This window comes from Symphodus melops (assembly GCF_947650265.1).
Source record: "Symphodus melops genome assembly, chromosome: 15".
Taxonomy (NCBI): domain Eukaryota; kingdom Metazoa; phylum Chordata; class Actinopteri; order Labriformes; family Labridae; genus Symphodus; species Symphodus melops.
In genome coordinates, this window is record NC_136705.1 from 23,986,212 (window position 1) to 24,126,248 (window position 140,037).

Here is a 140,037-nt window from a genome sequence, read left to right on the forward strand (position 1 = left end):
AGAGCGAGACAGAGAGCGAGAGAGAGAGAGAGAGACAGAGACAGAGAGCGAGAGAGAGAGAGACAAATGACACGGCGGTAATGAGCCTCAGGTCAGATTTGAACCCGCTCTAAAGGACTAAAGCTTTTGCACATGTGACACACACAAACTTACCTTTCGGCTTCCAGCGTCCCATCTCACGTGTTTTTTCATCAACTGATCAATAAACCAATCGATCTCATCTTCGTTTTTCTCAAACCTTCAGGTCAAACCTACAAGAGGAAAAACAGCAGGAGGAAAACTCAGATCCTCAAAGTTTGAACACTCGATGTAGAGATTTAAAGAATAGATCAGACTCACTGTTTTGGTTGTAAATGTAAAATCTGTGTTTGCAAAGAAATGAAGCTGCTTCTTGAAACACGCACAGCGTTTCTCTCTGAAGCTCAGAGAAGAGGTAGATGAATAATAAAAATGATTTTCAAGAACGACAACAAAACACAGCGATCTACCCAAAGTGTTTATCAGCGGGGCGATGCACACGTGAAACTGCAGTCATAAGGTCAAAGACGGACATGATCTCATGCTGCTGTCACTGTTTCACCTGATTCAAGAGAAAAGCAGCCGACTCTGCGTTCTTATCCAACCTAACAGGAGCAAATTTATTGGGGAGATTAGGAGTTTCCCAAAGCCCTGATTTAAGGGGTGCAGCTCCTGTGTCCAGATTAAAACACTGCATGGCTGAACACATTTATGGCCAGTCAGCACTTCCTGATGACATCCTGTGGAACAGAAGACACACTTGAGTGAACCCTTAAAAGGCACACAAGGTTCAAATTACGGCTTAAAAAAAGAAGAAGAAGAAGAAGAAGCGATATCCTTCTGGGGTTGTTGGACACGCAGTGGAGTATGTAACAAAATCAATGCCGACCGAGAGGAGCAGATCCATGAAAATACCTGAGGAAACATCGACTGAGGCTTAAAAAAAGGACACATTCAGGGAGCGGAGAGAGGAAGCAGTGATTCAGAAGTGACGTTAAAGTGTTATAAAATAAAGACGATAAAAACTAATCCCAAAGAATGATGGAGGTTAAGAGGAGAAGTTTGGATCCATGCTGTCGTGACAGGCCGGGGTTGTTTCTCTAATGAGAAGACACAGTGAGGTTACGTCGCATAGCTTGTATTGATTAGGCTTTCTAATCCGGCTAATTGACTTACAAATATCAAGGCAGAATACAGAACAAGGGCGTGCTCGGCGCGGTCATCTCAGCTGCTCGCAGTCTGTCCTTGTCAGTCCCCATCACAGGCTCAAAATGTCCAGGAGCAGCGGACATTAACGTAATCGAAGAAGACGTCAATAAAGAAGTTGAATGTGAATCAGTGAGGAAGGAGCATTACTGAACAGCAGCATGTTCTCTTTGTCATGTTTAAAACGTCCATTCATAGATCCAGCTTCTTGGTTTTTAACACAAAACAGCGTTAAATTGCTGATAAGCAGATCTGTTTCCTTTGATCCTTTTACTAAGAAGTTAAAGCTTTCCCTGCACTGACCTTCGACACATCTTCTGTGTGTTTGTTGTTGTTTTTATAACGTTCAGACTCTCAGGATTGAAACCATGTCAACACACTATGAGTCGGAAAGTCGGACTTCCAAACTCCAAAAACTCGGACCTCATGAGGAGTGACGTGAACGCAGCGACAGACCGAGCGGATCAATCAGTTACGGCTGAGCGGCGACTTGTTAAAGTGACGTCAGATTGGTTTGCTGAGTGAGGTCAGAACCAGGGTTGTCGGACTTGAAATCAGTCTTGGTCTCGAGACCACTTTCTGAAGGCCTCGTCCTCGTCTCGCATTCTGGCTCGGTGTCAGACCGGTCGGACTCGTGATTGTGTGATACATCCAGGTAGTGGAGCGGTGACAGCAGGCCTGCTAACAAGACCTACAGTATAGTGGTAGCTGCATTTTCAGCTTGGACACGATATGTGAACGGTGAAGAGGGCCCACATAGAAAAACCTCGAGTTCTGGTACGGATTAACGAGAGTCACGTTTAACTGTCTAGCTGGCGAGTCGCGCACTTTACCAGTCGATACAGCATGAAGTTCACGTCGTGCATACTCGAGCTTACAAACATCGTCGATACACAGATGTGACGCAACGGTTATATAACAGCGTAGCTTCATTATGGCACGCTTTGAAGTGTGGTTGCTTGGGATGACACAGCCCTGTGTCGATGTGGTCACTTCTGCTTCTTAAAGACCAAGATGGCGACGGCCAAAATGCCCCCCCAAAAAAAGATTCACAAACCGATGTGTGACGTCAAAGTAACTTTGTGCACTTCTGTTCCTTAAATGCTCAGAAACTTCCAGACAAACACCAGACATTAGATTCAGAGAGCGTCAATGATGAGAAATACAAGTTCACTCATCAGTGGAAACTAAGTGAAATACAATATGTTCCCTTTTTCTGTCATTTACATTCTCCTCCCACTAATTTACTCTCAGGGTCACAGGAGGCAGTAGACAATCCCAGCATGCACTGGGTGGAAGTCAGGGGAGTCATTAGAGACTTTCAGACTCGCAGTGTGCGCGCACACACACACACACACACACACACACACACACACACACACACACACACACACACACACACACACTCATGCAAACCTCCCCAGGCAATTAAGAGAGTCCTCTCCTCCTGACTGTGGGAGGAAACCGACACAGCTGAGGCAGAAACTCATCCTGGGTTCAGACATGGCCGAGACGCTGTTTCTATTTTCTTTAAATGTGTTTTTTGTTTGTTTTTTTAAAGGCAGATTGAGTCAGACTTCAGTTCATTTTAATCACAAATATGACACCATACATTATTATACAACAGGATACGAGGAGATTGGATAGGTTAGCATAGGATAGCATCCGTTACGATTGCATATGTTCAGGTACGATACAATAATAACAGACTCCTTGACCTTTGACCCTCTTGCTCAAACATCTGTTGTGCACATCTATGAATATTGATGAAACGAAGGTTGCCTTAGCGATACAAAACCCTCAGCTCTCCACTCATCTGTGACGAGAGACAGAATATTCAAAAGCTCACGTTTGATGTCAACAAACCAGGATTTTTGTCCTTCGTCACTTGTGCACACTCATGAATACGTCTCTACATGCTAAACCATTTTCTTCCAAACCAAACAACAGGGGGAAGTATGTGTGTCAGAGCGCAGCTGTAAACGGTAAATGCACTCTAATAATCGCTCGGCAAGCACTTCGGTGTCCCGTTACAGAAGACACAGAGGGCACGTGGGAGCGACAGAGGAGAGACAATCCTTCAGAGTGCAGCAACAGGAGCTCCCGCCGTGAATAAAGATGAGGAGACAAAGGTGGACACACAGCCACTTACAGTGACAAATGAAAGTACACTGGGAGGGAATGAGGGATTTCCTCTCACCCTGCTGAGTTGTGGCTGCTCCTGATGATTGAAAACACATGTTGGAATCAATCATCTTGGCATCCTCAAAACGCTTCACCCGGGACAAGTTAATGGATAAATGTAACACCATTCCTTCCGCAAGTTCGACGCCCGAGATAACGAATAAAGGAGGATGCACAGTAATGTGGAAAAGAGTGAGCGTGTATTGATCTAGATCTGACTTGACAAGGCCAATTTGCTTGACACAGTCCTGGGAGATTTGAGAGGAGCTCCCGGAGAAGCTTCGCTCGCCAACGGAGGCGTTCGAGGGACTGACTCAACATAGCAACACCTCCGCAGCGGGGTCAAAGGTCACGACAGCTGTGTGTCCACACCGGTTCAAATCAAGAAAAAGAAGGAGAAGGGATTCTGCAGCTCATCATGTACAACTCCGCCAGTCAGAGCGAACAAAGTTTGCTCTTCCTTTTACTGAAAAGGCATTTTTGCGATTCTCTCATTATGACTCAGACTTTCCTTTTTTTAAATAAACTCCTGAAGTAATCTCTTAAAATGAGCGCAGACAAAAGTCCAAGTCAACCTGTGCGTCTCCTCTGTACCACCTCTGAACTTAAATCCTGTTATTTCGGGCTTGTGCTGGTTTCTCTCTCTCTCTCTCTCTCTCTCTGTGTGTGTGTGTGTGTGTGTGTGTGCTTTTTAAAGAAACCCATTTCCACGCTCCTCCAGCTGAGGAGAATTTGCCATCAGGAATCGAATTAGATTTACAGTCCACCAACAATAATCTCCTCTAAACCCCCCTGGGAGGTGGTTTTATTCTCAGGTTGGTATACATTGTTGTTTTCTGTGGGATAACCTGCATTTCATTGTGTTCATGAGATTCTGTGTGCCGGCTGAACGTGCTTCGGCATCGGATCGAGGTGAGCCCTCTGTCAAAAGATGTGATTTTTTCTTGCGAGTGTTCTGTTTTGTGTTTCAAGTGTGAGCGTGTTTTGGTTGAGATAACTTCAGTGAAAGCATCGCCGCAGCCCTGAGGGCAACATCAAAAATAGTTTCATAAACATGACGTCTTCAGATATCCTAATGCTGCAACCTGGGGATGAAAAGCAACGTGCGTCAAAGATGAAAAACATTTTATTCAGGCCAGCCAGGATAAAAGAGGAACACAAACGTTAGTTAGATATTACCCAGGGTCTTCTGTAGGAAACACTCGTACATGCCAGTTCTCCTCATATCACCTGCCGTCTGTGGCCCGTCTCAACCTGTCAGCTTACTTTTCAGTCCTTTATTTTAGTATTTTTTCATCATGTGTTTCATTCATTTCATCTTACCTTTGTCTCTGTCGCTCACATCTTGCATGTTTTCCCACCTTGTGCTCTCACCCTGATCGTGTCCTCCCTCTTGGTCGTGTCGCCTCTTTCCAGCCTTTTTAGCTCGGGTACAATCACTTCTATCTGAAGCAGTTCCACTGCCCGCTTCCATCGGTGCAACACCTGTTCACCTGATAACTGCTCTCATATCTGGCAAACCCAGGGGCGTCCAAAACGGCCTTCAAAGCCCCGCCTACCTTCTCTGGTCCAATCAGATCCAGAGCATTCAGGAGCAGAATCTAAAGTTAGAAGGAGGACATACTGGCTGCTGCATTGTTGTCAGAGAAGCTTCAACACAGCATGTTTCCTTCATGATCACACAGGAAGAGAGCAGCTCTCTGATTGGCTCTCTGATCAAAGAGGAGGAGAGCGTCCCCTGTTCCCCTGTTCCCCCTCTTCCAGAATGACTGTACCTATTAAATGTTGATCAGATGACTTTGAGCGATGTGCTCCTGGTTCTTTTACGGATATTTGTGTTTCTGAACTCTCCGTGTCACTCAGCCACGTTGGCCACTTCGCAGGTTGAACTTTTGTGCGTCCTCTCGCCTCCTTCTGAGAGGATCCTCTTGTAGCTATTTCTCTCACACACTCCTGACAACAGCCCAGTCATCGTCTGTACCGCGGCCAGAGCTCCAGAGATAGCTGCAGCTTTCCAGTATTTTTACACCTTTCAAATCCACTCACCTTTTCAACAGCTCGCTGCTGTCGAGTGGCAGCCGGCGCAGCGGATTCAAAAACTAACATATCATAACTTTTCAACGAGCTCGGCGGCACAAGAAGAAAATCTGTCTGTAAGCGTCTCCTGGGGAATTTCAGCGTATGCATGACTCTTATACTGTCATAGTGTTTTATTATCAAACACCACTTTAATATGTGAGAGGAAGCTTATCTCCTCAAAACACGCCCACGTTAGTAACCACCGTCAGCGGCAGGACGGTGATGCAACACTGCTGACTTTTATGGTTAGTCATGTTTTAATCCAGACCAGGTGAAAACGGAGCCTCGATGAGATTGCACAACCAGAACTTCTCGCCAAGGCCGGTCGTAAATCTTACACCTGGTCAGGAGGAAGTGTAAAGTCTCAATCTAGGCCGTCACTATAGCAACAACATTAAACTGTTTGTGACAGCCCGCCTCATCTTCAGACTTCAGGAGGAGGAGTTGGATGAGAGGTTTTTGATTCTGCAGGAGGGACAGGTTTGTTTATCGCACTACAACGCAGCGCTGTCAGCAACGCTGCAGCTTCTGGCAGCGATGCTACCGTTTCAGGAGACGTGATCGACGTCCACGTGTCCATCACCTGTCAGGACATCCTTGCAACCTCCCGCAGTATGTTCACCTTCCCTCCGAAGTGGAGTTGGCATCACTCAGGCTGAAATGGGCTTCCATACTTTTCCCTTTATGAGTTACACGAGAGGATGCCAAAACCAGCAGCATGAGACGAGTGCAGAGTTTTTCTGCTCAGATTCTCTCTATTCTTTCAAGAACACAGCAAACTGAAGCCAAACTTTAAGGAACAACAACAAAAAAGAAAAAAACAGCAGAAGGAGAAAAAGGAGCGAGGTTCTATTAATTGCTTGAAAAAGGCTGATTGGACAGCTTTACATCCCACGGGCTGCATCCCTGCTCCCTGCAAATCCCCTGAAGCAGCAACTTTCACACTCGAGTAGTTTTAGTAGTAGAGCTATAGGAATAAAAAAAATAAATTCCCTTCACTTCAGTGTATCTTCACTTTATTCGCCATGGAAAGTTCTCAAAAGAAAAGAGTGGATTTATTTACGTCAAAGCAGCGTCATCCACTGATCCACGGAGACGCTGCAGATTCTAGTTCATGTTGTGCGTCACTGGCGTTTTCTTAACCCTGACTCATCAGACCCAGCGAGACTTTGAGCTGCACGGTGAAGGAAGTCTGGCTCTCTCAGCGCTTCATTCATCACGGTGACAGTCGCTTATAGGATGTTTTCTGTCTCTCCTCAGGCACCATCTCTCTCTCTTCACTTTCCCACTATACTCTGCAGAGACGACACAAACATATGCTGCCATTACGTAGGTGCTTATGTGATAGAAAACGTAAAGGGTGCAACTCTCCTCTCGAGACCCAGACGACACTGACAAGGATCAGGAAGCAGCCGAGTTGATAAAAAAAGACGCTAGAAAGGAAAATCAGTCAAATACAAAGTCTGGAGATATTTGATGTGACGTGTTTAAGTAACGGCGTGATCGATAGATGGTACCAGGATTATATAGAGGAAGATAAAGTCAGGTTAATGCATTCATGGGGTCGCTAGGGTTAGGGTTTCACCACCAACTCCTTCATGTTAAATAAAATATAAATGGACCTGAGCTTGTTTACACCACAGGTTCCACTTTCACATTCACTTTACTTTTATGATTCATGGATCCATGGATTCAAAGTGTATTTTTAAAAGATTACATACTTCAGGATCGACTCCAGTACTCTGTGAGACTGGCTGCATGTCATGGTTCTCCATTTAGCGTTTTAGCATCATCTCTTAGCAGGGGGTAACTGACTAGCCTCCCAAAACGCCTTTGAATCTATTTAAAATCTCACAAGATAAGAATCTAGATTTTTACATAAATCAATGTTTTCCCATCTCCGGTCATTCCCCACACTCTCTCTCTAAAAAAACAAAAAAGGAGGAAAAAGCACCCAAAAAATAAACCTATCGATGTCATCACATTCACGTCAAAAAGATAAAAGAGAGGAATTCTTCGCCCTCAGTCCATGGGAGCTTAAACTACCCTGGTCAGATTCCCTTTGAAAGGGGATTTACGCCTCGAGCAGCTTTTTAATGTTTAGTATAAATACAGAGGAAGAGGAAGTAAACACACAGTTTAAATCTCTGTTATACATTCACTGCCTTGGCAACCTAACGGACCATGCAGACACTTCAGGCTCCCTTAATCCCTGCAAAACAATGTGAAACAAATAATGCTTAAACTCTGCTTACAGGCCAAATCAAAGCTGCCAGGATGTGAAAAATCAGTCGGGACTATTTAGTAATTTATTCACTCTCTCTCTGATTTACTGCTATTGTCTTTAATGTGTGTTTTTAATTATATTTTGGCCTTTTTACAAAGTGACTCATAAACGGCGACCGCAGAAGCTCAGTAATCACCAGCTGGATGTTCAGCAGGTGTTGCGAGGCGTTCAGGGACTTACACGGCGTGTCTTGTTGTTGTGGAACAGAGAGTCAGGGAGGGGGGGAACTCCTGTCGTGGTACATTAAAGGGATTTGATAAGGTGTGCTGACTCCTTTAGTGAGCGTCTTAGTCAGCAGGTTTTGGGAGCTCGGTGCGTTGCTTGTTAAAACAAAAAAAAACAGGCTTTAGAAAAATCTTTTATCAGACGTTTGGATTGGTTTACGAGGCGTTGATGGTATGGATCCAGTGATCCACATGAAATGCTTCCTCCACAGTTCTGGGACTGATGACTGATCACATTCATCCTGACATGCTGTAACGACAGAGTTTGAATCCCTACAAACAAGGTGCTCTTCAGATGTAAGTCCTCGTGCCTCTCGACAGTGACTTCAGTAAATAGTACTGGTTACGTAACATATTGTTCTATTAGTAATGAGATTATTTATAAAGATGTAAATTTCCAGGGAAAAGTGCCCACACAAGAAAAAAAAGAGATTCTTCAGATGCAAAATGAATCTGTTGATTACATAATGAAAATAAAATGCTAATTTGTATAGCACCTTCTCAGAGAAGTCACTGAGTGCCTCACAACAGCAGAATAAAAATACACTCTAATAAAACAATGTTACACAGCACAGATCTCTGCTGACTGAGACGATGCATGACATGCAGGAAACATGCTTTGGCCTCGGTGACAGTATGTCCTCCTTCTAACTTTAGATTCTGGTCCTGAATGGTCTGGGTTTGTTTGGACCAGAGAAGGTAGGCGCTGAGACAGCTCTCTGCAGTGTTTTGAATTTTAATATGCAGTTCCCGTTTTAAACGACTCTCGTCAGGCTTCTTGCCATGTCTCTCTCTTTGTCTCCTGGAGAATCATCCGTCGCAGCACAGAGACTGGCTGACGAGCTGAAGGCTGCTGTGTGAGCCTGACGTCCAGCTGTGTGTGTGTGCACTCACTGCCACTGTTCTTTGTAAATGGGATGTAAGCCGTTCTCCCTGTATAAAGTTATTTTAATAAGATTGACTTTTGAAACTATTTTAAAGAGGGAAAGTTATGAATGGATGCTCGCCGTCCTTACACACAACACTCCTGAACTTGTCAGAGTAAGCTGCACGTGTGAATGAAAACAGTTATATTATTCACTCCAACTTCACCTGGATTTTTTTTCTGCCAACTTCACTGTAGATCATTAATTTCCACGTCATCCTATTAACGTCATGTCCAACCTCCGGAGCCCCCCCCCCCCCCCCCCCCCCCCCCCCTTCGGTCCGCCGGCCGCTGTGAGGTGAACGTTTGAACAGGCGAGTCAGGAAGATTTTTAGAGGCAGGCTGTTTGAAATTCTTTTTACACTTTTCAGGAGTGCGTTTATGAAAAAGACTTCTTTAAAATATAACAGTGATGTGATTGCACTTAGCTTCTGGTCATTATACAGCAAAAACCCAGTTTTAAATCTAGATCCAGGAATCTCTAAAAATGTACCTGCTGGAGGATGTCAGGCAACACTCCTGCTCATATGGGATTAAACAATCATTGATTTACCTGGTAGAAAGTACGAAGGGCGACAACTTTAATCCTAAAATCAATTCTAAAATACTCATGAAACCAATAGGGCAGCGATAAAGAAATCTGACTCCCTGCAGGTGACCTAAACTTTCTGTCTTGTGAATTTGTCGAGGAAAAAGGTCACCTAACCTCGAGTATGAGTTGAAGAAAAGTGTACCAATAAAAATGCTTACACAATGAAGTGCAAGTCACAGTCAGCAGAAAGTGTCCACAAAAGTTCAAGCGCATCAGTTGTGCAAAGGACAGAGTGTGTGTGTGTGTGTGTGTGTGTGTGTTTGTTTATTTTGCAGGCAGCCAATAAATCCACAGAGTCCAGAGTCTGCCGTTGTCTTTTTGAATTCACCTCAGTCATAAAAGGTTGTTTTCAGTGAAACGTGAGCGGAGTAACAAACGTCTGAAGAGGATGTGATGATTTCATTCAAGTTCAGAATATGACAGAGGGAACAAAATACTAGGAGAGCCTTTTGTCTGGAGTGTGTGGGCATATAATATAATCTCAGGGATATTGGACTGTGCAAAACGTCCCGTTTGTTTGACTGGAGCTTTTTTTTTTTTTTTTTTTTTACATGACATTTAGGGCAACTCTTCAAGTCCGTCTGCTTTTTATTTTTTTTAAACTAGAGAAGAAGATGCTGTTTGTGGATCTGTCACATATAATGACAATGACTGTATGTGATTTTCTTTCATATGTGAGATTCATACATCACAAAGACGAGCTCTTCAGTAAACTGCATGAAAGGAGCACAACAAAGAGAAGTGTCGATCATAACCGCGCGCTCTGCAGCTCCATTTTTAAAAAGAAACATCTGGAGATGTTCACACAGTGAGGAAGTAAAATATAATAACCCAGTGGTGTCTGGTGCATTCATTGTTCTCCAGGATGTGCTGAACTTCTCACAGATGGACCGAGACAAACCTGTTAGCGTGATGCTAACAGCAACACATACTGCTGCTAGCTGGCTAACAGACTTAGCATCACGATCACTGAGGAAATCTGTGCAGGCCGATGTTTCCTGACACAAACTAAAAAGAGAGCCGACTCGTATTATTCTGTTTTGATGATCCATCTTTAGAAACAGTCAATGCTCTGATCACTTGCTCTGACAGGTTTAGCATATGTTCAGAATCCGTATTTATAGGATTTGTCTGGATCTCAACCTGTAATCCTCCCATAAGATCCGGGATGTAATCGTGCATATATTGTGTGTATCATTGAGGATTACAGATAAATAACGACCTTTTACAGTTGTGCATGATTTAAAGTAATTCAGTGTGATTTTGAGACATCAGCTGGGGATTGTAAGTGATTTATGTAACCCAAACATAAAATGAACTACAGCTTCCTTCAATCATTATCAGTCAGCATGTCTTGTCCTGACACTCATCCAGCAGGAGGCTCACTTTACGAGGCCGCTCATAAAGCCGAAGCAGGCGAGTCAGGAGGTTATCATGGCGATGCAGACACCAGCACACAGACAGATGGAAGCACGCTGAACAAAAGGGACATGTATGTTTGTCGTGGGGCAGAAGGTTGAGGTTACACGTGATCACATTACGGCTTCTCTGTCGCATGGCCCACCTGCAGCCGCTCCGAGGAGGGGGAGGGAATCACACTTACCAGCAGGGCGGCTTTTATCGTCTGTCACAAAGCTACATTTGATCAGCACCGGCATGCTGATGAGAAGACGGACTAGATAACCTCTCCTGCCACGACCTCGAAAGACACATCCTCAGCTTGTGCTTTGGAAGGACCTGCAGCGGTTCTCTTATCTGTGTCTTTATCAAGCCCCTCTCTTTAAGGTTGCACTGACACACAGGGCAGCTCACAGTCAGGACACACTGGAGACATCTGACACTCTTGTGTCTGCTCAGTGTCGGCGACAGATGAGCTTCGATGTATCCGTGGTGAACACCGCCTCGCCGTTTTCTGAAAACATGAAAAGTGTAGGTAATTAGACGTGCAGTCGCTTCAGTGTCGAGGCTAATTGGAACTCACTTGATTTGCTTCATGGAGATAAATGAGAACTTATACCCTGACGCACACACACACACACACACACACACACACACACACACACACACACACACACAAGATCAGCAGTAACTGGTTCAGCAGCTAGCATTAGTGTAAGGAGCCGTGGCCACCTAGTGTTTTTTTTCCGTGCAGAACACGCTGGCTGTGAACTCGGGAGTGTGACAGACTTGCACTTTAATTTTTTATGTTTTATCCAGATGGTTTTCTGTTTGCATCCCCCCATTGTTTTTCCACAAACACTCTCTTGTGTTAATGTTTGGACATGACTGTTGTTGGACATGGTTGTTGTTGTTCAGACCAACAACCATGTCCAATTAAGTGAGCATGAATGCAATTTATTACAGCTTGAGTTTTGCAGTTTTTGCCAACACTGTGTGTGGTCGTGAAATCTCCAGTGTGATCGCTGAGATATGGGAATACATTGACATCCACAGAGGTCCAAAAAGGGCAAGATACAATCTGTCAGATAATTAGGCAGCCTGTGAACAAGCTAACAGTTGCTTTAGTGTGCACTGATCTGCAAAGCAATCAGGTAGCATGAACACAAACAACACTGGAGTGACTTATGAGGATGCCTGAATAGAATAGAATTAATAGTTACACCTCTCCTATTCCTGATGAGTCGAAATGTCTGCTGTGGAGAAAAAGAAGATATCTCACTGACATAGCTCAAGGATCATGTAAATGGGAAAGAGCCACTGTTAATGTTATTAGTTATACCTGTGTGCTTTCTTGGAAAGACGGGTGAACATCTGCTGAGAGAAACAGTCCAACAACGAGCTTGAAGAGGCTGCAAGGCGACTTGTTAACAACGTGTAGCACGTGTTGTGGCGACACGAGTCACAATGTGCAGAGCTACCCAAATAAAGGAGCAATATGTAACTCTGATGTAGAGTTTAAAACGGGTACCGCAGTTCAAATTCAAAACATTGTAGAGAGCCGTTTCCTCCCTGAGTCCATGCTCATGTGGATTGTCATGTGGTCAACACTGAAGCTTCAGTGTTTAGCCAGATTCGCGTCAGTTCTGAAACAATTCAACCTCTCTTCGTTTTTCAAAAGCATCTCCAACATTGATCCTAGTTTGAGCTTATTAGAAACATGCAGAGGCTTTTTTAGGTCGGGTACAATCACTCATCGTATCATATCATAAGTCGGTTAAGAAAGACACAGCTGCATCATTCCTCACTCTTGTCTTCCCCTCTACTAACATATGACACACATTATCCCTGGTGCATGTTTTGCAATGCATGGGTAGCTCCATCTGGTGGCTCTGCCCACCATTAAAGCGAGGCAACATGCAGAACATTCAATGAATGCTAAAACGATATTCATTCAGAGCAAATGCCACCAACTTGATCCCTTTTCAGATGTCGATCAGGGACCTTAAGAATAGATTTGATTTTTTGATTTTTTTTTTTAATGAAGAGTAAAACAGTAATTGTAAACACTGCAACACATTTTCTACTGGGACGATAAAAACTCTTTGAATGAAGAGATTTAAACAACACAAACATCTTCTGCATTTCAGTCAGTGTTCAAAAACTACAAATCGTCTCTCGAGTGCTGCATGACGTGTTAATCCTGATCCACTCCTTAAATAATGCATTTCCAGTTTAATCCGCTATCATGAAAATATTTGCATATCACCATGTCGTGTTGTTCTGGACAGGGAATGAGGCTGTGTCTGTAGCCGTGCGATGCTTCTCCACGTATACAACAGGCTCTCCAAGCTGGCACGGCCTCACTGTGACAGGAGGCTTGGGCACGAAACAACCAGATGATGACACTGTGGGAGATGGGAAAAGGGCAAAAGCTGGTCAGTGCACCAGCTCCTTAATCATCAATCAGTGTCCAAAATAGCTGTTACATCAACCTGAGAGCAGGAATGACACATTTTCAACCTACAAAAATCAAACACAGAGTAGAAAGCCTGTTAATTTCAGGCTGCTCAGGCACAGATTCCTTCATCTCATCAAATACTTTTATGCAAGTTTGTAGCTGGACATTTGGATTGACGCAATTGGCATTTGGTAGTCAGAATCTGATGGGATCAATTCCTACATCGCCTGCTTGATCACAAATAGAGGAATTTGGTGATTGACTGCATCCTAACCGTCCACTTAAAACTGCTTTCAGGAAGTAGTAATGATGAGGGGATGTTAAGATGGGAGCCGATACTGAGAAGGTTATTCAGTTCATCCTTCAGGCTGCAGCACGACGTGTAACAGGGTACTCCCCGTGCTCGTGGAGGAGGAAAGGACGAGTTGTGAGGAGGCGCTGAAGTCAGGGTCGGACTTCATCAATATTTAATCAGTTCGGCCCGTTCTCTCCGGAGGTGCTCCCCGGGTAGATGTGTAAAACTGACACTTTGGGATAATGCATGAGAAACAGTTTCTACCTATGGCCCTAAATGTAAGCACATATCAGCCCTCTGTAGTGTTTTACATCCATCGACTGTTTACCAATATGGACAGGGCATCCCGGTCTCCTTCTGTGGTACAAAACTGAAGCCAAATTTCCTGTGTGACGCCGTTAAATATTGCACTGGTGATGTAATGTGGGGCACAAGAGATGCCATGTAAGTGTGTTTAGCTCACGGTCATCTTATGTCAATTTATGTGCAATATGAAGCTATGAGTTAGCCCGAGTGGGCTAACATTAGCCTGCTAACACAACAATGCAGTCCACAGGTGATTGCAGCTCGACCAAAGGAAAATTTTGTCCGCCGTTTAAACTTGATGGTCGTCAGTTACGGTGCTTTCTAATTCATAACGTGAGTGGACACTAAATATTATCATGGATAAATGTATTCCTCATCAGAATCACAGTATAGCAGTGTCGTCATGGTTACCAGAAGTAAAATATTGGAGTTCTGGTTTAAACTTGCTCAAAAAAAAAAAAAAAAAAAAAAAACAGAGAGAAACCAACAACTCTGGAAATGTGTACATGTCGTTCTACATTATGAAACAACATTGCCCTTCCAAAATGTCACAGCAGAAAAACAGCAGTCAGTCCGTCTCTTTTGACTACATCGTCTCTGCCACGCGCCTTCAGGGCACATATAGGAAAAGCTCCGTAACTCTGCCGTTAACCACCCATCGCTCATATTCAGTGTTCCAGGCACCCATCATACATCAAAAGCCCTGCTGAGTTGTAAACATTATACTGCTAGAATGGTGGAAAAATGCAAATCACATCTTCATTTTAGTCGTCTCTTTAATGGATTTGTTTAGCAAAATGGGCTTTATATTCTCCTTTATCTTAACGGCAGCAAAGTCTGAATCTGGAACGTTTATTTCAGATGTTTGCACATGGCCAAATCCCAACGGCAAAAAAACCCCCACCACATATTGAAACCATGACTCACAGCTCTTCCATCCACTTCTCTGTCTGTTAGGGTTTTCATCATAAGGACATCATGACTCAGATGAAGAGCAGACATAAAGATTTTCTATTTTTACATTGTGCAGAATAAGAGAAGTATTAAAACATCTGAGTGCAGAGATCCTGATCGTCTGATTAAAAATAAGCAAGACCTTGTTTCTGCTGTGGAAATGAATTTTAATGCATTATAGTTGTAAATAGTTGCGCAAAATGAACGTTATAGGTGACATAAAGATGATAAACACAGTGCCTCAGATGACAGGTTGATCATCTTCTTCTCTGCAGGAGATGTCACGACAGATAAATTATGTTCTCTCACACACTACAACAGGATGAGGGTGTTGTGCAACTCCATATATAAAGGACTCGCCAATATTTTTCTGTGAGCTAAAGAATTTACATTTTGTGTATGCAGATACAGTTACAGCACCAGGATGGTCTATGACAGTAAAAGCATCATACTGCGATCAAAAATTTCCACTATTTCTTTAAAAAATTAATTTAAGTGTCATAACCCATCAGACAAAGAAGCTGTGGCAGAAGAGGGCAACTGTTTGTGACTCCACGTGCCCCACATCAGGTTTCCTGTTTTGAGTTTTACTTTAAAGGCGATGCAAAAAAATAACAAGGAATTTAATATTTCTTCAAATTAGAAAATTTGTACCATTCATAAAAAACCTGATAGCACATGTAAATAAAAGTAGTTGTGCTCTGAGTTGGCCCTGAAGCTAAATCATAGTGGTTAAACAGCGCCCTCTACTGTGCAAAAACTGCTGCTTGACAAGACTAGACAAGAGTTATGAACACACACCACAGAACATCTGCACGTGTGTCCCAATTATTTATTTAAAGTTTATTTAATGTGGATATATCAATATATATAAATATTTATTTCTCTACCAAAACTCCACAGTGCATGTATTTATTCCCCCGGGAGGGGGCGCTGTCGCTCATTTATCCGAGAACCGGACTTTGCCCTTTAACTCTGACGTCTCAGTTTTTCCTCCACGTTGGCCGCGCATGCGCAGAGAGTGCGGCCACCTGCTGGGGGAAATCCAACGCGAACGAACAAACAAGGAAGTCCTAAAAGCACCGAGGGATGAATTGAATGTCGGGCTTTAAAAACGAAAACAAAGTACATCTCCACCGTGTGGTAGTCGTCTGCTCGTCGGCTGTTTGCTCGACAACATGTTTAAAAAGCTGAAGCAGAGGATAAACGAGGAGCAGTCCCCGCAGAGGAGTGCGCAGTCACCAAAGCAGGCCCAGGTTAGTTTGTGTGTTGCTGGAAGCTAACTCAGCTAGCCTAGCTTCATCTGTTTACACTGTGGCCAGACTCTGTTTATTCTGCCGGATATTATCAACACATCTGCACAAACGTCCAATTAAGACGACCAGTTTGCCTCTCTCTCTCTCTCTCTCTCTCTCTCTCTCCCTCTCTCTCTCTCTCTCTCTCTCTCTCCCTTCTTTACATTAGCTCAATGCTAACTCAGTTAAGCTGTCATCCACAGCTGCTCCTGTGGTGCGTTCAGGTTCACCTTTAACTGGGAAATGTCGTTGTCCCAGATGGATTAAAAAAAAGAAAAAACCGTAGCCATCTATCCTTGAGATTCCTCGTTGCCAAAACACAAGTTGTGTACTTTAACGTGTTGAGGTGTTCTGGGTGTGTCTGCTGTCTGTTGTTGTGTCAGCTGGTCACATCCTGCCCATGCTGGACGCTCTGCTGTCAACGTGCATGAATAGACAAAGTTCAGGCCAAACTGGTAAAGTGGGTTCAACACAGGAGTTAAAGCAAACACACTTTGCAAACAGTTCTGCAGCTTTTTTATTGAGCTAAATGTCAGCTGACGTCCATCCTGATCAGGTCTGTGTCCTTATCTGTCACTCGTTGTAGTTTTCAGTCTAAAAGCTTTGATTTATTCTGTCCTGATGAAAGTTGAACACATCACATGATTGATTTAAGCTAAGAATATACATGTGCTGTATGCTCAATCTTTTCTTTTTTTGCATTCAGTGTCTCTCAGATATTTTTCTCTTTTCTTCTTCGACTTCATCCTGGATTGTAAAACTTAAAAATCGTGCCTTCAGTTTGTTTGTCTTCCTAATGCAGTACATGCTCGTGTTTACATCTCCATTTAAAAGTGACCGGGGGCTCAAGGGTTAAACTCGACAACCAGAGGTGTACAATGTCCAGATGTTTGGATTCTGATACCAGCAAGGAGAAGTGTTGACAGACATCATCAGATAATGTGTTGTGTAACGACAGAGTTAAATGATGTGTGTCGTATCGTTTTAACGCTGGAGAAGTGAAAGTAATCCGACTGCCTCGTCAGAGAAGAAGAGCTTTGTGATAAGTGATCGGATTGGACAAAACGCTTGAGTTGTTTTCTCGGTCATAAATCGAAGGTTACGCAGTGTGGTCGCCTCACGCCACCTCTGGGAAAAGATGCAGGAACATGCAGGTTGTGAGGCGTCTTAGAGGAGGAGCGAGTACAAGCGATCATTTGAATACATCAAATCAGCCAAATTATGGTGGAGCAGGGATTTACGCATCATTTCCTGTGTAAATAACTTTTAAACAAAAACACGTTTGTATTTGCTTTGACAGCCAGGCGCGGGCGGTGGAGAGCGGCGCGGTAGCCAGACCCCCAGCTCACATCAGGATGGCTCGCCCTTACCCAGCGACCGAGAGGTGAGAATGGTTTCAGCCAGCGACCGACTTCTTTTTAACATCTTTGCTCAAACCGCAGACTGCTGAGATTTCTTGCCCCCCCCCCCCCCCCCCCCCCCACAGCTTCTCTTCTAATTCCCCCCCCACAGTTTTATATCTTATTTAAATCTGCACCTTACTCACACTGCACATCTGTATGTAAACACTTGACGCTGCACTACAACGAGCACAATGCAACGAAATGTCCTTCTTATCTGCAGCGCAGTGTGTGTGTGCGTGCGTGTATGTCTGACTGTGTGTGTGTGTGTGTGTGTGTGTGTGTGTGTGTGTGTGTGTGTGTGTGTGTGTGTCAGTCAGCCCTCACTGAAACACAGTCTAAACTCGCGTCGTTGATGAATGCACAAAGACGAGATAACGGCGGTGTGAAAGGAGCTCGTATTATATTCTTTGCTCTTCTGCTCGTACTCTAAAAGAGATTCTCTCCTCGATGCATCAGGGTGGGTATTCTTTATGGTGATGAGCCGACCGTATTTCACTCTGTGTTTGAATAATTGATGTGTCCTCTCTGTGTTTTTTTTTTTTCTTCCTCCGGTGAGTTGTTGTGATATTCACCCCCTCCCCGTGACGATGTGCGAGGTGACACGAGTCATCTTTGATTTATTAAACCGAGCTGGTGAGGTATCGACAGTAACTGCAGGCCCGATGATGATGATGATGATGATGATGATGATGATGATGATGATGCAACAGACGGTTAATCTGTTTCTGAGCTCAGACATGGATGTTTACTCTGTTTGATCTCTGGACCCCCCCCCCCCCAAAAAAAAATAAATCTGCAGCTTTACTTATTCATGACACGATTTCTACGTTTCCACACTGCAGAGCCCAAACTGGGGTCGAGTTTCTACTCTGTAATCTCCCCTTTTAGGTTTTTAGAAACTTCTTTGCATCACAGCATCTTTTTTTTTTTTCCACCTCACAAATCTCAAACACTTTGACATCCCCGAAAGAGTTCATTCAACTACCAGAGGAGGATTTTGCTCAAATTAAAACGTCATGACTACAAGCGGGGACGTCAAACTGTCATTCATAACATAAATGTTGATTCAGTGTTTCACTCTCCCGTTCTCTTGTTTTTATTCCTCTCCCATGCTCTCTCTCTCTCTCTCTCTCTCTCTCTCTCTCTCTCTCTCTCTCTCTCTCTCTCTCTCTGGACACTCCCTCCGGCGTTGTTTCACTCTCATGGTGTTGTTTTTTTCTCATTGCTCTCTGTGTTCCTCTCCTCCTCCCCTCCCCCAACCCCCACACCTTTCGTCCCGACGCTGCACTGACGGGGGTCAGATGCTGGCCGGGATGATAGCAGAGCCCGCTTTTCTCTCTGAGTATACTATCTTTGCTCTGGACCATTCAAAACGACCCAAAACGGCCCAGGTAGCCAGTGTGGTGAGTTTGTCCTCACTTCCTGTCTGTTCCTTCTCATCTTTCTCCTCGTCCTCCTCCTCCTCCGTTTGCCCCCCCGTTCCTTCCTCCCGTCTCTCTCTTGCGCCTTTGGGGGAACCGGTAGAGGACTGTGGCCCCGAGTAGGGACAGCTTGTTCCCTCGCTCTCTGTCTCCTGTTTCCTTTGGATTTAGCAACAAGAAGGCATCTCATGTCTAGGCTAACCCTGCATCCAGTGGGAGTGGTGGTTTACATTGTGGGATAGAAGCTTGTGTGGTTTATTGCCCTTCCCCTCAGTTGTTGTTCTTTCATAGAATTCAATATCGCCCTGAAGGAATCCTCCGTTGCTTGCTTTGTAGATCCTCAGCACCCTGTTTTGTTGTTTGATGGTTTTTGTCCCCTCTCCCCACACGTCTGTTTATTTGAAGAGCTTATGTTTTTTATTTATTTATTTTTATTTTACAAACTGCAGGAAAGTTTTTTTTTTTTTTTTTTTTTTTCAAGCAGTTTATGTTTGTAACTCTTCCAAGTAAACAAACGAGACCTAAACGCTGAGTCGATGTCCTCATGGAGCTCAAGATCGAGAGAGGGGATGTGTGAAACCTCGAGGACAAAAACATCTCAAGTATTCATCGTCTGAGATGAGAACTGACCTCCAAACATCTCAAATGTTTTCATTGCAATGTCATCCTTCGCTAAGCCCCGCCCACCAAACGACTCACCGGTTTCACTGCAAACTGTCCGTTCAGCTAGCACAGATCATAACCACGGTCAAAGTCTCAGTGAAGTCCCCCATCGGTTTTCTGAAGGCCTGTTTTGTCAGCCCGGAGCAGAACAGCCGGAGTGCCGAAACCAAGGAGTCAATTTACGACAACGCGAGATCATTCGATGATGTACGTTGATATAAAACGCCTCATAAACACACGTACGATCAATGTGCTGAACCTTCAGAACGGAGTGTTTTATTCTGAAAATAAACCAGATGTTTTAGTGTTGTTTTGTCACTTCCTGTCCCGCTCACATCAGACGTGTCTTTATTTAAGACCTTTCATCCTTCACATCTCAGCCTCTGTATCAAATAGAGACATCAAATTAAAAGCAGTTGAACTCGATATTGACATTAGCTTTTGCACTTTAGCTCATTAATGAGCCTTTAAAAAGAAGTCGATCTCTGTTGCCTTGACACTCTCTACATCACCCCTACCTATTAAGATAGCTCCATTTAAACTTCATGAAATATTGAATTAGACTGGAATCAACAGGACAGCCTCAATGAGTCTCTTTGCAGATACTGTCTTTTAAAGAACCACACGCATCATTGTCCTGTTCCATCTACGTCTCACTCATTCTTACCGACACGTCCTCATGAGATTCTGTTTGCTCACCTCATTAAATTCAGTTTGTTGATTTTGTTTGAGGAGGGACAAAACCCGTTTCGCCCGGCGTTGTTTGTGCAGCGCTTTACTCCTTGGATCTCTCCGTCCTCGTTGGTTGCCTGTGTTTGATCGAGGTTATTTAGATTATGAGCAGCAGGATTTTGGATTTCGAGTCACTTTGACTTTGTCGTTCTTATTGCTGTTTGTAGCAGCAGAAAGTTGAATGCACGGATAAGAATCACCCAAACATGTTGAGGGACGGGTACAGTACGTTGCCAACACACTGGGCTTCAGTTTTAAATCTTAATCTGTAAAAAAAAAATCAAATGACGAAAGAAAGAAAATTCAACATCTTTCATTCATTCTTACGTGCCCAAAAAGTAGTTACAACAAATCCGATCATACCGCTTTTAAAAGATGTTTAACTGGTGAATAAATCTCGTAATATCGGTGCATAGATGAGATAATATGAGATGGTATCGTTTTAAAACTCAGGGTACTGAAAAATGTCGAAGTTTTGAGGGTTTCTGCATCCTAAGAAGAGAGAAGATTTCTGTATTCATCCTTTAATCCGGTTCATTTAGATAAAACATGAGAGTAAATCTTTTTAATTCAACTTGGATGGTACAGCTCACAGCAGGAGTGCGATCATTTAGCGCGCCCCTCCTCGCCTCTCCACCCCCCCCTTTTCATAAAAAGCTTTAAGCACCTTTTTATTCCTGTAACATTCCCACCAAAGGAGATCACAGAGGAAGCTCATTTCCGAACGCTTCCACGTGAAACCGCGCTCCAGAGGAAGGAAGGAAGAAAGGAAGGAGCAAGTCGGGAGCTGGACGAGGGAGGAGAACATTTGCTTACTCTGATCCTTCTTCTAACACTAAACCAACTAAGCTGCTCAGTGTGTACTAAAGTCAGTGATGACTCTCATGTGCTCTTGTAATCCAGCTGCACCGCCCGGCACCTTTTAATTCACAAACCGGCTCTCCTGTCTGTTTGTTCTGACCTCATGGCTGTTCTGTAGAGTCTAGTTTGAACCCCTTTTTTTTGTTTGATGTTCCGTAGAGATGCCTTCTGTTTTTGTATTTAACCCCTCTGTTTTTTCCAAGTTGCATGAGGGTACCCATTGCCCCTGCATTGCTCCCCAGCAATACTAATATTGCTCCCTCCAGAGTAATCAGGGAGTGCCACGCTGGGTGTGGATGACTAACTGGTCTGGGCCGAGTTCACAGTCACAGTTTGTCCTCTCTCTCATGATGTCTTTATATCTGCAGAGTGCCTCTAAAGGACCGGCCAGATCTCCCAGAGGAAGCATTAACGGGGACGGAAGTGCTTCTCCTCTCGTACGTTCACCGCCGCCTCTCCTTCCAGCTCGTGTTGCTCGGTCGTTTGTGTGTTTTTAAACGATGATTCTAACGCCATGTTTGATGCTCCTGAGCAGAGAGAGGAGACGCAGTCCTTCGCCCAGAAGCTGCAGCTCAAAGTTCCCTCCATGGAGTCGCTGATTCGTGGCGGTGCCAGCCGAGCGGAAAACCTCTTCCGCTCTCCCTCCAAAGACAACCTGACCCGGAGCTCGTCGCGCGACTCCCTGACACCTTTGGGAGAGAACGACTCCCCGGGCGCGCCCTCTTATGACCCTCCGTCGGACATCGAGAGCGAGGCCGAGGAGCCGCCGCCGGGATCTACGGAGTCGCTCTCCAAAGATCAGCTGCTGCACCGGCTGCTCAGAGTGGAGCGGAGCCTGGGGAAGTACAGAGGGAAGTACTCGGAGGTGAGGAGATTATCCACCTGTGCAGGGTGAGCGCGGACGCGTTTGATTGGTGGCTCGTGGGTCCTTCGACGGCTCAATCAGAAGCTTTGATCTCTATAAGAAAATTAAAAAAAAAGATTTTCTACCTCTCACCTCTTTAAAGAACGATAAAAAGCTTCGACTAAAAGCAGACGATGTAAAGTCAACTTCCTGTCACCGGTCAACCAATCATAATGTGTGAAAGGAGAATTTACTGAATTTGTCAACCCAGTGACCGGCTGAACGCGACTGATGATTTATGTGCTTTTTTTATTTTTATTTTGCTGTTTGATGAAATTGATGCTATTTTTAAAGTTTGCTCCTCTTCGTCTTCGCAGCTTGTCACTGCGTACCGAACCGTTCAGCGAGACAAAGAAAAAACCCAGGTATCTTATTCTGACTGTCACGTTTGACGTGATGATTTTTCTCATCAGATATTTTGAGCGATTTTTATTTTTATTTTTTTTATTTTTGTAAAGAAGAGAGTTTACCCTGAACTGATCAGGCGTTCTCGTCTCCCCTCAGGTCATCCTCAGTCAGAGTCAAGATAAATCTCTCCGCAGGATAGGAGAGCTGCGAGAGGTAGGACCGTGTGTCGTCGATGTCACTCTACGTCAGCGTCCGTCTTCCTCTTTTCCTAACGTGTGAAATCCTCTCTAGGAGCTGCAGATGGACCAGCAGGCCAAGAAACACCTGCAGGAGGAGTTTGATGCTGCCCTGGAGGAAAAAGATCAGATGATCACCGTCCTCCAAACACAGGTCAGTCAGTACTCAGACAGCTGTTTAACATTTGTCTTTTTAAAAGCAGCGTTAACCCATATTTTATCTAATAGTTTGATTTGCACTGGCATGACTAAGAATAAACATGGCTGATTAAGGACGCACTCGTCTTACTCGTCCCGTACAGTCCTTATGCGTGATTGTCCAATCGATGCAATCACAGCAAGATTTATTTATATAAAGAGAAGTGAGAGGCGTGGCTCGACCCCAGCTCACCTAAAAAACGACAAAAGACTCAGAACAGAACAGATTAGCATCAGACGTTTACTTCACTGACTCTCTAACTCACGCTCTTTCAAACAGGTGGCTCTATTGAAGAAAAGAGCGAAGGGGGTCTCTGACGGGGCGGTGCCACCCGAGGGAGATTCAGAAGATTCTTCAGACTCGAGGTCTTCAGTGCAAAGTCCTTCGAAGGAGGGCGAAGCAGATCCTGAAGCCACTGAGGGTAAGATTTGCTTTGGAGAAATTCTACGAAATAAGACTCATGAGCCTTTCTGTGGTACGTTGGTGTCATGTTGTTATTGCACTTTCCTTCTCCGGACAGCAGAGGGCAACAGTGATCCCACCAAGCTCATGGAGGCTCTGCAGAAGAGAGTGAAGCGGCAGGAAAACCTCCTGCAGAAATGCAAAGAAGTGATGCGCACACACAAAGAGCGAAGCGCCCAGCTGGGAACCGAGAACGAGACTCTGCAGGAGCAGCTGCAGGAGAGGCTGCAGGAGCTCGAGAAGATGAAGGTGGCTCAACCTTTTTATTAGACACTGCTGCATGTGTACATGCTGTCATGCAGTTTGGATGATATATGCAGAATCAAAAGATGGTTAAAAGCTATTTCTTATAGACGGATAATCACTGGATATCGTCAGGGTTGCAAACAGTCAAATCAAAGAGTTTGGATTAAACGCAGCTGTTTGTTTGGGCTCGTTAATGTTGTGCTCAAAATATCAGCCACAGTGGTGGTGGTCCACTGACAGTGGGAGTCCATTATCTCTGTGCTCTGCTGTGGTTCTCATAGTCCCAACATCCGGGCTCCAGAACGAGTCCATGTCAGCGTGACATGACCGGACTGTTTTGTATGATCGGCTCGTGCAGCTCGTGCACAGCTGCTGTGAAGGTTTGAACAGTTTGTTCTGAGACATTTCCAGCTTGTTTTTGAAGTGTATGCGGATCGACCTGCTTAAATTCTATGCAATCATTTTTGTGTCTGGTCTGCTCCGTGTTTGGGGTAGAAAGGGAGCTTCCTGTGAAAGCAAAGGTCAACAGGCGCTTTCGCCCCCTTGAGCAGCATGAAGGCATCTCGCGCTCATCCCCGGCCTCAGACAGATATCCCGTAAAACAGACCATCTGTCTCTGATTCCAGACGTACAGCTCTGGGTTTCTCTTTGGAGATTTTGAATTATCTACAGTCTGGATGATATTATTCACTCTTTTTTTGTAAATATGGAGTTAAATCAGAACTTTACTAACTGAGCTTATTTGTTTATTTTGATATCCAGATACTCTTCACTTAAAAACATGCCTCTTCCAACATTTCCTGCTTGTGTCGTCTCTGCTCCGTGCCACTGCTGCAGAACTGGGCTGTAATTTGGGTCGACTTGTTGGTTTAGCTGGGCTTGTATACTCTGTTTGCTTATTTGGTTTGTGGGCGAGGCGTCCTGGGTGGTGCAGAAAACATCCGATGCACTCGAACGCAGACGTGTTTACACCGCACCAATCTGAGCAAAATGTAATGCACTTCTCGTTTCTCTTTGTGTTGATAGGAGCTGCACACGTCGGAGAAGACGAAGCTGATCACTCAGCTGCGCGACGCAAAGAATCTCATCGAGCAGCTGGAGCAGGACAAGGTGAAGTCAAAGCTCCTTCAGATTCAGTTGTTTGAGGAAACGTGACATGTTTTCTTTCTGTACCGCTGAGTTAAGAAGTCTGGAACCTTCCAGCCCCACGTTGAACCCCTTAAACCTTGACCCCGACCCGGCAGGACGGACAGCAGCTCATTAGATCTGTGTGAGGAATGCCAAAAGCACTTCAAGTCAAACACAGTGAAAGACACGAGGCGCGAGTCAGGATGCAACTTTCATATGAACAGTTTTATTTTCATTTCATGGAGACTTGAATCGTCTTTCTCACAGGGGACAAACGGACGTCTAGCAGCCGGGCTCGCAAACACAATAAAAGACAACAAATTACAAGTCAATCAGCACATCGTTGATCACACCCTCCAGAATCAGAGCTCTTCCTTCTCTCACACAGTTCAGGAATCTGATTTCCAGCCTCTTTGTTTTTAACTGATTTCATCCATTTGAAGGGTTTTTACTCGTTTTATGGTGCTTGTAATCTCGACGACATTGGAAATGAAGTAAACGGCAGCGTCCTTATGAGAAGAAATAAATAAGATTAGTCAAGATCGACGACAATCAAAATGTATCTGGCAGAGAAACTTACAACCAGGTGTGTGTGCGTGTGTGTGTGTGTTCTAATTTCAATTATTTCACATCCTCTTAAAATCATCCAGTGAGAGCAGCTGACCTTTCAGGTCTTAAAATAAATAAATGATGGGAGCAGCAAACTTAAAGGCCTTCTCCTCAGTTCTGACTTCTGGAGTCAGTAAAGATCCTGAATCCTGTCCGAGTCCCGGTCTGACTGCTGCAGGTTCAGGAGGTCTGAACGAACAGAGCTCATGTTTGCTGTGCTGCTGTCGTTCAGGGAATGGTCATCGCTGAGACGAAGCGACAGATGCACGAGACGCTGGAAATGAAAGAGGAGGAGGTGGCACAGCTCCGCGCCCGGCTCCAGCAGGCTACCGCTCAGAGGGAGGAGATCCAGGAGCAGAAAGAGAGGGCCGAGAAATCAGGTGAGTGAAATCCACTTCTGTAAGAAGACCAGAACGTTTTGACCTGATGTGTTAATGATTTTTATTTATTTTTTCAATCTGAAGCATTTGAGGAACTTGAGCGGGCGCTGGGTGTAGCTCAGAGGGCGGAGGAGGCCAAGAAACAGCTGCAGGCTCAGCTGGAGGAGCAACTGAGAGAAGTCGAGAGGGCGAGCGAGGAGGAGAGGAAGAGTCTGCAGCAGGAACTGACGCGCGTCAAACAGGAAGTCGTCACCATCATGAAGGTCGGCAGCTGATGTTTTTACTTTACCCTCACTGCACCCACGTAAAGTCATCTTTATTTAACGTCGTGGTGTCGCTGCACATTTATGATTGATATCGTTAATATTATCAGAAATCATCCGAGGAAGCTGTTGCCAATCTGGAAAAGCTGCACAGTGAAGCTTTGGCAGCGAAAGAAGAAGAGACGTGTGCCAGAATCAGCAAAGCCGTGGTACGCACCTCGAGGCTTTCACTCATTGTCAAATCAAATGTATTCATCTGGAATAAATCTTTTAATTTGTGTCTTCAGGAACAGTGCAAGGAGGAGTTTGCACAGTTGGGTCAGGAGCGAGATCAGCAGGCGTCTCTGGCTCTGGAGGATGTGGAGCTGCAGAAAACTGCTCTGAGGGGTGAAGCTGACGGCAGAGTGAAAGACGTGCAGCTGGAGCTGGAAGCTGCAAACACTGTGAGTCAAACTGCTGAGTGAAGAGACCATTCATACGCTTGCACGCCGTCGATGACGAAGCGGGAGGATGCATCGTGTTGATGCATTAGCTGGGGATCGAACCCCCAACCGTCCAGTACAGAGACAACTCCACCAACTGAGCCACAGCTCACCTGGTCAAATTTCCTCCCCTCGATTTGTGATCTTCGTGCTCATAACAAACCAGATCACGTTCACGCATGCAGTTACACGCTGCATTCATATAAAGTCATGAAAGTGTCGGACTTTGTTGCCGTCCACGATTACCGCGTTGACCTTTTCAGGTCGTGTTCTGCCTCCTCAGTCTCTCCGACAAGGACGGACTCCTGCTGTGAGAAAAGTATTTTCAGGAGTGTAAAAACAGCTTTTAAGAGAATTCATGACTCGTACATTTTAAACTCCTGTTTACACATTTGCACTTTTCTTACACGTTGATGATTTGTGCTTTATATGAAAGCAGCTTCTAATTCAGCGTTTTTGACTCTGATGGAATAATCTGACACCTTACGTTTATCTGATTGCAGAGAATAATGGAACTCGAGAGCACGCTGGAGGAGCTCTCCAGTCAGTCCCGTGAACTTCCCAGTCAGCTGGCCGAGCTGAAGGAAAAACACCAAGAGCAAATCTCTGCGTTAGAGCAAAAGCACCAGGAGCAGCTGCAGAAGCACAAGGGCACCCAACATGCTGACCTGGAGGAGAAACACAGAGCTGAGGTGGAGAGCCTCCTGAAAGAGAAGGAACTGACGTTCCAAGCACACGTCCAAGACATGAATCAGAAAACTCTGGAGAAGCTGGAGGCGAAGCAGGCCGAGCTGGACGAGGTCTCCGCTGAACTGTCCGAGGCTCTGAGGAGCAAACGACTCCTCGAGGAGAAACTGGTGGCGGCCGAAGATTCTCACAGCTCAGCTCAGCGGGAACACGAGAAGAGGCTTCAAGATCAGGAGGCAAAGCACAACTTACAGCTCACGAGTATTAAAGAGGAACACGAGCAGTCACTGGGAGGAGTGGAGAAGACTCTGAAGGAGGAACTCAATGCCATGAGGATCGTCGTGAGGGAAAAGCAAAAGGAGAATGAAGATCTGACACTACGAGAGAAAACACTACGAGAGGAATCAAATTCTGCTGTGCAAGAATTAAAAGTCAAAGTCAAGCAATTAGAGGAGCTGCAGCAACATTTGTCACAATCCCAGCTGGATAACGAGAGCTTACAGGACGCTAACTCGCAGTTGAGTAAGATGTCCGAGGAGCTTGATCGATGTCAGAAGAATTTGACAGATTTGGGGCGTCTGTTAGAAGAGGCAAAGAGTGATTGTCAACAAAAGGAGAAGTCGCTTCAAGAACTTGAGCAGCAGCTACAAGAGAGCCGAGATAAGCTGTCAGAGCAGGAGAAGACTTTCACTGCAGACCTGAACGTCAAGCAAGAGGAGCTAACGCGCCTCCACAAACAGCTGCAGGACGAAAAAGCTGCCCACGAGAAGAAGTTGAAAAACAGCGTGGCCGAGATGGAGTCCAAGCTGAAATCACAGGAGACAAAAATGGAGAAGTTCAAGCAGAAGGCCAGAGAAATGCAAGAGAACTTTAAGAAAAAGCTGCAACAGAACGAAGAAAACCTGAAGAAGGAGCTCGCGAAGAAGGACAAAGAGCTTCAGAAGAAAGAGCAACAAGTTCAGGAGAAGCTCGTGGAGATGTCTCAGAGCTCGCAGGGCCTCAGCAGCGCGATGTCGGAGCTGCAGGCCAACCACAAGGAAGAACTGGAGAAGCTTCACGGCGCCCGAAAGCACGAGGTGGATGAGGTGGAGCGTCGCTGGCAGGAGAAGTTGGGACAGCAGGAGGAGGAATTGACGGAGAAGCACTCGCATCTTCTGCAGGATAAAGCTCAAGAGGTGGAGGACGTTTCTCAGCAGCTGAACAGAAGCAAAGAGGAGAACGAGCAGCTGCTGCGTGATATCAGAGTTTTCAAGGAGGACCTGTCGATCCGAGAAACCACGGTGCAGAAGCTGCAGGAAGAGCTCAACGAAGCGGCGGTCAAGCTGGAGAGTTTGTCTCAGGGCGAAGCGATGCTCAAACAGCAGACGGAGTCCGTGGAGAGGAACCTGAACCAGGCTCTGAGCGAGAGGAACTCCCTCCAGGACGAGCTGAACAGGACGGAGGAGGAGAGCAGAGAGAAGGTGAAGACCTTGTCGGAGAAGCTGGAGGAAACGACGAGGCAGCTCGAGGCGGTGCAAGGCTCCAGGTGTAAGGAGAGCGAGGACCTGCAGGTGAAATTCAAAGAAACGGCCGGTCAACTGCAAGCCAAGGAGGCGGAGTTTCAGCAGCAGCTAACCATGATCAGAAAGCAAATGGAGCGTCACTGTCAGGAGGTTCAGTCTCAGGTGGATTTGGGATCAGGTGAACTGTGTCAGCGGGTTGAATGTAGGTTGAACGAGCTGAAAGAGAAACTGATCGGTAATCAGAAGAAGGTAGCTCATCTAAAAAACACTATCCGCATGAAAGCAGATAAAATTTGCACTTTAGAGGAGAATCTCTGCCAGCAGACGGAGCAGAATAAGAATCTATGCATTTCTTTAGAGCAGGCGGCGGCTCAGGTAAACGCTCACGCCGAGCAAATCGAAGCCTTAACACGGGAGAAGGAGATCCTCTCTCAGTCTATCAGTGAGAAAGTGCTGAAGCTCGAGGAGCTGAGTGAAGCAAACAGCGTCATATCCAAAAGTATGAAAACAAACGAGGCCGATGTCAGTCACTTGGAGGGCATCATCGGCGACTTGAAGAATCAGCTGGCAAGTAGCGTAGCCGAGAAGGAGGAAGCCATAAACGAGCTGAACCAGCGGCATCAAGAGGAGCGGCAACAAATGAAGGAGACGGTGGAGCGGCTGGAGCAGGAGAGGAAGTCTGCTTCAGACGAGGCAGACGCTCTCAGGAAGAGCGAAAACGCCGTCGCGTCTCTGCAGATCAGGCTGGACGAGCTGGAGCGAGAAGCCTCGGCGAAAGACGAAGCTCTGCAGAGGCTGAGAGCGAATATCGACAATCAGTCCATCAGCAAGTCTGAGCTGGACCAGGTGCTGAGTGAGAAGGAGCAGAAGGTGAGCGGACTCACCGTGGAGCTGGAGGGGTGCATCGCTCGACTCGGCGAGCTTCAGGAGCAGATAGCCTTAAAGACGAAGGAGTGCGAGCAACTCACCGCCGACCTCGAACGGCAACACAGCATCAGGGAGGAGGAGAGGAGAGAGCTGCTGGAGCAGCTGCAGCACAGTCGGCTGCAGAGCGGCAGCTTGGAGCAGGAGATGGTAGAAAAACTGCGCTCTCTGGAGGAAGACAACCAGAAGTGCGTGCACAAGCTCGACAGTCAGAGGGAGGAATTTGAGAAGATGAAGGACGAGATCACGAAGAGCAAAGAGGAGAGTCTGAAGGAAGCCGAAGAAAGGTTGTCTGCGGAGAGCGCTCGGAAAGTGTCGGAGCTGAAGAAGAAAGCCGAGCAGAAAATCAGTCAGATTAAAAAACAGCTGACGTCGCAGCTGGAGGAAAAAGATCAGTCCATCAAGGCTCTTCAGGTTGTCCTCGAGGAACTCAAGAGCAAGGAGGTTTCAGGGAAAGAAGTCGTCGAGACTTTCGAGGAGAAAACGAAAACATTGGAGGACGCTCTCGTCAAGCTGCGGGAAGAGCAGGACAAGCGGCTCGAGCAGACGCTGAGCGAAGAGCGGCTCGAGAGGGAGAAGTCTTTGGAGGAGCTGAAAAAGGAATACGAGGAGAAGCTGTCGTCCCTTCGGACGGATGCAGCGCAGCAAGGGGAGATGAAAGAAACGCTGCAAAACGTTGAGGCGAAGCTAAAGGACGCCGAGGAGCAGAACGGAAACCTTCTGGCAGAAATAAACCGTCTGAGAGAAGAAATCAGCGAGAAGGACGCCCGCATCGTCGATCAGCATCAGGAAGCCATCAAGCTGGTCCAGAAGTCATCGGACACTGAGGTGATCGTGGAGCACAACAGCGTGCAGCAGACCCGGAGCTCGATGGAAAACCACTCGGTGAGGCAGGAAGTGGACGGAGACGCTCTGGAGACCCTGAAGAACAATCTGAGTCAGGTGAAGAACGAGAAGGATAAAATCCACAAGGACTTCACGCGGCTGCAGAAAGACATGCGAGCTCTGAGGAAGGAGCACGAGCAGGACCTGGAGCACACCAGGAAGGAGCTGCTGGAGGAGAACGACAGGAGGCTGAAGTGAGTAGATGAGGCGACGCTGACGATGCGAACGTGCTTCGTCGGTGTTCGTACTAATTTGACCCTTTTTTACTCGCGTGTCGTTTCAGACTGGAGCTGGAAGACGTGGAAATGAAGCACAACTCTGCTCTCAAGCAGTTAATGAGGGAGTTTAGCACCCAGATGGCCTTGAAGGAGCAGGAGCTGGAAACGGGAGTGAAGGAGGCTGTCGGTGAGTTTTCAACGTGTCGCACAGAAGAATAGAAAAAATACATCACAGAGATAAAACACGAGTCATAGTACTTGGTGCGCAGTAGAATAAATAAATAAAATGGACGTCTTACGAGGTGTCGGCAGCGGAGGAAAAGAGATTAAAAACAGAAAGAGAAGACCTTTCGTAACAGCAAACGCTTGTTCCCGTCTGACCTTCCTTTTGGGATTTTGGCGAGGTCCGGGTGGGCGTGTCAGGCTGCAGTAGCTCACACATTAAACATTCAAATCATCCGTCTTTTGTTGTGGTGAAATCTCATCTCCTGCTCGTGTTTTTAAGCTTCCCAGTAACTGCCTGCAGATAGAAAGTCGACGTCATGTGATGAACCTTCATGTACAACAGTCGGGCGGGATTACTCCATGGAAACATGAGGCATTTTTTAAACACAGTGCTGAAACTAAATGATCATTACATTAGTTTCCTCTGTGGTTAAATCCTGATTCATTACAGATGGGGATGTGTTTTGGGTGGTTTGGAAAACGACTTTGGTTAATTTTGTCCCCCCCCCCTTTTTTTCCTGGACACAGCCAAAGCCCAGAGTGTCGAGGCGGAGCTCCTCAGCATCAACCGTGAAGAAACGAGTCAGCTGAGGAAGCTGGTCACCCAGAAGGAGGACGATCTGCACCGAACAGTTCAGAAATATGAACAGGTTTTACAGGTAACCTCGTGAAGCTTCAACATGCAGTCACTAATCTCAAGATTTAAGGACGGTGAAGCTCGTACACACACCCTGACACGATGGGAGGGATTCGAACCGACACACAGGAAATGACTCCGCCGTTGTTTTGTTTTTCAGAGTCGAGAGGAGGAGATGGGAGGCCGAGTGTGGCAGGTCCAGAAAGAACTGGAGGAGCTGCAGGGAAGGTGCCAGGTCACCTCTGAGGTAGAGACGTCTCTTGAACAGATGCAGAAAGTGCAGCTATTAAAGTCCATTATATTCCAGGCTGGAGCTTGAGATGGGATTTATGTAGTGATTCTAACTACGTCATAAGTCATGTCATGATGCCTGAATGAAATGAGTTGTTTTTGGCTCCCTGTGGAACAGGTCTGATAGAAACATTACGAGTTTTGAATGACAGCCTAATCCAGACGTACTTTTGTGTCTGCACAACGTCTTCAGACGTCTTCATATTTAGAAAGTTCACCTCCAGGTTAGGAGACGGTTTCTGCTTATCTTTTCTCTTCTTCTTGCTTCGTAATTGAAGGATTCCGAGTTGGAGCTCAGGGACAGTTTTTTTTTTTTTTTTTTTTAAATCTCCGATCGCTCTCTCAGCTCTGCTCGTGTGGGCCGCTCTCCAAAGAGCGTCCGATCCTGCGAAGCTCGTTTAGACCGCTCAGGAATGTCGTCCTCGTGAAACGGAGATCGTGAGGCAGCCTCGGGTCTCTGTTCTCAATTATCATCATCACATGAGGGGATTCTACGCCTCGGATTTATTCCTCAGAATCACTCACAGGTCTGGAGAGGGGCCAGAGAGGTCAAAACGTTTCCAGTCAGCCCCCTGCGATGATCCTCCTGTCTTCACACTGCGTCCAGACGCACACACACACTCCGAGAGTCACGCTGCGCTCTCTGCTGCATTCTTCCCCAGTGAGGTCACATCTTTACGGCTGGATCGTATGGGCTTTAGCTCCTTTCCTTTAAAACGGGCCTCAAGAACCATTCTTCATTCAGACAGTAGGTCAGTGCCCCCCCCCCCCCCCCCCCCCCCCCTTCCTCCATGAAGAAGACCGCAGACCAACACTCTGAACAAGTACAAGTCTGTTTGTGCAGACACAACAAACTGTCCTTTAATGTCATCGTGTCATTCAAACACAAAGCAGATGGGATTACAAAGTGTTGTAATTATCCAGAAAAAAAAAAGAAAAGAAAGAAACCGACGGTCTGAGAATCCGATCCTCCGTGCTTCGTCTCCTCTCAAAGAGCTGTGCGTCAAAGCTTTTGAAAAAGATGAGCCCAGAAATTCAGTTCAATCCAAACATGACAGAAGAAAACTGTTTTATTGTTATGTAAAACAAAAAGAAACGAATTCAGGAAGCAGCTTAAGTCTGATCGGAGACAAATGTGCAAACAGGAAGTGACCAGAGGTAGAGCAGTGAGAAGCTTTTATCAGCGTCTAAACCATCCTAGATGTCACCATCATCTTCATCAAAATCATCCTCAAATCTTCATTGTGAATGTCGTCTGTGTTCATAAAGAGCCGGGTCTTTAGCTTTTCCTTAAAGGTGCAAAGGGACAGATCTGAGAGAGTTCGTTTCACCCCTAGGGGGCGACAGATTTATTATTTTAATAAAGACAAACTGAATATATATTCATATATTTCCTGCTGTTGCTCCAGTTTTATAATCCTATCATAACACACATTTCCTTTTTCCTTTTCTTTTGTTTTGGGCCCAGATGACCTCAGAGGAACTTCAGGTACGCCTGCTTTATTCGCCGCTCCTTTAAATTCAGCACGTAACCGTGGCAACGCTTGATAAGCACGCATTGTTTGTGTTCAATCCTTCCACTCATCACTGACGTAAACATTTCCTCCTCCTCCTCCTTTCCCTCAGGCTCAGCTGGCCGAGAAGACGACTCTGCTGAGCGAGGCTCGGCTGAAGGAGCAGAGCTTTGTGGAGAGAGTGAGTGTGTGTGTGCGTGTGTGTGTGTGTATGTGTGTGTGCGTGTGATCTGCTCTGTGCAGGGGACGAGCGAACAGAAAATCCCACGCAGCGTATTCCCAGGATCGTGTGGCCTCCAGCGAGGAGGCAGAGGCTCTCCTGCTGCATGGACTTAATCACACAGCACATCTGTTTACATTTGGTTTAACCCTATAAACAATCACAACAACGCCTCCCGCAGCTCCTCTCACACACATCGTCATTCTCACAAACAACCCTCGAGGAGGACACACAAACGCAACAATTAGCCGAATGTATAGAATTAACCCACGACGGTTAAGTGGCTTTTTTTAATGATTAATCCGTGCATGCTTGTTTGTTTCTCCACGCTAGATTCACTCGCTCGAGGACAAGATTAAATGTTTCCACCGGAGCACTGTTGTAACTCATCTGGGGAGCACTTTCAAAGGTAACGTTGACGCCGTGAATCATTTACTTCTGCTTCTAGAGCCAGTTTCCTTTTTTTGATGAGCACGCCAAAAGATGCCGTACAGAGTGCTTTAACACAGCACGATACCATGGGACGCTTAAAAACCTCATATTGTGTTGACATACAAAGTTTATGGTGAATATCCCGAGAGCCTCAGCGTTCTGACAAAACTACCAGAAATCTGCACGCCCTAAAATCTCTTTATGGATCAGAGATTCAGATCCCGAGTGATGAGGAGTGGGAGTCCTGATGCTCTCAAGGAGGTTCCCCCCCCCCCCTTTTCCTCCGATCCTGGTTTCAGCCTTGATGAGAACTGCAGCTATAATTACGGTTTGTTCAAGGTCAGAGTGAGGCTTGAACGTCAGAACCGCAGTGGTCGTGGTTATGGTGAGCGTCTAGGTGCAGACTTTACCTCAAAGCAGAGCGCTCGTACTAAAAAGAACGTGAACATATACTGTAAGTACTTCACGACCTGACCCCTGGTTTGTATCCCAAGCCCCGATCCTTTAACGTGTGGAGAGCTGTCAGGACCAAACTCGAGGCATGTCTCGTCATAAATCATGGCAAAGACTTCCTCACAAGTATTTCTTTCCCTTCCCACCTTCCAAGAAATTAAGCTTGATTTCCTTTTTAGACATCCACATGTGCTTTGGACTCACCTCTGCAGGTAAAAACAGCAAAGCAACAGGTGTTGCAGCGATGGACGCGGGCAGTGGAACTGCTTCAGATAGAAGTGATTGTACCCGAGCTAAAAAGCCTCTGCATGTTTCTAATAAGCTCCAGCAGCAGAAAGCTGCTCAAACTAGGATCAATGTTGGAGATGAAACATGGAGAGAGGTTAGAACGCAGAAAGCTTTACAGACCCATGCAGAGCTGGCTAAACACTGAAGCTACAGTGTCCACCACATGCAGAGCTGGCTAAACACTGAAGCTACAGTGTCCACCACATGCAGAGCTGGCTAAACACTGAAGCTACAGTGTCCACCACATGCAGAGCTGGCTAAACACTGAAGCTACAGTGTCCACCACATGCAGAGCTGGCTAAACACTGAAGCTACAGTGTGCACCACATGGTGACCTGTGTGAGCGTCCACTCTGCAGAGGAGGCACTTAACATGCTTGAACTGTTTTTGCTTTTTCTTTTTAGTCTGAGCTGCAGGATCCCCTTCAACCAGAGTGTATATGTTAGCTTGAAAGCTACACGATGCTAATTGTTAGCTTATTATTGTCTGTTTGTTCTTAGTCAGCTCAGTCATGACACGTTTTATTCATTGTTTGTCTTTTTCATATCAGCCTCATCAGAGGTCTCCGTGGATCCACTCAGTTATTTTCACATAATGACAAACAGACGGGATTGACCCGGACCCAAAGCATCGTCGTGAATTACGGCCCTGAACCGGTACAGGTCACAGGTTGGGTCTCCTGTGGACCCGTGAAGACCTCTGATCTGGAGATCGGTTTAGTAATGGGGCAGATCCTCTCCTCCCTGCTGGCGTAATAAAGAGAATCTGCTGTCAGAAGGAGGGGGGTCGGGGGGGGTTGAGGAAGCCATGCTCGGATTTAATGACTTTTGCAGATTGTGGTCTTGACGTGTCCCTGCTGCAAATACTTCTCAATCCACTGGTTTAAAATCCACACGTTATTGAGACTTCTTTCCAATCATATTCAGCCTCCTGAAGTCAGCGTGGTCGTGTGTGTGCGTCCAGGTGAGAAGAGGAGGCGGTAGACGTTTAGTTTCTCGTCTGCAGCTTCCTGCCTGGTGGGATTTTAAAGCCCAGCTGGGGCGCCATGGGGTCAGCAGGACAGAGGCTGCAGGATGTATTGATGAACGGTTGTTTTTCCTCTGCAGATCAAAGAGGCGTTTGCACCTCTCTATCGTCCTGTCGACAATCAGATGCTCTCTCTTAGTGTCTCAATGCTTTTTCCAGATAAGCAGGGAGTGAGTGGGTGTTGTTCCGCATTAGAGACCTGCCGGGATATTTCAGTAACAGAAGCAGGGTCAGGGTATTTTGCTGAATATGTGACTTTTAAACATTTGTCCAATGCTCAAAAAAATTATATTTGAAGTATTTTGTGAATATCTTTTGGAAAGGAATGTGTGCAGTCTTACTTTTCTCCTCAGAAAAAAACTAAACTGATGTTTCCTCTCTTCTCAGATCCTGGATTCAGCGAAGCTCTCACTGAAGCCACAGAGATCGAGTACCTGAGGAAGGTGCTGTTTGAGTACATGATGGGACGGGAAACCAAAGTACGTCTTTTTTGTTTTATTTATTATTCCTGTGCTTTTATTGTTTTAGCTCCAACAGTCCAATCATTGTGATCATCAGACATGATTTTCCGTTTCATTATCAAACAAACGGATCGCTGGTCGTGGAAAGTACGGACTTCATTTCCTCTCCTGGCTGTTTTCTTTAAATACTTCAGGATGTGGTCGGCGAGCTGAAGCCGTCCAAACCTCCTCATTTGAATAAATTCAGGAGTCCATCCTGTGATTTTATCAGGTAGCCATGACGACCAGCCGCCACACAAGTCGTGGGATCATTTATTACACCTTGTAAAAGTCATGTTGTGTCCACTTCTCCCCGCTCACATTAACGGTGAAGCTTCTAATTAGCGGTGCTGTTGACATGGTCCTAAAGTCAGCGGGGTTTTCCCAGCAGACCTCCGCGGCGTGCTGGATGTCCCGCAGGCGGCCTGCGAGCACGAACGGCGTGCATGCTGGCCTCGTTTAGTGTGAGCTGAGCGCGCAGGGTTTCCTGCACAGCAGCCCTGGTTCTGATTATCTCCTGTGTTTATGGGGGGACTCGAGCACTCGAGCAGATCGGCCTGGAATTGATTTTTTTTTTGTCGTGTTGGGTTTTAATTGTTGCAGAGTTTCTCAGTAGCTTGGATGGATTATTGTGTCGAAGGCAGGGAAGGACCTGGTTTTATGAGCGTCATATATGAAGCACGCACGGAAACGAATAGTTTGACACGGAGCTGCAAACGAAACGGACAATAAAAAAAAATAAATAGTTTAAGGCGTAAAATCGCGTTTAAAATTCTTTTACAGTCGTTCCTCAGCGACATAAATATTTCCACACTAATCAATCTCTATGATTATCATGTGTTCTTCCTGTTGTGATCTCAGTTTATTTTATTATCTTTATATGGACGGGTTTAACGCTTAGTGTCAGAAATCTGCATCTTAAAAAACTTAAATAAATAAACAAGCTCATGTTTTTCTCTTCGTCTGCAGACGATGGCCAAAGTGATCACCTCCATGCTGAAGTTTCCTCCGGACCAGGCGCAGAAGGTTTTGGAGAAGGAAGACTCGAAAGCATCTGTAAGCGATCGTGTTGACATGTTTGTGACACGTGACTCCCGTCATACGTGTGTGATTCCTGACCTCGCTCTCCTTCCTGTCCGTCCACAGCCGTGGCTCAGTGTCTGAGGGATTCTGCTATTCTGGGATGAAAATCTGCTGCTGCTGCTGCTGCTGAAGGAGAAGACTGCCATGGACTCATTTAGCCCTTCTCTTTGCATTTCTTGTCATTTTATGTGTGTGTGTGTGTGTGTGTGTGAGGGAGTGTGTGAGCACCAATGGGGGCATAAGTCTGGTGTGTGTGTGTGGTGCAGTGCGGTATGTGTGACTTTATCTAAAACGGTATGAGGGACTTAGAGAAAATGCCAGAAACATAAATCTTCCATGAATTGTTTGTTAATTTATAAGTTTTAGATTTGAGTTAAATCCTTTTTTTTTTTTTTTTTTTAATTTTAGTCCTCGCCGTCGTTATCTGATTGGCTTTGTGCAATAAAAAGAGGTCACTGTCACGTGTTGTTGACGCTGACAGGTCAGTTGATTTGTAGGTGTGTGTTGTCGTGCCGTTTGTCTTGAATCACTTCCTGTGTAAAAACTGTAAAACGACCCTTTAACTGTGCGCTCGCACCACGTTCACACGGACACGGGACCTCGTCTGTGTACCACAGCTTTTCTACGCTTTATATTGGTCACATAGAAACACTAAAAAAAAAAAAAACAGAGAAATACACACATTGTAAATTGTATGATGGTGATTAAACTGTAAGGCACTATACTGTATGACTTGCTATACATTTTCAGAATAACAGATTAAATCCTATTTACACAACTCCTTTAGTCGCTCTTTTCTCCTCACTCAAGTTGCAATCAAGACCACCCGAACCGAGACTAGAGGGCTCCGAGACCAAGACCGGGACCATAAATGTCTGCATCTCGTGTGTCACTAACTTAGACCGTATCACCGGGACGAGGTGGCGTGAAATAAACGATCTGTGGTGGTCTTCACTGGTCTTGATTTAAAATCTGCACATCCTCAGACTGAGACCTGAATCCACACCTGGATGGATTTTGAGGACTACAACACTCCTCCTTATCTCTCGCTGTCCTTCCTGTTGGGTCACCGTAGTTTATCTCTCTACCTGCTTTCAGTCGATGACACACAGACGATAATCTTCGATCACGTCCTGTTTGATCGCACCACACGAGACGCATCTGTGTTGTAACGATCCTGTTAGTTTAGGAGCTGATATCTAAGACAGGTCAACTCGAGTCTGACCTCAGGTTCTCTTACTCATCCGGGTCGTGGTGAAGTCTGAGGTGTGGAAGCCTCCTGGAGGAGGCGTGAGACGTCTTCAAGATCTTCAACCGAGTCAGCTTGTCTTTGGATCGAGCTTCTTGGACATGTCAGATATGTTGACGTGTTATGAATATGAAATAATTATTTGTCTTAAAAGTCCCAACAATATTTATAAGTGTCAGATGTTTTCTATCCGACCTGTGACGTCTTTGCTGCATGTCATTCCTCTGATTTCCGACTTTATCCCGTTTCCTGTCTCTAAATAAAGGCACAAAAATTAATCTTTAGAAAAACAATAGGCGTGTATTTTAGTCAGAGTTATATTTGACGATTTCATGTTTGAATTATTCTTCTATTGTCACTTTTTAACATCGGAAAGTAACTGGAAAAAAAAAAAGAAATATCCCATGAAAACAATCTCAGTGGGACATTTTCTACCCACATACTCATTTCAGGGGTAATAACAAATGTTATTCATAATCACTTTTTAAAACAAGCTTACAAAGTGCTGTACACAATCAAAATGAAGTGAATGGAAAAAAGAAGACAAATGTGAAGAAGACTGTGTGTGTGTGTGTGTGTGTGTGTGTGTGTGTGTGTGTGTGTGTGTGTGTGTGTTAGAGACAAAAATAAATCAGACAATTACACTTTTTTGCAGTGTAATGATTTTTTTTTTTTACTCTGAAATTCTTATTTCATCCTGAAGTATCAAACTAACAAAGGAAAATAAACATGTTTCAGTGTAACAGCTGGAATCCTTTTATTCAAAGCTGCTTTGACCCCAGACTGTCACCCCAGCATACCAGTGGAAAAAGACCAAGTGAGATGTGTTAAAGTGTGAAAATGCAGATGTTGGTGTGGTCAGTGTTAGTGGGGAAACGATAGGTGGCAGCACTGAGTCCTCCTCTCTCGGTTTAGGTGAATGGAGCCCCCAAAGCCCACGAGTGTAATGTGATTCTTTGCGCCTCCAAAAACCCACTCTGAGTTTCTCCACGACCGCGTCAAAACGTCACAATGCCAGAAAGGAGAACGCAGCTTCCGGTTTTACCTTTCACGTTACAGCCCTCGCTCGAAGTTCGGACCGTCGAACTGGAATTCTGTTCACCGAGAGTGTTGCTTTTAATTTGAAGGAAACGCCCCCTTTACTGGTCTTGCTCAGACTGCCTCGCGCTCGCTTCACACATCTGACCGCATTTATCTCCAGGACTGAGCTCCCGCGAGCAGCAACTCTCTCACTTTGACACAGAATGGAGAGAAGCTGACGCACCGTTATTTACCGGACCGTTAACTTTCCTCTCCGAGCCTCTCTCCTCATGCCCTCACAACACACACCCAGCGCGACACCAGGACAAAACAAGTGAAGAAGAGTTTTTTTTTTTTTTTTTAAACATTTTGAAGAGCTGATAGTTCCTCCTTACTGTTTTATCTGCTTTTTTTTGGACACTTTTACTGCGTTTTTACGCGCGATGCGCAAAGGCATGGATCATCTCCGGAGACTCAAAATGGGAGTGCAACAAGTTTTTTACATCTTTCTTTCTTTTTCGGTGTCTTCTTCTTACAACATAGATTTAGAACATCCTTTAGTGTTCCGCGGACCTGATTCTAGTTTCTTTGGTTACTCTGTGCTGGAGCATTATCATGACAACACACGCTGGTGAGTCCAACCTTGACATGTTCCTGGAACTGCTTTTTTTTTGTGTAACTGCTGTGTGATGCAATGAGTTTGTTCTTTTGAAATGTCAAAGATACTCCCGCAGGCTGCATCCACAACCATTAAATACGAAGTGAGAGTTTAAGACTTTCCTCATGAAAAGGCATTTCTGTTCCTTCTGCAGCCTTTTCTTCTGGCGATTAGTTTCTCTTAATGCTTTCTGTGAGTCTGTGGGATGATTTGGTGAACCCCCCCCCCCCCCCTCTCTGTGTCCCATCCTTTCCCCCTCTCCTCATGTCGGCAGGGTAATAGTAGGAGCTCCGAGGGCAAACTCGACCTACAGTAGCTCTGTGCACTCTCCCGGAGCTGTGTTCAAGTGTCGAATTCACAGCAACCCAGAGCGCCGCTGCACAGAGATGGACCTGGGAAGAGGTCAGTCAGCACTCACTGCCTGCAGCAGCAACACAAACGCACATAATGACATATACATGAGTGCATCCTCGGGGTAACTCATGCATCCAAACACAGCTTGCACACTTAACAAATAAACAGTCATGTAACCGAAAGGTTCAGTGCACACTCTCATGCACACACTGGGCTTTCCTGCAGCTTTTCCTTGTCCACTTTCTGCATAAACTCCCCCAAGCATCTGTTTTGTTTTATCTGAATAATGCAGCCTTATGCTTCTCTTAACAGTGCCGAGTTGTTCTCTTGGTTCTCAACCTGCTGAAGGGGAACATGTGAAAGAAAAAGAGGGTTCTGTGTGCAGAGGTCCATAAATATTATGATAAATATGAGTTATGCTCTTGCTAATATTTTCCAAGCATGTGAGCCAAAAGGTTGAGCCCCCCCCCAGCTGAACCCCGGCTCTGCTCTCGTGGTCAGGAGAAAGCCGGGGTGCACGCATGGCTTTAATATTAACCCAGCGCTCAGTCAATGTGTCACCAGAAAATCAACATGTATGATCAGAGTGAGCGAGGAGGAGCCGGACCCCGGACACACTCTGACACACACACACTGACACACACACACACACTCACAGCTACATGCCATTGTGCTGAATCAATTGTCTTCAGGGAGAAAGTGGAACATACTCAGAGAGAGAAAAGGTCATTAGTTTAAGATTGTGGCTTTTTACTGCATTGTTCTTTATGTTGAATATTTAAGATCAGCTTTCAGATTAATGACTGTAACACACTTGTGTTAACTATACATCAGCACATCAGTCGGCTGTAGATGGAATTATTTGGATTATATTTTGAACATGAAGAAGAAGATCCGTCCGCACACTTACTCAAAGTCCACAAAAAGTTTCCTATCGATCACAGTCACTACGTCTGGAGCTGAGGTCTTCTGCAGGAGATCCTTCTTCTTCTTCTTCTTCTTCTTCTTCTTCTTCTTCTTCTTCTTCTTCTTCTTCTTCTTCTGTGATAGAATAAAACCGTGTGTTGTTTGAGTAAGTGTGCGGGCATATCTTCCTCCTCACACTGCTGCTGTTGCGCTTCCCTGCACCTTGATGATTGTGTGTTTGACTGCCTCCTTCAGCTGGATTTGCATGTGCACATAAACTTATCAGGTAAACAGTCAGCACACTCGATGTCCTTCCCAGTTTGTATTGTCTGAGTAGAGCAGCAGAGGACGACTTTCTGCACCTTCAACATTTCTTTGATTCAGGGACATTATGAAGCTCTGTATCTGTATCCAGAGCATGTTAATGAACATCAGTGTGAGGACGTTCATAGTCCGCAGGCAGGTGACAATTAGGATACACCACAATGACTCTTATTGGGAGACACCCATCACTGATTCAAAACCATTCTTTACACTGGGATCATTATGAAAGGAAACATCAGGCTTCACATGTCTTCAGTCCAAATGTTCGGACTCGGCAGGTCGCTGCAGAACTTGGCAAAGCGAGCGAGCACTTCTGAGGTTATCGGGTCATCCGTTATTTATGTTCTATGTAGGCTGCGTCTGATCCAATCACACGGCTGACACCCAGAAACACACTTCCAGGTGATTAAACTAACGAGCACGTCAGCCGGACAGTGACACAGAACCTGAACCTGAACCTGAACCAGAACCATGCAGCCCAAATCCTCTTCATTAATTACAATAAAAATCATTTGGAGCAGCGTTTGGTGGGTCCTTAAAAACATTTAGTTTTCTGCAGTATAGAAACATATAAAATGTTCAGAACAACGGTGGACTTGATATTAACCTGAGATTCACTTTGTTGACTCAAGGTTACAGCGTGTTGACAGCAGATCAGAAACAGGAGAGGTGTTGTGAAATACTCCAAATAACCCCAAAACGTTTGAACAACAGTTTGTCTCAACTCTTTAAAACACGACTTTATTCTGCTGCTCGCTCGCAGGCTGATGACTCAACGTCTGCAAACTGCTCTCTTTGTCTCGTAGGAAACCGGCGGAGGGAGTCGTGTGGGAAGACGTGTCAGGGAGACCGGGACGACGAGTGGATGGGGGTCAGCCTGGCCCGCCAGAACAAAGCTGACGGGCAAATCCTGGTGAGTTCAGGGACACGACAGAACTCTGTTTCATGCAAACCACACACACACACACACTCATAAAGGCAGAGCAGAGTGATTGTTGAACATGTCTGACATGAACCACAACAACATCGAGCCAGTCTCAACATCACAAGCTTCGTTGCATGCTTACAGACTTTGAAATGCACAAATACGAGCTGCCCATAGAGAGTGTGTGATGTTCAGTCAGCATGAGCAGCGATGGAGCGATGGAGCGCTTAAACAGATCTGCAGGAGCTGATCTCGCTGCATGCCTTGCACTCATGTGGAGGATCAGTCAGAACCTGCAGCTGAACGTTGAACAGCATTACAGGATTACTGGCTGTGCTTTTGGCAAATTTAGAGTCTTTTTTTTTTTTTATCCAATCAGATTGATTTTGGGCAGTTTTTGCAGCGTCTGAAGAAACTTGAGAGAGTTTGAGATCACAAGCTCACGACCCACTGAAAACAGCTCCGCGACCCGCTTCTGGGTCCCGCCCCACCAGTTGAGAACCCCTGGTTTAAAGATGGAGATTATTCCTCATGGCGCACACACACACACACACACACACACACACACACAGGTAAAGGACACGATAGGCAGACAGGAGAGGAAACGTTCCTCTGAGTCGCCTGAAATGATGATTTTCTTCTTTTCTTCTCCAAGCTGCAGAAACAGCTTAAGTCAGACAGTTTTGGAAGCGGCCTTGTTGTTACGTAACACTGTGAAACATTTACCTCGTGTTTGGAGCTGGACGAGTCAGTGGAACAGGGTTATTTAAGAGCGGATTGTTGTTTATAAAAATCAAGGGAGGGCTTTGGAGGAGTAGACTTACTTGTGGTGCTAATCCCCGAGCGGCTGGGCTCGGTGTTTGCTCGGAGATCAGAGGGCAGCTGGCAGAGTTTGTTTAGGCTGCAGACCCTCCGCGGTGGTCCCTTCCAAGGCTGGCCTTTCATTAAACGTGAAACCCCCCCCCCCCTCTCATGTGCGGTGGGTAATGACTGGAACTCGCCACCTTCAGGTCGGTCTGAAGGCGACTGCTGGACTGTAGCGCTCCTGACAGGTGTGTGCGCGTGCGAATACCTGCTGCTGATTGACCTCAAAAAATCAGAAGAATTCGTCCTCCCACTGACGTCCAAATAACCGCTCGGCCTGATAAAACCTCTGTTCTTTTCAAAGTGTTTGTCTTTGTTCCTTTTTTTTTATACCTAGAGGAATGTACTGGCGTGGATTTCAAACCATCAGCCTTGGCTTGACTCGTCGCTCAGGCACTCACGATGTGAAGACTTCTTGGAGTTGTCAGTTTTGGGGGGATTTGTGCTCAGAGTTTTACATCAACACGCTTGGAGATGAGGCGATTATGATGTGATCTGTGCAGAGCCACGTGTTGCTGAGTCTTTATCTCGTCCGGGTGGACTCACGTTTCTGTGCGGCGGGAGGGAAACGGCTGCCTGGCAGATGTGTACAGTGGTGAGTTCATGTGTGCGCTCAGTGAAGGCCTTGTTTGTGACCAGTGAGCCCTTTAACACCACGGCTGTCTCTGATTGGACAGAACTCTTCAGCTCACAGACTTAAAGAGGGAGAGCTTGTGTCACTGTTGCTACGACTACACACACATTTAAATGTAATTAATCCCTTTTCTTTAGTTTTCTGTTTCCCTTGTTTGTTTAATGTCTCATCTCCAAGTTGAGTCTGTAGTTTTTTCCTGTTTTATTTTGTAGTTCCATCAGAGGAAGTAGGAACTGCTGATCATGTCAGATCATATTCACACTGTGCAGTGTTCTTGACCTTCTGTGTCAGATAAGTCTGTCTCATCTGACATTGAAGAGTTCCCGGCTCATGTGTTCCTGGGTTCTTCTTCGTGGATTTTAAGTTGGACATCGATGGTTGGTTTTCTTCTTCCCCCCGGTGTCTTCGGGGTCAGCAGACCTGAGAGTGAGGGGTGGAGGAGCTCTGCCTGTGAAGGTGCTGATGAGGAGCGGGGGGGGGGGGGGGGGGGGGGGGGGGGGATGTGGTCACGGGATCATTCACTCATTAAAAATCTTTCATAGGAAATAATGTAAAAATGTAAAAAGAGCTTTAACAGCAGCGTGCAGTTAATCAGTGAACACCTCGTGTTGAAGATATGAAAACAACCAGTTCTCTTTATGGTCTCGTTTGCTTCTATATTCATGTCACGCTGTGTGTGTGTGTGTGTGTGTGTGTGTGTGTGTGTGTGAGAGAGAGAGAGAGAGAGAGAGGAGGGAGGGGGTGCAGGGGGGAGTTAAACATTGCAAAGGGAAATGAAGTGTCCCCGGAGCCAGCGTCCCCTCTGGGCACTGAACGGTCACCACATTTACACATTGATGCGGCGTGATCCGTGCACGCTGAAATCCACTCTGCATTCTCCTGTTAGCGGACGGATCTGCGGAATGTTTTATTCCGAATAACACAGAAGCATAATATTGTTTTGAATTACTCGCTGTCAGTTGAAGAAATGTTCTCCGTGTTTCAGCCGCAGCACAATAAAGTGTGTGTGAGTGTGTTCTCTCTCTCTCCTCTGAACTTTTGGCTCCTCCAGCTGTTTGAAGGCGCTGCTTTGAAATTAAAACTTTAAAAACACAAATGTAACTGTGGATGTTATCTCGCTGCGCATTAAGTGCTGCGTGGGAGAGGCAGATGTGGAGACATTCACACCACAGGCTGTTCTATGGTCAGGGTTATGGATGGTTTTAATTCGCCCCCCCCTCTCTCATTGACAGCCGCAGAGACGCGCTGACTCCGGCGCGGCGAGGACGCGTCGCGGTGGAGAAGCGGCCGACTGAAGTCTGAACAGTTTGTGTTTACAGATTAAGTTCGTCTCTCTGAACTTGTTTTCCCTTTCAGGCCTGCGCTCACCGCTGGAAAAACACTTTCTACGAGGCCGAGCACATCCTGCCTCACGGATACTGCTCCATCATCCCGCCCACCCTGCAGGGCCGGACCAAGCCGCTCATCCCGTGTTACGAAGGTACAGAACCGACAACGTGACGCACACGACTTTTTATTATTAACCAAACGTGCACGGTGCTAATAAACTGTCTCAAAGTGGTTCAGTTCAGAAACACTTTTTTTGTTCACGTTTTAAAGGCTGAGTGGATTTTCCCTCCTGTCTCATCTCACTGCAGTTTGTTTTATTACTCATGACAGCTTACCTGTGGTCACGCATCCATCCAACTTCATCTGTGACTGTGAGGGTTTGAACCCTTTGTCATCTTTTCATTGGAGGCCCAGAAACAGACAAACACACAGTGTGATGAGAGGAGAAAAGGAAGTCGACCTTTTATCTCTGTGAAAAGTCAAAACTCTCCTCCTCACTTTTTGGGTCTTGGGTCAGGAACCGCTCCGCCTCTCCGTCAGTGTCCAGAGGATCCTGTTCCTGCTTGAGTACATATGTGTGTGTTGAGTGTTCACACCTAATTTCCTTTGGGTAAAATATAATTAATAAATCAATAAATTCTGGATGCATTTAAACAGGAAGGGAAAAGACTTCTGTTACACAGGCGAAGTGTTTTTAAAGAAAGACCTTCAGAGAGAAGTTCTCTCTTCTCTTTTGGCCATGTGAGGTGTGCATGACAGCGTTAGCATTTAGCTCCAAAAAAACAAAGCTGTGACTATTTGACAGCCTGACAGAGCTGCTGCTGTTCCTGCAGCCTGATTGTGTTTATGTTGCATCATTTCAACCCTCGGCTTTAAAGCCTTTCTTCTCCTCTGCTGAGGATTTGTCTGATCAGTGTGATCGGCACCTTCAGCCCTCACATCTGCTTCTGTTTGGCTCTGAGGAACCAGCAGCAGTGTGATCTCTCTCTCTCCGTCCGTCCAGCACGAGCCGGCCAGGTTGTCGAGCTGAGAGGACGAGCACACTTTGTAAAGGAGGTGGAAAATGTGTTTATGACCGAGGCAGCTTCAGGCAGAAGCAAAACTAAACACAAAGATGCTTTTTATTGCAACCTTTCAAAGCACAGCATTTCAAGTTTACTCTCCTGCAATGAGACGCTGACCAGGAGAGATTTGTTTTGAAGGTCGAGACACGGGATGACGTTTTGTTTTGATTGCGGTTAATCGAATCCATTCACGCTGCAGGTTTGTTTTTCTTTGTGCACATCCTCCACAAGACTAAAAAATCAAATTCCATTTAAAAGAACGAACGTGCTGCGTTACATCTTCATCCGAGTCACGCTCGTGTTTTGATGTGTGAGTCAGAGCTTCTTCTTTTACACCTCCGTTCAGCTCCCAGGTCAGGACTTCACTTCCTTCCGTTTCTCTCGTTGCCAACGGTTTTGGAGAAAGCAGATCCACTTTGCACACACACACACACACACACACACACACACACACACCTCTGTGGCATGGCACCCCCTCTCCTCTCAGTCTGCGTTCTGCCCCCAGACTCCTCGCGGATGGGACCGGGACTTTGACGAGCTCCATGTGGAATGCAGGAAAGCTGCAGTAAATGCTGGCTCAGGCACACAGTGAAATAATTTGTGGTGTGTTTTTTTTTCTCGCAGACTATAAGCAGAAGTACGGGGAAGAGCACGGCTCGTGCCAAGCCGGGATTGCGGGAGTTTTTACGGAGGTCAGTAAACTCGCCTGTTCATCTTCATTATGCATGTAACACTTCCTGTGATTGTGTTTGTTGTCAGGCCTGAGTCGTTTTTCACGACATGCATGAACCTCACAGTGGGAGACATGACCTACGTCGAGGTGAATTCTGCAGACTCACAACATCAACAGAAGAAGAGCGGATCATAGTAGAGGAGAGTAAACAGTTTGATGAAGGCAGCGAGCGCGTGCAGGCAGTCTGAGGTCGTGCACGGATATTGCAGCAGTCGTGTTCAGTTCTCTTGAAAGAGAAAGTGTTTGTCTCTCCAGTGTCGGCACAATTACAGGAGATTTATTGCCGGATTGGAAAGAGGAATGGTTGAGTGACGTCTGGTTACAACCAAAATTACAAACATAAATTCAAATTAAGTGCCGCAGTAATGTTTCTGCATTTTGTGTTGAAACAAACATGAGAAGAAGAAGAAGAAGAAGAAGTCGGAGGTCGTTGAAGTCAACAGATTGAAAAAACTTCCCGGACGATGTCAGACTCTGTGAAGGACGGGAGTTAGGAGAAGTTTCATTTAATGAATGTTTGTTCAACATCCTGAAAAGATGATGCTGACAGGATGGAGACTCTCTAAAGGCGGTCTACCTGTAATCTCTGGTCTCTTCTGGTCCCTGGTTTTGGGGTGGACACATTTATACCTGACTCAATAATCAAATCAAGTCCTCTTGTGCATAGTGGGATTATTGTTATCAGCGTCCTAACTCTCAGGGGTTCTGTAGTTGAGATTGATTAGAGGGAGTTGAGCACCCGGGTCTTGGTGGTTCTGGTGGTGCTCGGAGGATCCCGTATCTCTTCCTTGATGGCAGGAGGGTGAAGAGCTATCATGGCTGATAATCAGGTTTTTGGAAATGTTCAGGAGGTTAAGGGAGCTGGTGGAGTCCTCTGAGTCCAGCTCCTGCAGCAACATGTCCCATGTGTCCTTACTGAATGTGTATGAATGGATCAGTAGCTTCTGATGGTGTGTGAATGTGTCGCTGTGACCTGCAGTTGGACTTGTCACAGGACGAGAGAAGAGCAGGTCCATCTCCCCGTTCATCAGCGATGCAGCTGGTCATGATGCTTTCAATGACGCCTCGGTAGAAAGAGCACATGATGGCCGATACAGACCCGCGTGTCACTAACAACAAAGACGTAAATTAAAGTTGACATGAGTGTTGGATTCGGAGAAGCTGAAACAGAGACGTTATATGTTCAGCTGAAGGGGGGGGGTTTCCTCCTCCCTGAGCTGTTTAAGATGTCCAATGATGTGGAAAATCTCAATCCTACACTCAGACATACATGAGCATTGAGGTATCAAAGCCGCCGGCGCTCCGCTGACTATCTGCTGATAAGTGTTAGCGTATGTTTCCATAGGCTGAGAGAGGAGGAAAAGGCTGCGGCGGCCTCGCTTCACCTCTGCTGCGGTTCCACCAGATAAAGTCTTTAAGCAAATACCAGCTTCCTCTCCTCCTCAGCATAGACGGGCCACTGTGTCTGTGTGAACATGACATCATCCCTGGTGACACAGAACCTTTCTGTATCTCGGAGACGTCTTTTACATTTCCCACACGCAGAAGAAGTTTTGCTTTCTGAACATCAGGAGAGATGTGATTCTCGAGTGTCACGTTACCGTTTGGCTCAGTTAGCGACACAGAACAGTTTACTGTGAGGGACATTAAAGCTGAACATTCAGGGTGAAACTTCGGATGGATTTAGATGGATGGATGTCACATAAATCAAAGATGTTTTATTTGTTTGTTTTTTGTGAAGTTGAAGCGTTGTAAAACATCTGCTGTTTCTGCAAAGACAACATGAGTGAAAAGTTCTGGATGCTTTGGACATTTTGAAGCTGAAGCAGAATTATCGGGATGAGGTGCTCAAGGACACGTCGGGACATGTGGCTGAAGGAGCTGGGAGTCAAACCCTCAACCTTCCGTTTGGGAGACGACAAACTTTACCCACTAAGCCACAGCCGCCAGTTGAGCTTTGCATGATTTCAACGATGTCAATAAAAAGCCCGATTTCATCCTCTGCCTGAAACAGTTAGTTTCAGCTGCCGTCTCTTTAAGGCCGACTCCTCAACGGCCCACTCTCCTCTGATTGGCCAGCTTTCTGCGAGCCTTCCGTGAGCAGGGAGGGGGGGGGGCGGTGGGTTGGGCAGAACGCTGCAGGGCTGCCGTAGGAGGGCTGGGAGAAGAGAGTCTATGTTAGAGGTTTCGTAGAGACTTGAACCATCTTGGTTTCATATCAGGGCGTCATCGCGTGATTCGCAGAACGAGCCGTCTAGCGCCCTCTGCTGACTCATCCTGGGATTACTCCAACACGTTTACATCGTGATCTGAAACTTCCCACACGTTTAGTTTTGAGTTGTGAGATCAGTAATCACATACTGGTGGATTCGTCTCCAATGCTGATTGGACGGGCAGAAACGTTCCCCGGGTGGTGAGAAGTGAGGCCACGTGCATCCTCCCTGAAATGTGTCTGGAGAAGTCCTGTTACGGAGACACCCATGAGTATTGAAATCAATGTGTTTATTTTTACAACCGTAGCTAAGGCGTCTGCCTTCACTGTGAAGCACTGTGGGAAAAACGGCCATCAGAGGTGTGACGTCCCAACATTTCTGTTGATGTCAAAGAAAAAGCCATGTCGTGCTTCAAATATGACTTGACACCAGTGTTCATTAAAGAATGACCTCGATGACCTCACAGCTGGTTGCATCCAAGCCCTCCTGACTGAGGACGTCAGTGTTGATCTGTTAGCGTTCATTTAAAGAATGTGGAGAATTCAAAGACAGGACGTCTGACTGTTAGACCGTATCCTTGTCTGAACCGCCGAGCGTGCGCCTGCTGCTGCCCAGATGTTTGACGCCGCAGCACCGGAGCGGAGGACTGCTGAGTAAGGTCGTCTCCGTGTTGTTCAGTTTGTTTGAGTTCTCAGTGGTGAGTAAACATCCCGTGACACTGACTCCATCAGCCGAGAGAACCAGGAAGTGCTGAGAACTTTGAGTGCATCTTTCCTGCTCTGGTCCCTGCAGCCGCCGTGAGCGACTCACTTTACACACGTCATGTCACTTCAAAGCAGGCGGCGTCGGCTGGCACGCCATCTGGACGTGTGGTTTAGGAGCAGATAGCAGAAACCAGCCTGTGGCTGCTGGTTAACCAAACGCTCACCCGGCACTGTTTTTCTTTTCTGACATTTTCTTCAGCAGCTAATTGCTGCACAGACAGACGTTCAATCAAAGTCATTAAAACCGAGCTGAGTGTTGGAGCCTTTAAATCTTCGCTGGATTGGCACGTACTTAAAGGAGGAGGATTATTTTCTCCTCTTCCCACTTACTCTGCTTTAGAGACATCATGTCTCGTGTTACTCCGGAGATTATTGGTTACAAAAACCTGCAGAAGAGAGGAAACATTTTACCAAGCATGACGCTCCTTTCTGGTGTTTTCATAAGAAACCAGCAGAGTTTCTCCTCTGATTTAAAGTGTGTCCGTTTGACTCTTTTATTGTTGTAAAGACGTGTGTGTGAAATTTTCTCTTTCTGCTGATATTTATTTTGATCTTTTTCAATAAATAATGCTCCATGTCTCAGAGTCGAGAGGTGCAGTTAGAGGGCATGTGGGCAAACCGGCCGCTGTGAGGGGAGAAAAACTGATGAAAAAAACAAAACAGAAAAAGAATAATGAAAAAATCTTAAATATTATTTTCCTTTTTTTAGGGTTTCTTTTGTAAACCTTTTGATTCTGATCTACTATTTAAACACAATAGTTTCTCACTGTAATGAGTTATTGTGTTTTTATTTTCATACAGGCCAAAATACAAAAAGTTCCTGACGGCATCATTTAAAAAAACAAAAACCTGTGGCGATTCTAACACCACAGTTTTGACCCGCAAGAAAAAAGTTTAGACACCAGTGCATGTTGGGTCGTGTAGCGGGACCCCCCCCCCCCCGTCTGGTCTGACAGGGACGGTCTCCTGCTGTGAGCTGCACACATGAAGCGCGGGGTCAGGAGAACATCGGGAGCAGCCGGCCGTGGAGGGATCTGGATATTTTCAGGAGTGCATTTATGTGAAAACAGCTCTAAACTGTTTTCACAGTAATGTTATCCATCCACCATTCAGAACATATCTTCTGTGATCAGCTGTGTGTTTGTGTCCTGTTTGCTTTGGGTCCATGGAGTTGTTATGACATGAGTCCAGTGTTTTTTTTTTTGTTCTCTGTGAAAAAAAGACTAAATGTGCATTCCTGTTTTTTCTCCGTTACGTTCAATCGACCATCACGGACTAAAAGTTTGGGGAATATTAAAAGAAAGTTTTTGTTTTTCAGGAGCTGGTGGTGATGGGGGCGCCGGGGTCGTACTACTGGACCGGGACCATCAAGGTTTACAACCTGACGTCGGACTCCTTCTCCAGCCCGAACAAAGACGACATCGACTCGCACAGATACAGCTACCTGGGTGAGAGCCGCTGTCTTAACGCTCAGCTGCCAGCAGCCAAAGAGCAGTGACTGATCCTCGTCTCTGTCCTCAGGCTACGCCGTGACCGCCGGACACTTCTCCTCTCCCAACGTCATCGACATCGCCGCAGGCGCGCCTCAGCACAGCGGCAGTGGAAAAGTAGGACTCCCGATGGTTTCCTCTCGTTTCCAGCTGATGAGTTGAAGTTTCTTCTTGCTGCAGTGATTCGGTTTTTTTTCTCCTGCGCAGGTTTACATTTTCAAAATCGACGGTGCGTCTTTGGTGAAGAGTTTTCAAGCCTCGGGGAGGATGGTATGTGCCGGGACGCTGGCTTGTATTCTCCAACCTTCTGTTTTTAATCGTTCATGTTTCACTTGGAGGACGCTGTTTCACTGCACTTTTTCGTTATGTTTTAACCCAATCTGCCTCTGGGATCATGTGGTTAATCCTCGTGATGCTTTGCAGACATGCTGCTCTGACTGCATGTAACGTTTACGTCTGCAGTAACCAAAGCCTGGGGGATGGGGGGGGGGGTAAAGGAGGTTTATGGCAGCTTTAAAAGTTGCAGATAATAAAGAGGAAGTGAGAGTGTGCGTCCTGTGTCAATGCAATGAAGTGAAGAAGAAGTGTCTGTGATCTGACCCATTGCTCTGTGGCTCGGCTTGGTTCCAGATGGGCTCTTACTTTGGCTCCTCATTGTGTGCAGTTGATCTGAACCAGGACGGCCTGTCGGACCTGCTGGTGGGGGCTCCCATGCACAGCCAGCTCCGGGACGAGGGCCAGGTGTCTGTGTACCTCAGCAAGGGCAATGTGAGTGTGGGAACGTGAAACCATAACTTACAGATTTATTTTCTGTCCACTATACGTTTCTTTAGCGTTATCGCCGTCCGCTCGCTCTTGTTTGATTTCTTTCCCACCGTGTTTGTTATCATGATCACAGATTAAAACAGCAGAGCATGATGGGAGTGAGAGAGCTTCTGTTTGTCTCTTTTTATATTCATGAGTTATTCCAGGCAGGAAGTTGACTGCGTGTTTGGTGGTTTAATCGTTTGGATAAAAGCCAAAGAATTTTATCTGAGAAAAGAAGCGATCGTTTCTCGGCAGCGGTTTTTCTTTTTGTCTTCTGCCAACTCAGAAAATAAATCTCCTGAATGTTTTTATTTTACTTTCAGGGTGTGATGGAGGAGGCCGGTGTTTTGAGTGGTGACAACGCTTTCAACGCACACTTTGGAGAATGCATCACCGCAATCGGAGACATTGACGACGATGGATATCAAGGTCAGTAAAAAGTTCAACGTTCCCTTTTTAAAGACTTCCTGCTATATTCAAATATTTTACAGGATTTACTCCCATCCTCAAAGCACCAATTGTTTTAGATTTAAATCCTGATTTTCACTAGTGATTCTGAAAGTTTCACTGTTTGTGTAGACAGACACAAGGAGAAGAGGATGTTATTAATAATCTCTTTAGTGATCAGTGTATGCAATCCATGAGAGTCCTTGAATGCACCAAAAAAAATGAGCAGTCTAACCGCTGATCCGTCTCTGCGCAGCCATTCGGACGCTCAGAACTCAGATGGCGGCCATGTTTGCATGTGTCAGTCTTTTCATGACCCTCCAGAGTCTATAATCCAGACAATGGCCGACGCTTGGCTGTGCTATTTATTGCGATTAATGTGACATTGTCCTGCAGTCAAACTATTTCCTGTGTCGTCTGGCGAGTGATGAAGTCGCAGAGTTTGTAAATGTGGTCTGTCGGAGAGGCTCCGTTTTTACAGACGTTACGAAGTGACAAGAGGGGATGTCGAGAAAATATCACCCTCTTCTACATGTGTGTGCACACAGTTATCCTGACACACGCCGAATAATCCAGCCACACACACACACACACACACACACACACACACACACACGTCGGTTTTCCAGGCTCTCATCAGTCTCAAAGTCGAGACTGGAAGCTGCTGCCCGGTTTCATCTCTGTGGGAGAAACGCTTCGAGGCTTTCAGCCTGGCACATGTTTGTGTGTTTGTGTGTGTGTGTGTGTGTGTGTGTGTGAGGAGAAAGATGGCTGCTGGGAAGCATAACTCATCCTGCAACTCGTCGCTCTCTCTGTGTCTGGAGCGCCACACTGACAATCTGTGATTTACAGATTACAGACAAACTGCTCCCATTTAATTTGAGAACTGCTGTAGAAAGTCAGAAAACACACGTCTCGCTCACTTCTGCTTCTTCATCATCGGCTTAATTAATGCAACAAATGAAGCCGTTCTTTGTCCCATGTCTGCTGTGGTATGTGCACCGCTCGACCCGGAGGTGTTTTGGTTTATAAAGAGAAGGTTTATATATGGCCTCGCTGTGGAAAGGGGATAAGGAGACGTTGTTTTCTCTTGCCAGCACTTTATAGTCTTGTTTCCACTCGCTCAGAGGTCGCACAAGTTTTTACGGCCACTAACAACACTTAATTGTCTATTAGGAGTCTTACTGTAACTGCTTGTTTCCCAGGCGCTGGCCAGCTGAGAGTAAACAGAAGGCATTCACAAAAAACAAGCCGTCGTGAATGTTCTTATGTCGTGAACGTCTGCTGCTCGTTTTTCTTTAGATGTCGCAATAGGAGCGCCTAAAGAGGACGACTTCGCAGGAGCTGTTTACATCTACCACGGCGACGAAACGGGAATCATCAACAAGTACTCCATGGTAAGATGTTTATCTCCTCACGTCATGAAACGTTCAAATATGATGTGGTTAGCGAAGTAGGATGATCATCACCCACCTTCCTTCAGATATAATATTTCTCTGTAGCTCCACCGAAGCGGGCTGAGCGTTGATGAGAACCATGTGTTCACCATGCACGCTGAGGTAGCTGAGTAATGTGTGGTAAAGTCGCAGGTGGTGTTGTAGCCTCAGGAACACACAGGAGACGACGACCCACGCGGCTTTAGATGAGGAACCAAGCAGATCTGCGTGGGAACGTTTTTCCACTTTTAAAAAAAACTACCTCCACTCCCGAGGTCGGCGTGCGTGTGGAGCAGTCTTTAAGCTTTTATTTTAAACTTTTTGATTAAATTTGAAGGTGAATACAGGACGGTTGATCAGACGTGTGTGTGTGTGTGGTGATAATGAGCAAGCAGAAAGAATCAGACAAAGGAGAATTAAATGGAACGAAACAAGAGAGAAGTTTACCATGTTTCTTTAAAGAGGACATATCATCCCCCTTCTCTCCACCTTTTCAAACAGCGCCCCCTGTGGTCTAAATAAATCATCTGTGCTTTGGTCCAAATACGACATGAATCAAGCAGCAGAGGAGGTTTGTGAGCCTGTAGAAACCAGCTCCCTCAGAACGCTCCGTTTTGATGTGTGTGTCTCTTTAAATGTAATAAGCCCCGCCCCCTGAGTTCTCCCAGTGTGACATCACTCCTTCACTAGCAAGAATAAAAATGTTTTGCTCCAGGCTGTGGGTGGAGATACCGGAGGAGGGTAAAATACAAGTAGCATCAAGCTAACTCTGCGCAAGAACGCTAGCAAGGAAATATTCAAACAAATCATCGATGAAAAGCTGCAAAATGTGTCTTTGAATTTAAAAAAAAAAACAGGTTTCTTTCTTGTTGGCCCTCACGTGTGTTATTTGGCGGCGGCGGGTGTTATCTGTTACAGAAACTGTCAGGACGCAGCGTTAGCCCTGGCCTGCAGATGTTTGGCCAGTCGATCTCAGGCGATGTGGACATGGACGGCAACGGATACACAGGTAGGTTCAAACCAGAGGAGATGAAAAGTTTAGCTTTCCAAAATCACATCAAGAGAGTTGCACAGAAACATCAAACAGGAAAAGGAAGAGATTGTTAAATATTTAGTTTTGCAGCCTCATGGTTTCTGCAGAGACTCGTGATAGAGGCATCTTGTTTACTGCATTCCTCAGCTGACACTCAGACTCGGCCTGTCAGACAGTTTAAGTCCTCTGTGCATTGTTGTGGATTCGCAGGTGTAAAGAGTGCTTTAAGCAGATACTACCCTGGTGTCATATCGACTCAGTGGTGTGCATGTCTTTGTTGCAGATGTCACCATCGGAGCGTTCATGTCAGACAGTGTTGTGCTGCTGAGGTGAGTCACTGTATCATTTGTGACCCTGCTGTTTCTCTTTGTTTACCTCCTGTCTCGTCTTAATCTCCGGTTTCTCCCGCTCTGTGTTCCCGTGTGTGGGTTGATGTAGGACGCGGCCTGTCATTACGGTGGATGTCTCCATCTTCCTGCCGGTCTCCATCAACATCACTGTGCCGCAGTGCCACGATGGCCAGCACCACCAGAACTGCTTCAATGTCACCGTGTGCATGCGCTTCAGGGGGAAACAGCTGCCCGGACAGATAGGTGAGACAAAGACCCGACTCAGCCACTCAAACAAAAACATCACAATCGGTTAATCTGATTGGTCAGATTTCACTTAAAGGAGACTGAATGTTGAAGACCATTTGTTTTTTATTTAAATCCAAGCACATCACATCTGCTTCAAATTTGCCTCAGCTGCTCCACATCTCTCCTTTGTTTTCTGTGATAATTCATTTTTCAAAATGATTCTGTAAAACATCAACACGTCGGCCGCACTCTGACCTTTCAAACGACGCGTCAATTGGCTAATTGCCACCTTAACTTCCTTTTCCTGTTTCCAGCCTAAAACAGCTAACACAAGTTAGCACGATATTTAACGATGGGTCAGATGAAGGGTGAGACAGGTGGATGTATGCGAAGGTAACGATTATGATGGGAGAGGATGGACTGAGGGAGACTCAGGATGGCGTTTCTGCCCGAGCTGATGGAGGATTGTGCTCCTGATAGAAACATGAACTAACTTTTGAAAGTCACATTGAAGTTCTTTTAACTTGTTATTGGAAGCGCTGAGTTGAAGAGGGAAGTCCTGGCTGTTCCAGTTATGTGCTGTATGTCTTGGCGATCAGCACCCTGGCACAGTGAACTTCTGAAACCAAACTTTTCAGCTGTCATTGTGTGTTTCGAGGAATTCAAAGTCACACTACTTGAACTTTAAATCTTTTAAATTGGGCAAAATGTAAACATGATCCCGCTGAGAAATCTTCCTGCAGGCTCGGAGGCAGTCAGCGCGGTTAGCCTTTGGCCTCGGCGTCGGAGCGTTTGGCCGACCCTGCAGCCTTCGCTGACTGGCTGGAGGGTGCGGTCCTGTTCCAGTGTTTGGGTGTGGTCACTCACAGCCCCCCCTCCAGCCCAACCCCAGGGGAGCAGGAGCCCTGTTGTGACGTAACGAGCGTGTCCTGGCTCTCAGGAATAAAGCCCCTCTGTTTGGCCGTCTGGAGAGCAGCATGGAAAGTGCAGCAGCATGTGTTTAATGAAGCCTCCTCTGGAGTGAGCTCACGGCCTTCCCTCTGTTGGAGCGGAGGAAACAGGGAGGCTTTGGTGCAAGTGGGGTGTGTTCGCCGCCCTTCTCACTGTTTTACCAGTGTGACACCCTCCTGAAGCAATTACTCCAGACTGAGGCTGATTCATTCGGAGGAGGGCGGAGCTTAAAGGGCCAGAAACCCATGTACGCTTTTCCTGGAAGTGTTAGCAATGTTTGACATCACGCTTACGATTCTTCAATTCCAAATAGATTTGAAGGAGCTCTCACTTACGGCCAGGGGTGGAACCAGCAGGAATGTTGTTTTCTTTCACAGAAATACAACCTCTGGACCAGCGGCTGGAAAATTAATTTCCTTTTTCCCCGCTAATCCTCGTCTGCTCACCTGAAGCGGAAAAAAAGAAATCTGCACAGAAAGCTTCTAGGCTGTCAGCCGTCTGTCTCATGGGCACAGCTTGGAAGCAATAACTCAAACGACCTTAAATAAGAACGTTTTATTCTCTAGATTATGAACCCGTGATTAAGTTTATGCTGTATTTATTCTGATGAATAATCTGATGAATAATGGGACTTGGGTTGGGAACTGGAGGGTCTCCTGTTCAGGTCCCGATGCGGACCAAAATATGGAAGTTGTTCTGGTAGGTGGAGAGGTGTCAGACCAGACCGCTTCTTTAGCACTTCCAAGGTGCCCTTGAGCAAGGCACCAGCTCAGGAGGCGCTTCCAGTGGGCGTACCAGCCGCACTCTGACATCCCTCCACTAGTGCATGTGAGTGCGGCCCCCTCGGGGATGAATAAAATATATTATAAAAAAAAAAAAAAAAAAAGGCTGCACCAATCCAACGTTTTGATCCGACACCAAAACAAACACCGATCCCATCTGATAGCGTATGTTACATGTTATATAAATCACCCGTGTTCCTCACGGCGAGGATGAGACTAATCAGTCAGCTTGTCATCGTGAAACATGAAACACCTGCAAACCGATGAAAGTCTGTATCTGACAGCAGGATGGGATCACTGCTGCTGTCTCGGCCTGAAGCCCTGCTCAGCTCAGCTCGGTGTTTTTCGCCTGTGGGTGAATGATTGTGCAAAACGATGATGTTAAATCTTTCATAAACAACACGACACAAAAGGGCTCTTGTTAAGTCGGAGTGCAATCAGATGATTCGACCAGAAAATGTTCCCATCTTCCCTCTGACTCACATTCACTCACCAGAGATAATTCATCTCTCCCCCCATGTTTTGATGGCAATCATCAGAAAACCAAACCCTGCATACTCCACGTGTTTCTCCAGATTATCTTTGCTCTGCTGTCAGTTAGCGTGAAGTCGAACACTGTTTTCCTTTCTTGTCAGATCTGCTGTATAACCTGACAGCTGATGTGGATAAGCGGCAGAAGAGCCAGCCTTCCCGGGTCTACTTCACCCAGAGCGGCTCCCAGATCAGCCAGCTGAGCCAGCAGCTCAGCCTGGAGGTTGACAGGGAGGAGTGCCAGCGCTTCACCGCCTACGTGAAGGTAAGGAGGGGATGATGTGGCGTTAGTGCGTGTGTGTGTGTGTGTGTGTGTGTGTGTGTGTCCTCAGCTGATCTTTCCCATGACCCTGATCTCTCTCTCGCTCTCCTCAGTGTTGACGCTTGATATGGGATATTTGCTCCTGTGGTTTGTTTTTGGTCGGAGCGTCACACTTTGTATGTTGACAGTGTTGATGTTTTCAGTGAGCTGGATTTTTTTGCCGCCCTTTCCACTCCCAAATCTTTCAGCCGAGGGCCCGCTCTGGTTTTATAAATCTTAATGAGCTAGCAAAGTCTTGACCTGCTGCATGCATACTTCCATTAATCAATATTTGACACCAGCTGTTCCTGTCCTGTGAAAGAGAGAGCCCAGCGAGTCGATTAAACTGGATGACGAGTGTCAGCTAAAATGGAATTGAAATAATTTAATTGCACAAAAACGTGTGTAATATTTGGTGATCAAATACATGAAATTGAGCAAATATTGGTTTCTATAACTTCTATTTTTGCTTCGATCTGCTTTCATTTGACTGGTTTTGCAGAAACTTAAATGTTCATGTGTTAAACTGAGGCCTGTCACACATCACATGGGGGGTGTGAAAGCAGTAGCAGCTGTAGCCGAAGGTTCTGGATCAACAAACTCCTGCTGGGAAGCTCCCAGTGTCTTCCTGCTGGCTGAGGTCAAAGGTCACATTCAGGCGTTCGATGGTCTGTGAAACAGCAGAGCACGCAGCTCGAGTGTGCGTCTGCAGAGACGGACAGGAAACAGAGTCTCCTTTGTGGTCACATAGTCCCTCTATTGTGTTCCTCCGCGTGGCCTCGGAGAGGGACCCCGTCCTGAGGGGCCCCGTCCTGAGGGGCCCCGTCCTGAGGGCCCCGTCCGGGTTTCACCTCCTGAAACACAGAGGCCCCCCGCTGTAAATTTCACAGGCATGCTGAAGCTGTGCTCTGCAGGCGCTCTCACAGTGGGAGGCTGCCTCTCCTCTTTCCACCTCTCAGACGATAATGACAGTACATCACAACACACACACACACACACACACACACATCACGGTTATGAGTCTTACGTGTGTTTATTGAGCTCTTCAGTAAGGATCCAAGAATCTAGCAATTAAAGTTTGACTCTCTCTGTCTGAGTTTGTACCCACACATCTTTAACAGGCGATTAGTCGTGTAAATTAGAGTTTCAGCCCAAAGTTAATCCGACATTTCAGCGCTTAAAAAACCAAACATCCTTCCTCAGGTCGCTGGGTGGGCGAGTGAATTATCTCTCAGACTTTTTTAAACGTGTGTGGCAGCTCTCTTGCTGTGAGACGAACACACTTGTACTTAAAGTGTCCCACGTCAGGAGAGACGCCACGTCATGGGGGAGCTGTGTTCTGGCTTGACTGGGGACATTTTGGACGGAGGTCGATGAGGATCTGCGCTCGCAGAGCCCAGAAGCCTCACAGGACGTGAAGGTGTGGCACCTCTCTGTTTACAGGCTGAGTGATCCTCCATGATGTGTGAAAAGTAAAGGGGACAAAGATTATGACCTGACAGGAGTCTTCCTCCTCATGTGCTACTTATCGAACCTCGAGAGAAGAATCACCACGATCACAGACGATCGAGTCGAGTCTGCCTGACCAATCAGATCGCTTATCTCCCTCACGCGTCTGCCCACATGAGCCAGTCCTCCCATTCCCCAGAAGAGGCATGCTAATGGAAACCGGCTGGTTTCTCCACTACACCCCCGAGGGGGTAACGCACCCCCGCCCCTCCCTCGGCTCGGCTCGAACATGCAGTGAAAAACGCCGAGCCTCGCGTCACAGCGGGAGTTTCTGGGCTGCTGTTGTGTCAACTGGAGCTGCACGCTGGCGCTGCTGATGGAAAACCCTCGCGTCAGGGTCGACTGCTCGAGCCGTGTGCTGCTCTGAGCCCCTCTCACGTTCCTAACTCCTCTGACCATTCCTCGACCCCCGTTTGTTGTCATTTTAAATAACAGAAACACTTTGGAAGGGCCTCAGCTTCGCGGCTAAACTTAACAAAGCGTGGTCGCACTTTTATTTGCTCAAGCATGCAACAGGACTCGATAAGGAGTGGAGGAGATCCCGTCGCGTTGAGAAAACAGAACAGAAGCTAATAGCTCAATCTGAAACGCGTAAATTCTCCTGAAATTATGCAAGTTGATCATTTTAAATGTGTTTTCATTGGCTTTGACTTCCAGCATACCAGCCCTCCAGATGGTCTTTGTTTGGTTATTTTTAGCTAAATAAACTCCACGCTGGTCTTTTTTTTTTTCCCCTCCTCAGTTGTACCTCACAGTTCCGAGCAGCGATGACTGATTGATCATTCGGGTCCAGATGACCAGGGGTGCAGTGTGTGTGAGCAGGGAATGAGTCACTGAACAAAAAAAAACAACCAGCAGCTTTCTGCGCTGGATGTGTCGCATTAAGTTACTGTGAATAACGTGCGTGTTTTCTGCTGTGGCTGAGCCGTCACGGCACGGAGAGAAATAGTTGGAGGTTTGAGATCTTATTCACGTTCGACTGGACGCCTTGGCAATCAGACTATCATTATCATGGCATCGAGGACGGAAAATCTCTTACGCAGGGTGAGTGTGGAAAGTTGAAGAGTAGCCAGCGCAGGAAGGCTTGATTAGATTATTTTAAGCTTTACACACTCGAAGAATTCAATCCTGATTTGGCCTCCCAACTCTCGGGAGGCACGGCTGCTGTCAATACGATGACTTTACTGCCCCGATCCTGATCAGGCTGCCTCTGATGGAAACAGCCAATGAGCAGCAAGCAGACCAGGAAGTGTCAGCCACCAGATAACGTGCACACATAGCAGCGTCTTCTCAGCCTGGATTTTATCACAGAAAGCCTTGTTCACAAACGCCTCGAAAAACCAGACGAGGCCGCACAGTCCTGGAGGCGGGACTAAAGTCCAACCTGTGGCTACTTTACCTGCGTGCACGCCATTCATCACTCTCCCCATCGCTCCCATTCCTCCACTCTCCTGTCTCTCCAATAAATCTTAAAACAAACCTCCTGAAACTTTTGAAGCTGAACAAACACTTTTTTTTTTTTCTCTCAGCCCTTATCTTGAGTTTATTTCCTGTCAGAGCCCTTCTGTCTGTTCTGCACGAGGATGGTGAGTTGACTCAGTCACACTTCTACCTTTAGAGCAAGACCGCAAACAAAGCTGAAAACAAAATTGCTGAGCTCTTTGTGCATGCTTTATGTTGAGTGGAGGACCATCAGGTTCCTTCAGATGTAACGTCAACATTACATCGTTACCTTCGTCCTACTCTAAACTTTGAAGCATTAATTATTCATTCTGTGAAGCACTATTTAGACGTCGGCTGGCTCTCACAGCTCACTTAGCCGTGATTTATGCTTGTAAGTATTCAGATGTTCAGCACGTCTTCCCTGATCACATCGTCCGGCGTGTTTACATCTCGGGCCATCTATCCGTCGTCGTGAACATGTTTTTCACTCCGGCGGTCCCCGTCGCGGCAGCCAATCGCAGCGCACGTGCGAGCTCTTGGAATGGTGCCAGGAGGCAGCTCCATTTGTGGTGGTGAGTGGTATTGTGTATCTCCGCGGACTCATCACAGTCTCCGAGGAGGAGCTAAAATAAGCCGTTAAAGCCCGGCCTGTAACAGTTGTCTGTTTAATTTAGCTCGTAAAGTATCCCGCTCACTACCCCCCCCCACCCCCCCTTTCTCTGGCCTATATTCACAGAGTATGCAGCCTGTACTGTATCTCATGCAGCCCTCCTAACATTTGCTGTGCACAAACCAGCTATTTAAAGATCCATCAAACTGTAGTCGGATGGCTGCAGCGTTTATTGGTGCATGTGTGGGATGAACATCTATCTGTCAGAGCTTAATGCACGCAGGCCATCGCCAGTCTGACGTGACCGAATGGAAAAACTGAACACATGTTGCATTTGAGGGATCCGACGCGTGAGATTTTCAGACTGAGCGGAGGAGCTGATGGGGACGCGAGGATCAACGTTTTACCTCCCGTCACTCTGGGCGAAAACATCGATCAGTTCACAACAAGAGAAAGCTTCACGGCTCCGCTTGTAACCGCGGTGCGATGTGGTCATCTCACCAGGTCGCTGATGTTTTCAGCACTCAACCAGCGCCCAGCGATGAGTGAAGAAGCTTTCACGTTGACACCGACCACAAATATCCAGCATATCAACCCTCTATCTTTGAGCTTTTAGTGTCTAACAGTAAATAATGTCTCTTAGAGGACGGGAGCACTCTCCTCCTCTGCGATAAACAACTCGCCTGACAGTCCTCAGCTTTTGTTATTCAGTGAAATACGAAATCTGTTTGACCTCAGTTGCCTCTCCAAAGATAACCTCCGAAAGTACAGCAGCACTGGCGCTGCATTTCAAGGTATTCTCTATGAAGACAAAGACGCCGTCTGGCACGTGGGACCTGGAGCCGGGCCGCTGCCACACTGCCGGCTTTGTTTGCCTCTTTACAGTTCAACAGAAACGTGCAATTCCCCTGACACCGTTCCCCTGGTTTCATTTACCCTGGGCCAAGAGGGCTGATACAATGAAAGTATATAGCAGGAAGTTAATCAACCCCAGCTGGCTTCTATTACAAATGGCAGCCTGTCAAGCTCCTATTTTTAAAGAATTTAAAGGGGAAGAAAGTGAAAATACTCTGTGCACAGTGACAGTAAATCCAGTGGAAAATATCCTATATAACGTCATGTATGTATAAATTCAGATTTAAGTGCGAGCGTTTTCTGCAAGGATTAAGGTTTATAGCATTTACTGGAAGCTAAAGGCGAGCTAGCCGGGCTAATTTTAGCTCAGGGTAATGTTTTGGTCAGGATTTCCCTACATGGTGGTGCCAGACTGAACTTCACACAGTTCTTCTCGGGGCGAGTGCGCAGCCTGCAGACTCTTGTGACGTCACGGTAAGGAGCGTTAATGTGATGTAAGCCGAGTGTTTTTGGCCGCACGCTCATGTGATGCGCTCTGTGCCGTTGCCATGGAGAATCCGTCCCGTCGTTACTCACACTGAGACCAAAGGTTGGGACCGATTTGATGATTTGTTGATTTTGGCCGCAGAGCATGCTGGGTAAAATGTTTCCGCAGTCTTTTGGCCGCTCTGCTGCCACTCGATGCTACCGCAAGGCAACGTAATGGGTGGCCAAGTCTGACCACAATGAAAGAGTCTCTCCTGCCATGTTTCCCACTTCCACTGCAGAGGAAACATGTCTGTGTCTGTGTGTGTGTGTGTGTGTGTGTGTGTGTGTGTGACTGAAAGGCTGTGATCACTTCTTTAAACTTCTGCAAACTGACCCCCAGTGGATTGTTTACACATGATCGCCTTTAAATGGACCCTCGTGAGAACCTTAAATGTTCTTTATGCCTTTAAAGCTCTGACCTCTTTAAATGACTGAAACAAGGTGAAAACACACTGACGCAGGACTGTGGAGTCAGAAATCAGGGAGAGAGAGAGAGAGAGAGAGAGTGAAGAAGGACGAGCAGGAAAGAAGCCAGAGGTCAGATTTGAACCCGGGTCGCGTCCTTCAAGGACGACAGCTTCCTGCACGCTAACAAACCACTCGGCTAACTGACGTTTGTAATCTCGCTGCAGGATCAGTGTTTGCATGTTAGAGGTTGAAAAACAAGTCGCTCTCCATGAGGTGGTCAGATTGAAGCGTGTTGACTCGGAGCTGGCGTGGACCGCTTCCTCGGATCTGAAAATGACGTAAAGATGAACTTTAATACCAACAAATGAGCTGCAGACATCAAAGGGTTAAACAACCCTGCGATGACCCTGTTGTCATTTCCCACCACTTGACCCGTTTGTTAATACGAGCTCGTATATTTCTGATTCAGTCGCGTCAACACCAAACTCTGCTTCCTGTGAGAACAGGAAGTGAAGCCAGAGCATACACAACACTTGTGTTTACGTCCTGCGGCGCCCGTGATCGGCCCTCGTTAGAAAGATCTGACCAACGTGCGAGAGCCGTGCTGCACTTTTACCATCTGAAAAAAAAACCCACAATGGCTCCAACAATAACAGTGAAGCCAAAGTGTCCCAGATTGTGTGCGCTGTGACGACATCAGCAGCAGGAAGCATCTGGAGCGCTCCTCTCTCGCCAGGATGGAACCGGCTCAGACATTTCGAGCTGCATGCATCACCTCTTTTTAAAATGGGTTTGAAAAGCAGCGTGCACGTTCAACTATCACTACAGGGAGCAAAAACCAGCAGCTGACTTCACAACCGTGCTGTAGAAGAAATCTCTTTTTGGAGGCGGATTGTGCTGCTGCAATTAATGACTCGAGAGTTAAGATAACGAGCTTCCTGTTTATGCACAGAGAAGCTTTATCAGGACGTGGAAGGGAGTTCATCTCTCACAGGCAGGAAGTCTTCAGACGCTTGTTGTTCTTTCTAAACAGCAACAACATCAGGAATAGAATTATGATGTTTTACTTTTAAAGGAGTTTGACCCCCAAAAAAATGCAGCAAAATGTCACAGTAAATCAAAATCAAAGCTTTGTGTGAGTCATGTTTGATGGCAAAGTATTTACAAAGATGTGGGAGTGTGACCCTGTGCTGGTCAGCCATGAGCTCCACCCCCTTTTCCCATTCAGGGGTCGCCGGGGGTTCACCTGTCAATCACAGAGCTGACACGTAGAGACGGACAACCAGCCACATATTAACATGATTCACACCTACAGACAGAGTCAGCAGGTAACCAGCATGATGTGTTTGGACTGTGGGAGGAAGCCAGAGAGAAGCCACACATGCACTGAGAGAACAAGCAGACACACAGAGAAGCTGATATCCATCAGTCGTCCTTTGGCCAGATGTTCTTTAGTGTCATCGAGTTAAATATGAGACCATTAACGTCCAGCTGCAGAAAAATGATCATTCTTCTATTTGTGTCTGTTTTTTGTTTCCTTGTTTCCTCTTCTTTTTGATTTCTTCGTCTCCTTCTTCTGCCCTATTATCATTATTATATAAGTCTCCTTCCATTATTGTGTGATCACGCTGCATCAGAGACTTAATGAAGGGTGACTAAAGCCACCTTGTTTCTATTTCATCCTCACTTCTCAAGGCCCCAAATCTGCTTCCTTAAAAGGACCTCTTCTGGATTCTTCTTCTTCTTCTGCAGCCCGTGTGTGTGTGTGTGTGCGTGTGTGTGTGTGTGTGTGTGTGTGTGTGTGTGTGTGTGTGTCCCCGCTGTGACTCCACGCTGAGTCTGTCAGGTTACAGAGGAGATCAGCGATGGGGGTTAAAGGTAGATAGAGACGACGACGATGATGATGATGATGATGATGATGATGGAGGTCCTGCAGGTCGAGAATTTGTGGAATGAAGGGATTTAGCTCAGAATGATTTCCCTTCGGTTCTGCTTCTGTTTCTGCTGCATCTATTTCCAGCCTCGAGGTCGTTCTTCTTGCTAATGCTCTTAAATGATCCGTCGTTATACGACGCTGAAAATAGCCCAACACAAAGGAGGCGTTGAGGCTCCTTCAATGTGGGAGCCGAGTGAGGAGGAGCTGAGGTCGGAGGGAACACATCTGTGTGTTTATGGCTGCCTGGCTTTGTTTCAGACGCTGATATTACACTGATTCAGCTTTCGTTAGCGTTGGCCTTAAATCAAGTTGTTGTTGATGGAATGCAGTAAAAATAACACGCTGATGAATTCGCCGTGTTCGAGCAGTAAACCTGTTCCATGTGCAGATCTCCACCGGGGGAAGAGAGGCACCTTTTCTCTCTCTCTCTCCTCCTTTTTTATAAATCCCAGCTGTGGTTTTTACTGTCCAGGGGTCAAATGTTGAATGCCTTCTTCATGATGCATTCAAGGCCGTAAAAGTTTCCTGTAATTTGTGTTTACGTGAACGCTGTGTTAAAAAAAAAGCCATAAATTGAGCACGCCTGGATCCTGCAGGGAGACGGAGATGTGTATCTGCTGATCTGCGGCGCTGGGACCCGTCTCACCGACGGGACGCAGCGCTGCGGTGTCAGGTTTTAGGATTCGTGTTTGGAGGGTTTTAAAATAGGACAGCGTGTGTGTGTGTGTGTGTGTGTGTGTAGTTGGTTGTGTGTTGGTGATGCGTCCTCGTGTGTGACAGTACACATGGTTCACGTTTCCTGTCAGTTGAAGCGATGGCGCGCCGCTCTTCAGTTTGAGCCAGGAGGAAATATGCGCTCGCTCGCGGGAGACGTTACAAAACACGGCCGACATGTGGAGCAGCACTCGGCCTCTCTGCAGGTTTGGATTCAGGTGATGGATGTCGTTGGGTCAAACATGCAGATATACTCACGGGGCTGCTCAGAAAGGAAGCTTTTTTTTCCCTTTTCTAATCATGACATTGGATCTTTTGAGACGACGAAGCGTGAACAAGCTCGCAGGCGTCGCCTTACATTTGCTTTCTGCATCGTAATGTAACTCTAGAACGACCTCCGTTGGAAACGTCTGGTTTCTTTGTGTTTTAACGCAGACTGTGATTTATCAGCTCGGTGTTTGAATCTGGACCAACATCTAAGAATCACTACAGATCCAGTGTTTTAAAGTGGACATGAGGCGGCCTCACGTGTTGGAGTAAACATGGCTCATGTTGAGCGGGAACAGAAATCAAAGCGGCTCATACTTTGTGTATGACTGCTCGTCTGCTGATTTCACATTACTCAGAAACGTTTGGTTTTGGACCGACTGAAGGTAATGAAAGTCGAGTGGCTTCACGTTGTCTCTCAGAACAAGACTCTCTGACTCATGACATTATGAAAGGCCAGACAGCTTATTCAAAGCTGCTGTAATCTTTTCTTTATTGAAAAATGAATCTGATGGTTCTGAATGTGCAACTCCTCTGGGCTCTGTCACGAGCTCCGTAACGAGGAACATCTCCGTGCGTTAATACGGCCGGCTGCTCGGCGACAAAACAAGGAGAGGAAAAAACACATAAAGATCACTTCTGACCACTCTGCACTCATTGCAAATGGATGACCTCTGACCTCTGACCTTAGAGGAAGAAGGAGCAACATTTCACACATAAAGCAGAAAGTCATGACTGTGTACAACGAGGGAGAAGCTGTGTTTGTGTATGAAGCTGTTTGAGTTTAAAGTCGAGAGAGAAAAGAAGAAGAAGACGCTCGTCGGATGTGTCTGCTTGCATTTTGTAACTCGCTGGATTTGTTCCGTTGGCAGCTTCACGCTTCCTCCTCTCGCTCCGAAGACTCGAGCACATAAAGTGGGACGTCGCTGATTTGCCACATGTGCTATTAAAGTTTGCAGATCCAGGAAGATGTCAATAGAAAAGCCACCATTGTTGGCCATGTGATCGTGTTTAACAGATCCTCAGTTGGACGTCGCTCTTTCCTGCTCGGATTCTTTTTTTTCTTTTTTTTTACATCTGCTCCCCGGTGCTGCTCGGAGCAGCTGCTTTCAGGTTGACCTGCAGTCGGTTTGGCAGAAAGTTGCACACTTTAAACGGCAGACTTTGTCTCACTTCATCACTTTTTTTTTTTTTTTTCCAAGGACAGGCAGAGATGAGCTGCTGAAGTGCGTGTGTGCCATATGCTGCAGACATTACTGTAAATAACTTCAAGTTGTGCCTCAGTATACTCAACCCCGACCTCTGACACGCTGAGTGCATTCATCAACTCACTGAAAAAGCTCTGAACTCGACTCCCTCACGTTCAGCCTGAAGTGGCCTCGACCTGCAAGAAATCCTGCAAACCTCCATTGTCCTTATAAGGAGCTGTGTGTGCAGCATCCACTCAGGAGTTAATAAAGACTTCCCGTGAGCGGGCTGAGGGCTGTACGCTTTGGTAGGGAATGGTTTTGGCTGAGAGACGAGCTCTTGTGTGTTTCAGCCAAGCGTGGGGCGTTTTGAAGATCAGAGCCTTTTGCAGCCTGACGTCATCCAGCCTCCCTGCACCCACCAGAGAAGTGCTGCTGGAGAAGTCTTTCCATCATGTTGATCAGACGAGTGTGTGAGAATCAGAGGCTGCAGCCCGACACAGAAAGAGAGAACAAAAACTTAAACTGGAAGCAGCCGACTGGATGAAATCTGAGTTATTTATTAAAGGAGCAATCGATGAGATATCGACTGAAATAAAGCAAACAGCTAACACATGCAGCAGAGGGAGATATTAGCATGCTAAGGTGGGAAAAACGCTGGGCTGTAGCTAATAAATGGGTCCTGAGTGTGAACATAAACACTGGGGTTGTATCTTGGCAGGGACCTCGCTCCGCAGAGAGGGGTGAAGGTTTGATTCCCAGCTGTTTTCTTTAAAAACAAGCAGAGAGGCAGGCTGTCGTCCATCCTGTGAGCTGACTAAATGAACGAGCGTTCAGGGAGGAAGACTTTGGATCGAGAGCGTCATAAAGATCACCAGCGCTGTAATGTGTCGACTCCAGGTTCCAAATGTAAGGCGGGAAAATGATGGAAAACCCTGACTGTGAATAACCTTCATCTTCTTTAAAGCCAGTAAAGTCCGATATTTAAATCTCGCAGTTTTGAAAATACAAGAGGTAAACACTGCAGGAGTTTTTAAAATCCTTCTTGGGGCCGTTTTATTTCTTTCATGTGAGAGAGAAAGAATTTCCAAAGGCAACCTCTCCTTCCTAAAGTCCACTCCGATTGAAATGACCTTTAAATAGCGCGCACATCTCTAAAAATCCTCGATGTGCTCCGACCCCGGCGACCTCTGTGTTTAAAAGGAGGATTAACACGGATGAAGCCTTTGAGCAGAAAATGAGCCGTCACAAGCTTCGGCTGCATGTGAGGAACAGTTGTTTGGTCTCTCTGCATGTAATGAAAGGGAGCAGGCAGTTAACACCGGGCCGAGCTCAGGAACTCCTCTGTTCCATAAATACAGAAATCAAACCGTGGATCAGGCGGGAGAAGGTGACGGGGGGGCCACGGGTGTGGACCCCGGGTGGGGCAATTGGCTGCACTGATCAAGGGATAATAAAAGCTGCACTGCCTCCGGCACTTGTGTTATAAACGTTCTGTGAGTTTTGGGAGCTCTCCAGTTCATTAGCAGCGGTGCAGTCTTGTGTTTGAAGCAGAAAGTGATCCTCTGTGTGCACAATAATAAACACATGGAAATCCCACAGCAGACGAGTTTAACGGAAATATTAGGCCTGTTTTCTTCTATGTGCATAAAAGCCTCTCTTGAAGCAAGAGGTTGAGGACGTCATTATGTCCCCGAGTCCTCCCGCGGCTCTTGAAAATGTGAGATAAGCGCTGGGACTTTGGGGGGCTGGAGACCCGAGGGATTCCCAGGGGGGTCGGTTCACTCAGAGGCCAGCGGACAAGGATCATTTCAAGCTTTCTACTTTAATGACCGCCGAGGGCCCTGAAAGTAGCACACATTGTGCACCATGGCTGACTGTACCACATTGTGTCATGTTACCTCCCAGCTGAGCCGACAAACTGCTGGAACAACACCGGCTCTGTAAGTGCAACGAGGCGTGAAGAGCAGCCCAGTGATGGATGCGGGGTCGACCTCGTGGGTCCGCCGCTCGGCCTTATTATGGACCAGATACTCCGATTCACTCTGTCACTTTTAATCACAGCTTCACCTCTCAGATGACTGATTGTTTGATTGATAGGGAGGAAATATAGCCAATCAATTCCTCAGATTTCCCGATTGCATCAGAAATGATTGATCCGACTTCCACACATCAAACAAGGTCCGATCACAGATTAAACTGTGAGTCGAGTCGTTGAATGGATGAGTGAGAACTAAACGCCTCGGCTTCGTGTCCCGATAAAGAGTTCAGGGTTTGAAAGACGATGTTTTGGAAACACAATCTTCAGGGTTTGAGGCCCTGCGCGGTCCAGAAAGTCTAAGACTAAGAGCGAGGCAGGATAGTTGTTTTCATTTAAAGATATAAAAGGGGACAAAAAAGTAAAGAAATGTTTCTTGAGCTTTTTACCAAATATATTTTCTACCATATAATCTGATTACACTTTGAGTTTCTCTTCGTTCAAATGTTCAAGATGCTTATTAGCTTAAATGCTAACAACGGTTTAGAGCCTGACAGATAAGTGATAGTTCGGGGCAGAAATCAATTTAACCGATTTATCTGCCGATATCTTTCTTTCTTTTCTATTTTCTTTTAAACATAGCGCCCTCTGGTGGCGAAAGAGACCTGTTGGTGTTATACATGGAGACTCAAAAGAAAAATACTGTTCGACTGTGTGAATAAATCGAGTGATATCAGTGAATTTCTGAGATGAAATTAGCCGATAGTGATCGTCACTGGATAAACTGGTGTGGCAAAGTGTTGAGCTCGGTACAGCTGTAAAAACTCTCTCTCTCTCTCTCTCTCTCTCTCTCTCTCTCTCTCTCTCTCTCTCTCTCTCTAACTCTACACGATGCGGTCGTCTCTTGTGGTTTGGTTCTGCTGGTCGAGCAGATAACAGTTTGGACTCGGGGCGAACAAATGAAACATTAAATTGATTAATGCTTTAATAAGCAGATTAAGATGTCAGATGATGATGTCGTTTCATCTGCAGCTTTTTTTTTATTTTATTTTTTATTTTTTAAGGATTCACCATTCTCTGACAAAACAGTGATTGTGTGCCCTCTCTTTATCAGTGAGCAGCACCGTGTCCAAATGTTTTTTTGTCTGTTCACGTCCTGCGCTCACGCTCGCTGCTTCCTGCTATAACTCTCTCGCTCTCTGTTGACGAGCTGGGTGGGTGATGCCCGCCTGAGGGAAGAGGATGGGCGGGTGGAAAAATCATACGATAACGGACGAAAGAGAGAAAGTGCAAAAGAGACGAGTGACCTCAGGAAAAAGCTTTTGTGTGTACTCAGCAGGTTGGGCTCCAGGTTGGGCGAAGGTACACGTTGAGCTTTTAATAGATCCTTTGCTGTTTCTTTGGCACCAACAGTTATAAAGACCGATTAATCCTCCAGCCGATATTAGCGCTTCGATATCGGCCAATTTTGTCACAGATATTCGCTGATATTACTCGACTTTTTCTCCAATCAAACAACATTTTATTTGAGTTCTGTTGTATTAAACTTAGCCGTTCTCTCTCACCAGCAGAGGGCGCCATGTGGATCACAACGAGCATCATCGCTGTCAGAGCGTCGAGCGATGATGCACGTACATGCTCAGAGTTTGTCTACGTCACGTCTTTTCCACGAGTTTGATTTACTGCATCTGAGGGATCAAAACATTTTTTTATCTATATATCTCGGGAAAGAAAGATATCGGTCGTTATCAGCCTCAAAAATCCAATATCAGTCGGAGCCGAGCTTTGAAACAAAGACTCAGATGCTTCAAACAGCTGAGTGCAGCTCTGAGGAGATGAAACATCAGTATCTGCCTTTCAGCGTCTGATGAAGATTTCCCATTTAGCGCTCAGTTTTCATTGTTTCCAAACTTGATGCCAATTCAAACACTTCTCTTGTGGTCCCAAACGCAGCGATATCCCTCAGAGGCAGAGCCAGAATCAAACGTGTTTAAACTCCATGTGTGTGGTTTATTAGTATTCTTACATCTGTGTTGAAGCCGTCACATCCACACTGAAGATTATCTGCAGAGTAATCACTCTCTGCACCGAGCGCCGATTGGGAAAAGATGTTCAATTAGTGTAATCACCCAGGCAGCTGCAGGATCAGAGTGTGGGGTGGTGGGATGAGTTTGCTGATGTAGCTGTGTCGTTTTGTTTCCCCCCCCCCCTCACAGAAAGACGTTAAGGAGGTGTTCACGCCCATCACGTTCGAGGTGGCGTACGGCCTGGGGAAGCACGTTCTGACGGGGCATCAGGAGCGAGACCTGCCCGCGCTCACGCCGGTGCTGCGATGGAGGAAAGGAAACAAGATCGCAGTGAGGAATGAGGTGAAGACTGATTTTAAAATCCTTTTTAGTGACTGATTTTTATTTATTTTATTTTTTTTAAGAAGAAGAAATTTGCAAGGAAAAAGTTCTCTTAATATTGAACAAATAACGTGTAAAGTTCAGAGTGTTAAATCAAGATTTCCTCAGACCAGTCTCATTTTTTGTTTCAGCACATTTTCTTAAAATCTGACATCTTTCAGCTTGTTTTGAAATCCCTGATATTCTTCCCTCGGACCTCAGAAGGAATTTCAGGAAACGGCTCAAACTGAGGTTCTAACGATTTGGTGTTGGTTACCCGTTTATTATCGTCTGTGTTCGCTTTTCTTGAGTGGAATCCAAAGAAGACGGATTCATTTATTTTCTTTGCGACCACCTCTAACCTGCCCCACATGTGCTCCTCCGCCGTCTGAGCTTCATGGGAAGAAGAAAGAACGTAGGGATTTACGTCTCTCAGCAGCTTCAGCATCCGTTCATCTCCGAGTCATCTTCGAAACACCAAAGCTCTCCGCTCCACTTAAGTTTCCTTTCGGCCTCTGGCTGATCAAAGACGATTTGTCCTTCTGCTTGATCATCTGCTGTCTACAACACAACACTGCCCTCTAGTCTGCGCTCAGAGTCAGTCTGAACATCATGAGCTCATGCTCTCTCCCGTTTCCTCCTCAGACCTGGTTTGAGAAGAACTGCCTGTCGGACGACTGCGCCGCAGACCTGAGGCTTCACGGGAAGCTGCTGCTCTCTGGGTAAACACCTCACACACACACACACACACACACACACACACACACACACACACACACACACACACACACACACTCTCTGGCCTTCTTTCTGCTGCTGAGCGGAGGAAGCCAGCTGACGTCATAGGCCGAGTGGGTGTGGGTGGGGGAACCATGACGCATGCTTGGAGGATATCCATATGTTGTTCCATACTTAGGGAGTTCCCTCTTCTTTTTACGGTGTGTCTTTTTGCTTTCAGGACATTTAGAGAATTCACATGTCAGACCAGAAGAGCAAGTTTTAATCTTTTACATTTATTCTTATCAGGAAGATCCGACTCGACTTTAACGGGCAGGTTTGGAGTTTTTAAAGTGCAAACATCACAGTTTATTTAGACTGTATAAATATGGACGTCACCCAGAGGTTTCTGAAGCCGAACGATGGTGGACGCCATATTAGTAATGCTTTTTAAGGTGCTCCTCCACCTGTCAATCAACTTAGCCACGCCCCTAATCATGCATCATCATGCACATGTATGTATAACTCAGCGCCTTATTTCTATATATTTCAATGAGAGTGTTTTCAGCAGCAGACGGCCGCCTGGAGTAAAAAGCGTATTTCTCCTCGTGCTTGAGTTTTTTAAAAGAAGACGCCGTTGACGTGGCCGACGCTCTTTTCCAAATGTGCGATGCTACGCGTAGTTTTGCCGCCTACAGATCGTATCTTGTTTCTGTATTTCATCTGGTAAAAAAAACAGATCTCAAATAAAAAACACGCAGTAAAAGTAAGAGAGCCGTGTCGGTCATACAGCGGCTGTTGCCATAGAGACAGGACGGGCGTGTCCGTCAGCTGGACACCGGGCCTGAGTGTGTGCTGAGCTCAGATTAGAATTACTCCAGGTTCTGATATTGTAATTTAAAAACTGTAAGAAAAAGCGTTACCATGGAAATGTTATGCACAGACAAAATGATCCCAAGAATCATGTGACAAAAAGTAAAAAAAAAAAAAAATGGCTTCAACAGCCTGCAGAGGTCAAAGCTTTGACCTTGGGAGGCCAGTTTGCCTCTGACCTGGAGAGCTGATTCCAATCTGTGCTCAGCATGCGTAGGAGCACAGATGTGTTTGCAGTTAACCAGCATCAAGCCAAAAGGAGAGTGAAGACCGAGAGCTGATGTTCAAAAACACTTAAAGCCATTTTTTTTCGCTGACCTTTAAGTGGCTTAAGTTTAATTTGCTCCACGACTCGTCCAAACCTGCCGGCGCCCTGATTCAAAAGGAGGACGCCTCTCTTTGAGAAAGTCAAAATAAAACAAACTTGATGTCCTCGATGTGAGTCTAAATATTTATCCCACAGCTGCTATAAGAAATGTATTTAGTCTCTGAAAGGCGTCCTCTCTCTTCTGTTTGCTCAGCCTGCACAGCGGTCACCACTTGGCCCTGGGAGGAGTGAAAAACGTCTCTCTGAATCTGACCATCTCCAACACCGGAGACGACGCCTACGACACCAACATCTACTTCAACTTCTCCAGAGAAGTTTTCTACATCAACTTCTGGCAGCGGGTACGTCGCGTCCTCTCCCTCCTGCAGCGCTGCTGTTTGTCTCTGAAACGTGTTGATGTTGTGACTCAGCGACAGATGGATATCACAGAGGTTGCGTGTTTTGTCGTCCCCCCCCCCCCCCCCCCCCCGCTTTGTGACAGTTTGTTTTAAAAGACTGGAGGAGATTAAATATCAGGAGTGCAGTCTAAACAGTGAACGTGTCGGATCCTTTTTAAAGCCTGCAGCCTGCACAGATGAAGAGCAGGAGCTGTCACACGCCTCTCCACTCCTCCGTGTTGCATGAGATCAAAAACAGATCACACACTTCATATTCCCACATGCTCGACTTAAGTACTGTTCAAATCACGTTATTCACGTCCAAAACGCTCAAGTAGCCCTTCTAATACCCGTCAGGATGGCTGACCTCATCCCACACTGAAGCGTGACGAAATCCTCCGAGTGTCCTCCACGGTCCGTTTACATCTTCTGGTCCCGGCTGCTTTCTATAAATGACACCCAACGATTCCTCGTAAAGAATCTATTTTTTCATGCAGAACAATTCCTGACTAATTTCACTTTTTGCACTCACTGAACCCTGAAAAAATAATTTCCGCATTCCGTCGCTGTTAAAGAAATATCTACCCACAGACGTCCCACATTGAAGCTGAGAGTTTGAGTTTCACCTTCGGTCCACGCTGGATGGATTTCACAGCCTCCACCTCTGCCTCTGCTCGCGTCGCGTCGGGTCGCTGCAAAGAGGCCAGCTGGTCCGCTCACAGCCGAGGCACGCCACGTCAGATACCTGCCCCCCCCCCTCCCGTATCTGACCTCCTCATGTTCATCCTCCACTGGGCTTTGCACCCGTGTGATGGATACCAGCCTCTGCTTAAAGCGCACAACCTGTGTCTTGATTTAAAACCCCCCAACAAAGCATAAATTGAATTTGAACAGAACACATGCTGCAGGCAGATATTAGAAAAACACTGTTTGAGTTTCTGAGATAATCTAATGAAGTCAGCGTGGATCAGGTAACCAGCTGCTGCAGAGCGAAGTCAGGGTGGCCTGCTGCATGAAGAGGGAGCAGGAAGTGAGCAGTATGAGGGGATGAGAGCACGGAACCAATCACTGCAGCGTGCTCACTGCTGGAGGAGTCGGGCGTGATGAAGCGATGAAGGTCCGAGTCCTCGCCGTCGAGGGAACTCGTCCTCCCCTCACGGTGAAGTGCAGGCTGTGCTGTCGGCCTGTTCTTCCTGCAGCACAAAGCTGTGAAGATGATTTAGTCTCAGGAGGATCTTCACTCCTGCAGCAGCAGCTTCTGTGTTTTCTTCTTTTAAACTCTGAAATATGTCAGTTGTTGGTTTTAGGTTGATTTTGTTGAAAGGGAAAACGCTGGTTCACACATGCAGCTGAGAGCAGGAGACCGACACGTGACAACAAACGAGTCCCCTCTGTGTTTGTCTTAATGTCGATGCGAAGTGTGCTTCGACACATTCACGATATAGACCACACGTTAGCTGTTAGCTGTTAGCTGTGGAAACTAAAAAACTGAAAGGGCTTCATGTGTGCTTAAGTGCTACTGAAGTCTGAAGCAATGAGCGCTGTGGTTTAAATCCCAGAAATCAGGAATGCATCTGAAGAATGTGTGAAGTTGTGAAAACCAGTGAAAACACAAATCACTGCACTTCTTGGCTGTGAAGAGCTGAAGGTAGAGGTAAGCGCTCACACCTGAGAGGGCGATGACACCGGCTTGGAAAAGAAGTGAGCGGATTAAAAACAGCCGAGTGGATGAAGACGTGACGAGTCGTGCTCTCAGATGAACGTCGGGAAGCGTCTGCTAAATGAATTCGAGACATGCAGAGAATGCAGAGAATGGGTGTCCTGCGTGTGTTGTCCTCAGCTGTGACGTACGACTCCTGTCGACTCTTCAGCAGCACAAACAATCCTGCAGGTTTTTTGTTTTATGGTTCTGCAGTTTGTGAAACGCCCAGCATGTGTTTGCTCTCCCAAAGAGAAAGTAAGCAGACGTTTGTCCTTCTTCTCTGTTGCCCCATGTGTCCGACCGCTCTGCTCCCTGTCAGCAGCTGAGTGATGTGAGTGATGGGTAAATAGGCCCACTTCCCAAATCGGGGACAGGCCATGTTTGCACAGCAGCTCTGAGGAATACAGGAAATAGAGGAAATTCCATCATTGCCAGTTGTGCTCGGGGTCTCCACCTCCTCTCACAGGGCGAACGCTGGTCTGCATGCGAAGGGCACAGCTGCTTGTTTAAGCAGACTGGATGAAGGTTGAAGGCTCGGCCACACCCTGGACATGATAGCACCTTTAAATATGTCAGCCTTGGCACCTCCTTTTTCTCTCTCTCTTTTGGAAACATGTTGTAAACACAGAGCTGCTGCAGCCTCTGCACGCCGTGCGGTTTGTAAGACTTACATTAAGCCCCCTCCCCTCCTCTCTCTCCCATTCCTTTATCCTGGGAGCATCTCTGCTCTCTTTCATGCTCCCAGCAGAAGAAGCTCAGCCGGCAGCCTCCCAGTGAACTCTCGCTTTAAAGAATTCGTCCTCCTGGCCGGGTCCGGGCCGCAGTGTTTACACAGCGCAGCCGGTGAAGCTCCGTGTTGTTTAGACAAGCTTCCAAACACACATCCTGGAGGCTGTCCAATTACCCGCCCGCTAAGATGTGTGCGAGCCATCAAGGCTTCGTGCATTCTTCTTTTAACCTAATTTACAACTTCAACCTTATCTTTTACACAAAGCTATCTTTATTTTTTTTTCCCATGCTAGCGTATCTGTTTGCAGGTCGGATTGTTCTCGGCTTCCCGTCTTCTGTGTCTTCATCTCGTGTCCCACTCTGTCTCCAGTCTGTCTGTCTTTATCGGCCTCCTCTCACTCTCCGTCTATCTGTCCTTTTTTTGCAGGAAGAGAAGGGCATTTCCTGTGGACTTGTTGATTTGGACTTCCTCAAATGCAGCGTGGGATTTCCCTTCATGAGAGCCCAGACGAAGGTAGCTCAAACCAAGAGACTCATTACCCAACATGCCGTCTGTCTGACGAACACAGAGGGGACAAACGTGCTGCGAGGGCACGAAACAGGCTGAAACACCACTTCTCTTCTGCCTGGTTTTTATTTTTGTTCGTCTTTGACTTTGCATTGCAGACGAGTACTGAGTGATCTGTTTCAACACACTGCAGCATTTACAGTCTAAACTCATCAGCAACGCCTCTGCCTACATTTTATATTTGCAGCACATTTCTGTTATTCAGCATTCGATCTTAAATGTGCATCTTTCTGAATTTGAAGCCCGTGACACCAAATGTAAATCTTTTTGTTAGATCTCGTTGTCGGCATTAAAAATAGAGAAAGCAGGTTGTTAAAGGAACATCACGTTCATGCAAACACAGCAGACTGAAGAAGAAGAAATGAATGCATCATAAACGCCTGAAGAAGTCCTTTGTGGCATGTGGATTCATGGCTGAGGATACGGCCCGTGACCTCTCTCTGTTTCTTTTCTAGTATCACTTCGCTGTGATCTTTGATACCAGTCAGCTCTCCGGGGAAAATGAGACATTGCAGTTCTTGGTTCAAGCTAAAAGGTTCGTATGTCCTCGACGAGGAGCGCTGATTAATCTCTGCATGTGACAAATGTCTGTATTTATTTTTCATTTTGTGGTTTCAGCGCCAACCCCGAGCACAAACTCTCTGACAACAGTTTGGATCTGTCCATCCCGCTGGTCCACGAGACCGACACGACCATCACCGGGTGAGAGCAAAGTTAATATCACACAAACTTCAGGCTTCACACGTTGACTTGAACCAGCTGCCCATCCGTCGGCGGAGGGCGGGAGCAGCTTTCTGTCAACTTGAAAGGCCTTATCGCAGCGCTGCTTCACACAGAGAGACGAGAGGACGAGATGAAAAACAGCCCGAACCCGCCAGAGCTCGGCACATCTGATAACGCTGCTGCTGCCTTACATCTTAGGGAGGCAAAACTGGAGCAGAGGTGGCAGCAGCACGCACATTCTTTACTCGACCAGAAGTTCAGATATTTGTGGGGGAGAAAAGAAGTCAGCGTATTTTCAGGAAATGAAAAAATGAAGGAGTCGCTCTTTGCTGAGATAATTCTGCTGGACCGTGAAGAGTTAATGAAACTTGAACATCTCAGGCGGGAGACGTTTTCCCGTGAAATATAAAATCTAATCTAAGTTTCGGTCAGGAAGTCGCTCTACTGTGTTAATCAGCAGTTTCTCCTTCATCCATGTCTCTTACACGTGTTCCTTCCTCTTTGATCCAAAATGGAGAACACACATCGTCGCAGTTGCAAGATGATAAGTTGAGCCGAACACGTCTGAGAACATTCTCCGTCCTCCCGCTGACATGAACGACCTTTTCCTCCGTGATCAGCGCGTGTGTGTGTGTGTGTGTGTCTCTGCAGCGTGGTCACTCCGAGCTCCTTCGGCTACGGGAACTCCATCGAGGCCTCGCGCTTCGTCCAGCTGGACGAGATGGAGTGCAACTTCCAGCCTCTTAATCTCACCTTTCAGGTACGTCCAGCGCTGAAGAGCTCGACAGTGTGTCACGCATGTTTCTCTGTACGTCGACGTAACGTCTGTCTTCCATCTCACGGCGTGATTTCCTTCCAGGCCATTAACAAGGGGCCCAGCAGGCTGCCTGGCTCCACCGTGGACATCAGGATACCCAACCGTCTGGTTGGCAGCGGAGCCGACATGTTCCACATCATTGAGACACAGGTGGATGCCAACAGCAGTCTGTGCACCTTATTCATCCAGTATTTATGAGTTTATTCACCTGCAGGTTTATTTATGCAGCTGCTCATTTTCTCCTGAGAGGAAACTTTTCTGTACAGCAAAGTCGCCCCCAATACGCTTCTAAGTGATCAGCATCACCAATTTGTTAGAAAATCTCACAGACGCTTTCAGTCCCTCTGAGCCTTTCCTAAATGTGTCAGAAATTAGATTTTCAAATTAAAAGCAGAAGCATGCAAAGACTTGAATTTGAATGATTGTTTAAAGTGAATGTTAAGTCGGGGTCACTCCTGTCGTGGAGCGGACACTCGGCTGACTGTGAGGCACCAAAAAATGAAACTGTTGACGTTGCTACTGAAGCTAGCCAACCGTTTAGTCTCACAACATTTAGCATTTAGATAAAGGAACGTAATACTCCCAGCGGGCCTGGCTGTTTTCTTAACCCTTTCATATAGGTGGATTGTGGGGGAGCTCGGCCTGTTAATTGTATTTTCTGTGAATGGGGCAGACGGGGCGGACCGTATCCCACCCTCCTTGAGCCCATCTGGAATCACTTTCCAGGGGATCAGACAGCTTGCACGAAATGGGAACGGGACACCTGCAGAGCTGGCTACTGCCCGTCCCATCCGCGTCCTGAAACACACATTATAAACGCCGTTACTCTGCGTCTCGCCTGGAGCACTCTGGACAGTTGCACACTTATATTTTATAGCCGGATATTCTTACATTTAAAACAGAGCTCTCTTCGCCCAACGTGACATAAATGTTCCCGACTGTTGCTCCGTATTTTACAGTTTTACTTTTATTGCCAGAATGCCGCCCTGGCGATGGATTTAAGCAGAACATCTATCTTCAACACAGCTTTGGCAGCAGAAATGCAGGACATGAGAAAAGGTGGCTCAGACACGCTGGGAGGTAAACAGAGCAGACACACAATGAGGGAAAAGTCCAGAGCTGCAGGTCGGACCAGGGGAGAGGGGAAAGGGGAAGTGTTCCCCAGGGGGCGGGCAATAAAACAGACACCTTTAAATCACTCCATATGGGAAATCTGCATGGGAGGGGCACCAGCTTTCTGTTTCAGGGAACATCCTGTGAGTCACAACAATAGTGGGAAGGAGCCAGTTCAGCTGCCAGATCCCAGATTTATCTTGTTGAAATACTAGAAAAGAAGCAGAAAGCATTTATAGTGTCTGAAGAGTAAAAAAACAGCAGGTTCCCAAGAAGCTCGAGCTAATCAAGAAACAGCAGCTCTGAGAGCTAATCAGCAGTCAGTGATACAGGAGAAGACGTTCCTTTCTATGCGTTCTTGTTTTCAGTCCGACTGGCAGCTTGAGAGAGAGAATGGAGTCGGCGCTCGGAGCAGGTTGTTAGCTTACAGATGGCGAGCTCTTAAAGTCTCTCGCTGTTGCACTGAACTTGGTCAAACTACATTTTCCTTCCCGACTCCGAAGTCTGGACTTTGAATTCTATCCACTTTGTGTTAAATGCTAAATATTAATGAAGCTTTTTATTTCACGTGTTTGAACAGCTCACTGTCCTTTTGAGACAAAGGACGGTGGGGGTTTCAGGATATAATATGGGCATAGTGAATGTACCTTGATCTATATTGGGTCCCTTATTCTTTATTTCACTCATAGTCAATCTGATAGAATTCAAGAACTATTAAAAGTCTGTTATTTAAAAGTGTAAAGGAGGGGTCGCCGGTGGCGCAGCGGCAGTGCGCGCGATCCCATGTATTGAGGCTCAGTCCTCGCGCGCGGGCGGCCCGGGTTCGCGTCCGGCCTGTGGCCCATCTCCCGCATGTCTCTCCCCACTCTCTCCCCCTTTCCGACTCTATCCACTTTCCTCCCTCTATAATAAAGGCATAAAAACGCCAAAAAAAAATAAATCTTAAAAGTGTAAAGGAAAGTTTAACCTGCAGAGATTTTTGACTCTGGACTCAAACAAAGTTCTGTCATTTATCTGCCCCCCCCCCCCCCCCCCCCAAAAAAAACGTATTTTCAGTGGGTGGAGTTCGTTCTCAACCCTTGTTATGTTTGCACATTCATAATAAAGATATCAATCAACCTGTGCAACTTAAACCTGACAAAGCTGCTGCTCCCATATTTGTACTTTTACGTAACGATGTTGTGCTTGTGACTCCGTGTCTGTCCGTCGGATGTGATTTCATCTCTTTACCTCCGTCCTGTTTTAGGTGGCCGACGGCCGAGGGAACTGCACCCCCCACAGGAACCCGACACCGTGCACCATCCCCCAGGACAGAGAGAGCATCTTCCACTCCATATTCGCCTTCTTCACCAAATCAGGACGGAAAGTCTTGGTAAATATTGGTCCCTGGTGGTCAGAGGTCGCTGACAGTCGCCCCCCTGTGACGGAGCTTGTTTTTCTTGTCCATTTTTTTCAGTCAGTGTAACATCTGTTTATCACACGTCTCTCTCTCTCTCTCACACTTCCCCCCCCCCCCCCCCCCCCCCCCCCCCCCCCCCCCCCCCCCTCATTTCTGTCTTCTCCTTTTTCTTTCAGGATTGTGACCGTCCTGGAAGAGCGTGCATGACGATCTCTTGCAGTCTGGGTCCACAGTTAAAAGAAGAAGCTTTAAGCATCGACATCAAACTTCTGCTCAACACTGAGATTCTTAAAAGGGTAAGAAACAAGTCTGACGTTTGACTGATGAAGCTGCAGGTCACCGTGGTTTATAACGACAGGACTCCTCCGCCTCTCACCACACAGGACAGCTCCTCTGTGATCCAGTTTGTGACGAGGGGCAGCGTGCAAGTGAGCGACCGCGCGGTGGAGGTGCCAGACGGCCTCCCAGACGACCTTTCTGTGAGTACATCAGACGCCGACTCTCTTCAACATCGTGCAAAGATGGAGATTCATCCTCAAAGTTACCACATCGAACATCCCGAAGAGGGCGTGTCCAGCAGCTGTCAGCTGACGACACAGCCGTGAGAATCAGATTAGAAGCAGTGCGTCCCCCTGCTGGTCATTAGTGAGAATGCACGTTTGAAGGCTCTTTCTCAGTTGCCTATTTTCATCTTTAAAGCCACGCTAAGTGTCGTTTGTTGTCGGGCGTTTTTCTGTCTCAGTCTGAGCTCAAGCTTTTCCACATTCTTGTGAAATGTAAAAGTTCAAAGTTTACAGGCCACATTGTGAGAAACTTCAACTTCAACTTCAACTTCAACCACCGTAACTCAAAACTGAACGAGCGGCATCGACACATTTACAGACCTAAATGCACATTTTTAACGACAAAATTCACGCTTTACACTAAACTGCAAAAGTCACTGAGAAATCTGGGAGCTCAACTGAAGCTGCTGTGTCTTGCTCGCAGGCACTGAGGCAGCTGAAGCTTTAGACCAAGTTTAGGGACGGGGTGTTCCTCAAGGACATTTATTAATAAGCTCTTATATTTAATCTTTGGATGCAGCGTGCTGTGGTTAGACTTCTTGAAGTGGCTGATGGGAGTCCGGGGAGCAGCTGGGGGTTGTGGGTAATATACTGTACGTCGGTGGTACTCCTATTGGCCTCATTTCTGGGGTCCTCAGCTGTGCTCAAGGACAGACCCCCTCTCCCCCCCCCCCCCCCCCCCCCGCTCTTCGCTGAGTGATTGAAACGGCCCAGCAGATCAGATGTGATGATTACATGGAGCGCTCGGCGCGCTCGGCACGCTCGGCACGCTCGGCCTGGGATCTCTGAAGTGATTAGTGTGCTGACCGGCCTGCAGCCCCGCTGACCCTGAGCTCCGGGCCGTCTTGGAAAATTCAGCCCTGCCATGAAAACGTCCATACCGTGCGTCTCTGTCAGCACTTAGCGAGGGGCTCATTCCACACATTCTACCCCCCTCCTCGGTTTTAGTAAACACGGTTACCTTTTCCCCCGGGATCCCTGCTGGCTCGACTACACACTGCATTTCATTTGTGCTTCCTGGTTGAATTGCTCGGGGGGCGAGACTAACTCACTTTTTATCCCCTGTGACACGAAGCTATGCCTTTAAGTGCTGCGAGTCGCTCTGAACGCCAAAACGCTCGCTCTGTTTACTCAAACTCCCTGAAGAGGAGGATCTCAGCATCCACAGCTTCTGGATCTGATTCTGACTTTTGTGGCCCAAATATGTAGGACCTGAAAAGTCTGATAAAAAATAAACTACACTACCCACAATCCTAGAGTGTCATGGCAACATCTGATTGGTTTAGTTGGAGCCGGCTGTTCAACACACACTGTAGTAAAGCTAATGCAGAAAGAAGGTGTGTGTGTGTGTAAACTATCCATTTGTTGAGGCTCGTTGGAGTCGCAGTGGATTGTGGGATACGTAGTTCCTTCTCTGCCTCTGCGTTTTTTTCCTCGCAACTTCAAATGTTTGATCCTGACAAGTGAAGGGAGAGCTGGTCGTTTGGTTAAAGTCCTGATAGATATGATCAGGTTTTTAATGTAGAACAGTTGAACTTTCATTGTTCTGTTTTCGTACTTTTCACCTCGATGTGATTTTTCAAACTGCACCAAACCGACCTCAAACTAAGTGACCTCACTCTGTGAGCGTCTGCTCAAAGTATACAGACAATATTTCATCACATAAAGTGGCCGAAATGAAGTCACACATTCCCAGAGTTCACTGATTGCACAAGTTAAAATGGGAAAGTCGGAGAGAGAGCGACGACCAGCAGAGCTTTCATCTTCTCTGTGCACGCCATTCCCTCGGCATGCATGACAACGCTCAGATTCCAGAGCGTGTGTGTGTGTGTGTGTGTGTGTGCATGTGTGTGTGTGTGTGTTTGGGGGGGTGTTAATGTGGGAAACTATTCGACAGAGAGATTAATCTGCACTTGTCCGCTCGCTTTTGTCTCGGTCACAGTTGGCGTCTCGGAGTCGGTGCAGCTCTAAACGTCGAAGCAGTGACGTTCAGAAAGCGTCCCAGCATTGTTTGTGGAAACATATTATCTGACCTTTGGGAGACAGCACATCGTTTGGCTTTGTTTAGCATCATTAGTGAATTTAATAAACCCCAACGACTCCATTGTTTTACACTCAAACCTTAAAGCTGAAACCAAGAGTGTAATTGTTGTTTTTGTTTGTTCATTCTGCAAACAGGCGAGAGCGAAACTCTGCACACTGCCTGAAAGATTTACACTGTGACTGTGTGAAAATATTAAAGCTAACAACGCGTCTCTCATCGTGCCTTCGTCAGGTCTGCTCTCCTCTTGATTAGCGTCATATGTGGGTTTAATGTACAAGACTTTTTGTCACGAGGTCATGTGACAACTACCGTCCTCTCAATACACAAAATACCATCTTACATATTATTTACATCATCAAGTAAAAACAAACAGTTTTAGATTTATCTTATATATACAGGTCAAATATGAGTTATTTTCATTGCATGCATTACAGGAAAGCATTTTAACAGTCACATATTATTGACCTGCTAAAAGTTCAATAATGTGACATTAAAACATGTTGAGTTCACCTGCAGCATCTCAAGTGTCACTTTTCTGTTTTTTTACCGAGACTGGACAAACGTGCTCATGTGGATTTATTTTTTTCACCTCAGTCAAAGAGCTTTAAATTCATAAAACAATCAAAGTGATGTTGTTGGAAATGAGTCTCCAGGGGAGAAAATCAAGTGATGGTGATTTTAAGAAAATCAAAGCATAATACTAATGTTGACTTACTAACATTAAACAGAGCGTTAGCCAGCAGCACACGTGTTCCTCCATGTGTGCGTCATGTTGACAGATGATCCAGCAGGTCAGTGTTCACTCCGGTCATGGGAAACATCCCAAACACGACTTATTTATGGAGGAACAAGGAGATTTTTTTTAAAAGATGCCAAGCCTCCCATGCTGCAGCCGATCACTGAGGGATCCAGCTCGGCCTGGAGGGACTCGGGTCGCTGGTTCAGGTCGCGGTGCGGACCAAAAGTACGGTAGCTGGAGAGGTGCCAGGTCACTTCCCGAGTACGGTCAGTGTGCCCTTGAGCCGCTCTGACACGCTCTGTGACCACGTGACCTTGACGGGTGTCCACTTTCTCTGCAGCTCAGTGTTTGTGGGGATGTTGCCGAACACACGACCGGTTTGCTGAACGAATTCTAATCTGCTTCAACTTTCACTGATTTTTTTTGTCCTTTTTCAGACTTCTTGCAAAACAAGTCTGCGACACGGTCGGCGTGTTTCAGGCAGACTCAAGTCAGATGTGTCCCGCTTGTTCTTCTTGCACTGCATTGCATCAGTATTGAGCAGAACATGACTTAATGATCTCTCATGTGTGTGTGTGTGTGTGTGTGTGTGTGTGTGTGTGTCTGAGCATGACTCACTGACTGACTGAAGTGTTGTTGTGTTTCAGCTGGTGTTCGAGGCGCTTCATAGTCAGGAGCCGAGGGGTTACATCGTCGGCTGGATCATTGCCATCAGTCTGCTGGTGGGAATCCTCATCTTTCTGCTGCTGGCTGTGCTGCTCTGGAAGGTAAACTCACGGACACACTAAACTCAAAAGGCTCGCTTTTTTTAGTCACACCGAACTCCGGTGTGAAAGGTCGACGGCAAAAAACGTTTTCTCCTCACGTGAAGAGCTGATACGAGTGGAAAAGAAAAAGTCCTGAACAAAGAGAAGCCAACAGAGCAACAATCTTCTTTAAAGTTACGGATGAAGTTCCTGAGTTTTATCAGCTTTTTCAAGTTCTTGAGTTTGTTCACGTAAACATCAAACCCTGACATTTAAATCCAGGATCAGAGTCCACAAAAGGCCAAAGCAGAGTGCCTGTTTTCATGACGTTCGGGGTGCAAAGTTGGAGCGTAAAGAAACCAAACATGTAAAGTTCACTTGTTTTATTCTCTGCTGAATTTACTGCATCAAAGTATTTGTACTGTGTCTAATCCTGCAAAGATGACGGGACTGTAGGACAGAAACAGCTGGCGAGGATTTGAAGGGCGGGAGCTCCCCGATGACCATAAAAAAAAAAAAGAAAGAAAGAAAAAAGGAGAAATCACAGGCTGAACAATAATTCTCACAATCATCGCTCACATGAAAGCAGAACCTTAAAGGGAAACCACAATCACGCTCCGTCCCCCCCCCCCCTTTTTTTAATCCCTCATTTTCCGTCGGGAATACCACAACGAAACCAAGGAATGTTAGTCCAGGAATACCTCCCCGCCCCCCACGTCTTCGGACCTTGCCAAAATAAACCCCTCTTACAAGAGCAGCACATGTCCTGTATTGCTCCTTTCAGGAAATGCCTGAGGAGAGCGCCAGGTCTGAATCAATAAACCTTCCATTCAAACTGGAGATGAGTGAATGAAGTCGTAGCGAGAGAGGCATCGTCCCGGCGAGGCGGCTTTGTTTGGATTCACACCGAGCGTCCACATCAAACCGCACAGAGCACACGTTGTATCTAACATATTACCTTCCTGTAGAAACAACGCGCTGCTGCAGGAGAAACGCTGCTGCTGGTTTCCTGCGGTTTGACTTAAATTGTGTGTGTTTAACATTTCCGTCGGCCATTTTTCGATGCATCTGTCATATTCAGGGTTTTTACAGGTGTTATGTATTATTGTAATGATGACGCTGACTGAACAGAGGCTTTACACTCTCTTATGTGGTGCATTCAAGGACACTTCTAAAAGAACAAAAAACGAAAAAGCAAAATTCTGAAAAAGTTGATCGACCGTTTTTTCACCTTAATCTCCTTTTTTCTTTGCTCTTAATGTTCGGAGGTTTTAGATTTTTTATTATTTCTTATTTTAGTGAAAACACAGCCGAGATATTCAGAGTGCAGCAGAATCGATCAGATGAGTTATGGTGATACGATCAATCAATCAATCAGTTTTATTTATAAAGCACTTTTTACACATTCAAATACAGTTTCACACTCGGTTGTTGAACATGCTGCAGACACACACACACACACACACATACACACACACACATCATTTTGCACTCATTACTGTGGAGTCATGCATTGATAGTTTTTGCTGCTTAAATTTTCAGCAAAACAAAACTCATTTTCAATCTGTTTTTGTTTGTGAGAAATGTACAGTGAATATAAACCTGCAGCAGGTGAGCTTAAAATGTCGAGTCTAGCTTTGTCCAACAGTACCTGAAAGCACCTTTAAATATAGCTTAATTTCAGCTGACTAACTGGCTGTGAGCTGCAGCTTCACATTCATTCTGCACATGTGAGAGCGTCTCCACGTTTTTAAATCTGAATCTCTGTATAAAGTGAAGAAGATTTTTTTTGGTCATCTGGAAATATTCCTGCTGATACGATCCATCTGTGAAACGCTGTGAGACAATAAGCCAGCTCTGCTCTACCTGTTAGTCGGATATGAAACACCTCAAATCCGCCCTCAGAGTTATGATATGCTTTATGTAAAAGGTCTGCAGGAATGTTAAAAAAAAGTCAAAACATTTGAGAACCCAAGCTGGTCCCTGCTGGAGTCAGATCCGACCGCAGATCCGTTTAAATAAGCACGTCTTCTTCTGTTCCTCTCCGTCCTCCACAGATGGGATTCTTCCGTCGGCGCTACAGAGAGATCATCGAGGCCGAGAAGAACAGGAAGGACAGCGAGGAAAGCTGGGACTGGATGGAGAAGAACCACTGAGACCTGCACTGTGGGGTCCCAGGAGGAGCCAATGAGATTAGGGATTGGGTCGGGAAGGATCCAATAGCACGTGGTCTCGCAGCCCAGCCGGGCCCTTCAGTCTTCCATATGTGGAAGAGGAGAATTTCCTCCATATTTTTTGGAGACTTGATGTATTTTTTTGTGGGTGGGGGTCCAGGAAACCGGCCTCGGAGGTGACAGAGGACACTCGCTGTGGAATTCAGCTAATCTCAACGGAGGGAACTCCCGGCACAGCAGAGCGGAGCTGTTGATGGAAACCTACATCCGTACGGGGATGTGGGGACGCCATGAATACTGGTGGACAACAAAACCCTCAGGGCTGTGTTACATAGCACATTTATTTTTATACATAAGCCATATTGTGTAAAACTGGGCTTCGAGAAGAGTTGGGGATTTGAAGGCCATTATAAACATGCTGCGTGGACGGTATGTTTTCCTAAAAGCACTGATGTTTGATAAGAATGAATGCCTTGGCTCCATAGCTTTACTCTTAATGCCAAAGATATGTCCTGTATAGTCAAGGATGGAGTCGTTTGTATATTCAGCTCTTCCTGGGAGTGAGAGATTGCATCTTTTCTTTACTGTGTCCGGCTAATGGATAATCTTTAATACACATCTGACTCACAGATAATCAGATGAAACCGTGTCATCTGATCGTGGAGTCGTGCAGAAGTCCAGGTGAATGCTCTAAAGCTGGCCTCATGTGAACCCCCTAACAGTGAGAGGGGCGTGGCCTAATTCCAATATTTTAGACCCAAAAAGTGTGTCCCTGCGATCATTTTACTGCCCTTGATGGAGTCGGAGCCTCCCCGATGTTCAACCGTAAAAAACCCAAAGCAGCCAATCAGAGCAAGCAGACGTAGAAGCGTCACTAATCGTCCTCGCTCGCGCTGGAAAGTTAATAAAGCTGCACAGAATCTGCGTTCTTGGTCAGGATTGCATCCGTACTGTTGTCTGTTTTTTGTTTTCTGACGACCAGCTGACCAGGTCGCGATCTTTAAAATCAAAGTTGTTGTGATCAATGAAAAAGAAAGTCGTAATTTATGCTAATGTTGTCCTCTATGTGACCTTGAAGGGGAGCATGAAAAGAAAAATTAAAAAGATTTTAATTCTTGTTTCGATTTTGCCGACTCCTGAGGACGAAGCCGTGTGCCGTTATGTCTTTGCAGAGTTTATCAAACTCAACGATGAATCTTAGGCAAGAAAAGGTGAAGTGTGTGTCAGCAGGTTTTTACATCTCGTGTGACACCTACCCTCCGGCAGCAGATTGGATCGTGAAATATTACTACATAGAAGTGACCAATCATTTGGCTGACGCTCTCTTTTGCTTTTGTAGGTCATAAAGAGACATCAGCGTTAAATTCAGTCTGTTTCATAACCACGTGAAAACGTCTCCTCGTAGCTTTAATGCCTTTTTTCACCGTCTGCCTTCGACATTTTTAACATTTGCTTGATTTGAATGTGTTTGTGTTTTCCTCTCTGCGTTGCTGCAGTAAAGAAAATGATCTGAGGCTGTTTTTTAAAGAGCTAATGCTCCGACATGCTCCCGACATGTTTCAAACGTCAGATAAAAACATTCGACTGTCCGTGAAATAACGATTCAGTGTCACAATCTGACAGGTCACCTGATCATGATTTACTCAGACCTCCCCTACGTGGCCCATATTCAGTTTGACTGACGTTATTAGGCGTTGGGTTTTTTGGCGTGAAACGTGAAACGCTGTACGTTCCTCTCTCTGCGGCCTGATGAGAGTCGGCGATGGGAGTCCACCTTCAGTTATTTACGGGGGCCCGTGGAATGAGTAATGCCCCTAAAAATAGTGGGGAATGTGCTGCACTCAATCACTACACATAAACCAGCTCTTTGGGGCTCCTGGGAAAAGCTTATTTTAAGTCAACATGGAGGAATGTCAGTGAAAATCTGCCACGATTAAAGTTCACGGCTTCGACTGGGCTTGTTGAAGAATTTTTGCAGAACAGAGACGATTAATTTCCTCTCAAATGTCCAAAGATTTAAAAGTTTTTTTTACACATTTTATCACTTCAATGTAAAAATAAAAAAAAATAAAAAAAGCTCTTTAAGTGAAGTGTGGTGTTAAACAACCCTCGGCTGATAATCACTGCATCAAAACAAAGACGTGACTCCGGAGTCTTTTAATGTTTCCCACTTCCCTTTTACCTTCAGTGCAAAGACACTTTATGGCTCTCTTCGGTTGCTTTGCTCTCTGTCGTGCTCTCGTATGAATCTGTTATACACTTTATTTTAACATTTACTTCCACTGGCATGACGGCATATACTGTACACATTCACGTCTTCCCTCTGCACGAAGCGACACTGCAGAGACATCGACACTTGATCTTTTTTTTGTGGGGCGGGTTAAACGCTAACTGTGATGTTTGTTTGTTAATCACACCGTTCTTTGGGGTTTTTGTTCCGAGTATACTACTGTCACTGAGTATCATTTCCAGTATAGTGTGCTGTATGTGTGATGTTTAAAGTCATGTTGGAGCTGTATATTTATCTGTTGATAAATTCTAGAGTGGATTTCTTCGGCTGTGTCTGCTTTTTTCTGCTCCTGGACTTGATGAAGATCCTGAAGGTGTTTCACCTCTCTTCCTCCGAAACACTTAAACTATCTGGATGGTGGATGGAGCTACAATTAGCATGCTAACAATCAAAGAGTGGCTAGCTGAGTTTTTACCTCCCCCAGTTGTCTGTGGGGTCGTTGGAGTCACATGTTCGAGTTTGCTTCAGTTGTGTCTCAGACCCGCCTCGGTGAGGATGGGGAATTCAAATTTCCTCCCTGGCCAGGATGTGCACTTACTCATCCTCAGAGGAGAGTCCTTCGTCCTAAAGACTCTGACGTGACTCGTCTTTGATCATTTTAATGAAGAAGCCTTTCAGAGGAGAAGAGGTTACGTTAAGCTCTGGATCAGGCTGCACATCTGTTGGTGGTGTGTGGCGCTCCCTGCTGGCTGCTGTGTGAACACAAAAAACATGTTTCGGACTCCAACATGCTCGCCAGATCATCGATTGATTTTTGGCGCCGTTATTATCCAATGAGTATGATTCCATTACAACCCACAGGAACGATGCAAATAGACAAACTTCAAATCAAAGCCCGTCCCAATGTAAGACCCTGTCCCCGTTTACCAGCCTGTTGTTGCTGCACATTTTGACCGATCAGGGATGGATAGATAGATTAAAGATCATAAAGCCCTCTGACTGATGAAGGACGTGGAGGTGAAATAGACTTGTAGCTTAGAGTAGGCCAGTGTTTAAGTCTGCGTAGGGTCAAAGAAGTCCATCCAACACGTTCATACATCAAACAGTAATTTAGACCTCAGAGCTCCACCGTAAGTTACAACTGTTTTCTTTTCTTACACCAGATTCTCTTGGCTTCGTTTAAAGATATTTCTCTGAAAGATTTACGATACTGAGACCGCTTTTCTGTACCCGTTGACTTTAAGGCCACCCCCCCTCTGACTGATGAACTCCAGGGCAGACCTGCCAGTCATAATGAATGATGGCAGAATTAATTAAAGGTTCAGAAACAGTGGCGATTCCAGAGTAGGTTTTTGATAATCCATATGGACCCCACCAACCAGCATTCATCACCATCATGTCTGCTTGTGTCCCGACACTTACACCTCTTCCTCTTTTCCCTGTTTCGTTTTTTCTATCTTCATCGTTTTTCCTGGTTGACCCTCACTGACAAACTTTGGTTTTGACAACAGCGATGCTCAGCAGGCCAATGAGAGTGATTGCTGTCAGATGGGGCCCCCTGAGGGAATTTTTTCCCACTGTCGTTGCAGAATTTGTACATTTTCAGTCACTGCTTTGGTTCAAGATTGTAAGCACTTGTGGGGGCCCCTTCTAGTCTGGGGCCCCAAGCTGTTGCCTGCCTTGCCTGTTGACAAGCAGCGCCTCTGTTCAGATAAAACATTTTATAAAGCTGGCATTGATCCGTGTGTTTGGTCAGGTGACCTCAGTTGCTATGACACACTGAAGTCAAGCACCTGCTCTTGGAGTCCATTAATTATTCATGCACCTCCCTCACCGAGTAAAGCAGGTAGAAACTCCATCACAGCAGAGCTGCTCTGTGTCTCTTGACCAGCGGACTCACTCTGCTCACCATGGCTTCTTCTCTGGATCATGGGCTGATCAGGACTGCAGCAGTCGAGCGGGTCACTGCTCCGATGGCGAGTCATCTTTGCTACCTGGTGCTGCTGTGTGACAGTGCAGAGGACTCTGAACACTTCAGCCAGCTGGAGGGGGCGGCTCAGGCTGTGGCTAAAGCCACGGAGAACATGGCAGCAGTGACCTCCAGGTATGTCCAGGAAAACTCGCAAGAATATGGGGAGACCGGGTTAAAAGTTTAACACATTGAAATCCAGCCAGGACTGATGGAAATGTGTGGACTCCCAAGAAGGACCTCCTAGCTCTATTGATTACTGCATATACATATGTGGGTAGACTCTCACAGCTCTTACATCATATTCATTTATGCATTGTTATGGTCAACGAGGTTCTGTTTTTGCTCAAACTCAGTGAGGCGGCTGTGGTTCAGTTAGTAGGGCTGTTCGCCTCTCCATCGGAAGGTCGGGGGTTTCTATCCCCAGCTCCTGCAGCAACATGTGTCCTTTGGCAAGACACTTCAGAATCAGAATTGTTTTTTTTATTGCCAAGTACATTTACATAAACGAGGAATTTGTGGTGATGTATTGGTGCAAAAGAAAAAACAAAGGCTAAAATAACAAGTACTTAAATAAAATATGAGAAGCAATTACCAATAATAGAATCTAAAAAATGTACAACATAAAGAATAATAAAAAAACATAACCACGAATTGCTCCTGCTGCTTCTTTAGTGACGTATGAACGTGACAACAACAATACTGATGTGTAATGAATAATTACGCTCTGAACTTCCAGACATATAAATGAGACGGAGGACGACGTTCTGCTCACGGAGGCGTCGTCCCTCTTGGAGTCGGTCACCGTCTCCGGACAACACGTGCTCCTTGCAGCCCAGAAACTCAGCATCCAGCCCAGTTTAGCCGAGCACAGAGAGGAGCTCATCGCCGCTACGCAAAACGTCTTCTTGGGAGTTGTCAAGGTAAAATATGGGGGGGGGGGGGGGGTTAAGTTGGCCTTAAACATGGTACTTAAAATATACAGCTCAGATTAAGAGGATGCACTTGTGAAAATAATCACTGATTTAAAGCACTGACAGATCCAAATACATTAATCTCAGACGCATCTGCGCTTTATTATCTCCAAAGCTTTCCTTGATACGACTTAAGGCAGCAAGAGGCCAGAATGATTTACATTTTACATCCAAATAATCTCAGCTAGTTGTAAACACCTGCACCCAGATTTAAGCTACTTTATGAATTTCCTACCTACTTACTCATATCCCGAATTTCCCCATTGGGGATCAATAAAGTTATATTATCTGTTGTGTTAGACTAAAAAGTAACTAAAAAGGAATTAGATCAGCCACAACTTGTAAAATGGAAAAAAGGGCACAAAAGTTGATTTAAAAAAAAAATCATAAATGGTTTTATTGAAAAGCTGAAACATCACGTTTCTAATTCTCATTCAGAAAGAAAACAGAAAGCCACCTGATGGTGTACAAACGGCTGCTAGCTCAGCAGACTCTTATTTTTGTTCATATTTCACATTTACTCAGTCTCAGGGTTCAGTTAAAACTTTCCATTACAAATCAGTTCATTGGTAGAGAACATTAATATGAGCCAAATAAACGGAAAAATATAAGTTCACTTTTATTTTGCTGTGATTGCTTATGAAAATAAATCTTTTTGTGTGAAGACAGGACGCCAGGCTATTTTGCAATCTCATCGTAAATCTTGGACAATGATGGGAAACCGAGCTTTAAGGTCACTGCCCGTTCTGTTTGGGAAACTATTGTTCTCAAAAAATTCTGAAATTGCACAAAACGCCGTGTCATGGATCGATTCCCATGGAGCTAGTGCTGCATTCCCGAGCTCTTCGGGAGGTCCAAGTTTCCGGGTTGGGAAGTCGTTCTTCCAGCCTCAGTGTGTTCGCGTGATGCTACGATGAAGATGTGTGAAAATGTCTCTGTTACAAGTGATATTTGAGAAAAAAAGTTGATAGTGCAATAGTGAATTAATAAAAAGTATGTTGACATCAACAAAACAGATTTTGCCCCCAGGTGTTGACGATACTGACGTCAAGTCAGACACTTGTTCTTTTCTGAGTTTGCGTTGAGCTTACATGAGCAGGTGTTCAAGTGCATTTTACAACTTGGAAACTTGTTTTTCCGATGTGTCTGACATCGCATGAACACACCACAAGTAACAGGTTTCCTGACTCATTGGAAGCTACTTGACTGCACCTGTATTGTTCTCCCTCACCTGATGGCTGATGACGCTCAGCTGGGCTGGGAGGCTGTGTAAGGGGTTGGAGTTGGTTAGGTGTATACAGAGTACAGCAGTGGTTGCCCATAAATGTCAAAAAGCTAAAGAAAAGCTAGTATAATTTATAATGTTTTACATCTCAGTGCAGCAAAGTAGAGCAAGATAGTGAAGCCAGAATTCTGTCATGAAGGAAGAGCTTCAGAGAATATAGCGCCATCAACCGTATGACAAACTAACAATGACAATGCCAACAATTAGCAGCTAAAATGTTTTCCACGTTCTCTTAGTTTCATGTACTATAGTTGCTTATCTTGACTATTTTTGTGAGAAGAAAGTGTAAAAGGATCATAATCTTTGCCCGCCTTTAGCGCTACTAGAATGACAACGCTAACATGAGTATGCTGCAGCTGTGATTCTGGGGTCTGTTTGGGTCCTTGACAGACTTTTTGTCCCCATTTTTATTCCAGGCACACATTCAAGGCCAACTAAAAGAACTCTGCAACCCACTATTGGGACGCAGTGGTCTTAGGAAATCATTCTTTAGGGAGCATGCATGGTTCCACCTCATTTCATGGCTGTATTTGTTCTGTTAAAAGTTCCACAAAAGAGCAAATTGGTGGACTGACCAACCCTACTTTGTTTGCATATTGCTAGCATGCCTATTCTATGAAACAAGTAACCAAATCTGTCTCTCACTCTTAGGTCCTGTTACTGGACGATGATGCTAAAGTAAGGAGAGTTGTTGCTGCTGCTGATGAAGTTCTGGAGTCCCTCTCCCAGCTCGGCTCCTCCTCAGACATCCGGTCTCTGCTGAAGTCTTTTCAGGTGTTCTCTGAGGCTCTGCTTCTCCTCAACAGTCTGACAGTGGAGAGAGCCGATTCGCTACAGGACCCGAGACAAGCCAAACAGCTTTTTGATTCCCTGGAGACCCTGAGGAGATGCCTCTCCATGCTGCACACGGCCATGTGCACAACCATCAAACACCCCACCAGCGAGCAGGCACAGGAAGCAAAGCGGTACATTTTGGACAAGGTGCAGAGCACAGTGAACAACATGATCGTAACCCTGAAAAGTGAATGCCACAGTGGATCACTTGGTCCTTGTGGGTACTACATAGGCAGGAGGAACAGTCTGCTGCAAGTACTGACTGGTTCTTCCATTTCATGCATCCGAGCCAGTGGCTTTGACAGCTTGATGAGAGATCTCGTGTTTCACTGTATGGTTGTTGCAAACTCTTCTCGTTGTGAGTTTCAGCAAAGAGTTGTGAGTAATTGTCGTCACATCTTGCAGTTCTATTCCGACTTACAAAATATTGTCAAGTCCTCGGATGATTCTGAGCAGAGCTTTAAGAAGACTTGCACGCTTTTGGTGCGGCAAATACAAATGCTCGACAAAGCTTTGATGACAACTGTTCCATATCAAGTCTTGGACACGTTTCTCGTTGCGTCGTCCACAGTTGAGGAACTCTTAAAGGTGACGAATGAGATCCTAGTTGCAGAGTCATCGACAAATCTGGATCTGAACTTTTTACAGCCTCTTGTTGAGGATTTCATATCTTCCACGGATAGAATAATCCAGGTGGCAAGTTTTATCTCATCTGTGGCAGACGATGCAAAGAGTTGGGAGAATGTGGAGAACTCGCGAGTTTTCCTTACAAGACTCAGAGCTCGAATTGCGCCTCTATCCCTGGAGCTGGCGGATAATTCAGTGCAGACTGTTCAAAAGCTTCACGAGGCGTGTCAACATTGGGAAGAGGAGACAGGCCAACTTCAGGATGCTCTAAGTGACGTTGTTGATGTGAGGGAGTTCACCAGTGTCGCCATTGATGAGATGGTCAGGGATCGGCATGGATGTGACTCAGCGTATAGAGAGCAGAGCTATGAAATGTTTAACGAACACGCAAGGAATCTCATGTGTCACATAAAGATGGTGATTCAGGCAGTGAGGAGGCACTTGGAGAGGAGCAATGACCCCATCTACAGGAATGGCCTCTTAGTCCTGTTAAAACAGGTTCAGTCGTCTCAAACCAAAGCAGGTGAATCAGTAAGGGACATGCTTGTAGGTTCCAGTCTAAATGTAAAGGTTTATAGCACCTTTTCAGATAATGTGTCCACTACGATTCAGCACTTCAAAGTGCTCAGAAATGGACTGGACGGACAACAACATCCACATCTCCTGAGTCCTCTGAGAGAGGGGGCACGTCAGCCTGAGATCCCACAGTCCTGCTCTCCGCTTACAGTCAGCAACGATTTGAATCTGGTTCACGTGAGAACAGGCACAGGTTCTCCTGTTTTGGAGGTTATGGAGAGGGATTTCCAAGCCGGACACGGGGAAGATCAATCAGATGGGGAAACTGTAGAAGCAGAGCCGCCTCATAAATATGACAGAGATGATTTAAAGATCCCAGCTGTCTCTGCTGAGCGCAGACAGATCCACAAAGCTTATGAATATGACCTTTTGCCTCTCTTGTATGAGGTTGTGACTGTGACTAAAGGGAAAGACGTGACAGCGCTCAACCAGGCCTGCACTGGAGTTCTCGATCTGTCGAACTGCTATGCCCAAGCTGCAAAGGAAGCCTTGGCGGTCGTTGATGCGGTTGATCGTCAGACACTGGAATGTTTTAGAGCTGAGCTGGTGTCACTGACGCCGCTGCTCGTCCAGGCGGCTCAAGAGACGGCGATGAGCTCAGCAATGAGCATGGAGAGCATCTACAAATACAGCATGCAGTTTTCCGACCTCATTAGCAACACCCGAAAGGTTTTACTGCCTGTCACTGGAACCTGGTATCATGCCGTTTTTAATGAGCTGCAGGGAAGTCTGCCAGCGAATGCCCCCACCGCAGCACAGCAGCTGAATGAAGTGGTGGCTTTATGTGCTGACGTGGTCCAGCTCTTGACAGCGTCCGATTTAACATCACAAAGCGATGGTCAAGAAGCAATCAGTGTTTTACACAACAAGCTGAACAAAGTCCAGAACAACACGAGGAACTTGGTCAAGTTTTCCACCTCGATGAAAGCGCAGGTGGATCAATTAGACGGCCTGTGTATCCTCTGGGGCTTGTCCATTCAGATTCTACTTAATTCTCTCGATAACATTCTGGGTACGTCAACCGCGATGAACCACATGAGTCCTCAAAAGCAGCTATCAGTCTTGTCTGAGAACTCACTTCGAATCCAAGAGGCAGCGAGGCTTACTAGCTTGAATTGTAGAAGTGCTTACAAATCCAAACAGTTATCAGGATACCAGGATGAACTAAAAACCCTGACGGAAAACTATCTTAAAGCTTCGGAAGATCTTGACATGCTGCCAAATGTGACGCAACTTGCAACATCAGAGTTCTTACAACGAGATCTTTTGATCAAAATCAGAGTGCTTTCTGTCCATTTGAGCAAAGCCAATAAGGAGTACGACTCTGCGCTTCAGAATATTGCCGGTATTGCGTGTTTTGCTGCTGAGCACTTTAGGGAGAACAACACAGAAGAAGCAGAGCAAAAATTTGAAAACGCAGCCCAAAGTCTTTTTGAAAATGTGAAACTTGCGACTAAAAAAGTCGAAGACTGCCTAAACTACGTACGCGACCCACACGCCCGTTCTAACCTGAGGTCCATCAACGACCACCTCTCCTTCCAGATCTCAGATGTCATCAGCAGAGCGAGACTCATAGTAGAGACTCACTACATATGTGATACACTCAGTCTGGATGTGCAGATACAGTGTTGGTCCGCCAAAGCTCACTACGTGGCAGAGGAGATCAGGAAGCAAGATGGAGTTCACCAAGAGGCAAAGGAGTACATCAAGGCCGGACTACAGGGCAGAACACCTGAGGACATCAAAGATGGCTCGGCTACAACATCATCTAAGGTCAAATTCCCGTCTGACATGGCAATGTGTTACCCCCAGAAAGGAAATATTGAAAGTTCAGATGCTGCAGAACCAAAGACAAACCTCAAAGCTGTGGTCAAACATGCACCCCAAAATTTGGGAAAAGATGTATGTATCTGATGACCTGCAAGAATTTACAGCTCAGCAACCCCTTCAGGACGTCTTAATCATGTCTCCCACTTTTCTCTGCAGGATGGTGCATACAAAGAAGCTTCCTCACTCACATACACCTCCCTTTTTCTGAAGCAAGAAAGTGACTGCTGGGATCCCAAGGACAACCGGATTGTCCAAGTGACCAGGAAGATGGCTGACACGATATGCTACATGACTCAATACCTTAAGAAGAGAGGCCCAATACTGGTAATGACCACCAGAGGGCCCTTTGATGACCAAATCGTTGTCTCACTTGAGGGGTAGCATCCTTCAAAGGACCCAGCCTTCATAAAGGGGACTTAGAAAGTGACAGCCTTTGAAATTTATCTGGGATGTAATCTGTCATTCTCGATACTTGAAGGTACATTTACCCTCAAGTGCTCCCTTTATTTTTCAGAGTAAAGAGGCATTCGTTACTGCGGCCAAAGATGTGATCTCAAACTGCCAATCAGTGACTCAGTTTATCAGCGTTATTGCCAATCACTGCCTGGATCAACAGTGCACCGTTGAACTCTCTGTGATAGTTGAGCAGATTCTCACCATCACCAACCAGCTCAGCATCATCTCCAGGTCAGAGAATTCCAGTCTCAAGTACCACGCTGGTAAACAAGAGATTTGTATATATAAATATATTTCTTTTCCTCAGTGTCAATGCTGTAACACCAGGCTGCAAATCTTCCGATGAGATCCTGGTAAAGAACGCACAAAATCTCCTCCAGACGGTCCTGCGAGGAGTCCACGCTGCAGAGACAGCCTGCATCACAGTACGTCTTACAGTCCTTAGACATTTGGAACAGTTAACGCCGTGTTATCAAACTTACACGTTTGTTTTATTCCAGGGTTTGAAGCAGCCCGAGCCAAACTCAGACGGCGCTGAGGCTACAGCTCTCTGTTTCCAGTGGAGGAGGAAGCTGGAGATCCATCGAGCACTGCAGACGTCCTCAGAGACTGATGATCTGGGTCTGAGGAAGACCTCATCTCACCCTGTAGCACCCAGTCTTGCTCCATCAGTTAGTGTGACGAATAGCCCTTCAAAGTTCAAGAAATAATTTAATCCAACATATTTGTTTTATTCTATTTGATGCAATGAAGATTCAAAGCTTTGAATCTTTTATTTTCAATGACAATACACTCTGACTCATATCACAATACTGGATGATTACCAAAACCATTTTATGACCTCCCCCCGAAACATTTTTACAAATGCAATTTATCAATTTATGAATAAAAATGATTCCCTTTATCGAAAGTATCTGACAGTAAAAATGCAGAAATATCCCTTTTCATTTTCTTTATAAATATAATAGTTTTTAATTTTAAAGGCAAGTGTAGTTATTTAAAACTGAATATTTTATCAGCATATAAAGCAACATTGATTAGCGCTGTTGCTTCTCTTGCAGATATCGAGAAGAAAAGCAAAAGCAGGGCTCGCCATCTGCTGGTTAAAAAGAGGACTGCAATAAATGTTTTTGTTTAATTGATTTAAATTGTGCATATTTTTAAAGCTATTTAATTATATTGTTGGATTACTTCACATTTTTTCTATCGAGGAGGAGATTTGTTCCAAGATTCACACCTGCGGGTAATTTTGAGTCATGCATGCACGGGGAGAACATGCAAATTCCACACACAGAGGCTCCTGTCGGTCCGGGATTCAAACCAGGAACCTCCTCGCCGTGAGGCAACAGCGCTAACCACTGCAGCAGCAAGTAAAAATGTAACGAGTGATTTAGAAACAGATAAACCTTGGGTGTTCGTTTATTTGAGCTATCAATGACAAAATCACTGAAGCATGACGGGCACGTGTGTCGTTAAAATGTAATACAAGTTTTATAACAACGATAATCACGTCACGGACAGGAAAAACAAATCAAACGTTATATATTAAAACACTCTGTACAGGTGATACAAAATATGAATTTACAGTGGGAATTTTCAGAACAATAAAAAAAGTACATACAGATAGTTTAGGAGATAGCTTAGTTTCAGTAACATGACGATAAACTGTCAAATACATCCCGCCTATCGTGACGTTAACCAATTTAATGTATTTACAGTCAAATGCAACAAAATTCAACATTAAAATAAACCTTAGGTCATATATGTGACAGATATATCTGCAATGAAACCAAGAGAAGATTTAATCTTTCTGTAAAGAACACCATTTTTTTTCCTTTGTTTTTATACTGTGCTGGTAAAACCAGTAAAATACATTTTACTCGCAATTTACAAGCGTTGAAGTAGTGACTGTTTTGACACGCATGGCGGTCTCAGATTACAAAAAAAACTGAATTAATGCACTCCATTAGATCGGTTTCACTGGTAGATGAGCGCGCCCCCCCAAAAAAAAAAAAAAAAAAAAAAAAGCCTTCAGCCAGAACGCTATATCCTTAAACATTAAGCCCACTCAAACAGAACCAACACTGTAAACAACACTGTAAACAAACAAAATGGAACATTTGATGTTTCCAAATCAAAAATATCTTCTCAGGTTGAAACCGTTTCTGCAAGCCGTCTTAAATTCAAGAGCTTCTATTCAAGGATCCTGCTAAAGGAAATAGAAAGTGATCACTCGTTTTTTCAGCAGAGATTCTAAAAATACTTCTATCAGAGGTCGACACACTGTTCATGACATAGGCCCCCTCAAAATCCAAAATCTATGATTGGCCATTAGCCAAATCTGAGGCAGGAATTTAGATGAAATCAACTTTTCTGGCTGCTTCTAACGAGCTCATGGGAGTTTCCAAAAAGTGCTTTTCCTTTCGTGATAATGTCGTACAAAACGTTGTTCGTACTTTCAGTTGTAAGTGAAGACTTTGAATTTTGTTTTCCATAAAAATGTCCTTAAAAATCCTCGTGCACATCGTCTAACTTGGTGTAGATTAATTTACCAATAATTAGATTTTCCAAGTTAGACAGCATGCGAGAGGTTGCACACACTTTGAGTATTTTAAATAGTGACTTTGCATATTTTTGGTTTTCAGTTCCTTCAAGAATCAAGCCAATAAGATTTGTATGTTGTAAAATTTGGTTAATTGTAAACACAAATCATTGGACAGGATAGAAATGTTAAACAAAGCTCATGCCACCCCTGCAAAAGTCAGTGGGCCAACCCAGTCAAAAACAAGTCTGGACACGCCCCTGAGTCATTATCACATGTTGAACTAAAGAAACATGAAGAGGGTGACAGTGACCTCAGGAAGCAGAGAAGAAAAACCTGCTGACATGTTTCAGTTTAATTCCATCTGAGCCGATCTGTGAGTAGACCTTTTTCCCCCTCCACCTGTTTGCCTTTTTCTTGGATGTGATAACAAACGTATATTTGGATATGTTGTGAAAAATACTAAAATGTTCTAGAAAACATTTGTTGACCTTCTGTGAAAATTCCCCCTGTCGTAAAAAGTGATCAGAAACATGCAGCTCTAAAAAATAAGTGCCTTTAAATAAATAAGAAAATACAAAAAGATCAAAGTCACTCCTGCTTCGTCGGTTCATTCGCCTCGTCGTCTCTCTTAAAAAAAAAGAAAAGATAAAGAGTGAAAACTAGAGGATAAAATGGATCTACTCCACAGGCCGAGATCAAGAGTTCAGTCAACATAAAGCTGAGTCCTTAGTGAAAACGTTCATTTGTTTCTGATTGTTCAGAACACACAACAAAACACACAATGATAAAAGACCTGAACATACACACCTTCAAAACACGCTAATATGATGTCAATGTTTTACACTCACTTATCATCTCCGCACTAACTGAATGTGTGCTGCACGATATAACAGGATTCTATACAGGAGCTTTTTTTTTTTTCATACAGAAATAAATATGTCATATAAAGATTAAAAGTGTTCACTGGCAGAAAGGGGAGGCAGTGGGGTCAAAGGTCTTGAACACGTCTTTGAGAGTTCGGTCGTCCTCTTCGTCCTCTGGATTGCCTTGTTTGGCTTCCTCCTCCTCTTCCTCCTCCTCCACCTCCTTCTTCTTCCTCTCCTCCGCCGCCTCCTCCACTGCTGCAGAGCCTTGTCCTGCTTGTTTGGCCTGCCTGGGGTCGGTGTACTGGGGTCGGATCAGCCCGGCCAGCGCTTGGACTGGCAGGTTATGAACTGCAGGGGGTTTGACGGGCGAGGCCGGGGCCGGTGTAGGGGAGCTGGAGGGACGAGGCTGATCTGAGGCGGCGGCGGCGGCGTCTGTGCTTTTGGCGTCTTCCAAAGAGTCGCTTCTTTGTATCGGCGAGAGAGACTGTGGCGGGTTCTGGTCTTTCTTTTCTGGAAGTTTCAGAATCCCCTGTTTTTTCGGAGGCTCTGCTTGCTCCTTCTGCTGCTCGCTTTGATTACGAGGATCGTACAGACTGATCCCCCCGAGGATGGTCGTGGGACTCTCCAGCCCGCCACCGGAGGACGCAAGACGAGGGGCGTACGGGGGCAGCTTCTCCGGCTCTTGTTTGGCTCGAGCAGCGTGAGTTGAGGAGCTAGCATTGGCCTTTTGTAGCCTTGGGTCAACAGCTCCTCCTCCTCCCCCTGTGCTAGGCTCTTTCTGACCAAGCAGCTTGGAGTCCAGACTCCCCGTGCGCTTAAGTCTGGGGTCTAAAATCTTCTGCTGACGTGGATCTGCAGGTCTTTCAGTGGGTGATCTGGACTCTAGAGATCCAGAGGATAATCGACTCATACGTTCCTTCAAACGTGCAGCTGCCAGCCTGGGGTCGGTGGGCGGGGGGCTGGAGACTGGAGGATGATCGGGCAGGCTTGTTCGGTTCATCTGAGCGTCTGCGATCAGCGGAGGAAGAGGTAGGTTGATGGAGTGTTCCTGTTTGGGCACCAAGGAGGGGATGAGATCTTCAGGGGCCCATACAACCGCCTGAGCGAAGGCCGGCCGCTGTAAGAGGATGTCCACACGGATGTGGCTGAACTGCTTCAACTGGCACCGAGGGTCCCGCAGCACCACGTTGGGGCCGGCATCAAGAGGGATGAGAACAGCTTTTTCCCTCAGCTCCCGCTCACCCTCCTCATCCTCGTCTCCCGCAGAACGCTTCTTAGGAACCGGCTGACGGTAAGAACTCGGCTCCATCTGTCTCATCTTCCTGGGGTCTCTGGAGAGCCGAGGGTCTGCAGCTCCGTCCGACTCCTTTTTCATTTCTGGGGGGCGCTGTCGTGGGTCTGTCTTCATTCGGGGGTCACTCGGAGGACCCCTCTCCTTCACAGTCCGAGGGTCGCCGAGTGCTGGAGCCAGCGGGGCGGCTTGGGGGGGCTTGGACTGAGACTGGTGCATCTCATTCTGCTTCTTGAGAGATTTAAGGATGGAAGAAACGCAGCTCCCATCTTCATCGTCGCTGGAGTACCAGTTTGTCGTTTCATCTGGAAAGACAGATGACAGTAAACTCGATGCAACCAAAGCAGACACTGACTTCAACCTTGTACTGTCCCGTCGGCTTCAACCAACAGAGTTGAACCGGCCCACTCATCGAACTGAATGACCCTGATGAAGGCAGATCTATCGTCCAGAACACCTAACAATAGGATGTGTTGAAAATGATCATGACCCCCACCTCTGCTTGCACTGTTATCCTCCTGGCCCTCTGCTCTCAGTGTTTCTGCCCCCTGTGGATTCAGCTCTGGCTGCTGCTGCTGCTGCGTCAGGTGTAAAAAGATGGCTTTCTGTACTGCAGGTGGTAAAGACTGCAACTGGGACTCTGCGCCCATCTGCTGCTGGAGGTTCTGCATGAAGGCCATTGCCGGGTCTGAAGTATTGAAAACAGTATTAAACATCCACTCATTATTTAGAAGTCATAAAGCATGTAAGTGTGGCTCTCACCTCCTTGTTGACCCATCGCCTGGTTTTGGAGAAAGCTTCCAAAGATGTCTGCCGGGTTCTGCCCCATGGATGGAAAAGGGAAGAGACTTTGCAGCATCTGCAGATCTGGAGGAGGGAACGGAGGCATCTGCATGTTCGGCCTGAAGGGTGGGGGCGGACCAGGGGGGAGGATCGGGGGCGGCATCGGAAACCCGTGTGGTGGGGGCGGTCCTGGAGGGCTCTGGGGCATGACGGCTCCTGTGGGGTGACCCATGGGACCGGGTGACCCAGGGGGAGGAACAGACGAGGCAAAGGAGCCTGAAGGCACAGTACCTGCACTCTGGGTTTCCTCTGAGCCTCCACTAAACTCCTCGTTGCCTTCTTCGCCTTCATTCTGGGAGTAGTTGGATCCGCTGGAAATTAACATGCGCCGTTAGAATGAGATCCAAAAACTTTTCAAAGTTTGATTCGAGACAGATTTCCGGTTACCTCAGAGCAATCTTCTGTGCCAGGTCTACAGTTGGTTGAACTTTAATTTCAAACAGAGAGGGGATCTTCTTCCCCGCCTGGCCTGAGGCTCCGTCTGTGGGACTGCTCTGACCGGGGGTCGGCAGCAAACCCACCCCAGGAGGAGGCTTGGGAAGCGGGGCGATGCCCTGCTTTCTCAGATCCTCCAGCTCCAACTCGTCCTCCCGCGCGTTCTCCTCCTCGGTGTTAATGATCTGATTGATGAGACAGAAAGCATGATGGGACAGATGACCTTTGACCCAACATCTCCTGGTCAACGGGACAAGGAGATGTCCTCATCTTTCCGTTTTCTGTCTTACCTTATCAAGCAACTCTTTGGTGACATCATTCAGAGCCGAGTGGGAGAATTTGCAGTTGTCTCCTTGGTAACATTTGGCTCCGGTATGAAAGAACTTGCACGGGTATTCATGTTCAGTCACAGGTTAAGGAAAAGACTCATCAGGCTCTTCATCACACAACACACTGAGAATGTGAATGAAAGCAGTCGCTTGTCGGTTAAGGATATTGTGCATGTAGATGCAGTTGTCGCCTTTGCTGCAGTAACCTTGGAGGTAAAATTTACATAGCTCCTTTTTCTTGTCTGGTATGACGAGCTCGTGTTCAAACTTGCACTGCTCGCCCTGGATGAAGAAAAAAACATGATCAGGTAGGAAGTGGTTCATCAGTCTGAGTGATTAATTTTCATCCTCGATAGCCGATCTCTGACTCTGTCCACCGTCTCTGGTACTCTTATTTTCTGATCTTTGGCTCCTTGTCTCTCTCTCTCTCCCTGAGTTCTGACTTCAACATTAAGAAATAAAAAAAAAAACACAAACAAAACACCGCCCGTGTGACTTTACCTTGATGCATCGGCCCTCCAGGAAATATTTGCAGATGTACCTCCCGTTGTGTTCCACTGTGTGCTGGTTGATGAACTCCTTGCTCATGATTGGTCGCTTCTTCTGGAAGCCGCAAGAATTTTTTCCCTCCTGTGAGACAAAAAGAGATTTAACTACAAATTCATACATCAACAGAAAGCTAAACATTTGTTTTCATCAGCGGGAGGCAGCACAGAGAATCACTCCCGTGATTCTAAATCATCTTTTGTTATTGTTTTGATTGAGAGCCCCCTGGTGGTGGGTTTTTACATACCGGGCCTTTAAAGTATGAAGGTGGTTACAGTTCAGTATGTCTGACTGAACTTCTAATACAACATGTTTCTGAGACATTTGGCTGACTCCTCAGAGGAGAACGTACCGGAGGCATGTCGTCCATGCCCTGGTCTCCTCCCCGACCTCGGCCCCGTCCTCCCCAGGGTTTCCCCTTCAGCTTCTTGTTCTTGTTGAGCATCCCCCGTCCTCTTCCTGGTCCGCTCCCTCTGCCCCGCCCCCTCTGCCCGACTGAAAACGACATGTCAGAAGAATCTTCACTCCCTGATCGTCGTTGTTGACTCAGAATCTTAATCACCCACCAAACATCTGGATAATTCACTGTGGTGTTTGAAGTGCTCTTACACTGCTGCTGTTTCATCCCCCTCATGTTTCCTCTCTTCATCTGCTCTCTGCCGTGGCGTCCTTTTCCCTGATTCTGGGAATCTTTCGACATCTGATACTCCGACATGTCGTCCTCGTACTCTTCCTCCTCTTCGTCGTAGTCGTACTTGTCGTCACTGTAGTCGCTGTATTTGTCAAAATCGCTGCCTTTGTGCGGCGGCGGCGACTTGGCATGTCCTCCCTTTGAATCCCGGCCGTGCTGTAAGGTCAGAGGTCAGAGAGAGAGTTAGCACACAGGGTTGTTTGAGGACGTTTAAAGAGGTCAACTTGAACACGGAGCAGACCTGAGAGGACTGGCCGTCGGACTCGCGGTTCGATCCCTGACTCTTCCGGGTTTTGGGCCTTTCTTGTCGGTCGTAGTCGGAGTCGTAGCTGTCGGAGCTGGAGCTGCTGGAGGGGGAGTGGTGCTGAGAAAGCAGATTTTTAATTATTTAACATTAACGTCTTCACTCAATCACAAACACAACGACTGATATCTTACTTTCTGTCTGTCACGCCGCCTCCTCTTCGACCTCCTCTTCTCTCTGGTCTTTTTGTAGCGTTTCCTCGAGTGCCTGTGCGTCTTCTCTTCTTTCTCTTTGCTCTTCTCTTTTTCCTTCTCCTTGTCTTTGTCTTTGTCTTTGTCCTCATTCACCTCGGGAGCCTCTTTGTTTTCCTCTTCAATCCCGATCCCCTCGTCGTCGATTTCTCCATCTTCCAGTTCGCCATCCTCCCTAAAAAAGAAGAAGAGCGAGTACGTGAGCACAAGGATTTAAAACAAACCACTTACTAAGATTCAAACCCTCCAGAACAAATGATCCACCATCACTTCTTGTTAAACTGAAGGAGATAAAACTAAACTACATTAAAGTGTAACCCAAGGCGTAGCGGCTAACTATTTAGCCTCTCGGTAGAATAAATATCATTTCCTCAAAAACGGTTATTCAACGTCAGTCTGGAGGAGTCAAGAGATGATTTCTCTGGACTCTGACCTAAATGTTGCTGAGCCTGAAATGAACATGACAAACGGTGAACTGTTGCTGCAAGCTGAATTAGCATCATTTTTGAAGTTGATGTCATTTACATATCAGATATCGGACTGATTGTGCAGATCCATCTCACTGATCAAGAACGACAGTCGAGCGCTTTGAAGCGGCTCAGACTGAACTGGAAGAAGTGCCCACAGCTCCTTCTATCTGTAAAGTCAAACTCTTAAAACTTTCAACCTTCTGCTTTGAAGAATTCAAATGTTCATGCACATTTATTTATTTTGTTGATCAGGTTTCCTACAGCCTTTAAACATGACACAAACAACAACAATGGGGCCGTCCTCTTTCAACCTGAAGGTCGTCGGTTTGACCCCCAGCTCCTGCAGCTACGTACCCGAATCAACATTTAGCTAAATGTTACAGTGGCAAGAAAAAACATTTGACAGCTGTAAAAACACTCTTAATATCAATATTTAAAAAATCAATATTTTGTAAAAAAAAACAAAAAACTAAATATTCTTATTTAAACCTGACTATCCTGAAGAAACGCACAACACTTTAACATTTGGGGGGATTTTTTTTTTTTTAAACAAAAAGTGCCCGAGATCTGCTGATCTTAGCTTCTTGAATGGAAGGATGTACAATGTTCTGTCACTTGTAACTCGACTCTGTTTGTCAGACCCGAAGGCCCCACAAGGGACAAAGAGTTGGAAATTAGCTATTAGCTCTCTGGTACTCAAACGACTGCATGCATGGTCCCTGTTAAATAAAGACATTAAATTCAGAGGTTTAGACTCATGAGAAGAACTTCCAAACTTGCCTCCTAAAACTAGAACGATAAATGGACTTGACCTTGTATCGTTCAAAGCGTTTTTACACCAACACATTCTCACACTGATGCTGTGTGAAGTAACTTATCCCATTCAGACGCCGCTGATGAAGAAATTCGGGCTAAGTGTTCTTGCCCAAGGACACATCAGACATGTAGCTGCAGCAGCTGGGGATTGAACCCTCGACAATCGACTCTGCCAACTGAGCCACAGCCGCAACAGAACATAACTACCTCTCTCTCTCTCTCTCTCGAGTTTAAATTCACCTGCAGAAAAGTGAAGATCAACATCAAATGTGGACACGTGAACACTTTCCAACACTGATGAGTCTGGCTATAAAAACATGATGCCTGCATGCACACCTTCAAAAACACTGTCTCCTTCTCCACACCAGCAAACAAACAACTGACCCTCTTTGCTTTCATGGTCAGAGAGAGAGAGAGAGAGAGAGAGAGAGAGAGAGAGAGAGAGAGAGGGAGAGAGAGAGCTGTTAGCACAAGAGACCAAAGGCACCTAAACCCAGCACAGTCACGTAATGTCAACCCTGCATGAACCCCGTCTCTCTTGCAGAGCTCCCGCGCGCCCGCTAGAGGGGAGTACAGAGCACAGGATGGGCGTGGCAATTGCGTCATAGCAATTTGCATAGTCTCCTGCAGCTTACAACAATGAAGCCATGACTCCAGTCCAGTTTGTACAGCGAAACACAAACGACGACAGTCTTTGCACCTTGCATGGAAATGATCGACGGACGTGATGGGTAACCTTAAGTTACTTTGGACAGCGTTATCAATTGCACCAAAGAGCATGCAAAGATCATTTGAGGGGAAAGCAGTGGACTTTGTTTGCAATTGATGATTTAAGAAAATATAAAAAAGAAAAAGAGAGATAACATTAACACAAGCATGTAGACCCACAGCACTTAAACGCACAGATGAGCGTGTTAAGAATTGCATAAGATTGGTACTCGACCTTTCATCCCCTGCAAGCTCAGAGTCTGTCATGTTTTTGTCAAGAACAGGGGCTGGGGGACTGGAAACAAGGCTCACAGAAGCCATTTGGAAAACGGATCTGCCTCCCTTCTCTCCGGTACAAGAGTGAATTAACACAGGAGTCACTCAAGGAGACGGTTGTGTGAGAGATGCTGGAAGATGTTCAGACTGGAAAAAACTCACGGTGTTACATGTCTCGACAGAGACAGTAAACAGACACTCTCCTCTTTCATATCAATGACGTTTTAACCCTGTGAGCGCAGCTTGATACCCCGCTTTGCTATAATGTCCCGGTCGGTTGACAGCTGCCAAGGTGAGATAGAGGAGACCGGAGGGAGAAACAGACAGAAATGTAACCATGCTCGTTGTTTTCAGCATCTTCATGGATTTTCTCAACAGGGACTTCATCTCAAAATGGCTTCTGAGGGTTTTTGCAGCGGCACATTCCTGAAATCATGTATTCCTCCGCGTATTTATATAGTCCTATCGGATCTATCTAACAGGATGGAACGCGTACTCCTCACTGATTGGTTAGAGCGAAACGAGTGACGGTTCTCATTGGTTCAAAAGACACGTCAGTCATTTTCAACATCTGTAGTGCGACGTTGTCTGCGTTTTAATTTACGACTTTGTGTATTACGCGGTAATAACGAGTCGAGTTGTTTCTATTTTAAAAGCGTTAAAAACCAAGTAAATGTATTTCCTCTATTGCCTCACGAATTTCGTATTTATTTATTTCCTTGTTTTAAATGACGCGCGTGCAGTCTTGTGATTGGCCACTAGATGTAGCTCACGTGTTATGCAGAGATAATCCTTTATTTATCTCGCTAACAGCAGCAAAGCAGCACAGCAGAAGAAAATCACACAGTGTAAAATTAAATTAGATAAAAATAAAAAGATAAGAATCAAAAATATTTTTAAAAAAAGAGCCTTTAACTTCAAGATGTAAGGCTGTATAAACCGTGTGAACACTATCATGCACACACTGCATTTACTAAAGGATGGACATGTTATTGCACAATTTGTCCCCTAAATTATTATTGCAATGCGAATCAAATCAAAAAATAATAATAAAATAAGATCAGGTGAAACCTTATAACATTGTTATTGCACAAGAGGTAGGAATGAATTGTCCGGTTTGTGGGTGACCGGTCAGGATATATATCCTGTAAACAGTGTTTGACCCTTAAGTGTCTGTAGAGGAATAACAACATGAATTAATAATTAGCCTGATTGAGTTGAGAGAAATGGGTCACTGAAAGTGGCCAGTTTTTGTTTGTTTTTTTGCAAGTTAGTTTGTTTTGCCTATTCTGTAAGTAAACAAATCAAATGATTTAGGTTCTGCTTTGAAATAAATACAGGTATTTTAAGGATGTGTATTCTGGGGGGGGGAAAGCAACCGCTTGAGTTTTAAGTGAGGACAGAATTATTGTTGATCAGGTCTTAAAACTGCGGTTCAGACAAAACGGATTAAGGCTGTATTGTTCTCTTTAGAAATAGCTGGTAGGATGTGTTCTGTAAAACTTTGCTTTTCAGCCACAGGCAGATGAAGAGGGAAAAACGTCTCAATGTTTTGGGAGTTTCTCGGTGGGAGGGATTTTCGCTGCAGGAAACGTGAAGGTGGCGTGCAGAGCTCAAAGGCTGAACTCTCCGAGAGCTGCACGAAGAGAGCATCTGCAGCCTCACACACCTGATGAGCATCTTCCAAACCCTCCGAGCCCTGATGACGGATCTGCCCAACAGATCTCTCTTTTTCCGGTCTTAATCGAAGAAAAACAGCAGCAACAAGAAGAAGCTTTACACATACTGGAGAACCTGATCGAGGACAGAGATCCCGTCGACTTTCAGAGATGGCACTGTCCTTTCGGCGCAGGTGTTTGCTTCTGCTGTGTCTGACAGCTGTCCACAGTGGTCATGCTGCCGTCCAGGTGAGAGCAAGTTACCTTACGATTGTTTATGTAGCCTTTTACTTGTCAAGGGAGATCTAACACCAGGTCAAAATGACTTTTGCTATTTAAAAAAATCAATATTAAAAGTTAATTGCACCATGTGAAGTTTGAATTGTCTGAATTCTTTTACAGTTTTGTCCAAAATATGATCCAAATATGTCTTTAAATCCCTTTTCACCAATCCCCCAGGCTCCATCTGTTCTGACTGTTGTGTTTATTTGTGTAAGGTTTTGTGATCACACTCTACATTTTTTTAAATAGTGAAATTGTTTGATAGCATAGGACAAAAAAAGTTCTTTGTAGTTGCCGGATATGAATCCTCTCATGCCTTGTCAGCTGTTGGCATTTCCTCTCCTTTGCTTGGGGGCAGGTGAAAGGATCACAGCACCGTCAGACTACTGCACAGGTCCAAAGAGTGAATTTTAATGTCTCGAAACAAGTTGTTATCGTACAAAAGCCCCCGAAACGCCAGTGCAGGAATGTAAGGCATGCTGCAGGGAGAAATTGTTCCAATGAGCATGTGATTAATAAACCCTCCTGAAAGGATTAGAGGCTCTTTCCCTGAGGAACTTTGTAATGCCTTGACAAGCTTTACACTTCAAGTAACTTCTTGTGGCACCCCATGTCATTTTGAGTCTACCCATTCAGGATTGTCCAATGAGCATGTGCTTTCCTACTGCCATGCAAAATATACAGAGGAGCAGCATTTTGGACTCGGGTCCCTCTGACATCTGCCAGACAGCTTTTGTCCAGCTGTGTAAGCCACTGGATCTGTGGTAGCAAGAGAAGAAGGACAGAAGAAGAACAGACAATGTTATTTCTGAGACTACTCACAAGTATCCTCCAGTAAAATAAATCACAGAGGATCACTCTCCATTTCAGTAATACACAGTTTTACTGAGTTTGAAGTTCTGTTGTAGCTTATGTGTATTTAGTGTTTTAGATGATCCAGATGTTTGCCCCGATAAAAAAGAAAAGATGTGATTGTTTAAAGACAGGCTGAGGTCTGAGGTGTGTTCCAGGAAGAAGGATTCCCATCCTTACTACAAAATATGACGTTTGAAATCTTAAATTTTTATTATTACTTTTGAATTTGCTTCAGAACGATATTGTGGGAAAATACAGAAAATCAGATAAATAGAGTTTTGTCTTCTTATTGGCCCTGAATTAAAAGAAAGTACAACCTGGCGTGCCTGTGGCCTAGTGGTTAAAGCGCTTGTCTCATGTTCGCAGGCCCAGGTTTGAATCCGACATGTGGCTCCTTTCCTGCATGTCATTCACCCATTTCTAACTCTATCCACCGTCCTGCGTCTATAATAAAGAAATAAAAAGGTCTCTCCTACACAGCTCGTACATCTTGTCGGGGTTACATGATCATTTGTCTATTTATTCCTTTTTAACTAATAATACAAGCTGCATGTAGTTTCTGTGATATCATGCTCCTCCACTCTGCACGTTAACGTCAACACGCTGCTCATGTTTTATATTTTATGACCATTACACTGAGGTAACTTTTATGACCGCACTCGTTTTCTGGTCGGAAAGTCTTAGGAAATTTTTTTTCGTAAACTGCTGGTTCTGCTCATGCGTTCGTTCACAGACGTGCATGGACAAACATCAGGTGGTCGGGGTGCTCCGTCAGATGGAGAAGTTTCTGAAAGGCCAGGAGATGAGGTTCACCGAGGGCCTCCGGGTCATGAAGTCGAAGCTGGCCACGCTCCAGAACTCTGTGTCCAAGTTACCTCAAGCAGACCAGTCAGCTGGTGAGTAATAAACAACACGGCCCGCCATCACCCGTGTAATATTCGCTGCACACATTTTGACTTGGTATCACTGATTACTGATAATGGAGGCGTAAAGGAGGGACGATGTGATCCTTCGTATTATCATCGGAGTTAACAGAGGGGAGGCAGAATCGACGGGTAGAACAGCGCAGTGCATGTGTGTGTGTGTGTGTGTGTATGTGGAGCTCCTGCTGTGCCGTGCTTTCTTACACTTTTGCAATACCCAAAGGCAACGTGAATTCACCGACTGGGAGGCCGATATTGCACCAGTGTGGAATCAATAACAACTCTGCAAAGCGGCCATAAGGAAGCTCTGATGTCATTACACCTTTAAAACATTTATATTGTTTGTTTGGTGTCCCATTCATTTCCTTACGCCGTGAGAGCACAGCACATGTGTTAGCTCCACATACACACAGTGAGACATGCGCACACACGCAGCACAGAGGGAGGATCACTATGCCCCGCCCCCCTCCATTACACTTCTGCAACAGTCATGAAGGCAAAATGTCACAGTATCGTGTCTTAACGTAACGGCAGTCTGAAGGTGTGACGACGGCAGATCTTCGTTTGTGCGTTGCAATATGAAAAAGGCGGGTTTAAGCAGCTAAAACTGAGGAAGCTAACGGATCTCAGCCACCACTGAAGTGAATATTTGTACGTGTGCAGAGCTCGCTCATGTAGAAGTCATGAATGGATCAGACCATGCTGGAGATTTTCCCATGCATGCTTTTAATAACTGAGGTTCTGCTTTGTAATTCAGGGAAAAATTGTTCTGGTTACAACAATCAAAGATTCAAATTTTCCCCAGATTTGATGAAGTGAATATTCGGCCTTTATTATCAAACAGCGACAACAAGAGAGAGAGAGAGAGAGAGAGATTTGGCTTCTTCTTCTGTGGCATTATAGAGTCATCCAACAGCGCCAGGCCATCTCGGTTACAGAGCCGGAGTAGTCGACTGGGGAAGGGAATTTGTCGGGAATGTGTTGTTTGGCAGCTGACACAGAAGCCAATTTGTTAGTGATGGACTCAGAGAGGAGTCCACAGCCCTGCACAGAGTTCTTGGCAGGTTCGGGGAAAAGCTGATGTTTCATATTTACAGCCATCAAGTATGAACACAGAGGAAATACAAAGGTGGAATTAGAGGCTTTATGTGCTCAGGAATCACAGTAGACGTGGACATCATCGGGAAGGTCTGACTTTGTAAGACCGATTTGAAAAAAAAACAACAGCTGTATCTTTAGTAGATAGATGAATCGATACTTCATTGATCCTGAGGGAAATTCAAAACATCAAATAGCAGCTTACAAAACACCCAGGACGTGTATTAACCCGAACACAGCAAATTGATCAATCGATCCGCAATACAACTGGCGAAATCCCAATGTCAACAAAAAGAGTTTAGAGTGACATCGTGGCGAACAGGAAACAGAACGTGACAGTTTAATTACGTGCACGTAGATCGTAGCGGCCGCGTGCAGAAGCTTTACGCACCGTGCATTAACCAGAACCTCCCTCTCGCTGCGTTCTCGGTCCGACTCGGACTTGCTGCGGAAAAAATACTTGATGTCTGGACACACACACAGCTCCTTCTGGAAATATCAAGAGTTTTCTGCATGTGTGAAAGCCCCTTACTGTGTGACATAACAACATGTATTCTGGCCATTTTAAATTTTTCCCCTCAGGTTTGAGGAATGGGAAACTTTTTATCACCATCGTCGTGATTGAATTCAGGTCTAACTTATTGTAAAAGCCAAAAAGGAATCCAATCACAAGGTTAAGTAATTCAATTATGTTCCATATTATACAAGCGTCACAGTTTCCATTGGACATAGCTTAACGTTTGGCTGCTGGTGAACTTCTGACTCATAAAGTTGTCTCTGCTGTTTGGCTGTAAATGAGGCATTTAAACGGCCCTTTTCCCATGAAAGCTCCGTGCTGCCCAGTGACACGTGCATATCCCCGGGCAGAGAATGCCAGAGGATGTCGGGAGGCTTACTACACATGTGATCGGCCTTCCTCTCGTGTTCTCTCTCTCTCTCTCTGTCTCCCACAGCTCCCACCACCTGCCCTTCTCTGGAAGCCCCCGCTCACGGAACCAAGTTTGGCTCAAAGTACTTTGTCGGACACGAAGTTCACTTCACGTGCTCTCAGGGATACCAACTGGTGGGATCTGCCACGCGTGTGTGCCGGGACAACGCCACCTGGACCGGCGTCAGTGCCGCGTGTAAAGGTGAGCTGCAGTGAGAAGGGAGTCAAACACGTATGTCGAGCAAGACGCAACAATTCCAGGCCAAGCGAGCTACTTTTATTTGGTTCAGGTGAGGAAAGCGGTCTTCCTTTACCAGGATTACAAGCTTTTTATGTAAACACACGTCCCCTGACATCAAATATCACTGCTGAGGCAACATCTGGAGAGACACTGAGGGCCCCCGTGCACCCTTCATTACAGAAAGACTTGGAGTTGCCCCGTCATCGATTTTTTTTTTTGTATTTTTGTCGTTGTTTTGTTTCTTTTTGGTTAATGTGTCTTCATTGGATGTTGAGAATCACTTTAAGCAGACGCGCTGGTCTCGGAGACTCCTGAGTCCTTGGGTCTTTTGGGCGCACGCCCGGTATGCCCACTCTGTAATCCATCCATGCATTAAGGCAGCCTTGGCTCAGCTGTGTCCGAGTACCCGGCAGCAGCAGCCCGGGAGCCGAGCTGAGCTCCTCGCACATCCACAGATAACAGGCGAAGAAAAGAGCCATTCTTCGGAGTGACTGGAGCTCCTCGGCGCACTGAATGAAGCCCTCGTTAAAAAGGCATTAAATGTCTCTGAACACAGAAAAAACACCTGTACTGCATTCCACTGTGGGGTGCCTTACCCTCCAGGTTTCCACTCCTCATGAGCAGCAGAGCCTGGGCTACTGTAAGATAAAGCCCCTCTCTCTGGCTCGGGTTTCCCAGGTCCCTTTGACAGCAGTCCCACTGGACGGGGTTAAGTCCAGACATTATACCCGCACCATGGTCTGATAGCACACAAGTATGCCAAGCATGCTATTGATAGCTCCTTCAGCCTGCACCGAAGGCACCGCTCCAGAAATTCCAAGTGGTACACGCAGTCGAACATGTGCATACGTTTATTGACATTCATGGTTAAAACAACACGAGAAGGCTCGGCCCTGCACAGTATTATCCCTGTTCGTGTTTTCCAGCCCGCCGTGACGAGCTCTAAATTTAGCCAGGCCCGAAAAAGCAGTATTGACGGAGTGTGAAAACTTTAAAGTAAAGAAGAGTTTAAAAATATCGAGCGGAGTGAAGTGGGCCTTTTCATGTCGCGGCCCTGTGGCGGCCCCCCCCCCACACGGGAGGCCAAATAAACATTAAAGGGATTGGTTATCATCCCGTATACTGCGGCCTCTGCACGGAAGCTCAGAGAGCCGAGGCTGCTTCAAAACATCTGCAGAACTCTCAGTGCGGAGACGCAGAGACGCAGACGGCGTGATGATCCTTTGAGTCCTCACATCACTGGAGAGAAGAGGATGAAGAGCCAAAGGGGGGGGGGGGGCAATCAACAGTTTGTGTGTTGTAGTGTGACTGACACCTCCTAGGCCTCCTTTCTGATGACGTAAAACAAACTTGAAGTTGGTGTGTTCATGAGAGGATCTGCTTTTTACACGTGTTGAGATGTTTCCGGTATGTTTTTGGTACGAAGCAGTTTTTTTTTAAAAACCACTTCCTTTTGCATCACAGCGGGGAGCGACGACATTTGCATGAAAATACGAGACTCGCTATAAAAACCTGACTCGAGAAGGTGCTGACGGCGAGCTCAGATACAAGGACCGCATAGATTGCTTCCAGATATTTGAACTTTCAACCTTAAAGCTGGAAAAGTTTTTTTTTTTTTTTTTTAAATCAAATTCCTCTTTAACCGTAATCCCTGATAGATTCAATGAAGATAAGTATTACTTCCCCAAATGGAGTAAATCAAAGGGCATCACTGCTGACATCTCGTGCCCACAATGACAGAAGCAGTGACTCATGTTTAAGTATAATTATCAGACTGGGTGGACACGCACCACGGCTCTCTGAATGGATGACAGATGGGCGTACATATAACATAACTTTAAAGCAGGGTCGGTCATTTCCTCCAGATCCACTTTTTAAGTTTTCGGTTGAACTTGTCTTTAGGTCCTGACAGAAATTAATAACTCAGGTTCTCTGAAAAAGGAACAAATAAAATCCATCATCTGTATCAGTTTGTAAGTCTGTAAAAACTTTGGCCAATGTCTGCCACGAGGTACCAATCTGATGAACCAATCACACGCCTCCCTGACTCCCTGCTCGTTCTCCACCCCTTAGCGTGCACGAGCCCACACTCAAACGTCAGTGAGGGGGCGTGGCTTTAGAGGGGGAGGGGCTACGTGCAGAGAACTACCAACCCTGCCTTGAAAATAAGCATCAACATTAACCAGAACGAACAACGATAATTAATGCGATGAACTGACGTGTGTGCAGCTCTGCTCTTTAATTTTTTGGGGTTCTTTTTAAACTTTGATTGAAATTGCAGCTGAACTTTTAATTGGCACGATTAGAGTTTCTCAGCACTTTGTCTCCTGACCCCTCGTTCTCTCCCACACTGACACAGATATCAGTGAGTGTGCAAGCAATCCCTGCCAGAATGGAGGGACCTGTGTGGAAGGTGTCAACCAGTACAAATGCACCTGCCCCCAGAACTGGAGCGGCTCTCACTGCCAGCACCAAACACAGACGGGTGAGTGCCACAGCTTACGTCTTCAAATCTTTAAAATGTGCACAGCTGCAAATCACAGATATCCTCACATCTTGGCCTGATGTAGCACCACCTGAGTGGAGCGTCATGAATGACCCTGCATTCAGCCGGAGACCCCGCTGTGCCCAGGTGAACCGAGCCCAACACTGCAGCTGTGATGCCGGCTTCCACATGAGCGGCACGTCCGACAACAGCATCTGTCAGGGTGAGCTCTAATGAATGTGTTACTTGATCGGTCCGCCTCCTGCAGCTCCTCCTCACAGGGTGAAACAAGGTCCAGGTCTGTTAAAGTGACTCGGCAGCTCGGAAGACCCCGGGAAACCTGAAGCTTTCACTCCTTTGTCATGAATATGTTTACAAAGAGAGTAATCTGTGGAGCCAGTCTGTGACAAACAGAATAATCCTCTCTGAGGTAACAAGCTGATTAGCGTCCATTTAGGTCACAGTTTTAAGATGTGAAAGGTTGAGTAACATTTTGAATTTTCAGACTTGGACTGTCTCTAGGAAGCCGACTTGCAGTTTGGTTTTAAAAAATTAAGCTAACGCAGAAGTAACCTGCCAACTTGCTCAAAGCCAGCAGACGATGTCTCGACTGTTGTAATTATATGAAACCAGATGAGGAAACGTCCCTTCTTCTCAGGTAATTTATTCCATAAACAAACCTTTTTAGAACAAGTTCATGACTGCAGTCACAAGTGTCCTATTCCAAAGCTGATTAAACACATTTAAATTCAAACTAGTCAGTTTGTCTTCAGGTATAAAAACATTCAGAAATCAGTAAACACAGCTCATTTATTCAAACTCAGAATGTGCAACATGTCACACATAAATCCAGTGTGTCCTGTGGACATGTCTCTGAGTCCTGACTGTCTACAGTGAGGGGGAAGCTGGAGTCCCGCTGGCTGTGTTGTTGTCAGATCTGTGTTCACATGGACAACAATCAATAAACAAAACAAACGATCAATGTAAGGAGGAAGGTTGGGTGAGTGTAGCTGATGTTGAAGAGGTGAGTTTTTAAAGTTTTTGATTTGACCTAACGTGGTCCCATGTGGGTCCTCCAGAGTGTAACAGCTCAACTCAAGACCTTAAAGGAGGGTTCACAAAACAACTACGACCACATAGTGACTTTATAATCTTCTTACACAGTCTACGAGTTTCTCTCAACGTCAAAGAAACAACCTGACAGGAGAGGACAACATGTAAACCTGTATGGTATATTAACGCCTTTTCTTTCTGTTTCTTTCCAGATGTAAATGAGTGTGAAGTATACCGTCTGGACCAAGGAGGGAAGCTGTGTGTCCACGAGTGTGTCAACGTCCCTGGCTCGTACCACTGCTCCTGCCCCAGTGGCTACAAGTTGCTTCCAAATGGGCGGAGCTGTGAGGGTGAGTGACGAGCGGGAACAGGAGACAAATTGCTCATTCACAGGGCCCTGTTTGCAGATTTAGCCAGGTATGCATGCAGGTCCAGAGAGGCATACCTGTGATTTAGAAGGCCCAGGAGCTTTTACCGGCTGAGATTCTAGTTTCTGCAGAGGTATCTGTCAGACCACTTTCACCAGGATGCTTGCCAGAGGAGAGAATGACCTCACCCTTTCCCAGCAGAAGGGATCTTTAGGACAAGAGAGACTAAACTAAAAAAACCAAATAAATAATCTCAGCTCTGCACCCCCTCTTCAGGCTGTGGTAACCAGGAAGCAGCGAGGCAGTCTGGCAAATCTCTCTCTCCCTCAGCTTCTCCTTCTAACGTGCCTCTGCTGTTTTGTCTTCCAGATGTGGATGAGTGTTTGAGCCAGCAGCACAACTGCAGCCGAGGCACAACTTGTATCAACACAGGCGGAGGCTTTCAGTGTGTCAACCCAGAGTGTCCCCGCTCTCACGGCAACATCAGCTACGTGAAGACGTCTCCTTTGTAAGTCGTACAACCCGTACAATGTGTGGCACCTCATCTGGCTGAGTTCAGCAGGAAATGGTGAAGAGCGCAATAAAAACAGGATGTAATTCATTGGACTCCTTCTCTCTGGCATTATCTAAAGAAAGTAACAAAGCACTGAAAATCATTGAAGGGAAATATATTCAGGTACAGAAGACTTGGGCTTAACTCAATATTTTAATTTTTTTGGCGCGACGCTGCAGCATGTAGGATAACTGGAGGACAACATGACAGAAAATAAATAAATAAGGGCGGTCAGTATTAACGTGTTAATTAATGCAATTAAAGTCTAAAATGAATGAATGATCACCTTGATTGCAAACTATTTTGTCCTGTTAGGAGCACCGTAGCTAAGTCACCGCACAGGCAGCAGCGTCTCCCAGCCTGCACGCCAAATCCTTCAAAATAATCTGTCTTTATTGTTGTTTTAAGCCAGTGACTATCTGAGAACTGTTTAACAATGTTTTTATAAGGAAGCGAAAATAATTCCACGGCAATTAGAAATGGCAGCTGTGACTAAAGTGTGGTTGTATCACAGTGACGCCAGCCGCTCCGGACGAAAATGCATCCTAAGCAAAACTTGACTAAAAGCCTTTTCCCCCACCTCTTTAGAAACCGTGTAGGTCGTCTCTTTGCCAAATGTTTGGAGGCATTACAGCTCCCATCTCTGTTTTCACCAGTCGTCAGCAGGCCGCCTCATTTCAGAGCATGAAACGCGGCTCTGTGTGCTCCTACTGAACCATCAATCTGCTGAAAAATGCCGCTCCACCGCCAGCAAAGGGGATGAATACATGTCGAGGAGAAGCACTTGTAACTAGGAGAAAACAGAGAGCACGAGAGTAGCGCTGTAACGACCTCACGCCACACATGCTAACGGTTAAATGAGCGAAGTGGGTGACTTCGTCAGTTGGCGTGGTCTTGACTCAGACAGGCACGAAAGTTCCGACTCCTTTGATCAAATGTAACACACCACGAGACAAGGCGAGTACCGACATGCTGCGTCTTCAACACGCCACGCCAAAGATTCATTCTGCCCGTTAGCCCTTTGAAATAGAAATAAAAGGATAAGAGGAGATCGGAAAAACTTCTCCGCATGTAAAGGTCCAGATGAAGCACTTTGTCCACAGGGGGCGCCAAAATCTACATTTCCTGAACGTTCCTCTAAAAAGAAAAAAAAAATCCCTGATGGAGAACACAAAGGTGTCCTTTTAATACAGGCCAACAATGTTCCAACATGTAATGCCTCCACGTTTACAGCTCGCCGTGATCAGAGATTTGCGGGCGGTTGACCTCATAACAGCTGTACGCATGCCTCACTTCTCTTAGGTCACAAAGAAAACAGTTATGAGCACTTTCCCACGGGGATAGATTAATGATGTAAACATTTCCCCTCGACAAAATGGCCTCATTATGTTGTGACTGCCAAACACCCAGAAATGGAAAACGTTTCATTTCGTTGTATTTCTGTCCTGCAGCCAATGTGAGAGAAACCCCTGCCCCATGGACAGCCGCTCCTGCCACGTCGCTCCAAAGACCGTCTCCTTCCACTACCTGTCTCTGACCTCCAACCTGCAGACTCCTGCCACTCTTTTCCGAATGGCTACCGCCGCCGCCCCAGGCCGCACCGGACCCGACAGCCTGCGCTTCGGCATAGTGGGCGGAAACTCCCGAGGCATGTTTGTCATGCAGCGCTCGGACAGACAAACCGGTGAACTCATACTGGTGCAGCAGCTTCGGGGGCCGCAGGAGATCAGCATTGACGTGGACATGTCTGAGTACAGTGACCGCACTTTCCAGGCCAAGCACGTGGCCCGGGTTCATGTTCTGGTTTCACCTTATAACTTCTAAGACTGAGCTCAGCACGGAGGGGAAACAGAGAAGCAAACAGCTGAGGAAGAATGAGTTATTCAGCACCATTTACCATGTTGACATGACGGCCATCTTCCTCGGTGACACGTTGAAGACGTCCCGCTCAAAAACCGTTGACCACTGATACTGCCCAAAACCCAAAGTGTGATCAAGCTTTTAGTTAAAATATTAAGACCCAACAGCTGGTGGCAAACTTCTTGACCACTTTAACAGGACACAACAGGAAAGTTGGAAATGTATAGCACTTTCCCGTAACGTTAGCCGGCTAATATAGCCCTTCTTCTGGCTCTTGTAAACCGTTGATATGCTAACAAGCTGTTGATGTGCCCTAGCAGTTAAAGATTTTGTGATCAAATTTTCAGTTTTAACTCTAAATCCGGTCCTGAAGTCCTCCAGAATTTTTGACTTCTTAGTGTCTTTTCAGCCGTCGATCAGAAGACTGTGACACCCCAGGGAAAAAAACGACATCCGCTTAGACGTAGCAAAGACATCCGCGTAGACGTAACAAAGACAAACGGGGGAAACCGACCTGAGGAAGAGAATATGTTTACCGACAAGTTAATGTATCCGACTATCATCTACAGGATGTTTTTAATCACAGCAGCTCACACAGTAAAAGTACGGCAGCTTTCAGTTGCAGCTCCCGCGTCCTCGGTCTTTGACGTAACATTCGGTGTTTCTGCAAAAACGACAAACATTGTCAAGGCCGCCGCCACGACAAGACACGTCCGGTTACAGCTATACATTACGGATTTCTCTGTCTTTGATAACTGTTGGAAATATTTGAGGTGACGTAAGAACTCAACAAACAATATATAATACAGGTTCAGTCCAATTTTTAATTAATTTACATATTTTAATGTAAAGATACAAATTTGACATCACGTACGTTTAATGTACATCAGGTGCACCGTGCACAGTAGTAAGAGAACACGGTGAAGCGTTTGTGCTTTCCAGTCTGAGCGGTTTCTGAGTGAATATGGTAAATGGGGCCTGAGATAACTGATGCTGCGTCTTCTTTTCAGGATTTCTTTCACTGAGAAGCAAATTTGTTCGGGAGCCACGTCACCCAAGAGAGCGAGCCGTTGCTGTTTTGATAAAGAATTTGAACTTACTGTAAGATTGTGACCATAAGTTATTATTTTGTATTAAGTAGGCTTCAGTCCATCAGAACTTTTTAGTATTCACCACCGGATCACAACTACCCTGTATCAGAGCAGGATATCACTTTAACTTTATTCAACTATGTTACCTCATGTCTCAATTAGAGGTATGAAGTTAGCTAGGATTTGGTTTGATTTAGATGTTAGCCGACTAATTGGTTGTTAAAAATGCGGTTTTCAAGAAGTAGTTTAGCCAGCTAAAAAACGATAGCCACTGTCTGCAAGTAAATTTGATCTGTCTTAATGTATTGCAACATTATCTTAAAGCAACTTGAGCGAGAAAGTCATGGACGGTGTGACTGAAAACAAGGTTGACTCATCATGTGATGGGGTGGAAAACAATGATCACGCCCTCGGGGCTGATGCACTTCCCTCAACAATCCCTGTTTGACATTAGCGCTCCTGTGGCTCTAATTTATTGGAAATATTGTTGCTGGTTTTTACATTGTTACATACCGTGCACCACATTTTTTATCATTCACCTTATGATGTATATTTGTTGTTGTTTTTTTCTATTAGCTTGTCTTGTTAAACATTCCTGTCATGATACGAAGGGAGATTTTATTGTAAACACCGGATGGCGTTCCTGGGCATATTTTCTTATTTACTCATGTGCAGTATGTATCCCAGAAACGGTATAGACAATTAAGAAATAGACAATTTCACCTGGAGCTTTAATTGTCTGTACATATTTGTCTGAAATAAAGACAGTTCAACATTTCTGTATTTGTTAGATCTGCCTCATGAGCTGTGAGCTAACAAAGATTCGCCTGGCCGGGCTTTTGTTTTTAATTTAAAGGTCACATATTCTCCTTCTTATTCAACCAGTTTAAATCAGTGTCAGAGCTCCTCCAAACATGTGTGTGAAGTGTGTTGTTGTAAATCCTCTCTGATCCTGTATTTGATCATGTCTATAAACCCCTCTATTTCAGCCCTGCTCAGAACAGGCTGTTTCTGTGTCTGTAGCTTTAAATATGTAAATGAGCTGTGTCTGGCCACGCCCCCTCTCTGGAAGGGCTCGGGTGTACTCGCTGCTTTCTGGCTCCATGTCCTATTGTTTACGGTGAGAAGGCAGACTCAGAGGGCAGAACAAACACCTAGCTGTGGGAGTGTCACCCACCTGGGGGAGGGGCTACTGCCCTTTGTGATGTCATGAAGGGAAAATAGCCTGTTTGAGCACACATTTTCTTAAAAGTGGAGCAGGCAGAAGATGGAGAGGATGGACTTTTCTCATCATTGGGGGGTTTGTAGATAGACTAGAGACATGTTAGAGTTAGAGGAACATGGTGGATTTTGCAGAATGTACAACCTTTAAACTGAGTGAAATTTAAACCAAAGCATAGCTGATAAAGGAGAACTGGATAGCTATAGAAAGTTCATCAGCAGACACAATGTTAAGAGAGGAAGAATGTGTGTTTTATGAAAGGATTTTAGGGACTGAAGTCCAAAGACACAGTATAAGCATCTATGTTCTTTACAGTTTTCCTATTTAAACAGAAACATTCACACAACATATCTCAGTGTGTCTACTTGTGAGAGAAAGAAGTGACTAATGTCCTCCATGTGTCCTCTTATAACTTCGCTCACTTCTCCATCCAAAGGTTTACGTTGCAATAAAAGAGGCCGGGGGAGCTGCATACTTCCAGGAGGGAGTGGATGTTGAGAGTCAAAACAAATGCACCAACACCGCATCGCTGCTCTCTGAAAAACGTGTCGAGATCGTGAAGTTTAATTCGATAACAATACCCTGGTCGTTCCCTGTGCAGCTTTGGTTCAAGCGGGTGCTCAGGCCATTTGATGTTCACACGTGTTTCGTCCATCGTGAGGAGGAAGGATGTTGCCAGATGCAACTGGAGAGCTCTGAGCTGCGTAACCAAAGCCATTTGGAACGAAATGATAAAAATACACAGAAGAGGCCTTGAGGCGAAGCCTGCACCGAGTGTGGCTTTAACTGGAGTTACGTCAGAACCACAGCGGCGTGGTGACTTCACTGCAGTATCCATAGAGGTTGGATAAAATAACAGAAACACACATTTAGCAGATTAACACAAAGAGACACAAATTCATTGATTTATTGAAACCTATCATTTATTTTCAGAAGTTTTACTTTAACTATTTGACATCTTGTATCCTCAACAATGTAGAGAAAGACCTAAATCTAACCAAAGTTCATGTTACAGATGCAGAACTGAGGAAGTCTCACAACTCGAGATTTAAAACCATACATGGTATATAAAGATGGACAGAAAAACAGCTGTCTTAAAGTGAAGCCAAAATATGAAGTGCTCCCCCTGCTGACTGGCTGTGGTACAACACTGTCCCCTAATAGCGTTTGATGCTAGCGAGAGCGACAACATGAACTTTATTTAACCGTTTCCTGTTTCAGTTTGATCGGTGGATTTTTTTTCCGTCTCACGAAACACTTGAAGAAAGTTCAGGCAGAAAAGGAGGGATTATATATCACCAGTGAAAGTGTCCTCAAACATCAGTGAACTTTAAACTCAGAGGGCATTTTGGAGCTCTGGATCTCCGTGAACCTGACAGGAGGCACGTGTTTCGCTGGTGTGCTAGTTCAGAATGAAAGGAATTGTGGAGGAATTTACACAACGTTTATTATCCAGGCGAGAGGCCGGGAGAGGCCGCCTGTGGATCGTCTTTCATGCAGGGATAAATGTTTGGAGGAAATCCAGAAATATGTGAGCGGAGAGAGATGAGAGAAGCAGAAACGAGATCCCTCTGCTCCTGTATTTCACTTTAAAGAAACCTGAAGTCTGTCCATAATAATGACAGTTTTTATATTTGAAACTAATATTACTTTAATGGGTAAAAATGAGTCACTTCATGAAGCAGGTTCCTCTGGTATTAAACCGAGATGTCTTTAAAAAGTCGGGACGTTGAGGTTGCACCGTGAGGGCGGATAAACTGGAGATAAATGGAACCTTGGAAAAGCCAATCAGAGAGATTCCTCACACCAACCACGCTGACCGACGCCAAAACAAGTCCGACACTAGGGCGACGATCTCTCACTGATGGTCCCACTAAGAGCGACGGCCGACGATCTCCTCGGTGTGTCTGTGCCTCTAAATCAGTGGTCTCCAACCTGTCTTCATCTGAGAGCGACTTTGACAAAATGAAAGTGACCAAGAGCTAATCGCTTCACATTGCTTGCATTTATTTATATAGCATCAGCAAAATTAAGCTACGTGTGAAATAGCAATAAACTAATGATTATAATTAATGTTAAATTCACATCCAAGGTCCAAGAAAAAAATTTGAATATTTGACACTTCTTATTTTGCCACATAATCAGCTTTGTTACTGAAAATTCAGTAAAAAAAAAAAGTTTTATGGGCCAAATATATGAATAGTGGGGAAGAGGTTCATTCACTTTCGTCTTATTTAATTATATCTTTTTTAACAGTCAGTCCACCTATAGGCAGGCTACTCTAAATCTAAGCTACCTGCTGGAGACCCTCGAGAGCACGTTTTTGCCTCAAGCCCTGAAAGACTCTAGAGCCGCCCCCGAATGGAAGTAGTCCTTTATGTAGTTGTTTTTCATAAGTATGTTTTATGTTAATGCTTTGCAGATCATCACATTTGTTATTTATTTCCATTTTACTATATGTCCCAACTTTTATGGAAAGGTGGCTGTAAATACAGCAGCCGCATCTTTCAGGTTTAATGGGGACGAAACTCAGATCTGTCTCTGGAAATGAATAATGCAATGATAGACACGAGGTGGTCTCTGTATTTGATGTTGTTGCAAGCTTATTAAGGGCTAACGACATGAGAGGAAACTCAGTTTGTACATTGAGAAACTCGCCTTCTTTCAAAGCCTCCTCCCAGCACGTCAGCCTCTGCCTTTCATTATCATTCATCACAATAGCCCATTCATCCAACTACTCTCCTGTTACCTCTCCTATCTGGTATTTGTAAGCTTTAAGAAGAAACAGATTCAAACCCATGTTACAAACTCAGTATTTATTTTACTGTATTTTTTATTTTCAAATGAATACTGAAAATCAAAGCTCAGGAAACAAACTGTCGTCTGTTTTCGGTTCATTTTTAAAGACGAGTGCAGGTATGAAAAGTTCACGCCCAGATCTTTTGTGAAAAAGAGAGAAAGAGGAGTCACGTTATCCCGACACCTCCCCACCTGTGGAATTATGAAATAACAGTAATCAGTCAAAATCCATCTGTACAAATACATCGAGGTCCACTGCAGGTGTCTGCAGATTTATATAACAGGAGGACAGCGTGCCATCATAAGCACGATTATTCCAGGCTTCCCAAAACGAGAACCAAAAAATAAAGGGGGGCGGAACAGCGATTAGAAACCTAAGTGATCAGCTTGTGCTTTTGCTAACCACAAAAAAAAATCACAATTACACGGCGATACATCAACGAGGACAGCCTCTCCTTCGAAGCGACACCGACAAACACACAGAGCTCACTATCTCCGACGACGCACAAACATCTGAAGGCTGTTTGTGAAGGAATGCATCGACTTTATCAGCAAAGAAATCAGCAGCAGAGACGCACTCATGTTCTTTGTGTTGTGTCCTGACTGTGATTGCAGCTGCTTTAATAAAGTATCTATCGACGACTTTTTAGCGTCCAGTACATGAAAAATACAAAAAAAAAAAAAAAAATGGAAGAACACACTGTAAACACACTGAAGAGTAAACCTGGGTGAACACACACTAACAACGTATAAGTACACTTGAAACCCAAATAAATAATTAATGGACAAAAACAGTATATTGCTCCTCATCCCAGAAGACACTAAAATCTGCCCGCCCACCCACACAGACAAACAGTTGATCAACGCCACTGAAGCTAGTTGCCATTTAAAGAGCACAGAATCACTGCTTTGTGCTTCCTTCCTTACACACATAAATACAGAGGATGTAAAGTAGCTTCAATCTGAGACATGAACGACACTTTCAGGGTTATTGTTCAGTAGGCACAGCTTTGATGCCCAAAGTGCACGAGAGCAAATGAGCTCGAGATAAGTTTGTAAAGTGTTTTTCTCGTCTCAGACTTTAAAGGTCACATATTCTGCAAACTATATTTCACCATGTTCCTCTAACGTGTCTCTAGTCTGTCTCCAAACCCTCCAATCATGAGAAAAGTCCATCCTCTCCGTCTTCTGCCTGCTCCACTTTTCAGAAAATGTGTGCTCAAACAGGCCGTTTGGAGGTTTTACCTCTATGACATCACAAAGGGCAGTAGCCCCTCCCCCCAGGTGGGTGACACTCCCACAGCGAGGTGTTTGTTCTGCCCTCTGAGTCTGCACCTCTCACCGTAAACAATAGGACATGGAGCCAGAAAGCACCGAGTACACCCGAGCCCTTCCAGAGAGGGGGCGTGGTCAGACACAGCTCATTTACATATTTAAAGCTACAGACACAGAAACAGCCTGTTCTGAGCAGGGCTGAAATAGAGGGGTTTATAGACATGATCAAATACAGGATCAGAGTGGATTTACAACAACACACTTCACACACACATGATGAAGAGGAGCTCTGACACTGATTTAAACGTGATGAAAAAGGAGAATATGTGACCTTTAAAGCTGAAAAACAAAAAGTTACTTGTGATGCTCCACACTGTTACTGACTTCACCATTTTATACTTATTCACATAAATCAAGATCCTATTATAAGTAATTTGTTAGAGTCATATGATCAGATCCCTGTCACGGCTGCAGAAACATCTTATTATATAAATATTCTTAAAGTGAATAACTAAGAGAGAGAAGTCCTTACCATTAGTTTTCCTGTCACTTTCTGAGCTTATGTTCATGCATGAATGAGACCCACTGTTCTTCATTCTCTTAAATGAAACCCAAATCAACATTACAGAAATAAATACAGCACTTAATATAAAAAGAAACATTCTCTTTGGAAAGAAAGGCTCAAAGCTGATCATATCAGGGGGAACAGTCGGTCAGTGGAAAGACAGTTTTTTTCCCCTCTTTCTCTCTCTCTCTCTCTCTCGAGTCCTTGGCTCCGAAGGAAAGATGAGGAAATGAGCAGAAGTCCTCCTACGTTGTGGTCTGCTCCACCCTGCAACGTTTCAACATACAGGACAGGAAGGTCCCCTGAAGTATTAAATGGCACACCTACACCACCGCCAACGAGCGGCTGGAAATCCTGGGGAGAAGAAACCCCGCAGCAGGGTCAGAGGGGGGCTGTGGGGTTCTCTCTCCACGTCAGCCGGAGTCTGGACACGTGGTTCCTCACTCCAGCTTTGACATCTCGTACCTCGTCGTCATGATTTCCTGGGGAGTTATACAGACATAAAAACTCAACATTTTCACAGTCAGCTCTCCTGTCTTTCTACTGCTGGATCCTATGCACTGTGTGTGTCTTTTTTTTAGGTATTAGTTAAATAAAATCAATATTTAAAAATAGGCAACTAAGTAAATATCTATGAAGTGATGTAGTTCATACCTCATCAGAGTCCAGGAGGACTGGAAGAGCTCTGCAGAGAAAAACGCAGCACAAAGAGAAACACAGAATCCTTCAATGAAACCACGTCACCGGATAAAAAAAAAAAAAAAAAGAAAGTTGAAAATGAATAAGAAGCTTACATATCAGTGAGAGAGCTGGGAATGTTATCTTCTACCCACTTCAAGTCGTCATCCTGGAAAAAGGAGGAGAAAAAAGTCAACACTGCCATCTGCTGAAAGATGACTCTCGTGTACGGCTGCTTTTCAAAACCTCTGGAGCTCAGTTATCAACCAAAGGGAGGAAGTTTGGTCACTGACCGGGTTCGGTTCTGGAGGCTTGGCGGAGCCGTTTGTATCTCCTTTAGACGCTCTCAGCTTTATGCCGTCAGCTGTAAAGAAAAAGCAGAAACAAACATCAGACCTTCAGGACTGATGTGGTTGACACGCTGCGGTTTCTTTCACGCTCTGACGATGCGACCGTACCGATGTTTGAGGAGGCGATGAACTCCTCGATCTCCTCATCGTCATCAGAGTCGTCCATGAGAGGCGTGAAAGCATACCTGTGCACGTTTTAAAAGGCACGTTAATGAGGAAGGAGTGTACCGCGAGAAGTGGAGTCAAACAGTCCCGCTTCCCTCTGCTTACCTCTGGTTGTTTGCAGACGGCCTCCACAAGAACATTATGACAAACAGAATGACGGAGAACAAGAACCTCCAGAAAGCGTCCTCCACCCACAGCTCGATCCAATCCTTCAGGGAGAAAACTCGTCAAACTGATTCTTTATATTTAAATCCTGCAGGTGAAAAACTCATGAACCGTACTTACAGACTGGCAATCTGCGAGCCGGAACTTTTTGGCGATCCAACCCATGAAAACGACGGACGCTGAGGGGGAGGGGGGGGAGAAATAAGACAACGCTGGCTCAGTTTTCTGTAGAAACACTGAGAGAAGTTATGTCATGACGCGTGCAGTCGACTTACCGATGACTGCGAAGATGAGCGTGTTGGTGAAGTGTCTGTACAGGGACAACTTGACGGGGTTCCTCCTCAGCTTCAGAGTCTTGATGGTTTGTGCCAGGCTGACAAAAATGTTGGTGGCAGTCAAGGTAAACATGTGGGAGGACTAGAATTACAAACGAACCGAGCGCCACCACGCAATCCTACTTTATCAAACAGCGTGTGTGTGTGTGTGTGTGTGTGTGTGTGTTTACGCCGCTCTGTAATCAATATTAAAGTACAAAGATGTAACAGCAGCAGAGCTTCGTTACGCCGCTGTGCCAGCTCTGCACGTGTTGACTGAGAGGAGAAAAAAAAAGAAACATCAAAATGAAGTGAATCAGAATAAAGCATCACTCGTGCATGCAAAGTGAAATATGAGCCAGGTGTTTACAGCGTCGGCTTTTGAAATACACGAGATGAAGGAAAAATCAAAATCAACCACTTCTGCTAATTTGGATCAACACGATCAATTGGTTTAGGAAAAAAAAAAAAAAAAAAAGCAGAATGTTGTTGATTGTGCAACAGAAGGAGTGAGGAGTAATTAAACCATCAAACAGAACCACATGAGTAGATGAAGGCGAATCTGTGCTCGTGTGAAGCAGGCGAGGAGCGGAGGGGAACCACACAGGGAAAGGTTGGAGGTGCACAAAAGGATATCCACCAGCAGAGAGAGGAGTCAAGCAGAGCCAGGGGAATGTTGGCCAGCAGGGCCAAGTCAGAGTCTTTCGCCTAGAGGGGAGGACAGAGCAGGACCCCGAGGATCCGAGGAAGGAAGAGGAAGAGGAAGGAGGAGAAATCACAAAATAGGAACGGGAGATCAAAAAAAAAGCAGCACGGGCGGTCACATGTAGATCCACTCATCGAGGGGGCAAAGGAGAAAACATCAAATTCATCTGAGGTCAGGGGCTCATCGCGGGCGCTGCCACATGAACACTGGAAGGATATGAACCAGATGGCGCAGGAGTCAAACACAGCCAGAGTAATCGCTGTGATGAGAACCGGGCCGTTGTCTCGACCCTTCGTTTTGGCCCCGAAACGAAACAAACAAAATACACAAACTGTGACGTCAGTGACACAAAACACAATCTGTCCACAAAGCTTGGACACCGCTAACACCGCTTTGTGGTCATATCTAGTAGCAGATATTTGCCTCTACGAGTCCATCACTCTACACCAGTGGTTCTCAACTTGAGGGTCGTGCAGCCACTTCCACTGTAAGTGAGAAATGTTCCAAAAGGTTTGTGATGTACTTTTTAAAGATGTCTGTTTTCTTCCTTCTCCTTGTACAGGACGTTTATGTTCACACGGATCCAATGAAGAAAACTTCAGGGTCAATCATACGAGTGTGAGAATCTGAGTGCGTGAGTAAGTTCCTGAAATAAACAGGATGGATGTTTGTTGTTAAGGAGACTCGACCAGAAGAGAACCACTCGCTCGAAAAAGAGCCAACAAGCAGATTAGAAATCAAACATGTCGTATCTGTCCGGCTGCAGATCATTTCAATGCTACCCCTTGAGTTTTGAGTGGGACCTCATCGTATAGCACCACAGACTGAAACCGGCGTCCAGCGTCTCTGTCGGGACAGAAAAACTCACCCCAGTTATCCTCAGGACGCCTTCAATGCTGGCAAAGGCAAAGTAGAGGATGCCGAGCCCCACCACTCTGTGCATAACTGTTCCCAGTCGAGGCCTGAAATTAAAGATGCAGAAAAAATGAATACAAAACGTCAGATTCTGTCTTTACGAAAGGAAAGTTTATTTATAAAGCACATTTCAATTCTTCACACAAGACATCAAAAGCATCATGACAGAGGAAAGTAAAGAAACATTCAAATAAAATTCATTAAAGTAAAAATATAAAAAGAAGTTCTTTACAATCACAACGACGTGAAACATTCATGCCCACTTACTTTACGATGCCATAACCGAGGCTGACGATGATGACCAGCAGCCGAGCCAGAGTCCTCTTGAGGGCAGAGACCAGCTCTGCAAAGATCAACAGTCCTGGAGCTGGAGACGACGTTACAATAAAAAAAAGGGGTTTATGACTTGTGCAGAAAAAGAGAGAGAGATGGAAATACTTCTGTCGACACTTACAGGCAGAGCCCACAGCGTTGGTGTTTTCATACTCGGCACAGAAGACGGCCTTCTCCACCATACCGAGGAAGATGACCCCTGCGATCCAGAACTGGATCCTCAGCAGGTCCTTCCAGTAGCACGCCGCCCACAGGAACCACAGCAGAGCGTACAGGATGTAGACTATGCACATCACCATGTAGAACTACAGACAGACAGAGACAGAGACATGTGGGAGCAGCCGTTAAAGAATGACGTCTCCGCTTCGTGATTTTCTGAATGTGGACAAAGGGAAGCGTGGCCGAGCGGACGTCACATATCAAGTGCCAAGATGTCAATGACAGTGAAGAAACTTACAATCATAAGAGGCCATTCTGTGATAGAGATGTAGCCATGGCTGCCTCTCATCACCACGTTGACTGAAAACAAAACAAAAACAGGACATTACACAAAGAACACTTTCTGATTCATTCACTACTTTACTAAAGAATCTAAGCAGAGTGAAAAGGAAAAGAAAAAAAAAAAGGAGTGAAGGGTCAAAGTTCATCAGAAGGTCACCTGTCAGGTTCCAGTTGGCTTCCTGTTTACTGGACACGATCTTCACAACCAGCAGGTACGGCCCGTCCTTCCACGTGGTCGCGATGACGTTGTCTTTGATGTTTAAAGTGCCGTTCTTTCGGTACTGTTGGGAGCTGCTGTCGTCGTACTCCTCGGTGATCCACTTCGAGTCGTTTTCATCCTGAGGTATTAAAAAAACGAATCATCGCGTTTTAATGATGTCTGTCAATCAGACCAACAATCTGAACAAAATCCCTCCGCTGTCTTAAAGGAGCAGTATGCAACTCTGACCCCTAGTGTTTAAAATGTGTACTGCGGTGCAGATTCAAATCTTAAATTTCCGTCATGTCTGATCACAGAGGAAGAGAGCTGTCTGTCAATTGTGTAATGGCGGCTGCACTCGCGGTAATGACAGCGCGTGTCGGCGTCTTTACCGAACTTTTAAGAGGAAAAAAGTGCTTTTTGTACACTACATTTTTTTAAAGATAAAATCAAAGAGCTTTTTTCTTTTCTTTTTTTCCTTACTTGAACTTCTCCGGCCACAGGTGGACTGACGGGACGTGGCTCTGCCTTGGCTTTCTGAAAAAAAAAAAAAAAAAACGCAGAGTGAGATTTATTAAACTGCGAGATGTTTGTGTGTACGCTGCGAAGAGTAACACGCTTACTTTGAACATCGGGAAGGAGTGCAGTCCACTGTTGCACAGTATTGCGGCGTGTTGGTGCTCGATGTACTCTCCTTGTCCGAGGGGATTCGGATCCAGGCTCTCCCCCCGACTCAGAGGCGTCCGCTCATACATTTCCTGCCGGCACGTTTCAGCACTCATTTAACAAAACCAAGTCGACGACAGATAGAGCGTCTCGTGGTCGTCACTAACGCCGTTACTTACCTCAATATTGTTGAACTCATTGTGACAGGGGTAGTATTTTAAAAGCCAGTGAACGGTGAAGGTCACTTCCTCGGGACAGCCGAAAGACACGACTAAGAGATGAAGAAAGGAAAGGTGAGAAACACGAGGAGAGGAAGAATGGGGGGGGGGGGGGGGGGGGTCATACGTGTCGTTTCGTGTCTTACCTTTCAACTGAACGTCAGTGTCTGTGTACATGGATTTCCTTAACAGCAGAGGTCTCGAGGTCTGTGGAAAAAACAAACAAACATGGAGGGTGATTTCAGTTTATTTCTCTCGGCACCATCGAGCTCCTCAGCCGCTCCCTTCACATGAGACTCGGGCAGTGGAGCCCCCGAACCCAGAGACACAAACACCACTGAGACCCACAACTTTAACGAACACATCAACACACTCATGGATGAACATTAACACACATTAAGCAGCTTCTCAATGATATGTCCTCTCTCTCAAGGCCACCATAAGAAGCCCATCAACAGCCCATCTTCCTCACGTATGACCCCCCCCATTCTTCCTCTCCTCGTGTCCCTGCAGCTTCAGCGTTTAGACCAGGACGTGATTATCTCTAAAATCTAAAACTCTAATATTGTCTGAAGGTGTGGTTGTGGTTGTGTGTGTGAGTGTCGGCTCAGCCTGCCAGCACACCAAACACTGCAACTTGATCCAGACTAACAGAGACACAGAGGGAATCTGAACCCTCTCAGTGCTTCAATTATTGATCGAGACTTTCCATCGAGTCTGAGACCTGCGCTTTAAACCAGGAGCTACCAAGGCATTTTGAAGGTTTACGAAAGTCTGCAATGTGATCAATTTGTTGACCTGAAAATGAACTCCATGTCACTACAAGACCTCGGGCTTTCCAACAAAAAAGCCACGTCGGATTAAAAACAAACGCAAGATTAAGATTAAAATCGTAATAAAATCGATTTAAAGATGTCATGGTTCACATCTGCTGCAGAGTGAGATTTAGAAATTGAGTACACGCGGCAGTCTTTCAAATTTATTGGAGGTGTGGACGCATTACGTCTTCCCCCGAGAACAGAAAATGAACTTGTTGAAACTGTGTGCAAATATTGCCAGAAGACACAAAAAGCACAACCAACACGATGCAGCATGTTATCGATGCCACGATGAATCAGAATCGGTTTTATTGTCTTGGTGTATTTGTGCAATAGAAAAACACTTAAATAAAATGAAATATGAGAAGCAGGTTAGCAGCCTCTAAAGGAATCTGGATCAATAATGTCTCTTTTTGTCAAATAAATCGTATCGTGAGTGAATCGTTACATCCCTACATACTGATCATTTGTTCTTAATTTTTTCATGTTTGGATATAAATAATGACGTAGGGCCTACTTTCTAAATTATGAAAATAAGATCATTTAAATGTACTCTCTTAATTAATTTAAATGGTATTTGGAGGACCCAAGAAGGTTTTAGGGTGAACAACACCTGTTGAGGAGAAGCAGGCCAGTTAACTGAATCTGAAACTAAAAGTTTAAATATACATAATTAATATTAAAGAGGAGATAAACTGAAATTTTGACATCTTAGTTTCTCTCCTCTCTCAGGATAATTAGCTCTGAGCAGCTGTTTGACAAGCTAGTTAGCATACAGCTAACCTTCCTCTGCGGGGCTAATGAGCTAACAACATACAGATATAGATCGATAACCTCCTGTACGGAGAGTTTATCTGATTAAATATGTGACAGGAAGTTGTTAAAGATTAAAATGACAGCGTATTGTCCCCGCACTCCTTCACAGCTGATCAGCCAGCTAGCATAACAAGGCTAATTGTGGCTAACGCTAGCTAGCCGGTGTTGCGTTTACATCCAGTCTGTTGAAGTATTTCCGGTCACGTACTCACATTTACGACAGTGATTTTCCACAGCCCGGTCTCCGGCGCAGCGACAGCAGCATCCATCGCGCTGAGTACAACGACGAGAAGGAGAACGACCCGTGGATAGAAAAGAAGTCCTCCGATCGGACGGCTCCACGTCCCCATCCTGACTGCGGCAGCCATGTTTGTTGTAGGCGTCACCACCGGCAGCGCTCATCTGTACGAGGCGCCGTGAACGCACCAGCTGCAGGACGACGTTCAGGGGTTGTCAGAAAGTTACACACACACATCTTACAAGATAGTAATGCAAACACAATTTCTATACCACCTGATTTTGCATTCAGAGATACAGAGTTTTTGAACATTTATTTGGGTAACTTGTGTGTCTATCGACCCACAACATTTGAAATAAATCCATTTTCTGTTTTACTGTCCGCTCTACAATGACAAAAAGAATGCTCTCGGTTTGTTTGTTTTTTTAGAAAAATGTCTTCCATTGTCTTTGATTTCTTTTGGTTAGACCAGGGGTGTCCAAAGTGCGGCCCGGGGACCATTTGTGGCCCTTGAGTGGATTTTTTGTGGCCCTTGACTTCAAATCGAGGGAATCAGAAGATTTTGGCCCCAGGCCTCATCAGATGGCATATTTCGTTCTTTTTTTCTTTTTCATGTTAGCGAGGGAGACCTATAAAAGCCTGACTATTCTTTGCAAAAAATTCGAACACAACAGTTTCCCACTGCAATTAGTTATTGTGTATTTACATTGTTTTTTGAAGAGGTCAAAATACAAAAAGTTCCTTCCAATATTTAAAAAAAACAAACAAAAAAACCCTGTGGCCCGTGAGAGATTCTAACGCCACAATTTTGGCCCGCAAGAAAAAAAGTTTGGACACCACTGGGTTAGACGGATATGAAGAACTTGAGTTGCATTTTAAAAGAGGAACCTTTTTTTTGTAGTAGATTTTTATCCGCAAAGCATGCTGGGAGAAAAGTGTTCATTAACACTAAGTGACACCACTGTGGGAAATAAAAATGTTCTTATAAACACAGTCATTAATGTGAGGGAATTAGTGTAACAATAAAAACTTTAATGACGACGTCTCAAACTCATATATTTATACATTACATAAGATCACTTCTGTACATTTCTATATTTACATCACAACAAAATCCAATACAGTAAACAAGTTCACAGTTCAGTGTCTCTTAAGCTTATGAAAAGTGTGCATGAGTATGTTTGAAGTTGACACAAAAAGACGGTCCTAACACTGGCCACATAACGCAATCACTGCTGGTACGACAATGCTACAGAAAGTGCACGTGAGGAAAAGTCAAGGTGCTCCCAGTGCAATGAGGCGCTTCATTTCCGTTTCAGTTTGGATCTTCACAGCAGCTGAGAGGTGTCACACGAGCTGTGATCCGCCGCCGTCACGTCGCCGCTCGCCCTGCCTCCGTTCGTGCGACTTGTTAAAAGAGGAGTGTTGGCAGCGGGAGGTCGCGTGGAGAGATCGGAGGAGATCACCACCACGTAGCGATCGTCGCCCTCCTCCTCCTCCTCCTCCTCTTCCTCCTCCAGGCTGCCGTGAATGTCCGCGGTAACCACTGAGTTTTCTGCGGCGTGGTGGCTGCAGGAGGGCGACGAGTTGAACAGCGGGTGATCCGCAGGGAGCGTGTCTCCCTCCGCGTCGTCTTCAGGAAAGCTGGTGTTGATGTAGATGATTTCGTCCTTGCTGAAAGACTCGGGAAGCTTCTCCGTGAGCTTTTCCATCATTTCCCGCAGTTGTGTGAAGGAGGGTCGGTCCAGCGGGTCGGCCCTCCAGCAGCTGTACATGATCTCATACCTGCACACAGGTGAATCGAGGAAATAATCACTCAATAGATCATGAGTCCTTGTGGGTGCAACCATCACAATATGTATCAATATGTAAAGGAGATGTACTCACAGCTCATCCAAACAGTCTGTCGGCTGCTTCAGTCGATGTCCTTCCAGTAAGTAGTCGTAAATCTCGTGATTCTGGATGCCGGGATACGGCGTCATGCCTCGTGTAGCGATCTCCCACATGGTGACGCCAAACGCCCACTGAAAGACACAGAGTAATATCGTTATGTTAACTTATGACTTCTATTTCATCTTGTGAAAAAAAACAAAGACACCACACCCTTCAGAAGAACTCTGACTAATCAACCCAGCAGACGACTCAAAAAACACGATGAGTCGCACCAGACGAGGGCAGAAGTTCTTCTTCTGGTGACACATGGACGCCACTCACCACGTCACTCTTTATGGTAAAAACTCTGTCGGCCAGACTCTCCACTGCGATCCACTTCACCGGCATTTTGGCGATCCTGCCCTGCCGGTAGTAATCTCCACTGTAGATCTTCTTTGATAAGCCGAAGTCGGCCACACACACAGTCATGTCGTCACGCAGCCTGGAAACACACACACACACACACACACACACACACACACACACACACGTGTTAATGTTATTGATTTACTGTTTCTTCGTTGTTCAGTTTTTATCTCAGCTTCGTACGGGTGACCTTGAGTGTTTTGAAAGGCAGCGACGGAGAGATCCCCGAAGCTGTTTGACGGTTTGACAAAGATAAATAAATAATCTGTTCATTTCTTATCACAGATTTATATTTAGGGGCACAAACATTAAAGCTAAATCTGTGTTACTGTGCTAAACTTCAAACCTGCGATGACTGTTGTCCTCCTTCCTCCTCCTCGTGATCCTACATAGTTTTGTCATGGCTGTCTTAAATCATTAATAAAAGCTCGATTCTGTAACCTACATGCAGTTGCGAGCCGCCAGATCTCGGTGCAGAAAGTTACGACCGCTGAGATACTCCATGCCCAGAGCGATGTCCACCATGAACTTCAGGAGGGTCTGAGTGGGCAAGAACTGTGAGGAGGAACAACAAGCACAACTTAACAGTGTTTATCATCATATTAATATTCTATCAGGTCACTGTTGACCTTCCCGTGTCTCACCACTGGACTCTCTCCCAGACGAGAGCGCAGCAGGAAGCTGTGCAGATCTCCGTATTTCATGAACGGCAGGATGACCATGGGCTTGGGAAAATGTCCAGCGCCCACTTCCAAGCACACACCTGATGATGAGGACAAATCAACACACACAATTACTGGAGAGGTTTTTAAATAAAGGAAGACCTGTAGCTGTGGTTCTTCTTTCATTTCCCTCACCGAGCAGTCGGATGACATTGGGGTGGTTGAAATCTTTCATGCACGCCGCCTCGTTCAGGAACTCTTCGATCTCCTTTTGAGAGAAGCTGTCCACTGTCCGGGGAGAAACAGGAAGTTATCCGCTGCTTTGACTTCTCGTTCTGACTTCATAGATTAATCGTTTTAAGTCGAAAGAAAAGCTTACGTTTCATCGTCTTCACCGCCACTTTTTCTGAAGTGCCGTCCACTTGTCTTAAATGTCCCTCCATCACGGAGCCAAATTCCCCTGATCGATGGAAACAGAACACTGAATATCCTGCACAGCACGCCTTACGTTACGTTACGTTCACTCGTCCACTCACCCTCTCCCAGAACTTTCCCGATTGAGAGCAAGCTCCTCATGACCATCACGTCCTGAAGTTTGGCCTGCAGTTCTTCACTCACGCCGAGGTTCCCCACTGCAGAACAAAACACACTCAGGTCATCGTGTGTTTTTTTTAATTAATATGCTGAAAGCATCAGTGGCCTACTGTCGAGACCACACGCCTCATGTATAGAGGCTCTATTCCTGCGTGCCTCAAAATGTGCAAACAGAGGAGCACAAAGCATCGCCTTGTTAAACGTGTGAACACTTTATAGATTGTTTACTCTGAATGTCAGATTTTTTTAAATAAAGTTTTTTACAGTAATATTCATGAACTCACGAGTGATTCCTACGGCTGATCGGTTGTAGGATCTCTGGTATTGAACAACCGGCTGCAGCTTTTCTTCACCTCCGAACATCCACCTGCAGGGGGCGACGTGGAGACAGAAAACACAGGCAATGCTGAGATCACGTCATGACAGCTCTGTGATCACAAAAACAAAAACAAAGGGATTCGGTTGTGGCTGAGGAAGCCCTCTGAGCTGTCACTCGCTGTTTTTCCCTCTCCGAGCCGCCAGCCGTCACACATTCCTGTCCGGATCCTGATCGGCACGGCTGAGTCACAGCTGGTTGTTGTGCACTCCTCCAGCTGCACGGTTATTAACTGTTCTCAGGTGCAGGCCGTAGTGATTAAGAGGAAGCGAAGGTCGTTTATTAACAGAGTCAGGAAGTTTTTTTTAGTCTTTAAAGTCAAACAACAGGAGGGAAGGAAAACCATGGATACGAAAATAACGACACTATCCGTCATGTCTGAGGAGTTGGACAAGAGAAGACAC

General features: G+C 45.7%; 7 protein-coding genes and 1 long non-coding RNA gene across 14 annotated transcripts in view; 4 read left to right on the forward strand and 4 right to left on the reverse strand.

Moving 5' to 3' along the window:
• Nucleotides 1-15,964: 15,964 nt before the first annotated feature.
• Nucleotides 15,965-38,224, forward strand: golga4 (golgin A4). 4 transcript variants are annotated; one of them, XM_079363451.1, is made up of 25 exons: nucleotides 15,965-16,185; nucleotides 17,525-17,608; nucleotides 18,929-19,030; nucleotides 21,673-21,741; nucleotides 21,840-22,169; nucleotides 22,526-22,573; nucleotides 22,713-22,769; nucleotides 22,848-22,946; nucleotides 23,271-23,412; nucleotides 23,512-23,702; nucleotides 24,726-24,809; nucleotides 25,669-25,816; nucleotides 25,901-26,079; nucleotides 26,190-26,288; nucleotides 26,367-26,522; nucleotides 27,065-30,753; nucleotides 30,843-30,964; nucleotides 31,531-31,661; nucleotides 31,800-31,886; nucleotides 33,399-33,419; nucleotides 33,557-33,625; nucleotides 33,998-34,073; nucleotides 36,251-36,342; nucleotides 37,333-37,419; nucleotides 37,510-38,224. In XM_079363451.1, exons 1-25 carry the CDS (start codon nucleotides 16,108-16,110, stop codon nucleotides 37,525-37,527), a joined length of 6,258 nt encoding a protein of 2,085 aa, XP_079219577.1. In that variant the 5' UTR covers nucleotides 15,965-16,107; the 3' UTR covers nucleotides 37,528-38,224. The 4 variants fall into 4 exon arrangements, with proteins under 4 accessions (XP_079219577.1, XP_079219578.1, XP_079219579.1 ...); XM_079363452.1 differs by having other exon boundaries at nucleotides 23,515-23,702; XM_079363453.1 differs by lacking the exon at nucleotides 18,929-19,030.
• A 1,676-nt stretch (nucleotides 38,225-39,900) lies between these two features.
• itga9 (integrin, alpha 9) lies at nucleotides 39,901-90,821 on the forward strand. The gene is made up of 28 exons (XM_079363565.1): nucleotides 39,901-40,346; nucleotides 40,648-40,775; nucleotides 42,764-42,870; nucleotides 45,737-45,860; nucleotides 47,398-47,465; nucleotides 51,802-51,931; nucleotides 52,005-52,090; nucleotides 52,181-52,243; nucleotides 52,604-52,741; nucleotides 53,104-53,209; nucleotides 54,530-54,624; nucleotides 55,582-55,672; nucleotides 55,980-56,025; nucleotides 56,135-56,289; nucleotides 58,643-58,803; nucleotides 72,491-72,643; nucleotides 73,307-73,383; nucleotides 74,773-74,920; nucleotides 77,815-77,901; nucleotides 78,411-78,490; nucleotides 78,574-78,657; nucleotides 79,330-79,438; nucleotides 79,538-79,645; nucleotides 81,855-81,980; nucleotides 82,184-82,303; nucleotides 82,391-82,486; nucleotides 86,001-86,120; nucleotides 88,157-90,821. The coding sequence occupies exons 1-28, from the start codon at nucleotides 40,159-40,161 to the stop codon at nucleotides 88,253-88,255; spliced, it is 3,093 nt and encodes a 1,030-aa protein (XP_079219691.1). The 5' UTR covers nucleotides 39,901-40,158; the 3' UTR covers nucleotides 88,256-90,821.
• A 6,963-nt stretch (nucleotides 90,822-97,784) lies between these two features.
• On the forward strand, nucleotides 97,785-101,053 carry LOC306836474 (uncharacterized protein). 2 transcript variants are annotated; one of them, XM_079363567.1, is made up of 5 exons: nucleotides 97,785-98,670; nucleotides 98,755-98,922; nucleotides 99,113-99,285; nucleotides 99,362-99,479; nucleotides 99,555-101,053. In XM_079363567.1, exons 1-5 carry the CDS (start codon nucleotides 97,795-97,797, stop codon nucleotides 99,762-99,764), a joined length of 1,545 nt encoding a protein of 514 aa, XP_079219693.1. In that variant the 5' UTR covers nucleotides 97,785-97,794; the 3' UTR covers nucleotides 99,765-101,053. The 2 variants fall into 2 exon arrangements, with proteins under 2 accessions (XP_079219693.1, XP_079219692.1); XM_079363566.1 differs by having other exon boundaries at nucleotides 99,362-101,053.
• zc3h6 (zinc finger CCCH-type containing 6) lies at nucleotides 100,524-109,944 on the reverse strand. The gene is made up of 12 exons (XM_079363564.1): nucleotides 109,325-109,944; nucleotides 107,039-107,270; nucleotides 106,842-106,964; nucleotides 106,519-106,756; nucleotides 106,262-106,404; nucleotides 105,865-105,993; nucleotides 105,529-105,645; nucleotides 105,325-105,432; nucleotides 104,987-105,219; nucleotides 104,519-104,910; nucleotides 104,253-104,444; nucleotides 100,524-104,061 (listed from the first exon to the last, which is right to left on the reverse strand). The coding sequence occupies exons 1-12, from the start codon at nucleotides 109,408-109,410 to the stop codon at nucleotides 102,560-102,562; spliced, it is 3,495 nt and encodes a 1,164-aa protein (XP_079219690.1). The 5' UTR covers nucleotides 109,411-109,944; the 3' UTR covers nucleotides 100,524-102,559.
• Nucleotides 109,945-110,698: 754 nt separating this feature from the next.
• On the forward strand, nucleotides 110,699-123,653 carry fbln7 (fibulin 7). Its single transcript, XM_079363463.1, has 8 exons — nucleotides 110,699-111,272; nucleotides 112,894-113,056; nucleotides 115,135-115,311; nucleotides 117,710-117,835; nucleotides 117,921-118,058; nucleotides 119,101-119,238; nucleotides 119,626-119,764; nucleotides 121,261-123,653. Exons 1-8 carry the CDS (start codon nucleotides 111,195-111,197, stop codon nucleotides 121,631-121,633), a joined length of 1,332 nt encoding a protein of 443 aa, XP_079219589.1. The 5' UTR covers nucleotides 110,699-111,194; the 3' UTR covers nucleotides 121,634-123,653.
• A 3,130-nt stretch (nucleotides 123,654-126,783) lies between these two features.
• Nucleotides 126,784-135,919, reverse strand: tmem87b (transmembrane protein 87B). Of its 3 annotated transcripts, XR_013780775.1 has the most exons (20): nucleotides 135,678-135,919; nucleotides 133,978-134,038; nucleotides 133,793-133,884; nucleotides 133,571-133,705; nucleotides 133,431-133,484; nucleotides 132,906-133,086; nucleotides 132,705-132,766; nucleotides 132,369-132,552; nucleotides 132,182-132,281; nucleotides 131,868-131,961; nucleotides 130,928-131,001; nucleotides 130,255-130,361; nucleotides 130,100-130,158; nucleotides 129,920-130,023; nucleotides 129,758-129,834; nucleotides 129,593-129,663; nucleotides 129,416-129,468; nucleotides 129,276-129,306; nucleotides 128,589-129,103; nucleotides 126,784-126,973 (listed from the first exon to the last, which is right to left on the reverse strand). XR_013780775.1 is itself a non-coding variant. In XM_079363460.1 (19 exons), exons 1-19 carry the CDS (start codon nucleotides 135,831-135,833, stop codon nucleotides 129,062-129,064), a joined length of 1,737 nt encoding a protein of 578 aa, XP_079219586.1. In that variant the 5' UTR covers nucleotides 135,834-135,919; the 3' UTR covers nucleotides 126,784-129,061. The 3 variants fall into 3 exon arrangements, 2 of the variants coding, with proteins under 2 accessions (XP_079219586.1, XP_079219587.1); XM_079363460.1 differs by having other exon boundaries at nucleotides 126,784-129,103; XM_079363461.1 differs by lacking the exon at nucleotides 130,928-131,001 and adding an exon at nucleotides 131,216-131,289 and having other exon boundaries at nucleotides 126,784-129,103.
• The window catches only part of LOC306836407, a 124,030-nt gene continuing 110,776 nt past the window's right edge, over nucleotides 126,784-140,037 (reverse strand). Inside the window, exon 2 of the long non-coding RNA XR_013780776.1 lies at nucleotides 126,784-127,916. This is a non-coding gene — a long non-coding RNA (uncharacterized lncRNA). The remainder of the gene's footprint in view (nucleotides 127,917-140,037) is intronic.
• Nucleotides 136,715-140,037, reverse strand: part of mertka (c-mer proto-oncogene tyrosine kinase a) — a 14,529-nt gene continuing 11,206 nt past the window's right edge. Inside the window, exons 11-19 of the mRNA XM_079362557.1 lie at nucleotides 139,542-139,624; nucleotides 139,200-139,295; nucleotides 139,043-139,123; nucleotides 138,859-138,951; nucleotides 138,646-138,764; nucleotides 138,447-138,556; nucleotides 137,918-138,077; nucleotides 137,591-137,727; nucleotides 136,715-137,488 (exon numbers count right to left, since the gene is read on the reverse strand). Coding sequence (XP_079218683.1) covers nucleotides 137,032-137,488; nucleotides 137,591-137,727; nucleotides 137,918-138,077; nucleotides 138,447-138,556; nucleotides 138,646-138,764; nucleotides 138,859-138,951; nucleotides 139,043-139,123; nucleotides 139,200-139,295; nucleotides 139,542-139,624 — 1,336 coding nt within the window. The 3' untranslated portion in view covers nucleotides 136,715-137,031. The remainder of the gene's footprint in view (nucleotides 137,489-137,590; nucleotides 137,728-137,917; nucleotides 138,078-138,446; nucleotides 138,557-138,645; nucleotides 138,765-138,858; nucleotides 138,952-139,042; nucleotides 139,124-139,199; nucleotides 139,296-139,541; nucleotides 139,625-140,037) is intronic.

Coding starts and splice junctions, on each gene's coding strand:
- zc3h6 (XM_079363564.1), bottom strand. CDS start 109,410: ATGGCTTCTGTGAGCCTTGTTTCCAGTCCCCCAGCCCCTGTTCTTGAC. Junction 106,965..107,038: donor GGCGGCGTGACAGACAGAAA/GTAAGATATCAG, acceptor CTGCTTTCTCAG/CACCACTCCCCCTCCAGCAG. Junction 106,757..106,841: donor CCGACGGCCAGTCCTCTCAG/GTCTGCTCCGTG, acceptor CTGACCTTACAG/CACGGCCGGGATTCAAAGGG.
- golga4 (XM_079363451.1), top strand. CDS start 16,108: ATGTTTAAAAAGCTGAAGCAGAGGATAAACGAGGAGCAGTCCCCGCAG. Junction 26,080..26,189: donor AAGTCGTCACCATCATGAAG/GTCGGCAGCTGA, acceptor TAATATTATCAG/AAATCATCCGAGGAAGCTGT. Junction 26,289..26,366: donor CCAGAATCAGCAAAGCCGTG/GTACGCACCTCG, acceptor TTGTGTCTTCAG/GAACAGTGCAAGGAGGAGTT.
- tmem87b (XM_079363460.1), bottom strand. CDS start 135,833: ATGGCTGCCGCAGTCAGGATGGGGACGTGGAGCCGTCCGATCGGAGGA. Junction 132,553..132,704: donor CAGAATGGCCTCTTATGATT/GTAAGTTTCTTC, acceptor GTCTGTCTGTAG/TTCTACATGGTGATGTGCAT. Junction 131,962..132,181: donor CTCGGTTATGGCATCGTAAA/GTAAGTGGGCAT, acceptor CTTTAATTTCAG/GCCTCGACTGGGAACAGTTA.
- fbln7 (XM_079363463.1), top strand. CDS start 111,195: ATGGCACTGTCCTTTCGGCGCAGGTGTTTGCTTCTGCTGTGTCTGACA. Junction 115,312..117,709: donor CGTCAGTGCCGCGTGTAAAG/GTGAGCTGCAGT, acceptor ACACTGACACAG/ATATCAGTGAGTGTGCAAGC. Junction 119,239..119,625: donor AAATGGGCGGAGCTGTGAGG/GTGAGTGACGAG, acceptor TTTGTCTTCCAG/ATGTGGATGAGTGTTTGAGC.
- LOC306836474 (XM_079363566.1), top strand. CDS start 97,795: ATGAACCACATGAGTCCTCAAAAGCAGCTATCAGTCTTGTCTGAGAAC. Junction 98,671..98,754: donor CCCAAAATTTGGGAAAAGAT/GTATGTATCTGA, acceptor TTTTCTCTGCAG/GATGGTGCATACAAAGAAGC. Junction 99,286..99,361: donor CAGCTCAGCATCATCTCCAG/GTCAGAGAATTC, acceptor TCTTTTCCTCAG/TGTCAATGCTGTAACACCAG.
- itga9 (XM_079363565.1), top strand. CDS start 40,159: ATGCGCAAAGGCATGGATCATCTCCGGAGACTCAAAATGGGAGTGCAA. Junction 56,026..56,134: donor GACAGTGTTGTGCTGCTGAG/GTGAGTCACTGT, acceptor GGGTTGATGTAG/GACGCGGCCTGTCATTACGG. Junction 58,804..72,490: donor GCTTCACCGCCTACGTGAAG/GTAAGGAGGGGA, acceptor CCCCCCTCACAG/AAAGACGTTAAGGAGGTGTT.